Source organism: Embiotoca jacksoni, unplaced genomic scaffold, assembly GCF_022577435.1.
Source record: "Embiotoca jacksoni isolate LCO1_2020_lvr unplaced genomic scaffold, fEmbJac1.0.p SCAF_51, whole genome shotgun sequence".
Taxonomy (NCBI): Eukaryota; Metazoa; Chordata; class Actinopteri; family Embiotocidae; genus Embiotoca; species Embiotoca jacksoni.
The window spans coordinates 93254-215149 of record NW_027185405.1 but is presented as its reverse complement, the minus strand read 5'-3'; the positions used below and the strand labels follow the sequence as shown (position 1 = coordinate 215149).

The 121896-nt window shown below is 39.0% G+C and overlaps 8 protein-coding genes and 5 long non-coding RNA genes across 18 annotated transcripts in view; 12 read left to right on the top strand and 1 right to left on the bottom strand.

Moving 5' to 3' along the window:
- The first annotated feature begins 3054 nt into the window (after positions 1 to 3054).
- kcnj10a (potassium inwardly rectifying channel subfamily J member 10a) lies at positions 3055 to 19184 on the top strand. Of its 2 annotated transcripts, none has more exons than XM_069172067.1 (6): positions 3055 to 3367; positions 10124 to 10519; positions 11490 to 11701; positions 12373 to 12504; positions 13124 to 13301; positions 16896 to 19184. In XM_069172067.1, exons 2-6 carry the CDS (start codon positions 10132 to 10134, stop codon positions 17303 to 17305), a joined length of 1320 nt encoding a protein of 439 aa, XP_069028168.1. In that variant the 5' UTR covers positions 3055 to 3367; positions 10124 to 10131; the 3' UTR covers positions 17306 to 19184. The 2 variants fall into 2 exon arrangements, with proteins under 2 accessions (XP_069028168.1, XP_069028167.1); XM_069172066.1 differs by having other exon boundaries at positions 3056 to 3547.
- A 907-nt stretch (positions 19185 to 20091) lies between these two features.
- Positions 20092 to 22634, top strand: LOC138211951 (uncharacterized). The gene is made up of 5 exons (XM_069172159.1): positions 20092 to 20211; positions 20585 to 20875; positions 21183 to 21434; positions 21605 to 21750; positions 21936 to 22634. Exons 1-5 carry the CDS (start codon positions 20163 to 20165, stop codon positions 22311 to 22313), a joined length of 1116 nt encoding a protein of 371 aa, XP_069028260.1. The 5' UTR covers positions 20092 to 20162; the 3' UTR covers positions 22314 to 22634.
- Positions 22635 to 27911: 5277 nt separating this feature from the next.
- LOC138211916 (Fc receptor-like protein 5) lies at positions 27912 to 48130 on the top strand. Its single transcript, XM_069172114.1, has 16 exons — positions 27912 to 28267; positions 28854 to 29123; positions 29258 to 29533; positions 30680 to 30952; positions 31107 to 31335; positions 43610 to 43704; positions 44296 to 44565; positions 44700 to 44978; positions 45169 to 45474; positions 45782 to 46039; positions 46545 to 46787; positions 47050 to 47169; positions 47294 to 47309; positions 47411 to 47499; positions 47612 to 47686; positions 47930 to 48130. Exons 1-15 carry the CDS (start codon positions 28072 to 28074, stop codon positions 47683 to 47685), a joined length of 2994 nt encoding a protein of 997 aa, XP_069028215.1. The 5' UTR covers positions 27912 to 28071; the 3' UTR covers position 47686; positions 47930 to 48130.
- Positions 42853 to 43514, top strand: LOC138212027 (uncharacterized). The gene is made up of 3 exons (XR_011179387.1): positions 42853 to 42974; positions 43190 to 43225; positions 43438 to 43514. It is a non-coding gene; the product is annotated as an uncharacterized lncRNA (long non-coding RNA).
- Positions 48131 to 51927: 3797 nt separating the features above from the next.
- LOC138211932 (Fc receptor-like protein 5) lies at positions 51928 to 63827 on the top strand. The gene is made up of 20 exons (XM_069172132.1): positions 51928 to 51971; positions 54101 to 54160; positions 54731 to 54819; positions 55163 to 55198; positions 55418 to 55684; positions 56282 to 56551; positions 56686 to 56961; positions 58142 to 58414; positions 58549 to 58827; positions 59018 to 59323; positions 59921 to 60184; positions 60695 to 60937; positions 61623 to 61742; positions 61878 to 61893; positions 61997 to 62085; positions 62191 to 62241; positions 62562 to 62618; positions 62724 to 62786; positions 63140 to 63205; positions 63360 to 63827. The coding sequence occupies exons 3-20, from the start codon at positions 54783 to 54785 to the stop codon at positions 63365 to 63367; spliced, it is 2721 nt and encodes a 906-aa protein (XP_069028233.1). The 5' UTR covers positions 51928 to 51971; positions 54101 to 54160; positions 54731 to 54782; the 3' UTR covers positions 63368 to 63827.
- Positions 63828 to 77800: 13973 nt separating this feature from the next.
- Positions 77801 to 78597, top strand: LOC138211940 (uncharacterized). The gene is made up of 2 exons (XR_011179380.1): positions 77801 to 77991; positions 78104 to 78597. It is a non-coding gene; the product is annotated as an uncharacterized lncRNA (long non-coding RNA).
- Positions 78598 to 80742: 2145 nt separating this feature from the next.
- On the top strand, positions 80743 to 83747 carry LOC138211935 (uncharacterized). The gene is made up of 4 exons (XM_069172139.1): positions 80743 to 80998; positions 81307 to 81558; positions 81734 to 81879; positions 82065 to 83747. The coding sequence occupies exons 2-4, from the start codon at positions 81327 to 81329 to the stop codon at positions 82440 to 82442; spliced, it is 756 nt and encodes a 251-aa protein (XP_069028240.1). The 5' UTR covers positions 80743 to 80998; positions 81307 to 81326; the 3' UTR covers positions 82443 to 83747.
- Positions 83748 to 88916: 5169 nt separating this feature from the next.
- Positions 88917 to 91684, top strand: LOC138211939 (uncharacterized). Its single transcript, XR_011179379.1, has 4 exons — positions 88917 to 89459; positions 89779 to 89814; positions 90750 to 91015; positions 91607 to 91684. It is a non-coding gene; the product is annotated as an uncharacterized lncRNA (long non-coding RNA).
- Positions 91685 to 94345: 2661 nt separating this feature from the next.
- LOC138211938 (uncharacterized) lies at positions 94346 to 95536 on the top strand. Of its 2 annotated transcripts, XR_011179378.1 has the most exons (4): positions 94346 to 94461; positions 94703 to 94791; positions 94904 to 94981; positions 95225 to 95536. It is a non-coding gene; the product is annotated as an uncharacterized lncRNA (long non-coding RNA). The 2 variants fall into 2 exon arrangements; XR_011179377.1 differs by lacking the exon at positions 94346 to 94461 and having other exon boundaries at positions 94515 to 94791.
- Positions 95537 to 97348: 1812 nt separating this feature from the next.
- Positions 97349 to 99537, top strand: LOC138211934 (SLAM family member 7-like). The gene is given in 6 exon segments (XM_069172138.1): positions 97349 to 97403; positions 97779 to 98069; positions 98377 to 98404; positions 98406 to 98623; positions 98795 to 98940; positions 99118 to 99537. Coding segments are annotated over 6 exon segments (762 nt in total). The 5' UTR covers positions 97349 to 97354; the 3' UTR covers positions 99148 to 99537.
- A 3566-nt stretch (positions 99538 to 103103) lies between these two features.
- LOC138211936 (uncharacterized) lies at positions 103104 to 107108 on the bottom strand. The gene is made up of 3 exons (XR_011179376.1): positions 106982 to 107108; positions 106310 to 106410; positions 103104 to 103228 (listed from the first exon to the last, which is right to left on the bottom strand). It is a non-coding gene; the product is annotated as an uncharacterized lncRNA (long non-coding RNA).
- LOC138211933 (Fc receptor-like protein 5) lies at positions 103545 to 116237 on the top strand. 4 transcript variants are annotated; one of them, XM_069172135.1, is made up of 21 exons: positions 103545 to 103638; positions 104710 to 104769; positions 105350 to 105438; positions 105758 to 105793; positions 107315 to 107581; positions 108167 to 108439; positions 108574 to 108849; positions 109499 to 109774; positions 109965 to 110270; positions 110579 to 110842; positions 111353 to 111595; positions 112295 to 112414; positions 112550 to 112565; positions 112669 to 112757; positions 112863 to 112940; positions 113246 to 113302; positions 113408 to 113470; positions 113824 to 113889; positions 114537 to 114658; positions 115156 to 115341; positions 115953 to 116237. In XM_069172135.1, the coding sequence occupies exons 3-19, from the start codon at positions 105402 to 105404 to the stop codon at positions 114611 to 114613; spliced, it is 2544 nt and encodes an 847-aa protein (XP_069028236.1). In that variant the 5' UTR covers positions 103545 to 103638; positions 104710 to 104769; positions 105350 to 105401; the 3' UTR covers positions 114614 to 114658; positions 115156 to 115341; positions 115953 to 116237. The 4 variants fall into 4 exon arrangements, with proteins under 4 accessions (XP_069028236.1, XP_069028235.1, XP_069028237.1 ...); XM_069172134.1 differs by having other exon boundaries at positions 104710 to 104980; XM_069172136.1 differs by having other exon boundaries at positions 104710 to 105438; positions 115217 to 115341.
- A 4311-nt stretch (positions 116238 to 120548) lies between these two features.
- Positions 120549 to 121896, top strand: part of LOC138211915 (uncharacterized) — a 2157-nt gene continuing 809 nt past the window's right edge. Inside the window, exons 1-3 of the mRNA XM_069172113.1 lie at positions 120549 to 120603; positions 120969 to 121259; positions 121569 to 121820. Coding sequence (XP_069028214.1) covers positions 120555 to 120603; positions 120969 to 121259; positions 121569 to 121820 — 592 coding nt within the window. The 5' untranslated portion in view covers positions 120549 to 120554. The remainder of the gene's footprint in view (positions 120604 to 120968; positions 121260 to 121568; positions 121821 to 121896) is intronic.

The window sequence follows — 121896 nt, the reverse complement described above, 5'->3', positions numbered from 1 at the left end:
CCCACTTAACACATTTTTAAAAAAAATATTTTGCCCCATAATATGAATGCATTCAGGTTGCATATTTTTATTTAGTTGGTAACTCAGGTAGCTTGAGAAGTCACTACGAAAGTAAAATCAGACAGACAACGACACATTAGACTGACTTCTCTTCCTCGTGGTCCACTGGCGCCCCCCGGTGGCGTAAATTAGAAGAGACGCAGAGACAGCACGCTGCAGCAGGTAGCTCCTGTGCAGAGGTGAGACAGTGAAACACCGTTGATTTAAAGTAGAACAGATTGTAAAATAGATGAGAAAAGGCTTCGTAAAGAGCTCAGAGACAAGTTGCAACCAACCCCCGGTGCAGCCACGTTTGTTGTGGGAACATTTCCGGTCGACGTTAACCTTTAACCTTTCTGCTAACTGAGAACCGATTCTTGGTCTTGTGATGAAATAACCAGTCGGGACGAGTTTGTAACCTGCTAAACGTGTATTTCTCATTGGAAATTGCTGAATGTGTGAATGCAGAAAAATGCTAAATTAGCAGCTGTTTAATTCAGCCACAGACATTTTTTCCTCTGTGAACTAAAAGATGACATTTAGTTTGAAGCCAGAAATGCACAAGTGAAATGTTCTTAAAATGCAAGTAATGGAGCTACGCTTGCTGTGTAAAAGTTCTTATATTGTTGTTTTGATGTGGACAAATAAATGCTTACACTGCACCTTTCAGTGTTCCTCACTGAGGTTGGTGGTAGGAACGCAAAACGCATCACAAACCTGAACCTGAAGGACTCCTGTTGAATTCACTCGGTTGTTTCCTCTACAGATGTATGTTGCTCATTCTGAGATTTCATTTTATGATGTTTTTGTTGTTCAAATTAGTCTTTCATGTCAAGCTTCCTGTGGGAAAATTGATTAGCCTATAATAGGAATTTTCCATCTGTGCTGTGGGTGCAGATGTGTTATATTTGTTCAATGATTTCACGCATCAAAAATGCTCTGTTAATGAAATCATATTTGAGAGTACTGTTCCAATGAGAAATGAAAATAAGATTGGAAAAGAAATCATAATACATTCCAGTTAACAACAATATTCAGTCGCCGGTGTGTCATTTTTAAGTAGAGAATGAATAGTACTTCTTTACTTACTCAGTTTGTCTACATGAAAACTTTTATGTGAAGCTTGAAGAGGTGCATGAACTGACAGGTTTTTTTGTTTTTGTTTTTTAAATGGAGGAAAAAGGAAGACGGCGGTGGAAAAAACAAAGGCAGAAAGCAACTGAGAAAGTAGCACGTTGAATACTGATAGTTACAAAAGTGGGATGAAAATATCTTCCCCAGTTTGCACAGCAATTTGGCAGCTACGAGAAAAGTTCTTCAGCGTCTCTCTTTTTTATTTTTATTTTCCTTGACCATCCGATTCCTCATCTGACTTCAGGTGTCGACCTCCCGCCAAAACGAGCCGAGGATGACCCTCGAGCTAAAAAAAAACAACCCAAAACAAACAAAAAGCAGCCAAAAATCTTCATTTACAATCTTCACCCCCCCCCCCCCCCCCCCAAAAAAAAAAAAATAGACAAACACACCCATATATTCTGCGATATCTTCTGCGCCCCCGTGGATGCGTGGCCCCACCGCTCCGGACGAGCCCCAAACTCTGCAGGACGGGAGAGGGTGTCGAGGAGGAACAACACCAGCTGGCGGGTTGGAGGGCCCCGCAGATTGATTTGCGTGTGAAACCGGCCGGGCAAAATATGGCGCAGCGCCTGGTTTATTCTGCGGCGCAGATTCACGCGTCGGGGGACTCCCATCTGAACATACGCTAAAATTTACCTCCCGTCAAAACAACGTTTAGAGCAGAACTTTGAATGGCGCTGCCCTTTTCACTTTCTATAACTCCACTAGGGTGCTTCTACGGAGACTCTATAGGGGAGTTAGACTGTATACTTTTCTTATATTGGAGCTTGTTTTTATTGCATTTTACACTGAGTTGCCAGTTTATTAGGTACACCACCCTAATTACACCTAACTCTCTTTTTTCGTCATTTATGGGACAAAGTAGGCTTCTTTTTAAAAAAAAAAATCAAATTAAACACACATTTCATGTTTTTACCATCTGCAGATATTTCAAAATGTTTCACCTGGTAACATGGCAGAAAAAAAAAAAAAAAGTCTCTAAATTGGACAAATCTACTCTAATCTGCTTTGCATTTGTTATTTTACCATTGACTTGTGCAGAAAGTGTCGAACACTGTCCAAGGTGCGTCAGGTCAGGAGCAGCGTGTTGAAAACGCTTCAGTTTCTTGCCCACATCAACGCGGTCGTAGCTCCCCCACTCACCTTACTGACCAGATTTTTCTCCCTGTAACTTCAGCCTGTCGCCCCTAAAAACGGTGATGTGCGCTCTCTGCTAAAGTTTCAGGTCTTTTATGAAATCGAAAATGCGCCCTGGAGAAAGTTATTTCTCCCCCCCCCCCTGCTCCGTGTGCGTTATGTGCATATGCGCTGTTTGTCAGCCTCTGAACCCTCTGGTCGCACTTTGTAAATAGACACTATACTCGCCCCCCCCCCCCCCCCCCCCCCCCCTTTACACCACCGAGGCCCCCCCCCCCCCAACACCCCTCCTTGCAGGGCGGACATGGCACAGCCTCACAGAGACGCAGCAGACATCATCCATTCACCGCACACCGGCCAACGCAAAAAAAGTGCGAGCAGCCAAGTGCACAAGGAGAGAGCGACGCTTTTTTTTTTCTTTTTCTTTTACTTTCTTTCTCCTTTTTTTTTGTCTTTGATTTGTAAATATCTCTGTTTCAGTGCAACAACTTCCAGGCGTGTATCTTATGACCATCAAACATTTACATGAGAAAGTTGACAAAGGCTGAAACAGCGGAGGAGGCCTTCGCAACAAAGAGGCCCATTTATAGCGTACAGTCGGGGAGAGACACCGAGAGGGAGGGTAGGAGGAGAAGCTGGGAGGAGAGTTGAATTAATGAATTAAAAATGTCGTGAAACAGCGGCCATCTGAATACTTTCGTGTTTATATAGAGAGGCATGCTGGGGGGGGGTGGGGGGGGGGGGGGGGAGTGGACAGCGCCAGCTTCTTTAACTTCTGTGTGGACGCGCAGGGCTCTCTCTCTGCTTCACGTGCAAGAAGAAGTGCAAACTGCGCTCATCCGATTACATAATGATCCAGTAACAGTGAGCCGGAACCGGTACTGCCAGTACCAGTGTGGTGGGAGACACTGACTGACCGCCGGGTGATCCTCAACCACGGACGCTCTGCTTCATGGTTTTTTTTTTTTCTCCTCTGAGAGTTTTTGTTTTTAGGACGATGGGAGGACCGAAACAAGAGAAAAACTAAGCAAACAACATGACGCCAAAACGAGAGGTGATGTAAACAATGTGTGAGCCGTCAACAAGTCGTTCGAGACCTTGAAATTTCACTTTTTTTTTTTTTTTCTTTCTCAAAGACAGATTAAAACGTATCTGTCTTTTCACATGTTTGCTGGACAGTGAAATTAATTAACTCTTTACAATTTCCAAGCTGTGGTTGAAGTGAACCAGAAAGGTAAGAAACTTCAACATCTGGAAAAAAAAGTGTTGAATCTGTAATATTTCGTGACTAATATTTTCTTATTAACACACCAAAGTCATTCTTCTTGCTTGAGTATTTTTGTCTGTTTAATGTTTGTCATTAACATATGAAAATAATCTGGCTGTGAATTTGTAATATTTCATGCTGACATTTACTAGTTCCAGTTGTTTTTGTTGGAAATACGAGGAACATTGAAACAGGTGCTCAGTCTTGCTGCAGCTGCTGTGTTGTGTTTACAGCGCGGAGAGATATTAGTAGTGTGCGACGAGAAAGGAGGTTCGTACCACCGCTTCACAACATTTACTTTCAAGGGTCTACGTTACGTTGCAAAGTGCAGCAAGAGGTTCTATTTCAAACCTTAATGTAACTACAAAGTCTTCAGCTCGACGGCGGGATGCATCAATCTCGCAAAGATAAGTCAAACTCGGATGAAGTTACGTTAGTTTAAGTCTTTGATTTCTGTGCAGGAAGTATTGAGGTGCAAAAAATGAGGAGAATAAATCTGGTTATCGGCCGACAACGTGATAGAAGTAGGTGGAAAAAAAAGTTGCTGTCACAGCAAAAACAATGAAGAGTTGTACAAACCACAGAGGAACGAGCAGGTGGTGTTTTTTTAAATTTTATTTTCTTTACTCCGCCAACAAAATCTCGGAAACATTCAGTGGAAACAAATCACCTTCCCTCATTGAGGAATCCTCCACATCTGACCAGTCAGATTTACAGCAGACACAGACGAGCTTCGGCTACTGTGGACTTCAGAGATGCTAAAAGTCACTCCTGAGTAACAGCGTAGTGGTCAGCAGCTGCTCTCTCATTGTTTAATTTAGGTCAGTGTCGTAACTCCTCAGCCACCAACTCTCGGCTGAGGAAGTGGAGGCCGAGCGGTTTGGGGGAAGTGTCGGATGCAGACGGAGGCTTCGTACAGTCCGCACACGCATCGAGAGAAACGTCTGGTCGCCATGGCGACCGCTTCCAATTTACTTCCTGTGTGTTAAAAGTCTGAATGAAGGCAAATCACGTTGACATGCAGTGTCGGTACAGAAACGGCAACAGTGCAATACAAACACACTTGAACGCGGCTGTGAGTTTTATTGCTGCGGAATTAGTCGAGTGCGCAGCCCTGAGAGCGGCACCACGAGTGCAACTGTCGGAGAGATGTGTGCTGTTACCCGACCGTCCTTCGAACCCTGCAAATAGTGAAAATATTGAAAAAGTACGCCGACGCCTTTCTGCAGGTAAATGTTCGTACGCCGGCACCTGTACAGAAATACAAGAGGCAATAGAAATGTTCAGAGGCTGTTACTGTTGCATACGAACAGAGCGCAGTGATGTCACCGTGGACCTGAAACCTGGGTAACGTGTGGGTAACAGAAAAGAGGTCGGGGGGAGCCCAATCCAGCGAGGTGGTGGTGGGGGTGTAGGGGGGCTACGATTGTGTTGTCAAGGGAGAGCCTGTTTTTGTGCGTTGTCACGTTGGAGAACCGAAGTGTCATTTGCGTCAAAAATCCTTTTTCCCCCTCACGACGTCGCAGCGGAACTCGGTGTTGACCGTCTGACCCCGGGGGACGAATTCACGGTGACACGACCCCGCAAACGGCAAAGAAAAGCCACCTCTTTGTACCTCCCGCGGTGTCGGACATGTTGACGTTCTGCCCCTCTTGAATACCGAGGATGTAACTCGAAACGCCTCACTCAGCTCATTCCTTCGTTGCTGTAGATTTTCTGCCGCACGGTGCCTATTTCCCCAAGTTTGACACAAAGTTTGATTGCTTAACTTTAAAGTCCATGGTGACATTGCAAGTGTCACTAGTCCCTAAAACATCCTTAACACAGGTATGACTGTACTCACGAAGGGTATTGCTTCCATGTGATTCATGGACATCACTGTGCTGGGCAACTGCTCTGTAAAAGGATTAATGTGGGATTTTAAAATGCAACCATCCTCGGATAAAAAAAAATCAAATCTAACAAAGACTTTTAATGAGGACACTTTTTTAAAGGCCCTGAATCATTATTTTGTGGAACACTGACAAAGACATCTATTATGCATTACTACTCACGAACAGATTTGTGAAACCCATGTCAAAGCCGCTCAAATGGAGTAAGCGATTATTTACAAATTATAAACCCTGAGTAGTGTTTTCCTAATTAGACATGGAGTTAAGATGCCGGTTCTAAAAGCATGTTCCCTTGCAACAAGAGTTAGGTTGCAATAAAGTTGATGTTCCGATTTATGACGTGCTGGTAAAGAAGTTCTGTCCCAATGAGATGGTCAAGGACACTTAGGCATGTGGACAGGAGGAGCTGGGGATCGAACCACCAACCTTCCAGATTAGTGTGCGACCCGGTCTACCGACTGAGTCTCTGTAAAGAGACACCGATACAGCAGCAGCTCATTTGTATGGCGATGTGCAGGTTGTTTGGCTCCGGCGAGTTTGTGGATTTGTTGTGTTGGCTGGAACAGACGCCGTCCCCCCCGGCCAAGGCCGGTGTTGATGTTTAGACGGTCCTTTCAGCCCGGTGCCGAGGACGCCGTGGCGTGGACACTGGTCACTTCGCAGCCATTCAAGCCGCGTTGCATAGAGTCTTTTCAGTGCCGTGTACTGGCTGCTCCATGGCGGTGCACACTGGACAGGGGCACCGAGTGGAAGGGATTACTCTCTCCTCTGGAATACTAATGACAGTCCTTTGTCACCGATCTGCTTCCTCCACCTTCACTCCTCCACGTAACCCCTTCCTCTCCTCTCTCTCTCTCTCTCCACCGCCGTCCACCTCTCTCCCTCTTCCTCTTTCACTCCTTTTGTCACCCGATGCTCGATTCTCTCTCAATCCACCCCTCAATTATTCCCTTACCCCACCCCATCTCCTGCCCCCTCACAATGTCAAACACTGCATACTCACACACGATCAAACACATTCGCGCAAACACACACACACACACACACACACACACACACACACACACACACACACACACACTTCAACGCTCAGTTCTCCTCTCCTTTCCTCATCTAACTTGCTCTCTCTTTCACTTACTCGCTCATCCAGTCGTATTTTTCAATGGTGGCTTTTGTCCCTTTCATCTCCTCGAAAACAAAGGATTCTTGTGCGCATGGGACAGAGGGAAGGAGAGGGCTGGAGAGCCTGACAGGGAGGAAGGGATCCTAACCTTGAGAGTGGTCATCCCACGGGTGTAAAAAAAAAAAAAAAAAAAAAAAAAAAGTTGTTTTTGAAAGAGTGGGAATCCATCAGCAAGAGCAATTCACTTTGCAAATGCTGTGTTGGCTCCACTAATAGTGGTAGTCATGGCAACAGGTAAACCCCCCATTTAGTATTTCCAAGCACTCGAGACATTTGCTTAATTTTTATAAACGGACATTTAAAGTGTTTATTAATAAACAGCATTTGTCATCAATTACAACTGCTTCTAAGACACATTATTATCATCACAGGGTGCTTCACTGTGTTGTTGGAATGAGTCATGATTTTCAAACTCTCAAGTCGGCAATTCAAAAATAAACAAATCAAATAGTTTATGCGATTATTGTCTTATTTCCCTTGTTTTTACCAAGCGGACACCAACAGTGACGTCACCAATTGGCTCTTAAACTGCCGTTATGAGGCATCGAGTTTAGTTTTTTGGCCGCCATCATCGTGCTGCTTCAGAGCAGTTTGCTGTAACCTGACTGCACCACAGGCCTGTCAATCAAACAGACACGCCCCCCCCAAAAAACACAACTTTGTCAGGCTTATTTTCTAATTAGTGAGGGATTATTTTCAGATGGACCTCCAGAAAACTAATAAGAAAAAGTGACTTTTGCCAGCAAAACCGAAACAACTTGTGGAAAAAATGTATTGCCTTATTTTACGAGAGGAGTATGAATGGGAGTCTATGGAGCTGGAGGCTTTTTGGAGCCGACCTCTGGTGGCACTCGGTGGTATTGCAGTTTAAGGCACTTCTGCATCAGCCTCATTTTTCAGACCTGGAAGCTACGTCCACTTTTATACACTGTGATGTCTATTAGTCTACCACGGCTATGCACAGTCATTCAGTCTGTTCACAGATCAATAATCAATGGCTGGCTTCGTACTAGATGAAAGCAAACGACGGCCCTCATCTCAAAGAAGTTTGCTAAAGACATGTTTTTGTCAAGGGTGAGGGTTTTGGAAGTTTGAATACATTTGTTTGCAAGATAGATTAATTTAGTGTTTAATTTCATTCTTATTCTTTTTTCTATATTTGATGCAAAAAAAAAAAAAAAAAAAAAAAAAAAAAAAAATCTGAATAGTGCCAGCTTTGTCTTTTATATAGTAAATGATGATATGCAAGGATTAGCTGCTGCACGCTGTGTGTCAGGTCTTGACTTTGAAAACCGAACTCCTCCGGACAATAAATCCTGTGTTACTTTCCAACGGTTCAGTAGGTCTATATATCCAAGGGACAAATGTATGTTTACTGTATGTGTAGGCCGGAGCTCTGCAGGGTTCAGAGCTGGACATGGACAAGGCCAATCACATGCGCCTACTCTTGACCCCGCCTTCCTCCCCTCTCTCCCCCTCCACATCTTAGTATTCATAGCACAGACTTCAACACAGATCTCTATTCATTCACTCAGTGTGAGCTCCAGCATGGAGAGAGGAGAGACAGGGGTCAGAAAGGACAGGAAAGGACAGAGCGTATCAGATCGCCTCGGCTCTTGGGCTTTTGTTTGTGTTGCTTCGTTTTTTGGTTTTGTCGTACAGTATTTGCTCCGGAAAGCAGAGGCCGTTTGAGACAAAGGGGCTGTTTAGTAAACAGTCGGCGAGAGCAGGAGGGAAGAAAAGGAAAAGAAAAAGGTTGTGGAGAGGGAGAAACTGCAGCCCAGATGAGGGGAAGTTTGTTAGCCCTCCTGTTTTGTTTAATGAGGAGTTTAGGGCCGCATTGTTGACGGGTCAAATTTGCTCCTTGTTTAGATTCAATAACAAGTACTGTAAAAAAAATAAAAATAAATTATTATTCAATAAAATGTTCTATCTATCTATCTATCTATCTATCTATCTATCTATCTATCTATCTATCTATCTATCTATCTATCTATCTATCTATCTATCTATCTGTCCGTCTGTCTGTCTGTCTGTCTGTCTGTAAATCTTTGTGATGACAAAAAAAACAAATAAAGGTATGTTTCACACATTTCAACTTGAGCGCAGGTCAAATTTGACAGTCACGAGAGGCCACCGGCACAATGACAATAAGTGTCCACAGCACTCAGAGGTGGGGAGGAGGAGGAAGGGGGGGGATTCTCATGCAGTTAATGACACAATGAGACCCACTTACACCATCACTTATACTGCTCCTTCACAGTACATTACCACTCTCTGACACAGTGTTGTTTGATGACGGTGTAGTTTCATGGGAAGAAACGTTGCACTATGAGGCCAAACATTAGAGAACATGTGTTAATAAGACTTTTCAAGATTTGGGAACCTGGCTGCAGCATTTTCTCTCATTCAGATCTTGAGAGTAATAATGTTGGCTGATAAAAACCAGCGGACCTGCAGTTTGCTTTCTACTTCATCCCTTTAGAGTTTACTAGTGTAGACCCTGAAAAACAGACACACACCAAAGTACAGGAAAGTCAGTGAGCAATGTTATCCATTGATTTCTAGTTATACTGTCGTTTTTTGTTTTTTGTTTTACTTCTTCATGGTTTATAACTTGTGGGACTGAAACACATTTCCATAATATACCACTGATTAGCTGTAATCACTTGAATTCTTTTTTTTTTTTTTTTTTTTTACTTTATATTTATTGCTAGTAGTTGTCCCCTTCGCCCACTGCGACAACTACTGCTTTCTGTAACAAAGCCAGAAATAATTAGCATAATTCATAGACACCAAAAATAAAAATACACTTCCCTGTTAGTTGAGAGAAGTTTTTTTTTTCCAAGTAAAAACAAGCCAAGAAGTGATGAAAGCCGAGTTCAGACAAAATGGAAGAAGGGGGTCACCAGCGGACTCCTTTTTCTTTCAGAAAAGGTCAGTAGTGTCCCCTCGTCTCAATTCAGTAGCTGTCTTACGCAACCGACACGTGAACGAGCCTGCGCTATCATGCTTTTAATGTGAAAGAGCAGCTGTGCCTTCATGCTGAAAGGAGGCTTTTATTTTGACAAGGCCAGCTGCCTCCATTGAAAAGAGAAAGAGAGAGGGGATTTAAATGGACCACCGTGGACAGCCACACCACTGTCCGGTTTAAAATGTGCGTTTAATCCCCCCCTTTTCTTCTTCTTCTTCTTCTTCTCTGTTCCTCGTCATCCCCCTCTCCTCCCAAATGTTTCACTCCGTCATTTTCTTCTTTCATGTGTTTATCAAACTCTCTCTTTTCTCCTTTTCACACATCCTGCACCTTTTCATTCTGAATCACCTGCTGTTCGATTCATCTTCCCGCCCATACAACCGTCGGCCCTTTTTTTCCCCAACCGTCTTACCTCTCTTTGTCTTTTCATGCACACTCCCTTTGGCCCACCGTCCCTCCTCTACTCACCTCCTGCTGTCTCTGACACCGTGTAGCGCCAGCCATGACCTCAGCCACTCCCCCGTCCTCTGAAGGCTCCTCCCCTCAGAAAGTTTGCCACTCGCAGACGCAGACTGACATCACCAAGCCCCTGCTGGGCTCCACGGGGGGAACCGGAGGTGCTGGTGCAGGTGGAGGAGGAGGAACGGGAGCCCTAGGGCCCAGCGCGCTGCGGAGGAGGCGCCGCGTCCTCTCCAAAGACGGACGGAGCAACGTACGCATCGAGCACGTGAGCGGCCGAGGGGCGCTGTACCTCCGCGACCTCTGGACGACCTTCCTGGATATGCAATGGCGCTACAAGTTCTTCCTCTTCTCCGCCACCTTTGCTGGGACCTGGTTCCTGTTTGGAGTACTCTGGTACCTGGTGGCCATGGTGCACGGAGACCTGCTGGGTGAGGACGAAGGAGAGAGGATGTTCGGATTTACGGTCAGAGGAATGAGGAAAGAAAAGTTAAAAGTTAAAAGCAGGGAAGTCTCGATTAACTGACCCGAACATCAAAATTATGTTTTTATAAAAAAGCGAATTATCACCAAGTGTTAGATGAGACATCTTCATGAAAACCCAGGAAAAAAAAACGGTATTGTTTTCTTACATAGTTTTAGAGATGACTGTCAATTAATGAACTGGTTCACCATTTCAGACTGAAATACGTCCACGACTAACAGATGGATAACAGATGAAATGTTGTACTTCGTAGGATGCAGCGTTTGACATGTTGAATTTTCTCTCGCTCCACATGTTGACATTTTCGGCTTCAAGTCAAATGTTTCAATGACTTTTCGATGGATTGTTATAAAATTCGAATCAAGCAATCTTCCTCCACTTTTAAAAAAAATTGGTAACGATTGGCGAATCGCTGACTTTTCACCTGGCGGCTCATCGAGTCCAAATTTCATCCAACATTTGATTTTAATCGCTACCTCGAGCAGCCTGCATGCCCGTCGACTCTCAGGATGGTCCAACCCCATCTCTCTATGTTGAGTTTGAAGTGAAGAGTCGTAACCCAAAAGCAGCCGCGTGATTTTTCTTTACCCTCCCAGACACGTAAATGTAGAGACGGAGAGCGCAGCTGCTCACCTGTTAAAAAAATTGTTGCCGTAACATAATTAAAGCCCACGCTGGATTTCTGCGATGATTGCACGGTACACACAAGACTACAAATCTTTTAGGAGCTCGAGCAATATAAGTACTTTTTTGGGGGGAAATAAACCAGGAAGAAAAGCAGCTCGGAGTACGCTGTTCCAGTACAGAAAATGCGTGAGGAAGACGAGGCAGAACAAGCCAAGAGAAAGGGAAACAAAATGTTCCTCGGTAATTTCATCACTCCAAATAGATCTTCTGTTCTTCCTGCCGTCCTCCAGAGTTTGACCCCCCCTCCAACCACACGCCGTGTGTAATGGAGGTGAAGACCCTGACGGGGGCCTTCCTCTTCTCTCTGGAGTCCCAGACCACAATCGGCTACGGTTTCCGGTGCATCACCGAGGAGTGTCCCGGAGCGATTGTGCTCCTCATCTTTCAGCTGGTCATCACCATGGTGATGGAGATCTTCATCACCGGCACCTTCCTCGCAAAGGCAGGTTTTGGCCTTTGTAAAATGTGGTCACTGAAGAAGTAATGAAAAATAAGAAACTCGCCTGTCTTCATTTTCTACCATAACAGAGTGCTGCTTTTTAAAAAAAAAATATAATGTACTGTACGACCTGGTCGCTAGGAATTTTATGTTTTTTGAAGATTGAAAGTCCAAAAAAAAACTTACCCAGTGTACATTGATATATATATATATTTTTTACCCATTTGAACTTTTCATCCTGCAGCCTCCCACTGAACAATTCTTTACAAAAAGCACTTTACAGTGTCCCGACTGATACACACTCATTTTAAAGACAAAACCAATTGTATAATTTAGCTTCCTGACGGGAAAAAAAATACATTTTAATTTGGTTGACGAACCCTTTTCTAATGTTTACAATCTACGCCTTTATTCGATAGTCAAGTGACCCTCTCCCACCCCAGCAGGATCTTCCTTTACGAACCCAATATTATTACAGCTATCGATATTTTTAACGAGTAACTTCAAGGTTATCGCTAATTCTAACAAATTCTGACAAAAACAAGGTTGTCCCAGCAGTCTCCTCCTCCCTTGTTGTCTGACAACTTTTTATTTTTGTCTATATGTTCCTGTAATTTCCCCTCCTCGTGTCTGAATTTGTCCTGACCTTCGACTTGTTTTCCCTCTCGTTGCAGGTTGCCCGTCCCAAGAAGCGAGGTGAGACGGTAAAGTTCAGTCAACACGCCGTTGTGTCAAATCACGAGGGACGGCCGTGCCTCATGATCCGAGTGGCCAACATGCGTAAAAGCCTGCTATTAGGCTGCCAGGTAAAGACCCTGTTTGACATCATTTCTTCCTTTAGCGCCTGATTTTGTTATTCACGTGCACTTTTGTGATTTTTTTTTTTTTTTAAATTCCATTAGGAGCTTATACGTGTGAGTTTTGTCCCTTATTATTCAAATGAACTACAACCAGTAAAACAACCTTTCTAAATGACAGTTTTATGAGCGCCAGCATTCATTTTCACCTGGTCTGTGCAGTATTTGAAGGCAACATTCGATGGATATGCACAGTCCTGTCTACAGTGAAAGGAAAAAAAAAACTGAACTTTATGACGCTTTTAAGAGAAGCATATGCTCATTAATGGGTCATTGTAAAATGTGGTAGCATTTAATTTACACCACAGGTCTGCTTCCAGTTATATTTACTGTATATGTGAGTTGGAAGCTGTGAAGTCATTTTTTTTAATTTTTTTATCACGGAAATCTCCGAAGTCATTTGAGTACTTACTTTGCTGTTGTGAGCTAAAGTTAGTGCCTTGCTCAAGGACACATCGTCTTTCATGGAGATATTGGCCATTGCAGGTGTTCAACCTGGGGCCCTCTGGCGACAGGATGCCTTCTCCACCCTCTTGGCTGCATTTACTGACTACATCTTGGCTCCCAGGTGACGGGGAAGCTGCTTCAGACGTCCCTGACGAAGGAGGGCGAGACGGTGCGGCTGGACCAGCGCAACGTGCCCTTCCAGGTGGACACGTCCAGCGACAGCCCCTTCCTCATCATCCCCCTGACCTTCTACCACATCATCGACGACCACAGCCCCCTCAGAAACTGGGCAGCGAAAGGTAAATCACAGCCCTCAATCCACTTAGTTCAGTTCAGGTTGTTTGCACCGAAAAATCCCCCCTTTTGTAAACCAAATACAACGGTTTTGATTTTTGAAGGTTTTATATTAATAATGATGTGTAGAATTGATATTTTGCTGCTTAACTGTATCAAAATGATGTCAAATGTTTGATAAAATCGCCATTTTACTTTTACTCCACCATCCTTACGACTTTACAATCGCAGCTTTCGTATGTTTCCCTTGAGAAGAGCTGTGTGTACATTCGGCATGTAGGTGTGTTGGTATTTACGGTCATGTGCTGCGTGCCTGGCTGCCTCTAGCTGTCCGGAGTCGGGCTGATTTGGCAGCGGAGGGGAGAGGGTTTCTCTGGCTGGAATGTGTGTGAGAGAGATTGCCAGAGACACCCCTCATTAGAGCACAATACTGTACAGTCTGGGGTGCTGACACGAAGCCCGCACAGATCCACTTACAGCAGCTCGGCCCTCTCATCACTGGAAGCCACATCGCTGCTCGGATTTACACTCCTACTAATAATTACCGTTGGCTGCGCCTTTCTTATTTTTTCCTGACCACCTTTCATATATTCAGTTTTTCAGATTTGTTATCGTCCTTTTCTTTTCTGATATCTTCCCATCATGCTCCGCCCCGCAGCCTCCACTTTCCTTTTTGGCCTGTTTTCAGACATCATTACCTCCCTTTCTGCCGCACTCTTGCCAGTTGTCTTCACGATAAGCCTCGATGCAGTTCAGCTTACATTTCCAGTTATTTTAACGGCAGCCATATTACATAACTGGAACAATATCCTGTTTTGTTGGCAGGGCACTAATGTTGCTTGTGTCTAGTTTGATCTCGGTTTGTTTCCTGCCATAAATCCAGGAAGTATATATATATATAAAAAAAAAAGAAGTCATAATACATAATCCTAATGCCGTATTATTTTGAGACCATACGATGTTGTTTAAATTGAGTTTGATATGCAGGTTTTGGAACAATTTACTGTAGCAAATACTCAGTATGTGTTTGTGCAGCTTGATATCATTTGTAAATGTTTGAATCCGGTACATTTACCTTTACTGGGACTTTGATACCGGTTCTTGAACAATATTTTTTACGATAACAATTTTATAAAATCCATTTTAACAACAAAAAATTGCACACAACAGTACAAATTGTTAGTTTCCATGCAGTTTAGAGGGGTTGCGTGTCACTGGGGTTTTTTCTTCAGTAGCTACGATTTACAGATGTCCCCTAAACGCCTCACCTGCAAACTATCGATAAATACTACAATTTACAAAAGTCTACAGACTTTAATGCTTAATTCACTTCCTTCTCAAGTTCAAGCACAAAAAACAGGTACCAAAAACACCTTAAAGATTGTCGTGTCATGTAAACTAAAGCTAAAGTTACAACACGTCCCTCCGACAGACCAAGAAAAAGTTTGATGTTAAAGTGAGTGAGACTTGACCTGTCTGTGTTTACTGGTCTTTCATGAGACGGTCCGGGATGCGTTCTGCCTCTGGTCCAAATGTGGGATGCACAGAAGACAAGTACCACTCATGGATGATACTCATGAATGAGCAGAGCTCCAGAGCCCCCTGCAAACCCTTGTCTTCATGTTCAGGACATGTAGCTGCTATAATTAATGCAACATCAGGAGGGGACATCTCTCTCTCTCTCTCTCTCTCTCTCTCTCTCTCACTCTCTTTTAGGAACATTGAATTTAGCTTCCAGTGCAACGGTGTGTGAATCTTTTTTGGCGTCAAGTGACTGTAAGACTACGAGTCATTAACTCAGGAGGGCAGGACACCGTGGAGACGGCCTATGGGAGGGACGTCATCGCTGTCTGAACCACTGAGCCGGAGCAGAAGCCTGTCGTGCCCCAACACACACACACACACACACACACACACACACACACACACACACACACACACACACACACACACAAGGATTGGTTGGGAAAAACAATTGTGAGCACACTATGAAAAATACTGCTGAGTGATTAAAAAACAACCTGTAAACTGGGTTGAGAAAGGTGCACCGGCATCAGCTAACAGGCCAGGAAGTCCAAAGAGGCGAAAGCAGGTCGGTTAGCAGGGTTGCTAACTCTTTTGTCCTGCACGAACAAAATCTCACTCCAAATCATCAGGAAAGCCAGAAAAAAAAAAAATAATAATTTCTGCACAAAGAAGAAGCCGTTTTTCCCCCCCCCCCCACATTTCAGCTCCATATCAGCTTTAAGCAGACCGCCGATCCCCCAAGTGCAAGAAAGGAAGCCCTTCCGCCCCGCCCCGCCCCGCGACAGGCGAATACGAAAATCCCTCCGCCGCGTACGTGTCGCAGTGTGTACCAAAAAAAGGTTGCGAAACCTGGTGTTTTTTTGGCCCGGTGGGAGTGAGACTGGGTCCGGGTTAGGGGAAGGAGATGTTTGGACAGATGACTGAGTCTGCATTCATGAGTGAGGCCTGTTGATGCAGGTGTGTGCTTGTTTGAGTGCATATGTCTTCGAGCGTGTCCCTTTGTGTTATGTGTGTATTGATGAGCGTGTGCAGCTTTTGAAATATATTACCCACAATGTATGATGATCAGAAGTTTTTTTTTTTTTTTTTTTCCCCAACATGCGGCGGATTTGGCTTCGTGTGCTTGAAATGTTGCGTTCTGTGAGTGTTTGTGTGGTCCCGGTCAAGCGCTTTCTGGAGTCAAGCTGTAAGTGGGGAGGTTTTTATGTTTTGGAAATTTCAGGATGAGCCTGTTTTTTTTATGTGTGTGTGTGTGTGTGTGTGTGTGTGTGTGTGTGTGTGTGTGTGTGTGTGTGTTATGCTGTGAATGTGCATGCTCGTGTGTGTCTTTTCTTACTCACATACACGATTGTTTTTTACTGAATGAATCTGTGATGCCTGGATTTGTTTCAGCTGGAAATTTACCCTGAAAACACGATACAATTCAGGCCGAATGAGATCGTTCAATGTGCTCAAACACGGCTACTGAAAATACAACTTTATTTTATTACATGATATGGCTCTCTATAGTGTAATAATCATTTGTATTGGCAAACCCACGGATAATGATCACCTTTCCAGGATGCCTCAGTTCTATATGTCTGCATTCAAGCTTTTTTTTTTTTTTTTTTGCAAATTGTTTTGGTTTTCTTCTTCCATCAATCTTGTTTTTGAAATGGAAAAGCTCTAATGAAGCGTCCGAACTCAGCTCAGCATCAAGCAGCTGACACACTAATTTAGCAGCAAGCTGGTAAACAAAGTGGTTAATTGAGTGTCTAAAGAACGAGATACTTCAACGTGCTGCCCTCAGTTTTTTTTATCCAACTTTGCAGGTTGATGATGTAAGATGCATCATGCTGTTTAAAGGTTGTTACACTGACCCCAAGTGGCCAAAAATACAGCTTTAATTACTTCTTTTTGTTTTTCTTACTTTTTAATGCCTGTGGTGGTGTATAATCAACACTGTATTACAACTACAATAGTTGAACTTGAACCAATTACTTCCTGCGAACGAAAAAAATAACATAAAAATGTAAGGCTTGCTTTGAAAGTGAAGATTTGTTTTCTGACCTCAGTTCTCTTCTGTCCTCCAGGTGGTGGCTGGACGGACCCAGAACTGGCTGACTTTGAGCTGCTGGTGATCATGAGCGCCACAGTGGAGCCGACCTCCGCTACCTGCCAGGTCCGAACGTCCTACCTTCCGGACGAGATCCTGTGGGGCTACGAGTTTCCCCCCGTCGTCTCTCTGTCCCCCTCGGGAAAATACGTGGCCGATTTTGCCTTTTTTGACAAAGTGGCCAAAACCAAAATGCCGCCCCTTTTCAAGCAGGCCCTGCCACCGAGCTCGCCGTCACAGGCGTCCCGTTTCCGCGGCGGCAAGGAGGACGGGACGGACCCGGAGAAGATGCGGCTGGAGGAGAGCTACAGGGGGGAGGAGAGAGGGCGGGACCGGGGGCGCGTCAGAGATAGCAGCCCGCTGAGCGTGCGCATTAGTAACGTGTGAGGGAGTGAGAAAAAACAGGAAGAGGTTAAAAGCTGATGTGAAATTGAGTTGAGGTAGAAGACAGGAAGAAAACAAGCTGCTCAAAAGAGGAAGCCACATTCTCATGTAGAAATTGCCTGCCCCCCCCCCCCCCCCGCCCCCTTCTCCCTCCCCCGCACAGCATGTGGAACATGACAGAAAATAAAACACCTGGGTGTCCCATCATCGCGCCTACTAACCAAACACAGATACATTGTAACCACAAGTCTGTAGGAAACATACTGAAGACGACGACGAGCAGCTTCAAAGGGAGCAAAGTTGGAAACCAGACTTGTACAAATGTACAGCACTACATCAAGTTATCAATAGAGAAGGTCAAACTTACATTCATTTTTTATTTTCAGGAAAGGACTTGATTTACTTCCAAACTGCCCAAAAAAAAAAATCGCTGTCTTGTGAAGTCGTTTCTGTCTCTAATTTAGTCGTATCTTGAACCAAGAAGAAGCGGGACAAGGAAAACGACACGTCCGCAGACTTTTGACCTTATTTGAGAACATCAAATCTCAGTTAGAGACAAACTGGCTTGATAAGAGGATTTTCTTTTTTTTTTGGAGGGGGGGGGGGGCAGTGGAGATGATGGGTGTGTTAATCACTGAATCAGAGTACTGTTGTTGTTGTTTTTTTCTTTTCTTTTTAATTCATAAAATACCTGCAACAGGTGGCGAAAAATACTGGAACTATGTTTTGTTTTTTGTTTTTTTTAATGGAGGACTTCAAAGGAATGTATTATATTTTATGTACCCGATAGTTTCTAACAACATGGGTTACCTGAAAATATGCTCTTTGATACGAATGTCTTGTTTTATTGGGGGTAAATATGTTTAGTAATATTACTAAAAGCACTTTAACTTGAAAGAAGTGGCATTTCCCACGTGAAGAGTAACTGAACTAACTTCTATACTTAATGCACTGTATTAAGTGATTAAATTGCGTTGTTGTGTTTGGGGTTTGTGAGAGTGAGTTCAAACCTGCAAATGAGTGAGTGTGATAATACTTTTTGTACGTATCATTTTGTGAGCTATTTTAAATTTGATGTACAGTATGTTTTCGTGTACCTCTGTACAGTATGTATAAATATTTTTGTTCCCGATATTCTTCATTTCTATGTCTTGGATTTTTTTTTCATAATACCATATTAATTGCTGTCAGTGCACAATGTTATTTCTGTTTTGACTGCTGTCATTTTTTTTTTCATACAATGGTAATGAAAGTCTGTAGATTCTGCAGTAAGTCTCTAATCAAGTGTTGTTGTTTTTTTTTTTTCCATTTTACTCTTTATGAAAACAACAACAGAACCATTAAACATGCATCTAATGAATTGTTTAAGGGGACAATAGTTAAATTAATTTATTAGTGTAAAAACAACAGTTTTTGTAGGCTGTTTTAAGTTTTTACATCAGAAATCTAAATATATTTCAAAAAAGAGATTAAAAAAAACAACTTTATTTGCTTTTTCTTTTTTTTTTAATTGATGGCCAAAAGATTTAGCTAATATAAAAACATATAAATTGAATTATACTAATGACAATGTCCTGAACATCTCTAAAATATTAAGCCAAATTTTCAAATCAAATCTAATTTATGGTAAGTTCATTATTATAAATTTAAAATATCTCAAAGCGCCACTATTCAAATAAAATCCTCTGCTGCTCCAGAAAAATATTCACAGTAACTGAAAAGGTTTCAGGGTGAGTGTCTGGTGAGAGGTTGTGCTTGTTTATGCTGCATCGCCAACTGTATACTGTATCTGTCTCTCTCTAAATACTCAAAGCTCATTGGGCCTGACTGCTAACGTACTTTTTAAGTGCCTCTTTTTAATAAATGTATTATTTGCAACATCTCCGAGTCTGTATGTGTTTGCATTTGACAAAATTACTCAAAATATAACATGATATTGTGCTACTACTGTGACCAAATTACTGATCCCTTTTTTATTGTCATGGTGCTTTTTGTCTGTCAGATCATTTTTATGCCATATTTCAGCCTATAAACTGCCTTTATATTTTACTACGGTACGTACTGATAAACGCTATGTACATAGACAAAGTTAAAACATTTTTAGATAGACAATTTGTAGTTTAAAGTATGTTTCAGAAACCAAACAAATGACACTGTTATTTTTTAGTCGCTGACAGTTTGCTTGACTAACTGAGTGTGAACAGCGGTTCAACTTCCTGTTCTACTTCCTGCACAAACACAGGAAAATCAACAGCCACATTGTTCCTGTGTTCAAAACTCAAAACTACAGGTAAACTGCCAACCCATCTACCCTCCAACCACACACACAGGTTTGCGCAGCTATCCGTGTTCATCGTTGACAGCCAAACCTCAATTTACATTGTACCCCTAACTTCAACCAGGACCTGAGAAATTATATTTTGCCCAATCAGGACCTGCCTTTAATCCCAATGAGGACCACTAGTCTACCCAAGGTCAGTGTTCATTCTCGAAAAGATCCCACGGCGGAAACAAAATACACAAATACAATAGCAGACAACTACCTTAGAAAATCCTTGCCGCCTCAGCTCTTGTACCTCAAATGGACCAAATAAGCACCATGAATGAACAGAGCAACATTAATTCCACAGTGTGGTTTGTATTGTTTCATTCAGGTGAATTGAACTTAAAAAAAAATACATTCAAATTCTCATCCGCTGGAACTTTTTTTTTTTTTTAAGATAGCAGATGTTGTTTCATTTCCTGGCCTTTGCAATATCTCTACCATCATCGCGTCGAGCTTTTATGCTTTGAAGCACAAAGAACCAAGGTACACGTGTTTCCGGTTAAGCAATTATAGACTTGATATCTTCAAAGAATCATGAGCAGATGGAAAATGCTTCTTCTACTGAGTTGTTGGATTATTACAGGTAAGATTAATACAAAATAGTTCATCTATTTCTTTTTTTTTTAAAATAAATTCTAACGTTGTTTTTTGGTGTTTAGAAATTTTGGACAAATTCCTCATGGGCACCATTAACAACATTTGTTTTTGAAATGTTTCCTTGGATCAAATTTTTTAATGCTGACATTTCCTCTTGTTTTTAATGATATTTTCTCACTTTATTGTTTTATTGTAATGCTGCTGCAAAAAAGTAAAAGTCAGAAAAAGGATTTATTTTTGCATCCACACGTATCGTACTCATCTCAAAATATCTGCTGTATGTGCGGTAGGATTTTAAGGTGTTGTGATAATGTTTTCTAAGATCTTTTCTCTTTTACTTGATTGTTTCCTGTCAGCAGTGATGGCACAGGACCCATCAGCGACGCATTATAGACTGAAAAGCAGCTCAGTGTGTCTACGTGTCAGGAAACCACCTCCAGTACATAGTGGTACATGGAAGTTTGGTGAAACACTTTTTGCTTCTGATAAATTCATCAAACCCAGTCACAGAGAGAGAGTGTTTTTTAGTCCTGGAAACCTCTCATTGTGTCTGAATAAGCTGACTGACGGAGACAGTGGCATCTATGAAGTATTATTCTACGACTCTAATTTCACATCAACTTCAGAGACACACCAGGTCATTGTTCAAGGTAGGTCGTATACACTACTTTCTTTCTTTTACATGGATCTGCTTTAAATGTTCATACATCTCTGAATTTAGTCGCATTTACCTTAAGATCAACTTCTCAAACATATCGTGACAGCACGCGTGAAACTATCTGGCACTATTTTTACCCACAACTTCATATGCAAATAAATAGTTCTTGTCTGCTACGTGTCCTTCCTCATATTTAACTTCCCATCGATGATCGCTGGGGTGTGTTTACGGCAGGTGGCCCACAGAGGATGCCATGAAGTCATCGATTTGTCTGCTTGGCTGTGTTTTTTTTTATACAGAACAGGTTCCTCAGCCTGTGATGGAGATGTTGGTGCTTCGCTCCAACGTTTCTACGGGATTCTGCAACATCACAGTGAACTGCTCCGTCCAGGACGACTGGGTGTGGTTTGTCTGCGACGAAAACAACTGCACAGCATCTCGGAAGTCCTTCAGCAAGGTCAACATCACCGTCGTCACTGACAACAGAACTATCGTCTGCAGTGGCAACAACCATGTTAGCAAAAGTAACGTTTCTAAAAGCAAAGACCTGTGTAAGTATTATGGGTTGTTTATAAATAGCAATAAGGCTGTCGGTTGATCATTTAGTAAATTATTGTACTGAAATTCAGATGAACTCTGTGCTGTTTAAATGATTACGTGTTTTTTTTTTTGCTGATTAAAATTTCTCACCTGTTAGAAATATGTTCCCATCTGTTTCCAGGTTTCAGCAAATCGAAGCCTGAAAAGGAAGACCCATCAGAACAACTCTATAAAATACTGATAGTTATTGTAGTTGTTGTATTGTTGTTCTCTTGTATTGGCTTTGCGGCTCTGAGGTGCTTTTCAAAAGCAAGCAATCTCCAGCAGGTAAGCTGCATTTACAAAGAACAATTTTAAAATGGTCTTTGTCATCTAGCAGAACATCACATTGTGTAACATCAGAAGGTTTTAATGTCGGGATACTGTAGTCCGGTTTGAAAACGTTCTGATAAAAAATAAAATAATAACATGCAATTGACATATGAAATCATATTTGACTCCATTATTTCCAGGCACGTCCATTTCCTGCTCAGGAAATACGAAACCCGCCAACAGAGACCCAGCCACGACTCGAGTCTCGAGTCTCTACATCTTCCAGTCAAGCTGAGGCCTCGTATGAAAACGTGGACGTCGCACAGTTCAGCCGGAGCAGCGGGCCGAGACAGGAACAGGACTGGAGGGAAATCCAGACAGTAGATACCGTCTACAGCACTTTACAGATGCCACACGCGGCCGCCTCTCTTGGCAGGAGTGACAGCAGCAGTGATGGGAAAGGCCACGAGGAAACACCAGAGGCTTGGACTTCAGACTCTGTCCCCCTGGATGAGGAGCAGAGCCCCGCGTGTGTTGACACGGTGTACAGTGTGCTGCAGAAGCAGAAAAATCCATAGCCGCGGCAACGCCAGTAGGTCGAAGAAGATTTCAAAAGACATGAACGACACAAGTTCAAGGTTGTGGTTAGAATTTGTGGAGGAAACATCATTACTCGTTATGCAGCTATTTTGTACAGTGATACTTATTCTTTGGTAGGTGCTTGAAGCTTATTAATGTTTTAATAAAAATGAGATTATTACTTGTAGTTTCTTCAACAATATAATTGTTTGTCCTACCGTTTTATTGTCACACACGTTGGAGTGCAGTGTTACAGAGGAAAAATGTACCACATGAATTTAAAAAAAAAAAAATGGAATTTTTATTGTTTGCGCTTTCCAACTGCAAGTATAAGAAAAAAAAACCTCACTATTTCAGGATTAGTTACATTAAATGACAGTAATTGTAATTTACAGATTATCAAATGAGTTTTGAACTTTTTTTCCCCCATTTTATTACCCTTCATACTGTTTTGACTATTTCAAAGCTAAAAATATATTTCAAGTGAGGGTATGTGTATAAAATGCTGTAAAATATTTTCTTACATGCACGATTATGTCCCTTAAAAATCAAGTCGTGTACTTAATCATGAACAATATTTGTCTAGGAAAGAAATAATAATCATGTAAGAAAAGACTAACTAAATATAGGCGACACATACAAAACAATGATAAAACAGCGACAGCTGACTAATTATTTACTCACAGAGCCCAGACAAAATAAAAACAATCCTGAGAGTACAACAGCAGCTCTGAAAGTCAGATTTACACATTTTCTTAATGACAAGACCATCGACCAATGACGTCGTTAGTATTCAGTATTTAGTATTTTGATGTGTATTTAGACCACTGTTGCACTTTGAGGCTCCTCCAGGTGGACAAACATGATCTCTCTACTCTTTTATTGCCAAACACTTCGTCCATCAGTGTGTTGTTCATTCTGTTCCTCAACGTTTTGCTCGTTTTGATATGTCTTCATAAAGAAATCCGAAATTCGCTTTTACGTCCAACACGCACTCTCGCGGCTGCGTCGGTTGACGTCACGGGTTGTCCGTCTGGCGTTAAACGTCATTTCCTGCCGCACTGAAAGTTAGAAATCCGACATCCCCCTATCCTCTTCTTGAAACCGAAATATCAGTCGAGACAAACATAACCAGGAATATTTGTATAAACAACGTGTGGTTTCTCTCCTTTGCTCAAACAAAACATAATGTTGACATCAACAAAAACACCCGCGGCGACAACGCAGCTTAACCCGGAACATACTGGAGCCACTTCTGGAAGTATCTCAACATCTTATTTATTATCAACAGCAGTTATTTGTACTCCCAAACATGTTGAGTGTTTTTGTTGTTGTTTGTGTTGCTGTTGCTTTTAAATAAGTTGAACAACCAACAAACAACTCGACCACGTGCACAAAAAAGGAAAAGTTAGACCTGATTTTCCATTGACTCCACTTCGACTCGACAGAAAGAGTCCGAAAATATTATTGTTCCAATCAATATTTTAAAATGTTTAAGATTCCCTGTCTTTGCTCATCTGTTATCCACGTCTTTACGCTTTCAACAAATGAACCAAAAATAAGGGGAACAAACAAAGCTGATATGTATTTGGTATAATGGAATTTTGTCTTTGTTTAACTGAGGATATTAATCAATGGAAACATCCTGAATTCACCTGAAATGGTGCAGTCAATCTTTTCAATAGATGCAGATGATCATCAATTTGTCACATACTCTTTTATTAAACTCAAAAACTTTGGAAAAAAACTGCTCTCATTCCAAATTGAATGAAATATATAAAGTATTTCAGAAAGGTTTTGTTCTGCATCACTTTTAAAAACTTACCTTTTTGGAGGATTCACCTGATTATCTTAGAAGAGGTGATGCTTCCAGTGTTCCAGTAAGAAGTTACCTTGGTGAGCTACTTTATACCACTAGATGTCACCAGAGGTGCAAACTATCAAATCCTTTGCACATCCAAGTCTTGGAAGAGTTCTGGGTATTTGTCTTATTTATGTCCAACGTGTCTCTGCTCTTGTATGCTCAGTGTGATTTGTTCCCAGTATATTTCCATCTCAGCGATATGCCTAAACACTGAATTGTGTTACTCTTAGGTTTTCACTCTTACAGATCATTAAATAGAAAGTATGTTCCCCCCCCCCATCTTCTCCATGACTTCTTATACAAAACGATTGTTATTTATTCCTTATTTTTAGTATTATTATTCATACTCTCTTCACTGTCATTTCTGTTAATGTCAATATTTCTGCTTTGCTCAAGCTCAATCACTTCCTGTTGGTGAAGTCATGACCAAACTCAAAACCAGAATTTCGCCACCAGGTGGAGACGTAAAAAGATTCTGTGTTCGGGTAATGGAACACTTTAGTGAAGCTCAACTCAGAATGAACATATTTTCAGATGAAAGTTTCACTGTTGGATCAGAAAGTGCACGATTACCAGTGAGTGTGTCAGTGAGTGTGACACCTCTGTTATTAGTGTACTTTACTCATTCTCGGTGGCAATGTATTTATTGAACAGCATATTTCAAACCTTTAATGAATTTATGCTGCTACCTTTACAGGAGCATCAAAAGTCACTGACCCTTTGCAAGCCAGCACTAGCCTACAGGATGATCATATAATAATGATTGGGGGGCACGGTAGTGCAGTGGTTAGCATTGTCACCTCACAGCAAATAGGTTCCGTGTTCAAATCCGGTCCTGGGCCTTTCTGTGCGGAGTTTGCATGTTCTCCCTGTGCTTGCGTGGGTTCTCTCCGGGTTCTCCGGCTTCCTCCCATCATCCAAAAACATGCACCTCAGGTCAGGTTAACTGGCGCCGCGCTAGTGGCAGCCTGTTGCAGCAGCTCCCCCCTGAGAGCCCCCCTGCTGTAGTGAAGAAGAACAAGCCAGCAGTAGCCTACAGGATGATCATATAATGGCTGGAAACTGAAATGTCTTATTCTCAGTGAGTGTCACTGTCAGCAGCAGTTGGGACATAAAGGACCAAAACATAAACCTTTGAATCTGTCCTTGTATTTTCAAAAGTATTGACCTTAATACTTTAATGGGCTCTATAAAGGTGCTGATGCTCCCACCAAACATAAGAAGCAGACCAGGAGGAAGCAAAGACAACAAAAATGTAAGTAAGGCCTGACTAAAGCTCAAACACATGAACTTTATGTCCTTTGAAGAGTTATTCCTGAGTTTGAAATGCATTAAAAAAAAAAAATTTAAATTATATTTTGAATTTCTCCAGGTGTTTAAATTTCCTGCACTTATGTTTCATACAGGTTAGTGAAATTCAAAATGCTTTACACGGGAATGAAAAGCTGATAAGACGACAGTTCAATGTAGGTTCTCTTGGCAGTCGATGACTTGTTGACATTGTTATGTTCACTCTGCTTGTCTTCAGTTGTCTTATGTTTTATAAATGTTGGAAAACGACTTGTAGGTTGTAGTTTTCAGTCTATTACTTTATCAGAGAACAGGCACAAACAGTTGCGTGAGAATGTGTCGAATATGTTTCACCACTGCTGTGAGAGGAAGTCATAGCAGGCTGTGGTCAAACCCTGTTCAGTTGTGTTAGATGTGTGAAAAAGGAAGGAAGCAGAAACAAGTTGAAGAAGTTTGAAAAAAAAAAAAAAAAAAAAAAAAAAAAGTCACCCAAAATATATGAAATGTAACTTCTGTTTCTGAACATTTCTGGGTTTCTGTAATGCTGCAGCTTCACTCTAAGGACAAAGAATTTCTCAGAAGTATCTGGACTGGATGTGAGGATGGGGCACACTTTGCTCTGTGAGCTGGGATTATTCTGTGAGTACATCACCGACCTTTTCTGTTTAAATCGTACGGATTGATGAAAAGGTTTCAGTGAGAGCAACAGGCGATCGGTCACTTGTTCCTTTTTCTAAATATTTGAATAGAAAAGAGAACAGATTCACCATTTTATTAATAACTTTGGTCAGATGAGAGTAGAGGACTGTTTTAATGCATCTCAAAGATTTGATTAATTTAACATGTTCATTTTTACATGTGAACTAACATTGGTAAAACTCCAAATGTTACTTGTTAATTCAATATTTGGTCATTTGCTTTAGTTTGATAATATCTGAAGTTTTGACCTGTCTTGCAGTGCTCTGTACATTCCCCTTCAATGGACACGCTGAAGGTAATTATACAGTTTCCACTTTTCTCTTTCTTTCTTTTATTTCTTTTTATTTATTCATTAACTATTAATCGCTTCAGTACTTCCTCTTTCTGCTTTCTTTTTGATCATCTGTCTTTTTCATTGTATGTATCTACACTGATTGTGCCTTGCATATGTAGTCTATGTAACACACTAGATTTCCTGTGTTAAGTTCAGGACGGTCTTTAGGTCACTCTGGGAGTGAATGAAACACGGCAAATGTTTGCAGTTTAAAACAAGGAACTGAACTGCAATTTATTATAGTCATTAACACACACAGAAAATCAAGGGAACAACATAAAAGAAAACTAACAAATTCAAATAATATCCTCAATACCGGTATTTCTCTCACAGTCAGTCAGTTTCAGTCTCTTGTCTTTCAGTCTACTACCCAGGTAGTGTACGTCTGGAGGCTCTCAGACTAACTCTGATCTCAATCTTTTGCTCGTCGGTGCTCCAGCAGGAGAATCCAAGAAGACCAAATGCAGCTTCACTCACAGCGAAGATGATCAGGGGTCACAGGGTCACTCAGCTCCAGCGCTCTGTGGAGGTTTCTGGGGATCGCTGTCTCCATCACAGATCCATCCAGAAAAAACAATCTGCATACAGCAGAATTTAATATGATGTCAGTACTATAATTTAGAAACTCTATTGTTGGTGTAACAGTAAATGACCAGTAAAATAGTATTACACACACATATGTATATAATATTCACTGTGGTCAATATTAACATACCAACATATTTCACACACACATGTACTCATGTCTCAGTGACATCTATCATTTATACCTAACATATATTATTTAAACGTCCACCGTTACTAAGCAACACACTCAACAGCTGTTCTCAATCTGACCGTTTACTTCTGGCGCTAAAACAAGAACATGACGTCATCGTTCCCGCTCGGTTCAACAGCTCCCGACGCATTAACCCCTCAGCGCTTAGCTAGCGCTTAGATAGCCCCGTCACGTACATGTAGCTCCACAATCACAGATATCAACCACGTAAAATAATATTCATCAACAAATTAATATTTATCTCCGACTGGTTATTGTTCTCTTCTCTCCTGATCGGTATCTTTAGCCCAACTAACAACTGTTACAACTGTCCTCCTTTGTAGCTCTACACCAACGGATAACTGTTAGCAACGCATCCGTCACTCACCGGAGATTCTTCTCAGACTTAAAGAAACTTCTTCCTTCGGAGTCGGTCTGGTTAACGATCAAATAAATAAACATCCTCAGAAGCATCGAGCAGAAATCAACCAAATGAGATTCTTCCTGGTGTAGATCATGACGCTGCTGTTTCCTCTGAGAAATAAAGGGTCGTCTCCCGGGAGACGGCTTTGATCTCCCGACGTGCACGAGAGCGCCCAACTGGTGAACGTCGGTACTGTATGTTTGAGTTAACCCTTTAGTTGCTGGTAAAACTAACGTGGGTTACACAGAGTGTGTAAAAGTGTTTTCCGTTGCTAACTATGTAGTGTTTTATACTGCATATGTTTGTGTTGGGTTCTAGATGCTGTGTTGACCTCTGACCCTGACTGGTCCACTTATTTTACCGGCGAGTCTGTTACGCTCATATGTGACATGAAGGAAGGAGAAGTCACTAACTGGGAATACAAAATCAAAAGGGATGACAAGGAATTTATTCCCTACAACTCACATAAAATGTTCACACTTCCAATTAGTTCAACTTCCTTCAGTGGTAACTATCAGTGCTGTGGTTGTAAGAGGAGCTCACATGATCCAAAGTGCAGTAATGTCCTATCTTTAACTGTATCAGGTAAGTCCTCAGTGTTTTATCACTATGACATGACAGCAGGAATTTATGATCCTATTCAAAGTATATGTAACACCGTGTACATTTAATTCATCTTGTTGTGTAAGCATCTTTTAAATACTGTGAAACTTTAATTGAAACACTTTACTGTTCCTGATACTTTTCTCTCAGAAGTTGCTGGAAAGCTCAAAGATTGTAATCCAGAATCACGACATGTGTGTTTTGGTGTAAAATATCATCTTTTGCAGAAGTAACAAGAGTAATCTGAGAGTGAAGACCTCTGCAAAGGCCAATAATCTTTTAGTTAATAGTTACTTAGTCAATAGTTACTTTAGCTTTGACACCATGTTGAAATGGACACAAATCAACGGTGGTTTAAAACATCTTTTCTCTGCAGTGAAAATAACTATTAATTAATAAAGTGTAAGTGCAATTTCTTTTGTCAAATTTGAAAACGTAGAATTTAGAAAGGAATTTTACTACAAGTGTAAGGTTGCAGCCGTAATATGAAAACATACAATTTTGTTATTTTTTTCAACCCATCAGCTGTACTAATATTTTTTTTATTCTTTTTTTCCCCCAATAATAGGAAGACCAAAGCCAACACTGACACCAGGCACAACAACCATATCAGTGGGAGGCACTGTGAGACTGACTTGTTCTGTGGAGAGATCTGATGGCTGGAAATACGAGTGGTTCAGACGAACCTCAGACACCAATGAAGTTCAACTTTCAACACATGATGGACAGAACAAAGTTATCAGTGTATCACGAGGAGGCATCTACCGTTGCAGAGGAGGAAGAGGAAACCCAGATTTCTACACTGATATAAGTGATGAAGTCACCATTCACATAACCTGTGAGTTCAGTCATTTTGTTTGAATACATTTGTGATTACCATTTGAATTAAGAATGAAACCTGCAATATGGAACTTTCTCTGTTGATTTCATGTTTTTGTTTGTGTCCCAACTGTGTATATGTGGTGGAAACAGTTCTCAACAAGCCTGTTTTAAGACAACAACCCGACTGGTCCCCGACATTCAGTGGTGAGATGATCACTCTTACATGTGAAGTCTCAGGAGGTGAATCCACTGAGTGGGTGTATGAGTGGAGAAGAGCCCGGTCGGTTGTACACCATGAAAACAAGAAATACTGGAAATTCAGAGCTTCTGAATCCATCAGCGGAGACTACGACTGTAGGAGACGTCTCAGCGATGACTCGTATTCTTCAACAGACTGGAGTGAAGCCATCACATTGTCAGTATCACGTAAGTCATGTTTGTTGTGTGTACTGTCTAAATTCTTTAAGGTGCAAAATTGCTCCATGTTGCATCTTTATTCAGACAGTGAGTGAACAGATTAGAGTTTGTCTTCATCACGTTGCACCTGATAGTTGGTAATTAATAAAATGTAAGGGCAATTTCTTTTTTCAAATTTAAAGATGGAGAATTTAGAAAGGAATTTTACTACAAGTGGAAGGTTGCAGCCATAATATGAAAACATACAATGTTGTTATTTTTTCAACTCATTGTAATGACCACCTAAGTTCACCATTTGTATAGTCACTGTGATGGGGACATGTAATTTGTTCATTTGGTTGCTATCACCGTGGATTGTACGTCATCTATTGTCAGTGGCCGGTGGCATCTGCACGGCCAATGGACATGTGTTTTTTTGATTATTTTCCTAAATAAGCGGACTACATAAAGAAGGTAAGTGACGTCACTGAGAGAGCGCCCAGGTGTATGGTGGAGGCGGCTTCCAGAGAACAATAGCTGGCGGCGAGTCCAGGGGATCTTATCCAAGGGAACCACGTCGTGGAGTATCTTCCTTTTGGATTATCTGAGATATGGACTTTTTCTGCCAGAAGAAGAGTTTTAACTTCTAGACGAACAGCGGTGGGGAGATCTGCGCGGACTTTGCTTGGAGGCATTAAACCGTGGCGGCTCACCACGTTTCACCGGGTATCGAACCTTTTTTGGTTTAGAGACTTTTTTTTTAAGTCAACAAAGACTATTTATGTTTGTTTTCATCACGTTGCACCTGATAGTTGGTAGTTGATCCATTTTCAGCTGGCATAGAGATGACAATGTTGGGCTGTCGTTCCACCACGTTAGTCAGAATAAACAAGTATTATCATATTTAGACATCAGGTGGTTTATATCTGTGGGTTTAATAATATGATCAATGGTCATTTTATTTCCTGTTAGTAAACAGTGCTTAATTAATACTAGTCTGTATATGAGGGTCGATCAATAAGTTCAGAGTCCCCTGCTCGTCCACAGAGCAGGAGAAATATAACCCTAATAAGTAACTGCTACAAATTTCATCATTAGTTCCTGAGTTACACAGCTTTTTGTGAGCAGGATGTGGTGGTGACAAATGATTTCATTTTTTTTTCATCTCCATGACAGCTCAACCAAAGGCCCGACTGAGTGCTGCCAGCGGAACCATTTCAGCCAAAGGCAGTCTGACCCTGACCTGCTCAGTGAACCCATCATCTGGATGGCAGTACTATTGGTACAGAGATGACAAACCCTCTGGACCTCTGACCTCACAAGATGCTGCTTTTCATTCAAATGGACAAATTGATGTCTCTCAAGGAGGACTGTACCAGTGCAGGACAGGAAGAGGAGACCCAGTTTACTACACAAAATACAGTGATTCAGTCACAATCAATAAAAATGGTGAGTTTGAGTTTGACTTGGTGACTTTTCTCTGAATACAAATTTAGAAAAAGTCCAGTGTTATTGTGAATGATGTTATTCTGTTGTGAAGTCTTTTTTTTCATGTTCATTTAACATGTTTGTGTCTTTACTGGTGCTCCTTGAACATGGACAGTCCCAAACAGGACAGTTGTGAGTCTGCAACCCAACTGGCCTCAGATATACAGAGGAGAGAAGATAACTCTTAAATGTGAGATCAGTGGAGGAGACGTTGAATGGGAGTATAAATGGAGATCGAGCAGTTCATACAAACCTCCAAATCAAAATGAATTTAGTATTTATTCTGCTTCTTCAATCCACTCTGGAAACTACGAGTGTAAAGGCACGATGAAAAGTTCCGAACAGTCTTCAACAGATTTTTTATAAAAATGACACAATCATCCAAAATGACCCCAGAGGTCGGATGATCATCTCTGCTGTGTCAACGACTGATGAAGGCTTCTACAAGTGTCAATACTCCAGAAAAGAATCACCACAGGGTTGGATGTCGGTAAAATGTGAGTAATCCCAATTGTTTTTGTTTAGATTATCATTAATGAGCTAATATTATTCTCTGCTAAACAGTGATTGTGCAGCAAAAACCATAAGGGCAAGAAAACCCTCAGTTGACCAACTGTTCAGGCCCCAAAGTGTGACTTGGCTGATCTTGACTTGTGAAGGAAATTATGAAACGTCAATCTGTTTTGAAAATAATTGTTGTTAAACTTGCTAAAAGTAGATGTCCTCCATGATGATGATGATGATGATGCATCATCTGATTCTCACGAAACTGGACACAGTAGTTCTTCATGACTGGGTCACGGGTTGATCCCCAAGTTCCATACAAATACACCACCAGTGGTCGCTATAACTAAAATTCACTTGTTAGATCATGAGAAACTGTTAAGTTCCATGTTTTCTTTGTCACTAAGCATTCTGTGTAATATACCTTTCCAATAGCTCGGTGGTAAGCAGAATGTTTCTTAACCCTTTTGCTTGAGGGTTCAAGTCACAGTGCAAAACTTGTGTTGCAATAACATGTCTGCAGCATCATCTCCGAGGCTGCCTGGACCTCAAACTTTGTCACTTGCTGCTATGTTAATTATTAATAGTAGTCGTAACAGTAGTATTTTGAAAATTCCCTACATAGATTCTGTTAGTGGTGCTATATTCATACACTTTTTAAAACCCTTTATTTATGACAGCCGTTTCCAGAGCTGAAAGCTCTTCATCTCTGTTCCATGTTCTGTTGATTGTTGGGCTGCTTTGTGGAATTTCACTGATTATTCTTCCGCTGCTGTTTTGTCGCTACAAACAGTCAAAGGGTAAGTCAAACTTTTCTTTCTCATACTGCATTGATTACATTCTAAATATTCAAAGACATTCTGATTACTATACATGTACTTTAGTGATGACGGAGTGATTTGTAAAAATCATGTCACAACAATTGTCTTTTTCACAGATTCATGTTTTATCAGGTTGGTGCAACGCTCCCCTCTTTTATTTTCAACATACCAAAATTCCATCCCCTGTTTCTAATAAAATCTGCAGTTTATTTACTAAATGTTTTTGGCCCACCAGGTCTCAGAGCACAAGTCAGAGCTCTGCTACAGACCACATGACCAACCAGGATGAAGCTCAACGCAACAAATGTGCTCCTCCTCCCCACGGTAAGCCCACTTTTATTCTGATGTTTTGTAAACAGTATTCATAACATTTCCACATCTGATTTGAATGAATGATTAATTAAACATTGGCTTGATTGTACTCTGTAGTTGATGCCAGTCTCTATGAATCAATCAAAAGCCCTGAAGATGCTGAAAATGGTGCAGTATATTCAGTGAACCCTTTGGGAATTTTGTACAAATACTTCTTAAAATATAGGCAGACATTGACATAAATTACAAATCTTTTAACTGGCTCAGACCCTAATCTAATGGAGAAGAATGATTTTGACTTGGATAATGATAAATTTTACAGCCAATTTCATTTTCAGGGGTTTCCATACTTGTTTTTGCCTACTTACTTTGTAATGAACATTAATATTTTAGAAAGACCAGAATATGATGCCAAAGGTAACTGCAAATGATTGACTGACAGTCTCTGAAGTAAAAAAAAAAAAAAATACATAAATGTATTTCAGATGAATCCAATGATGTAACATATTCATTGCTGGAGTTTAAAAGCATCACTAAGAAGGGTGAGTATTTGATGTAGTAAAAAACACATAACATAGATGGAAAATTCAGAATGTTTTGCAACTAAAGTCCAGGAAGTTTAGTCATTCATCTGATCCTTCGAGCAGGGAAAACTAAGAAACCAGAGGAGAGCTGTGTGTATTCTGATGTGCAGATAAGATCATCTCCAGGTACGGTGCATCACAACAATACTGCCGAAAGGTATTTTTTGTGTGTTTTGTGGTGTGCTTTATTAATACTACAACAAGGTTTTACCAATTACAGCAACATACAAACCGTATATATGAACTTTTATACGTGTTTGATTTCACAGATACGGTGTAAAACTACCAACATGGCTGAGAATGATAAAATACATTGCTACGTATCATTTGTAATCTGTAACATGTTATCTCTTGTTTTCTTTTGTACACTATGTTAGTGCTGCTTTTCCTTCAAGAAATCCATATAAATCATTTCATTGCCAGTATAACTTGAGATGTTACTGTCAAATATTCTCAAGCTATTATTTCTTTATTCACAGGAAAATCAGCTCATGCAGCAGCTGACGAGATGGTTTATTCTGAAGTCAAACCAGGAAAATCTCTTGGTAATTGCGCAGTGTTAAAATAGTGCACATAATAATACATATACATAATTCGTGACTAATGATTTACTTTTACTGACACTTGAAGTAAATTGTCATGAATCCCCCTTAATTGTTGAATAACGCTCCATCTTTTCATTTTTCACTCTTCCCTCAGATCAATAAATATGACGGCAAAACCAATGGAGAGAATGACAAAAGCAAAACGACATACAATTTAATAGCAGATAATTTACATTGTACACAGAAGAACAGGTTTTATTATTTTAATCTCCTGTTTATGATGTACGTGTTCCCATTGAGTGTTTATGTGCTGCATTTATTCCAAACAGAAACAGTTAATTGAGCTTTTGTCCTGAGTGATAGTGTGGCTTCAAAGTCAGCATTTTTTTTCAGTTTTGTATGATCTGTTAACAAACAGGTAACAAATACCTGTTATTTGAAAGTGTTTTATGTATATTAAGCATTATTTTTGTATCATTTTAAAAAACTTTTGACCATTAATTAAGCATTGTTTTCATTTATTTGATTGTCTTCAGACCTTTTAAAATGTTTTATCCTCTGTAGACTTGTAACCATTTTTCTATTTTTATTCATATTTTGTAATTATTTTTTTTTGTGTATTTGGTGTGATTTATTTTAAAATAAATGTATTCTTTTTTATTTTTATATTTTTATCGTTGTCTTTTTCTTAAAATTTATTCTTATTTGAATTTTTGGTTTAGTTTTTTATTCTTCTTACTTTTATTTTTCTATATTCTTTTTTCTTATTATTTGGGAAACATTGATATAATATTTTAATACTTGTAGGTTCACATTTTTAGCCACGAGGAGGCCCTGTGATTGTCCTTTCAGTTACTCTGTGCTTAGTGGTTGGCTGTGCTTAAATATCAACGCATTTGCATCTTGAAGTGTATTTTATGAGGCACATTTCTATCAGTGTTCATGTTTAATATGTGTAACAATTTAATCAATGGAGAAATATGCTCTAGATTATTTTCAGCATCTTTCCTGCTTTTGTGAAAACAGTGTTACATGTCGCTCCTTGGTAAGTTTGTAAATAATGCATCTGTACTTCATATCTTTTAATTAATAGTCCATACTTGTAAGTGTCAACATTCATACAGTTATTTTATTCTAAAAATCCTCCGTTTTTCTAGAAGATGTGAAGGGTCAGGGTGTGTCATTAAACATCTCAGTTCTGTCTTGGTTCTGTTTCTTGTATGACTCACTGGTCAGCACAGTTTTCCTGGTATTGTACCACTTCTTCTTTCGAAAAATGCTATTGTTACACTTCTGAGTTTCACCGAGCATTTTGCTGAAGGGCTCGAGTTAAACGGCTCACTTGATCCTGCTGAATGGCCGAAGAAGATTGTTTTTAAAGAAGTAGAATCTACCTGGAAAATTAGGTTTAAAATAGAGAAAGGGGTGTCCAGTGTATGGAAAGTTCTTAGAAAAGAAATGGACTTACAATCCACTTGATCATTTCCCAAAAAAAGAAAATGACCTAATATCTGAAACCTGTCAAATTAGGAGACCTCTGTCAATTGTTCCCTGTTGACTATCTTTTGCATTTTATATGGTCTTCATAGTCAGTATTGATGACATGATACAACACATAGAATATGACCTGGTTTGGCTGTAAACAAAAACAAATTTCTAAACGGCTGGTGACATAAAAAGGGAAAGCCAATACCTCCCTTAAGACAGTTTGTCCTCCGAGCACTATGGATATCAGTACCAATTTCCAGGGAAATCCAACCATTAGTTGTCACGACAAATCATTAAAAATGTAAAACCCATATGTGGTTGCAAAAAGAAAGTTGGAGGATTAAACAAAGTCCTGGGCTCCAAACTCTGGCATAAGGAATGTTAAAACAAAGTTGCATGGTAATCCATCCTATTGTTGATGAGATACTTCACAACAATCAAAGGTTTCCACTTCTAAAGCCACACCCATAGCCTGGTTAAAAACAATACCACAATTGATGGTAATTTTTCTTATCCGTTTTGGGATATTACTTAAAACTTATAAGTAGAAAAGAAATTACAATTGGCTGAAATTCAGTTGGTCTATAAACTTCAGTACTATGAGGCTAAGATATCATAGCATTTGAAAAAAGAAAAACGCTGACTAGCGAACCATAAAAAGTGGTGTGAAATTATGGAGAAGTAACATGAGTGTGTGATGGTCGTGTAGCTTTTTACAACCGAGTTAAGCTCGCTGTTCTTTCGGTGGGAGGCGGCATTTCTGTTTCTGTTTCATGTTCCAGGGTTTATCTGTGAACAGCGTTGACGTTGACATTGAAGTTCATTAGAAATCCAATGTTGCATTGCATGCAGTCCACAGACCACCTGTCACCGCTGATGTTGTTTAGACGTCAACTACCAGTAAAATCTCTCTTCTCTTCACATTCACACATCACACCCGTGAAACCACAGCCTTCCACTCTGCAGTGGTGACAGAATTTCCTGTTGAATTATTTCAACATTTACATTTCATGTTTGGGAATTTCAAGGTGGCAAATATTATTCAGTGTCCTGTAGATTCAGTTTAAGTAGTTCAAGTCTATCGTAGAAAATGAAAAGCTATTTTTCATCATCAGCATTGAACATGGGAAAATAGTATTAACTGATGTTTTTGTATCAAAAACCATAAACCTTTTCTTTCAGTAGCTGTATAGTTATCTAGTTTTAACTTGGCTCCTTAGCTACTGCATTGTTGCCTCAAAATTTAACTCTGGCTGCTAACAATTATTATGCTAAACCTTAATCATTCCATGAAGCTGTAATTTGTTAGTATATTCATCCGTACATTGCCACTTTTTAATTTTTTTTTTTTTTTATCAATTTACAATGAGAAAATAGTAACAAATTACTATCTAAATCAATATTTACAGTTTATGATTTTCCTGACTCTGCACAAAATCCCACATCCTCAATCACCTCCTGCTGAAAGTTTGGTTTCAGTGTGTCTTTTCTTTTTTTATTGGTCTTAATTTTGATGCCTGTTGCTGGTGGTTGCTCCGAGGAGGACTGTTTGTCTCTGTCCTCACTCTCTCTGTCCACTTCTTGCGGTGCGGGCATGGTGCTGGTCTGCTGTATTGCCTCCTTTGCTCTCAGGGTGGCTTGACTGTGTGCTGTTGCAGTTTCATCTTCCTCTGCACTGGTAGAGTCCTCCTGCTTCCCTCTCTGGCTACCACCCAAACCCTCTCAATCTGTCCGTGATCTTTGCATCTTATAATACCTCTCGTTTTTACTGTGGGTTTGTTTGATTCTTCCGACCTTAGGGCTCTCACGGGGCTGTGATGCAGATTTTGCTGTCTCTAACCTAATTTTCTCCCTTAATATCCCCATTGTTTTGTGTCCTTTTTACTTATCAGTAGCTTTGCGTCTGATGTCATCTAATTGGAGTTTTAAAAGCTGAGCCTGTGCCTGTAACAGCTCCTCCTCCTGTTCCTTTTTCCTGTTATCTCTATGCTATCACTTATCTCAGGTTATTCTTGTTTATTCATGTATTTTCTTCAATCTTTAACCCATATTTGTCTGTTTCTCTTTTTTATTAATTGGCTTCCTTAACCATATTGCTTCTCTCTATCTTTTTTATTATTTTATTTTTAACTATCACTATTATTAATTGTTCCCATTCTTTTATTTATATATATTATTACATCCCGTATTATTCTAGTCATTTGTCTGTCTCCGTTGTTCTAAGTTTTTATTTGTTTTAGCGCGATCTTTCAGCGTTAGTTTTACTCTGTTTTGATTTTATTTTTCGCTTACTTCAATTTTTTTTATTTCTGACTGAGATTCTGCCTCTGTTTATGTTATCCTTCTCTCTCAGTAATTTTGTACATCTGGTCTTTTTCACCTGCTCTTTCCGTTTACTCCCACACTTGCTGTGTGGCTCCGCCTGCTAATGCCATATTATGTAATCTTCTCCTCCAATCCTGCATCTCTTTAATGACAAACATAGGCGCCTGCACTTGTGGTGGGGGCTCATATGGCGAAGGTGTAGGGGCCGATGTCAAGTCGGGGTAAAGTCTTGCTATCACCGTTGTCTTAGGGGTGTCACTTTTTGCTGGAACTGTCATTGTTGATGTTGGGTCGGTCTTGGTCTGTATTCGTCGTCTTTTTGTTGGGGTCACCAAATTGTTGGACTTTTTGTTTTACTTTCATTCAATACTGCCACACAGTGGTAATTCAACACACACGTGGAGATTGAGTGTGAATGACTCCTTCAGGTCAATTTGTGGATCTAGTGAGACAAGCTTCTAGGCTGAATAAATTCAGTCCGGTCTCACTCTAGGGGTCGCACCAGAAACCACAAATCTTTTAATTCATGCTCACTTCTTCACCAACACCACCCTTTGTCCCCACAGAACAAGAACTTGCAGAGACTGGCTGTCTCTATACTTAGTTCTTGGAAGCCACCCACATTTCCCCGTATTTAAATGCTTCTAACAGTCTTTCATTTCACTTCAACATCAGACTGCAGTGGTCAGTTCTTCATAAGAAAAATTAATGACCTCACATGTGTTATATCGCCGGGTCTCTTTAAGTTTACGCCTTATATAATACTTTTCCGTGCCCCTCTCGACACCGGGACTTTCGTCCCTTTTATTCGGTGTCCTTCTCGACACCGGGACCTACTCGCCCCTTTTATTACCCTCCTCCGTTACTCTGTTGCTTCACTAGGAGTTTAGATACACACCATGACAACAATATAATTTGACAATATCCAATCGCAGAGCTTTGTTTTAACAGGTGTCTGCTTACCTTCTTAGATGTGGGCCCACTGTTGTCAGAGATGATCACCGCTCCGTTGTCCTCTATTGTCTTGGTTGGAGTGCCGTTCCTCACTCCGTCCTCATCACGTCGGGGTCACCAAATTGTTGGACTTTTTGGGCTCATGCTAGTACAACGCCAATATGTGTCAGCCCCCAGTCCTGCGTATTCTTTAATGAGGCAACAGGAGAGAATCGGCTGGTCTCAAAAGCATTTATTATAAAAGCATCAGAGTATCAGATCTCCAGCTAGGAGTCCAGATTATGTGTCCCTGACGACAACAGAATGTGTCAGTTCGCGAAGTCTGATGTCTGTCTGTCCCTGGCTCCTGTATTTTATAGTACATTGTATATGCAGTTCCTCTGGGGTGGTGGCTTCCTTCAATTGGCTCTCTGCCCGATGTGTTGTCTGCATGTCGTAGCCTTGGCTGTGCACCTGGCGCCTTGATGTCCTCAACAGTCACTGCCTGTACGTTTGTGATACATGTGTCCCTATCTGGAGTTGTCCCCGAGACAGTGTCGTGTGCTGGGGAGATTAGCAAACAACAGTGAAATATCAGACAGTGAATATGCACAATTCCCCCTTTTGGTCTCCCCAGGGAGACCAACACCTAACCCACTGAATATGCACACCATAAAGGTGCTAATGCTCCCATATTTGAATGAAATATATAAAGTATTTCAGAAAGGTTTTGTTCTGCATCACCTTTAAAAACTTACCTTTTTGGAGGATTCACCTGATTATCTTAGAAGAGGTGATGCTTCCAGTGTTCCAGTAAGAAGTTACCTTGGTGAGCTACTTTATACCACTAGATGTCACCAGAGGTGCAAACTATCAAATCCTTTGCACATCCAAGTCTTGGAAGCGTTCTGGGTATTTGTCTTATTTATGTACAACGTATCTCTGCTCTTGTATGCTCAGTGTGATTTGTTCCCAGTATATTTCCATCTCAGCAATATGCCTAAACACTGAATTGTGTTACTCTTAGGTTTTCACTCTTACAGATCATGAAATAGAAAGTATGTCCCCCCATCTTCTCCATGACTTCTTATACAAAACGAAGAGGCCCAACAATTTTCAAAAGTAGTCCGTCACTGACTTGTTTTATATCATATTTTGTGTTGTACAGTTTCTGCTGCAAATTTGGTAATTGCATGCAAATTAATGTGTATTTATTTTGCACAATATACTGTAACATACAGTGTCTCAGGTTGGCTTTACAAAATCATAGCCTCCACAGATTCTGATCCAGAATACACTCGCAAATAAGACTAAATACCAACAAACAAAAGAGACCACAGCTAAAGTGTCCGGATCCCTGTCTAACCCTGTTAACATTTTGGTCTCCCAGATCTCCTCTCCTGATGTGTTCTGTCATTCCCCTGTTTGTTGTTGTTTTCCATGTGCTTCTAGTTTTGTTCTGTCCTCCTCTGCCTGCCTCCAGACACCTCCCATGGCCACGCCCCTGATCAGCCTGCACAGCTGAGGACAATCCAGCTGATTACCACCTGCAGGTTGACACACCGGTTCCTCATCCCACTAATCACCTCCCGACACCATATCAACCCTGGTCCTGCAGTCCTGGGTTGTCGTTTCATACGATCTGCTACGTCCACTCACCCACAACCTGTTGCCAATGCTGCCAGCCATGTGTCGTGCCGTGGACTACCTCTATCCTGCCTGCTACCCTGTGTCGGACCTCGGGAGACCACACGCTCTATCCAGCTTGCCAGCCCGCCTCGGACTCGTCCTCCACCAGAAAATAAAGTCTGTACTGTTCCTGAACTCGTTTTTGTGTCTGCATTTGGGTCCGATCCTGCCGCACCTCATAACATAAAGAGTCAGTGTGGGGACATCAATTCATTTCTGTGTATTTTTATGTTTATTTCAATATCTAGCAATGTAATGACACAAGAGCGTCCCACATTTCTTCAGTTCATTCATCCAACATCTGTACAGTGTATCTTGTCTGCTGGATGAATGGATCCTGACATCTGGCTTCTGTTTCAGAGGAGTCTGATGTATCCACGGGTCACCCGCCACAATGAAAGCAAAGGCAAGAAAAAAACAAGGTAAGCAAAGTCTGCAATCACCTGCAGTTGTTATTCTCCAATAAGTTTATGATGGACAAATAAGATCATGTCATGGGTTGTAATTCTGTTGATTTGACATTTTGTCTATATGCATTAACAGTTTACATCAGTGGATTAATAAAAGCTATAATACACTGATATTCTTTGTATTTGTGGAAACCTTGACTCAAATGTTCCTGCGGCTTCTTATTTTCATCGTAGCGCAAAAGTGGTTACAAGAATCATCTCTGTATTCACAGGAGAGGAAGTCCTGCAGCAACGGATGCAGCAGTTTATTCTGAGGCCAAAGTGTAAACAGCTCTTGGCAACGATGCATGTTGGGGGCACACTGTGGTGAGTTATTCTACAAATTATTAACTGGATTCTAACTCTTAATAACATCCATATAAATTGGATAACCCTGTTTTCCGAAGTCTGTAAAGAGAACAAAAACCAAAGCAAAGCATTTTATGAGATCATTGTCTGCAATTCTGGTACTCAAATATCAGACATGCTCAGTAGTTCATTTGAATTTCATATAGTCTCAATACTGTCTCTTTTGGCACAAAGCACACGTCTCCTATTTGCTATTCATGCATTGCATAATTACTTCCTATAATTATTTACATTTATTTAGAAGTTTTTGCAGGAAACTTTGAATGTATACTGTTCAATAATGCTGCATCAGGTGAAAGTTTGAAACATGGGGTCTTTTGCTGTTAATGCAGATTTAAAGTCAGCTTCTTCAACAATGTTTACATGAGGAGGCTCCTGTGTGGACACCAAAAAATACTTCTACTTTTATTATTTTTCATGATCTATGTTACTTTACACGATTAAAAGATTATGAAAGTGTCAAATATGTTTGTTGAAAAGTTTCATTTTTATGCATTTGCAAGTATTTTTTTTTCCATTTATTTGTTAGACTTCAGACCTTTTAATCTTTTTTTTTTTTAATTTAAAAAAAAAAAATCTTTTGCAGACTTTTTCATTCAATTTTTTTATGCTCATGTTTGTTTTTATCTATAGTCTTTTTTATTGTTATTTTAATTCTTATTTTTAGGATTCTTATTCATACTCTCTTCACCCTCATTTCTATTAATGTCACGATTTCCGCTTTGCTCAAGCTCAATCACTTCCTGTTGGTGAAGTCATGACCAAACTCAAAACCACAATTTTGCCATCAGGTGGAGACGTAAAAAGATTCTGTGTTCGGGTAATCAAACACATTAGTGAAGCTCAACTCAGAATGAACATATTTTCAGATGAAAGTTTCATTGTTGGATCAGAAAGTGCACAATTACCAGTGAGTGTGTCAGTGAGTGTGACACCTCTGTTATTAGTGTACTTTACTCATTCTCAGTGGCAATGTATTTATTGAACAGCATATTTCAAACCTTTAATGAATTTATGCTGCTACCTTTACAGTAGCATCAAAAGTCACTGACCCTTTGCAAGCCAGCAGTAGCCTACGGGATGATCATATAAAGGCTGGAAACTGAAATGTCTTATTCTCAGTGAGTGTCACGGTCAACAGCAGTTGGGACATAAAGAACCAAAATATAAACCTTTGAATCTGTCCTTGTATTTTCAAAAGTATTTACCTTAATGATTTAATGGACTCTATAAAGGTGCTGATGCTCCCACCAAACATAAGAAGCAGACCAGGAGGAAGCAAAGACAACAAAAATGTAAGTAAGGCCTGACTAAAGCTCAAACACGTGAACTTTATGTCCTTTGAAGAGTTATTCCTGAGTTTAAAATGCATAAAAAAAAAAATCATTAAAATTATATTTAGAATTTCCCCAATTGTTTAAATTTCCTGCACTTATGTTTCATACAGGTTAGTGAAATTCAAAGTGCTTTACATGGGAATGAAAAGCTGATAAGACGACAGTTCAATGTAGGTTCTCTTGGCAGTAGATGACTTGTTGACATTGTTATGTTCACTCTGCTTGTCTTCAGTTGTCTTATGTTTTATAAATGTTGGAAAACGACTTGTAAGTTGTAGTTTTCAGTCTATTACTTTATCAGAGAACAGGCACAAACATTTGCATGATAAGGTGTCGAATATGTTTCACCAGTGCTGTGAGAGGAAGTCATAGCAGGCTGTGGTCAAACTCTGTTCAGTTGTGTTAGTTCTGTTAAAAAGGAAGAAAGCGGAAACAAGTTGAAGAAGAAGTTGAAAAAACTAAAAAAAAAAAAGTCACCCTAAATAGATGAAATATAACTTCTGTTTCCGAACATTTCTGGGTTTCTGTAATGCTGCAGCTTCACTCTAAGGACAAAGAATTTCTCAGAAGTATCTGGACTGGATGTGAGGATGGGGCACACTTTGCTCTGTGAGCTGGGATTATTCTGTGAGTACATCACCGACATTTTCTGTTTAAATCGTACGGATTGATGAAAAGGTTTCAGTGAGAGCAACAGGCTATCAGTCACTTGTTCCTTTTTCTAAATATGTGAATAGAAAAGAGAACAGATTCACCGTAAAACTCCAAATGTTACTTGTTAATTAAATATTTGGTCATTTGCTTTAGTTTGATAATATCTGAAGTTTTGACCTGTCTTGCAGTGCTCTGTACATTCCCCTTCAATGGACACGCTGAAGGTAATTATACAGTTTTCTCTTTTTTTTATTTCTCTTTATTTATTCATTAACTATTAATCGCTTCAGTACTTCCTCTTTCTGCTTTCCTTTTGGTGATGTGTCTTTTTCATTGTATGTATCTACACTGATTGTGCCTTGCATAGTGTGTAAAAGTGTTTTCTGTTGCTAACTGTGTAGTGTTTTATACTGCATATGTTTGTGTTGGGTTCTAGATGCTGTGTTGACCTCTGACCCTGACTGGTCCACTTTTTTTACCGGCGAGACTGTTACGTTCATATGTAACATGAAGGAAGGAGAAGTCACTGACTGGGAATACACAATGAAAAAGGATGACGAAGAAGTGATTCCCTACAACTCGCATAAAATGCACCCATTTGAAATTAGTTCAACTTACTACAGTGGTAACTATCAGTGCTGTGGTCGTAAGAGGAGCTCACATGATCCAAAGTGCAGTAATGTCCTATCTTTAACTGTATCAGGTAAGTCCTCAGTGTTTTATCACTATGACATGACAGCAGGAATTTATGATCCCTATTCAAAGTATATGTAATACCGTGTACATTTAATTAATCTTGTTGTGTAAGCATCTTTTAAATACGGTGAAACTTTAATTGAAACACTTTACTGTTCCTGATACTTTTCTCTCAGAAGTTGCTGGAAAGCTCAAAGATTGTAATCCAGAATCACTACATGTGTGTTTTGGTGTAAAATATCATCTTTTGCAGAAGTAACAAGAAGAGTAATCTGAGAGTGAAGACCTCTGCAAAGGCCAATAATCTTTTAGTTAATAGTTACTTAGTCAATAGTTACTTTAGCTTTGACACCATGTTGAAATGGACACAAATCAACGGTGGTTTAAAACATCTTTTCTCTGCAGTGAAAATAACTATTAATTAATAAAGTGTAAGTGCAATTTCTTTTGTCAAATTTGAAAATGTAGAATTTAGAAAGGAATTTTACGACAAGTGGAAGGTTGCAGCCGTAACATGAAAACGTACAATTTTGTTATTTTTTCAACCCATCAACTGTAATAATCTTTTTTTTATTCTGTTTTTTTCCCCCAATAATAGGAAGACCAAAGCCAACACTGACACCAGGCACAACAACCATATCAGTGGGAGACACTGTGAGACTGACTTGTTCTGTGGAGAGATCTGATGGCTGGAAATACGAGTGGTTCAGCCGAACCTCAGACACCAAAGAAGTTCAACTCTCAACAAATGATGGACAGGACGGAGTTATCAGTGTATCACAAGGAGGCATCTACCGTTGCAGAGGAGGAAGAGGAAACACAGATTTCTACACTTATTTAAGTGATAAAGTCACCATTCACATAACCTGTGAGTTCAGTCATTTTGTTTGAATACATTTGTGATTACTATTTGAATTAAGAATGAAACCTGCAATATGGAACTTTCTCTGTTGATTTCATGTTTTTGTTTGTATCCCAACTGTGTATATGTGGTGGTAACAGTTCTCAACAAGCCTGTTTTAAGACAACAACCCGACTGGTCCCCGACATTCAGTGGTGAGATGATCACTCTTACATGTGAAGTCTCAGGAGGTGAATCCACTGAGTGGGTGTATGAGTGGAGAAGAGCCCGGTCGGTTGTACACCATGAAAACAAGAAATACTGGAAATTAAGAGCTTCTGAATCCATCAGCGGAGACTATGACTGTAGGAGACGTCTCAGAGATGACTCGTATTCTTCAACAGAGTGGAGTGATTCCTTCAGTTTGATGATATTGAAAAGTAAGTCACATCATATTTTACCAGTCATGACTCTCATTTATTTAAAACTGTATGATATATCGTACAACTTTACATTTATATATTGAGATCAAACATTGATAGATGATGAAATACTGCAACTATACAGGATACAAATGTTATTTGTAATCTGCCATCAATGCTCAGTAACATGTCTTCATCTTTCCAACAGGACCCCTGTCCGTCCTCACTGTGTCTCCATCATGGCTGAGTCCTGGAGCCTCAGTAACTCTGAGCTGTGTGGTTCAACATCCGTCTGCAGGATGGAGGTTCTACTGGTACAAAGCTCTTCCTGATATTTCAGACAAGTTTGGTTCCTACATCAAAGAGCTGCTGCCTGGTAGCATCAACGGGACGGCACAAGATTCCTACATTGTTCATGGACAGAGAGACACAGCAGGATATTTGTGCAAAGCTGGAAGAGGAGATCCAGAATATCACACTGTTTACAGCAATCCTAAGTTTGTCTGGTCTGGAGGTCAGTTTGCATGTTTGTTTGATGTGTTCCATTCACGTTGGTTTTTCTAGTCTTCCTTCAGCAAACGCAACACTTTCTCTTTCTCAAGGAATCAAATACTGACTTTTTATCAAAGCCATTCACATCTCATACAGACACACAAGGTGCCGTGTGAGAGGATCATGGTTTGGTTTAGTTGTGACACAATCGCTGTTTGGTCAGGGTTAGGCACAAAAACTACTTATTTATGTTTAGTGGGAAAAATTATTCTTATTTAATATGATAATTTTCATTTGGTTTGACTCACCATCCTGGTTTTGTTTTTCAGATTTTAATCCATCAGCGTCTCTCACAGTGAATCCTGACAGAGCACAACACTTCACCTCTGACTCTGTTTCACTGACCTGTGAGGGAAACTCTGCTGAGTGGAGAGTGAGGAGGTTTAATGATACCAGCTCACTGTCATACTGTTCTTTCTGGGGCACAATGAAAGGATCAACATGTAATGTTCATGAGTTCAGTACTACCGTGTACTGGTGTGAGTCTGGATCAGCCTTCAGCAACGCAGTCAACATCACAGGACAGCGTGAGTTTTTCATTTTATTCATGAATTATTTCAACATTTACATTTCATGTTTGGGAATTTCAAGGTGGCAAATATTATTCTGTGTCCTGTAGATTCAGTTTAATTAGTTCAAGTCTATCGTAGAAAATGAAAAGCTTTTCTTCATCATCAGCATTGAACATGGGAAAATAGTATTAACTGATGTTTTCGGATCAAAAACCATAAACCCTTTTCTTTCAGTAGCTGTATAGTTATCTAGTTTTAACTTGGCTCCTTAGATACTGCATTGTTGCCTCAAAATTCCTCTAAACAATAAGCATTCCTTAAAAGCTGAAGTCTGTTCACATGTGAATTAGTACAGTGCAACCTTTTTCATCAACATTAACATCTATGATGACATTTGCTGGTTGTGATTTGTCAAATTCTGCACAAAAGTTTGATTGTGATTTGTATTGAAGCTTTTATGTCAATAGGCAAAACAAGCTGACCTCAAAATAAGTGTTCCTATTGTCTGATGGTTTTACAGGTGATGATATTATCCTGGTGAGCCCTGTCCATCCTGCAACTGAGGGATCATCTGTTATTCTTGACTGCAAGTTGAGGACAGAAAATGTTCTTTCTAATGTTATTTTTTATAAAAATGACAAAATCATCCAAAATGACCCCAGAGGTCAGATGATCATCTCTGCTGTGTCAACGACTGATGAAGGCTTCTACAAGTGTCAATACTCCGGAAAAGAATCACCACAGGGTTGGATGGCGGTAAAATGTGAGTAATCAGTTTTTTAACATTTTGTAATTTTAGGCTGCCGTCAAACATCTGGCCGGGACAGCAGATGAAAATTAGCCTCTCTGACTAACTCTGGCTCACTTACAGTTTTGATGTTGATTGGTGTGCATTGTCCCTGCAAAATAAATAAATACATTATTTTTAATATTATTTGCAACAGTAGTATTTAGAAAATTCATTTAGTAGATTCTGCTGGCGATACTATACTCATGCATTAAAAACGTTTTTCTTTTTATTCCAGCCGTTTCCAGAGCTGAAAGCTCTTCATCTGTGTTCCATGTTCTGTTGATTGTTGGGCTGCTTTGTGGAATTTCACTGATTATTCTTCTGCTGCTGTTTTGTCGCTACAAACAGTCAAAGGGTAAGTCAAACTTTTCCTTCTCATATTAAATTGATGACACTCTAAATATTCAAAGACATTTTGATTACTATACATGTACTTTGCACTTAAAAAAATGATGTAACAGCAATTGTCTTTTTCACAGATTCATGTTTTGTCAGGTCGGTATCATGCTTACTTTTCTCATTTTCAACATATCAGAATCACATCCTGTGTTTCTTATTAAATCTCCTGTACTCACTAAATGTTTTTGGCCCACCAGGGTTCAGAGCACAAGTCAGAGCTCTACTACAGACCACATGACCAAACAGGATGAAGCTCAACACAACACATACGCTGCTCTTCTCCACGGTAAGTCTACTTTTATTCTGACATGTTGTAAACTGTAATCATAACATTTCTACGTGTTTATCTGATTTTAAATGAATTGTTAAGCAAACTTTGGCTTGATTTTACTCTGTAGGTGATGTTTCTATCTATGAATCAATCAAAAGCCCTGACGATGAAAATGGTGCAATATATGAAGTTGCAATTTGAGGTGGGTGGAGCCTCTATGTATAACAGTTTCTTGGAATATATTCACGTTATCATCTAAATTATAAATATTTTATTACCCCAGACTTTAATCCAACAGAGATATGGAATGACCTCAAAAGATATTTTAGGGATTTGCCAAAGCTGACTTCTATAATGAATGTGTTACAAATGGAAGTAAATTCTCATAAATCACCCTTAATTGTTGAAAAACCCTTCATCCTTTCATTCTTTGCTTTTCCTCCAGATCAATAAAGAGATCTGTATCAACGGAACTGACGGATGGATGACAAAATCAAAAGTACATACAATTCAATTGCAGATTATTTACAGTGTACATAAATTAAAGAAATGTATCATGATTTTAATCTCCTGTTTATGATGTATGTGTTGTTCATGATCTGCATTTATTCCAAAAGGCAACAATTAATTGAGCTTTTATACTGTAAGTCAGCATCTTTTTAATTTTTGTGCAATCTGTTAACAAACCACATATCCTGTTATGATAAAGTATTTAACGTATATTAAACATTATTTTTTGTAGTTTAAGAATTTGTTTTTTGGAGCATCAATAAAGTTTTTTTTCTTTTCTTGCAGTAAGTTGTCAGTATTTATTTCATTCATTTGACTTCAGACCTTTTAATCTCTTTAAAAGAAAATCTTTTACAGACATTTTCATACTCATTTTTACGACTACTATTGTTTTGTTTTTGCTGATTTTTTGAAATGTTCTGATGTTGGAGGTCTCTTGTCAATCGATGACCTTTGATATTGTTATGTTCACGCTGCTTGTCTTCAGGGAGACCAGGCACAAACCATTACATGAGAATCTGTCAAATATATTTTGTCATTGGTGGGAGAGGAAGTCAAAGCAGACGGTGGTCAAACCCTGTTTAGTTGTTAGTTCTGTGAAAAAGGAAGGAGGCGGAAACAAGTTGAAAGAAAACAACAACATCACCTACAATAGATGAAATATAACTTGTGTTTCCAAACATTTCTGGGTTTCTGTAATGCTGCAGCTTCACTCTAAGGACAAAGAATTTCTCAGAAGTATCTGGACTGGATGTGAAGATGGGGCACACTTTCCTCTGTGAGCTGGGATTATTCTGTGAGTACATCACCGACTTTAGAAAAAAAAAACATCTCTCATTCCAAATTGAATGAAATATGTAAAGTATTTCAGAAAGGTTTTGTTCTGCATCACTGTTAAAAACTTACCTTTTTGGAGGATTCACCTGATTATCTTGGAAGAGGTGATGCTTCCAGTGTTCCAGTAAGAAGTTACCTTGGTGAGCTACTTTATACCACTAGATGTCACCAGAGGTGCAAACTATCAAATCCTTTGCACATCCAAGTCTTGGAAGAGTTCTGAGTATTTCTCTTATTTATGTACAACGTGTCTCTGCTCTTGTATGCTCAGTGTGATTTGTTCCCAGTATATTTCCATCTCAGCGATATGCCGAAACACTGAATTGTGTTACTCTTAGGTTTTCACTCTTACAGATCATGAAATAGAAAGTATGTCCACCTCCGTCTTCTCCATGACTTCTTATACAAAACGAAGAGGCACAACAATTTTCAAAAGTAGTCCGTCACTGACTTCTTTTACATCATATTTTGTGTTGTACAGTTTCTGCTGCAAATTTGGGAATTGCATGCAAATTAATGTATATTTATTTCGCACAATATACTGTAGCATACAGTATCTCAGGTTGGCTTTACAAAATCAAAGCCTCCACAGATTCTGACCCAGAATACACTCGCAAATAAGACTAAATACCAACAAACAAAAGAGACCACAGCTAAAGTGTCCGGATCCCTGTCTAACCCTGTTAACATTTTGGTCTCCCAGATCTCCTAAACTGACACACTTCGTCCATCAGTGTGTTGTTCATTCTGTTCCTCAACGTTTTGATATGTCTTTATAAAGAAATCCGAAATTCGCTTTTCCGTCCAACATTCACTCTTGCGGCTGCGTCGGTTGACGTCACGGGTTGTCCGTCTGGCGTTAAACGTCATTTCCTGCCGCACTGAAAGTTAGAAATCCGACATCCCCCTATCCACTTCTTGAAACCGAAATATCAGTCGAGATAAACATAACCAGGAATATTTGTGTAAACAACGTGTGGTTTCTCTCCTCTGCTCAAACAAAACATAATGTTGACATCAACAAAAACACCCGCGGCGACAACGCAGCATAACCCGGAACATACTGGAGCCACTTCTGGAAGTATCTCAACATCTTATTTATTATCAACAGCAGTTATTTGTACTTCCAAACATGTTGAGTGTTTTTGTTGTTGTTTGTGTTGCTGTTGCTTTTAAATAAGTTGAACAACCAACAAACAACTCGACCACGTGCACAAAAAACGAAAAGTTAGACCTGATTTTCCATTGACTCCACTTCGACTCGACAGAAAGAGTCCAAAAATATTATTGTTCCAATCAATAATTTAAAATGTTTAAGATTCCCTGTCTTTGCTCATCTGTTATCCACGTCTTTACATTTCAACAGATGAACCAAAAATAAGGGGAACAAACAAAGCTGATATTTATTTGGTATAATGGTAATTTTTCTTTGTTTAACAGAGGATATGAATCAATGGAAACTTCCTGAAATCACCTGAAATGGTGCAGTCAATCTTTTCAATAGATGCAGATGATCATCAATTTGTCACTTACTCTTTTATTAAACTCAAAAACTTTAGAAAAAAAACTGCTCTCATTCCAAATTGAATGGAATATATAAAGTATTTCAGAAAGGTTTTGTTCTGCATCACCTTTAAAAACGTACCTTTTTGGAGGATTCACCTGATTATCTTAGAAGAGGTGATGTTTCCAGTGTTCCAGTAATAAGTTACGTTGGTGAGCTACTTTATACCACTAGATGTCACCAGAGGTGCAAACTATCAAAACCTTTGCACATCCAAGTCTTGGAAGCGTTCTGGGTATTTGTCTTATTTATGTACAACGTGTCTCTGCTCTTGTATGCTCAGTGTGATTTGTTCTCAGTATATTTCCATCTCAGCGATATGCCTAGACACTGAATTGTGTTACTCTTAGGTTTTCACTCTTACAGATCATGAAATAGAAAGTATGTCCCCCCCATCTTCTCCATGACTTCTTACACAAAACGAAGAGGCCCAACAATTTTCAAAAGTCGTCCGTCACTGACTTCTTTTATACTAACCCTGTTAACATTTTGGTCTCCCAGATCTCCTCTCCTGATGTGTTCTGTCATTCCTCTGTTTGTTGTTGTTTTCCATGTGCTTCTAGTTTTGTTCTGTCCTCCTCTGCCTGCCTCCAGACACCTCCCATGGCCACGCCCCTGATCAGCCTGCACAGCTGAGGACAATCCAGCTGATTACCACCTGCAGGTTGACACACCGGTTCCTCATCCCACTAATCACCTCCCGACACGATATCAACCATGGTCCTGCAGTCCTGGGTTGTCGTTTCATACGATCTGCTACGTCCACTCACCCACAACCTGTTGCCAATGCTGCCAGCCATGTGTCGTGACGTGGACTACCTCTATCCTGCCTGTTACCCTGTGTCGGACCTTGGGAGACCACACGCTCCATCCAGCTTGCCAGCCTGCCTCGGACTCATCCTCCACCAGAAAATAAAGTCTGTTCTGTACCTGAACTCGTTTTTGTGTCTGCATTTGGGTCCGATCCTGCCGCGCCTCATAACATAAAGAGTCAATGTGGGGACATCAATTCATTTCTGTGTATTTTTATGATTATTTCAATATCTAGTAATGTAGTGACACAAGAGCGTCCCACATTTCTTCAGTTCATTCATCCAACATCTGTACAGTGTATCTTGTCTGCTGGATGAATGGATCCTGACATCTGGATTCTGTTTCAGAGGAGTCTGACATATCCACGGGTCACCCGCCACAATAAAAGCAAAGGCAAGAAAAAAACAAGGTAAGCAAAGTCTGCAATCACCTGCAGTTGTTATTCTCCAATAAGTTTATGATGGACAAATAAGATCATGTCATGGGTTGTAATTCTGTTGATTTGACATTTTGTCCATATACATTAACAGTTTACATCAGTGGATTAATAAAAGCTATAATACACTGATATTCTTTGTATTTGTGGAAACCTTAACTCAAATGTTCCTGCGGCTTCTTATTTTCACCGTATCACAAATGTGGTTACAAGAATCATCTCTGTGTTCACAGGAGAGGAAGTCCTGCAGCAACGGATGCAGCAGTTTATTCTGAGGCCAAAGTGTGAACAGCTCTTGGCAACGATGCATGTTGGGTGCGCACTGTGGTGAGTTATTCTACAAATTATTTACTGGCTTATAGCTCTTAATAACATCCATATAAATTGGATAACCCTGTTTTCCGAAGTCTGTAAAGAGAACAAAAAACAAAGCAAAGCATTTTATGAGATCATTGTCTGCAATTCTGGTACTCAAATATCAGACATGCTCAGTAGTTCATTTGAATTTCATATAGACTCAATACTGTCTCTTTTGGCACAAAGCACACGTCTCCTATTTGCTATTCATGCATTGCATAATCACTTCCTGTAATTATTTACATTTATTTAGAAGTTTTTGCGGGAAACTTTGAATGTATACTGTTCAATAATGCTGCATCAGGTGAAAGTTTGAAATATGAGGTCTTTTGCTGTTAATGCAGATTTAAAGTCAGATTCTTTAACAATGTTTACATGAGGAGGCTCCTGTGTGGACACCAAAAAAATACTTCTACTATTATTATATATAATGATCTACGTTACTTTACACGATTAAAAGATTATGAAAGTGTCAAATATGTTCATCGAAAAGTTTCATTTTTATGCATTTAAATGTGACTATAAAGGTGCAAATGCTCCCACCAAACAGAAGAAGCAGACCAGGAGTAAGCAAAGACAACAAAACTGCGTGTAAGGTCTGAGTAAAGCTCAAACACATGACATTTAAGTCCTCTAGACAGTTATTCCTCAGTTTGAAATGCATGCAGCAACACTGCACCTCAAAAGTATTAATCATTAAAATTATATTTGGAGTTTCCCCCACATTGTTTAAATTGCCTGCACTAACATTTCATACAGGTTAGTGCTTTACATGGGAGTGACAGGCTTATAAGATGACAGTTCAAATTTAGACAGTTAAACACTCTGACTCATGCAAATTCAAGTTGACACTGACTTGTTTTACATCATATTTTGTGTTGTACATGACACCACCAATTTATATTTGGATGTTAAGGTTTATTCTCAAGTTAAACCTGATGAAGCTGATTTACTTTTCCAGATAATTGAATGTGTTACAAATGGAAGTAAATTCTCATAAATCACCTTTAATTGTTGAAAAACCCTGCATCCGTTCATTCTTTGCTTTTCCTCCTGATCAATAAAGAGATCTGTATCAACAGAACCAACGGATGGATGACAAAATCAAAAGTACATACAATTCAATAGCAGATTATTTACAGTGTACATAAATGGAAGAAATGTATCATGATTTTAATCTCCTGTTTATGATGTACGTGTTGTTCATGATCTGCATTTATTCCAAAAGGCAACAGTTAATTGAGTTTTTATACTGTAAGTCAGCATCTTTTTCAATTTTGTGCAATCTGTAAACAAACAGCTTATCCTTTCATGATAAAGTATTTAACGTATATTAAACTTAATTTTTTGTAGTTAAAATTTTTTTCTTCATATACTTAGTTGTCAGTATTGTTTTTCATTAATTTGTTAGACTTCAGACCTTTTAATCTTTTAAAAAAAAAATTTTACAGACTTTTTCATATGAATTTTTATGCTTATATTTGTTTTTATTTATAGTTTTTTTTAATGTTATTTTAATTCTTATTTTTAGTATTATTATTCATACTCTCTTCACCCTCATTTCTGTTGATGTCACGATTTCCGCTTTGCTCAAGCTCAATCACTTCCTGTTGGTGAAGTCATGACCAAACTCAAAACCACAATTTCACCATCAGGTGGAGACGTAAAAAGATTCTGTGTTCGGGTAATCGAACACTTTAGTGAAGCTCAACTCAGAATGAACATATTTTCAGATGAAAGTTTCACTGTTGGATCAGAAAGTGCACGATTACCAGTGAGTGTGTCAGTGAGTGTGACACCTCTGTTATTAGTGTACTTTACTCATTCACGGTGGCAATGTATTTATTGAACAGCATATTTCAAACCTTTAATGAATTTATGCTGCTGCCTTTACAGTAGCATCAAATGTCACTGACCCTTTGCAAGCCAGCAGAAGCCTACAGGATGATCATATAATGGCTGGAAACTGAAATGTCTTATTCTCAGTGAGTGTCACTGTCAGCAGCAGTTGGGACATAAAGGACCAAAACATAAACCTTTGAATCTGTCCTTGTATTTTCAAAAGTATTTACCTTAATGCTTTAATGGGCTCTATAAAGGTGCTGATGCTCCCACCAAACATAAGAAGCAGACCAGGAGGAAGCAAAGACAACAAAAATGTAAGTAAGGCCTGACTAAAGCTCAAACACATGAACTTTATGTCCTTTGAAGAGTTATTCCTGAGTTTAAAATGCGCGAAAAAAAAATCATTAAAATTATATTTAGAATTTCCCCAATTGTTTAAATTTCCTGCACTTATGTTTCATACAGGTTAGTGAAATTCAAAGTGCTTTACATGGAAATGAAAAGCTGATAAGACGACAGTTCAATGTAGGTTCTCGTGGCAGTAGATTACTTGTTGACATTGTTATGTTCACTCTGCTTGTCTTCAGTTGTCTTATGTTTTATAAATGTTGGAAAACGACTTGTAAGTTGTAGTTTTCAGTCTATTACTTTATCAGAGAACAGGCACAAACAGTTGCGTTAGAATGTGTCGAATATGTTTCACCAGTGCTGGAAAATGAAGTCATAGCAGGCTGTGGTCAAACTGTTCAGTTGTGTAAGTTCTGTGAAAAAGGAAGGAAGCAGAAACAAGTTGAAGAAGAAGTTGGAGAAAAAAAAAAGTCACCCAAAATATATGAAATGTAACTTGTGTTTCCGAACATTTCTGGGTTTCTGTAATGCTGCAGCTTCACTCTAAGGACAAAGAATTTCTCAGAAGTATCTGGACTGGATGTGAGGATGGGGCACACTTTGCTCTGTGAGCTGGGATTATTCTGTGAGTACATCACCGACTTTTTCTGTTTAAATCGTACGGATTGATGAAAAGGTTTCAGTGAGAGCAACAGGCTATCGGTCACTTGTTCCTTTTTCTAAATATGTGAATAGAAAAGAGAACAGATTCACCATTTTATTAATAACTTTGGTCAGATGAGAGTAGAGGACTGTTTTAATGCATCTCAAAGATTTGATTATGTTCAGCGCTGATAATTTGATTAATTTAACATATTCATGTTTATATGTTAAGTAACATTGGTAAAACTCCAAATGTTACTTGTTAATTCAATATTTGGTCATTTGCTTTAGTTTGATAATATCTGAAGTTTTGACCTGTCTTGCAGTGCTCTGTACATTCCCCTTCAATGGACACGCTGAAGGTAATTATACAGTTTCCAATTTTCTCTTTCTTTTATTTCTTTTTATTTATTCATTAACTATTAATCGCTTCAGTACTTCCTCTTTCTGCTTTCTTTTTGGTCATCTGTCTTTTTCATTGTATGTATCTACACTGATTGTGCCTTGCATAGTGTGTGAAAGTGTTTTCCGTTGCTAACTGTGTAGTGTTTTATACTGCATATGTTTGTGTTGGGTTCTAGATGCTGTGTTGACCACTGACCCTGACTGGTCCACTTTTTTTACCGGCGAGTCTGTTATGTTCATATGTGACATGAAGGAAGGAGAAGTCACTGACTGGGAATACAAAATCAAAAAGGATGACAAGGAATTGATTTCCTACAACTCACATAAAATGTACACACTTCAAATTCGTTCAACTTACGACAGTGGTAACTATCAGTGCTGTGGTCGTAAGAGGAGCTCATATGATACGAAGTGCAGTAATGTCCTATCTTTAACTGTATCAGGTAAGTCCTCAGTGTTTTATCACTGTGACATGACAGCAGGAATTTATGATCCCTATTCAAAGTATATGTAATACCGTGTACATTTAATTAATCTTGTTGTGTAAGCATCTTTTAAATATGGTGAAACTTTAATTGAAACACTTTACTGTTCCTGATACTTTTCTCTCAGAAGTTGCTAGAAAACTCAAAGGTTGTAATCCAGAATCACTACATGTGTGTTTTGGTGTAAAATATCATCTTTTGCAGAAGTAACAAGAAGAGTAATCTGAGAGTGAAGACCTCTGCAAAGGCCAATAATCTTTTAGTTAATAGTTACTTAGTCAATAGTTACTTTAGCTTTGACACCATGTTGAAATGGACACAAATCAACGGTGGTTTAAAACATCTTTTCCCTCCAGTGAAAATAAGTATTAATTAATAAAGTGTAAGTGAAATTTCTTTTGTCAAATTTGAACATGTAGAATTTAGAAAGGAATTTTACGACCAGTGGAATGTTGCAGCTGTAACATGAAAACATACAATTTTGTTATTTTTTTTTTTCAACCAATCAACTGTAATAATCTTTTTTGTATTCTGTTTTTTTCCCCCCAATAATAGGAAGACCAAAGGCAACACTGACACCAGGCACAACAACCATATCAGTGGGAGACACTGTGAGACTGACTTGTTCTGTGGAGAGATCTGATGGCTGGAAATACGAGTGGTTCAGCCGAACCTCAGACACCAAAGAAGTTCAACTCTCAACAAATGATGGACAGAACAAAGTTATCAGTGTATCACAAGGAGGCATCTACCGTTGTTTAGGAGTAAGAGGAAACCCAGATTTCTACACTTATTCAAGTGATGAAGTCACCATTCACATAACCTGTGAGTTCAGTCATTTTGTTTGAATACATTTGTGATTACCATTTGAATTAAGAATGAAACCTGCAATATGGAACTTTCTCTGTTGATTTCATGTTTTTGTTTGTATCCCAACTGTGTATATGTGGTGGAAACAGTTCTCAACAAGCCTGTTTTAAGACAACAACCCGACTGGTCCCCGGCATTCAGTGGTGAGACGATCACTCTTACATGTGAAGTCTCAGGAGGTGAATCCACTGAGTGTGTGATTGAGTGGAGAAGAGCCCGGTCGGTTGTATACCGTGAAAACAATAAATACTGGACATTCATAACTTCTGAATCCATCAGCGGAGACTACGACTGTAGGAGACGTCTCAGAGATGACTCGTATTCTTCAACAGAGTGGAGTGAAGCCATCACATTGTCAGTATCACGTAAGTCATGTTTGTTGTGTGTACTGTCTAAATTCTTTAATGTGCAAAATTGCTCCATGTTGCATCTTTATTCAGACAGTGAGTGAACAGATTAGAGTTTGTCTTCATCACGTTGCACCTGATAGTTGGTAATTAATCAAATGTAAGTGCAATTTCTTTTTTCAAATTTAAAGATGGAGAATTTAGAAAGGAATTTTACTACAAGTGGAAGGTTGCAGCCGTAATATGAAAACATACAATTTTGTTATTTTTTTCAACCCATTGTAAAGATCACCTAAGTTCACCATTTGTACAGTCACTGTGATGGGGGACATGTAATTTGTCCATTTGGTTGCTATCACTGCGGATTGTACATCATCTATTGTCAGTGGCCGGTGGCATCTGCACGGCCAATTGACATGTGTTTTTATGATTATTTTCCTAAATAACTGGACTACATAAAGAAGGTAAGTGACGTCACTGAGTGAGCGCTCAGGTGTATGGTGGAGGCGGCGTCCAGAGAACAATACCTGGCGGCGAGTCCAGGGGATCTTGCCCAAGGGAACCACGTCATGGAGTATCTTCCTTTTGGATTATCTGAGATATGGACTTTTTCTGCCAGAAGAAGAGTTTTAACTTCTAGACAAACAGCGGTGGGGAGATCTGCGCGGACTTTGCTTGGAGGCATTAAACCGTGGCGGCTCACCACGTTTCACCGGGTATCGAACCTTTTTTGGTTTAGAGACTTTTTTTTTAAGTCAACAAAGACTATTTATGTTGTGTACTTGGGGTCAGGAGTTATTTGGGTTGTTTGGAGCTATTCGGCAGGTATTGTTTGTGTGTTGGGGGCGGCCTTTGTTCTTTACGACACCCCTCTTTGTTTGGTAATTACTATCCAGGTGGGACGCGTCCTAATTTGTATTTTTTTCCCCTTTAATATATTACACCTCTCAACCAACTTGTGTCACTTTCGTTCATTTATATTTTTGTTCCACATTATGGGCAGGTAAAGGTAGGGATGTTATGTTTAGGTTTTGAGTTTTTTAGTTAACCAGGAGTTCAGCAGGCTGGAACCAAACGACGAAATCAGGTCCGTCCGTTCCCTTAAATAGCGTGTAGATTTTTCCCTTACTATTAGTTAGGGTGAATTGTTACACCATCACTTGGAATAATCTTTTCTTTATTCTTTTTTTCACAATAGTAGGAAGACCAAAGGCAACACTGACACCAGGCACAACAACCATATCAGTGGGAGACACTGTGAGACTGACTTGTTCTGTGGCGAGATCTGATGGCTGGAAATACAAGTGGTTCAGACGAACCTCAGACACCAAAGATGTTCAACTCTCAACAAATGATGGACAGAACAAAGTTATCAGTGTATCACGAGGAGGCATCTACCGTTGCAGAGGAGGAAGAGGAAACCCAGATTTCTACACTTATTTAAGTGATGACGTCACCATTCACATAACCTGTGACTTCAGTCATTTTGTTTGAATACATTTGTGATTACCATTTGAATTAAGAATGAAACCTGCAATATGGAACTTTCTCTGTTGATTTCATGTTTTTGTTTGTATCCCAACTGTGTATATGTGGTGGAAACAGTTCTCAACAAGCCTGTTTTAAGACAACAACCCTACTGGTCCCCGACATTCAGTGGTGAGATGATCACTCTTACATGTGAAGTCTCAGGAGGTGAATCCACTGAGTGGGTGTATGAGTGGAGAAGAGCCCAGTCGGTTGTACACCATGAAAACAATAAATACTGGAAATTCAGAGCTTCTGAATCCATCAGCGGAGACTACGGCTGTAGGAGACGTCTCAGAGATGACTCGTATTCTTCAACAGACTGGAGTGATTCCTTCAGTTTGATGATATTGAAAAGTAAGTCACATCATAATTTACCAGTCATGACTCTCATTTATTTAAAACTGTATGATATATCGTACAACTTTACATTTATATATTGAGATCAAACATTCACAGATAAAGAAATACTGCAACTATACAGGATACAAATGTTACTTGTAATCTGCCATCAATACTCAGTAACATGTCTTCATCTTTCCAACAGGTCCCCTGTCCGTCCTCACTGTGTCTCCATCATGGCTGAGTCCTGGAGCCTCAGTAACTCTGAGCTGTGTGGTTCAACATCCGTCTGCAGGATGGAGGTTCTACTGGTACAAAGCTCTTCCTGATATTTCAGACAAGTTTGGTTCCTCCATCAAAGAGCTGCTGCCTGGTAGCATCAACGGGACGGCACAAGATTCCTACATTGTTCATGGACAGAGAGACACAGCAGGATATTTGTGCAGAGCTGGAAGAGGAGATCCAGTATATCACACTTTTTACAGCAATCCTAAATTTGTCTGGTCTGGAGGTCAGTTTGCATGTTTGTTTGATGTGTTCCATTCACGTTGGTTTTTCTAGTCTTCCTTCAGCAAACGCAACGCTTTCTCTTTCTCAAGGAATCAAATACTGACTTTTTATCAAAGCCATTCACATCTCATACAGACACACAAGGTGCCGTGTGAGAGGATCATGGTTTGGTTTAGATGTGACACAATCGTTGTTTGGTCAGGGTTAGGCACAAAAACAACGTATTTATGTTTAAGGGGAAACAAATCTTGACTGAATAATGATGGGACTGTTGACTTTTGCTTCATCATTTCATCAGTGGTTTGTTCCACTTCACAACTTCCCAATGAAATTTCACAACAACATCTGGTTAAAATTTATTTTCTTTAACGTCTTTTCGTTATTTGATATCCTTTTACTTTATATAGGTCACATCATTTTTGTTTTAATGCTGTTACTTGGACATGTTAAATTTAAACAAAAAGTCAGAACTTTACTCATCACAAAGCATTTATCAAATATTGTATTTTTTTTAAATTTTCATTTTCATTTTCTTTTAAATATTATTGCACAGAACTTTTAATTTGGTTTGACCCACCATCCTGGTTTTGTTTTTCAGATTTTAATCCATCAGCGTCTCTCACAGTGAATGCTGACAGAGCACAACACTTCACCTCTGACTCTGTTTCACTGACCTGTGAGGGAAACTCTACTGAGTGGAGAGTGAGGAGATTTAATGATACCAGCTTACTGTCATACTGTTCTTTCTGGGGCACAATGAAAGGATCAACATGTAATGTTCATGAGATATTGTTCAGTACAACCGTATACTGGTGTGAGTCTGGATCAGCCTTCAGCAACGCAGTCAACATCACAGGACAGCGTGAGTTTTTCATTTTATTCATGAATTATTTCAACATTTACATTTCATGTTTGGGAATTTCAAGGTGACAAATATTATTCTGTGTCCTGTAGATTCAGTTTAAGTAGTTCAAGTCTATCTTAGAAAATGAAAAGCTTTTCTTCATCATCAGCATTGAACATGGGAAAATAGTATTAACTGATGTTTTCGTATCAAAAACCATAAACCCTTTTCTTTCAGTAGCTGTATAGTTATCTAGTTTTAACTTGGCTCCCTAGCTGCTGCATTGTTGTCTCAAAATTCCTCTAAACAGTAAGCATTCCAATAAAGCTGAAGTCTGTTTGCATATTAATTAGTACAGTGCAACCTTTTTCACCAACATTAACATCTACAATGACATTTGCTGGTTGTGATTTGTCAAATTCTGCACAAAAGTTTGGCTTGATTGTGATTTGTATTGAAGCTCTTATGTCAATAGGCAAAACAAGCTGACCTCTAAATAAGTGTTCATATTGTCTGATGATTTTACAGGTGATGATATTATCCTGGTGAGCCCTGTCCATCCTGCAACTGAGGGATCATCTGTTATTCTTGACTGCAAGTTGAGGACAGAAAATGTTCTTTCTAATGTTATTTTTTATAAAAACGACAAAATCATCCAAAATGACCCCAGAGGTCAGATGATCATCTCTGCTGTGTCAACGACTGATGAAGGCTTCTACAAGTGTCAATACTCCGGAAAAGAATCACCACAGAGTTGGATGGCGGTAAAATGTGAGTAATCCCAATTGTTTTTGTTTAGATTTTCATTAATATGCTATTATTATTCTCTGCGAAACAGTGATTGTGCAGCAAAAACCATAAGGGCAAGACAACCCTCAGTTGACCAACTGTTCAGGCCCCAAAGTGTGACTTGGCTGATCTTGACTTGTGAAGGAAATTACGAAACGTCAATCTGTTTTGAAAATAATTGTTGTTAAACTTGCTAAAAGTAGATGTCCTCCATGATGATGATGATGATGATGCATCATCTGATTCTCACGAAACTGGACACAGTAGTTCGTCATGACTGGGTCACGGGTTGATCCCCAAGTTCCATACAAATACACAACCAGGGGTCGCTATAACTAAAATTCACTCATTAGACAATCAGAAAATGTTAAGTTCCATGTTTTCTTTGTCACGAAGCATTCTGTGTAATATACCTTTCCAATAGCTCGGTGGTAAGCAGAATGTTTCTTAACCCTTTTGCTTGAGGGTTCATGTCACAGTGCAAAACTTGTGTTGCAATAACATGTCTGCAGCATCATCTCCGAGGCTGCCTGGACCTCAATCAGCTTGCAGCTATGTTAATTATTAATAGTAGTAGTAGTAACAGCAGTATTTTGAAAATTCCCTGCATAGATTCTGTTAGTGGCGCTATATTCATACACTTTTTAAAACCCTTTATTTATTACAGCCGTTTCCAGAGCTGAAAGCTCTTCATCTCTGTTCCATGTTCTGTTGATTGTTGGGCTGCTTTGTGGAATTTCACTGATTATTCTTCTGCTGCTGTTTTGTCGCTACAAACAGTCAAAGGGTAAGTCAAACTTTTCCTTCTCATACTGCATTGATTACACTCTAAATATTCAGTCGTTCTGAGTACTATACATGTACTTTAGTGATGACGGAGCGATTTGTAAAAATCATGTCACAACAATTGTCTTTTTCACAGATTCATGTTTTATCAGGTTGGTGCAACGCTCCCCTCTTTTATTTTCAACATACCAAAATTCCATCCCCTGTTTCTAATAAGATCTGCATTTTATTTACTAAATGTTTTTGGCCCACCAGGTCTCAGAGCACAAGTCAGAGCTCTGCTACAGACCACATGACCAACCAGGATGAAGCTCAACGCAACAAATGTGCTCCTCCTCCCCACGGTAAGCCCATTTTTATTCTGACGTATTGTAAACAGTATTCATAACATTTCCACATCTGATTTGAATGAATGATTAATTAAACATTGGCTTGATTGTACTCTGTAGGTGATGTCAGTCTCTATGAATCAATCAAAAGCCCTGAAGATGCTGAAAATGGTGCAGTATATTCAGTGAACCCTTTGGGAATTTTTTACAAATACTTCTTAAAATATAGGCAGACATTGACATAAATTACAAATCTTTTAACTGGCTCAGACCCTAATCTAATGGAGAAGAATAATTTTGACTTGGATAATGATCAATTTTACAGCCAATTTCATTTTCAGGGGTTTCCATACTTGTTTTTGCCTACTTACTTTGTAATGAACATTAATATTTTAGAAAGACCAGAATATGATGCCAAAGGTAACTGCAAATGATTGACTGACAGTCTCTGAAGTTAAAAAAAAATATATATATACATAAATGTATTTCAGATGAATCCAATGATGTAACATATTCATTGCTGGAGTTTAAAAGCATCACTAAGAAGGGTGAGTATTTGATGTAGTAAAAAACACATAACATAGATGGAAAATTCAGAATGTTTTGCAAATAAAGTCCAGGAAGTTTAGTCATTCATCTGATCCTTTGAGCAGGGAAAACTAAGAAACCAGAGGAGAGCTGTGTGTATTCTGAGGTGCAGTTAAGATCATCTCCAGGTATGGTGCATCACAACAATACTGCCGAAAGGTATTTTTTGTGTGTTTTGTGGTGTGCTTTATTAATACTACAACAAGGTTTTACCAATTACAGCAACATACAAACCGTATATATGAACTTTTATACGTGTTTGATTTCACAGATACGGTGTAAAACTACCAACATGGCTGAGAATGATAAAATACATTGCTACGTATCATTTGTAATCTGTAACATGTTATCTCTTGTTTTCTTTTGTACACTATGTTAGTGCTGCTTTTCCTTCAAGAAATCCATATAAATCATTTCATTGCCAGTATAACTTGAGATGTTACTGTCAAATATTCTCAAGCTATTATTTCTTTATTCACAGGAAAATCAGCTCATGCAGCAGCTGACGAGATGGTTTATTCTGAAGTCAAACCAGGAAAATCTCTTGGTAATTGCGCAGTGTTAAAATAGTGCACATAATAATACATATACATAATTCGTGACTAATGATTTACTTTTACTGACACTTGAAGTAAATTGTCATGAATCCCCCTTAATTGTTGAATAACGCTCCATCTTTTCATTTTTCACTCTTCCCTCAGATCAATAAATATGACGGCAAAACCAATGGAGAGAATGACAAAAGCAAAACGACATACAATTTAATAGCAGATAATTTACATTGTACACAGAAGAACAGGTTTTATTATTTTAATCTCCTGTTTATGATGTACGTGTTCCCATTGAGTGTTTATGTGCTGCATTTATTCCAAACAGAAACAGTTAATTGAGCTTTTGTCCTGAGTGATAGTGTGGCTTCAAAGTCAGCATTTTTTTTCAGTTTTGTATGATCTGTTAACAAACAGGTAACAAATACCTGTTATTTGAAAGTGTTTTATGTATATTAAGCACTATTTTTGTATCATTTAAAAAAACTTTTGACCATTAATTAAGCATTGTTTTCATTTATTTGATTGTCTTCAGACCTTTTAAAATGTTTTATCCTCTGTAGACTTGTAACCATTTTTCTATTTTTATTCATATTTTGTAATTATTTTTTTTGGTGTGTATTTGGTGTGATTTATTTTAAAATAAATGTATTCTTTTTTATTTTTATATTTTTATCGTTGTCTTTTTCTTAAAATTTAGTCTTATTTGAATTTTTGGTTTAGTTTTTTATTCTTCTTACTTTTATTTTTCTATATTCTTTTTTCTTATTATTTGGGAAACATTGATATAATATTTTAATACTTGTAGGTTCACATTTTTAGCCACGTGAGGGGGCCCTGTGATTGTCCTTTCAGTTACTCTGTGCTTAGTGGTTGGCTTTGCTTAAATATCAATGCATTTGCATCTTGAAGTGTGTTTTATGAGGCACATTTCTATCAGTGTTCATGTTTAATATGTGTAACAATTTAATCAATGGAGAAATATGCTCTAGATTATTTTCAGCATCTTTCCTGCTTTTGTGAAAACAGTGTTACATGTCGCTCCTTGGTAAGTTTGTAAATAATGCATCTGTACTTCATATCTTTTAATTAATAGTCCATACTTGTAAGTGTCAACATTCATACAGTTATTTTATTCTAAAAATCCTCCGTTTTTCTAGAAGATGTGAAGGGTCAGGGTGTGTCATTAAACATCTCAGTTCTGTCTTGGTTCTGTTTCTTGTATGACTCACTGGTCAGCACAGTTTTCCTGGTATTGTACCACTTCTTCTTTCGAAAAATGCTATTGTTACACTTCTGAGTTTCACCGAGCATTTTGCTGAAGGGCTCGAGTTAAACGGCTCACTTGATCCTGCTGAATGGCCGAAGAAGATTGTTTTTAAAGAAGTAGAATCTACCTGGAAAATTAGGTTTAAAATAGAGAAAGGGGTGTCCAGTGTATGGAAAGTTCTTAGAAAAGAAATGGACTTACAATCCACTTGATCATTTCTCAAAAAAAGAAAATGAACTAATATCTGAAACCTGTCAAATTAGGAGACCTCTGTCAATTGTTCCCTGTTGACTATCTTTTGCATTTTATATGGTCTTCATAGTCAGTATTGATGACATGATACAACACATAGAGTATGACCTGGTTTGGCTGTAAACAAAAACAAATTTCTAAACGGCTGGTGGCATAAAAAGGGAAAGCCAATACCTCCCTTAAGACAGTTTGTCCTCCGAGCACTATGGATATCAGTACCAAATTCCAGGGAAATCCAACCATTAGTTGTCACGACAAATCATTAAAAATGTAAAACCCATATGTGGTTGCAAAAAGAAAGTTGGAGGATTAAACAAAGTCCTGGGCTCCAAACTCTGGCATAAGGAATGTTAAAACAAAGTTGCATGGTAATCCATCCTATTGTTGATGAGATACTTCACAACAATCAAAGGTTTCCACTTCTAAAGCCACACCCATAGCCTGGTTAAAAACAATACTACAATTGATGGTAATTTTTCTTATCCATTTTGGGATGTTACTTAAAACTTATAAGTAGAAAAGAAATTACAATTGGCTGAAATTCAGTTGGTCTATAAACTTCAGTACTATGAGGCTAAGATATCATAGTATTTGAAAAAAGAAAAACGCTGACTAGCGAACCATAAAAAGTGGTGTGAAATTATGGAGAAGTAACATGAGTGTGTGATGGTCGTGTAGCTTTTTACAACCGAGTTAAGCTCGCTGTTCTTTCGGTGGGAGGTGGCATTTCTGTTTCTGTTTCATGTTCCAGGGTTTATCTGTGAACAGCGTTGACGTTGACATTGAAGTTCATTAGAAATCCAATGTTGCATTGCATGCAGTCCACAGACCACCTGTCACCGCTGATGTTGTTTAGATGTCAACTACCAGTAAAATCTCTCTTCTCTTCACATTCACACATCACACCCGTGAAACCACAGCCTTCCACTCTGCAGTGGTGACAGAGTTTCCTGTTGGACAGTCCCCTCATGGTCGTCGTTCCCCTTTCAGACATAGAACTCGGGTCTGAAGTCTCAATTGATGTTAACACATTTTAATAAACTGTTTTTAAATATATCCATTATATTTCTACTTTTAAAGGTGTAACCACCTTAAATTTATCGGAACTATTTGATCGTATCAGTGGTTTCTGTTTTAGCAGTTCTACAATACACCAGAGTGGAGTTTAGCAAAGGCACATATGGTGTCTAAAACCTCTTCTACACGTTTAATATTATACTTAATGTAGTAATGACGCGCATAGTATATATATATATTCATAGTATATGATATTTTGAATTCCCTTCCTGTTGGCCTTTCAAGTACAACTAGTCAGGTCAGTCAGAGCAGAACCGGCAGCTTGGCATTGCCACACAGCCTCTTTTTTTAAACACTGTGTTTTTTTGTTTGTGATGAACAGACCGCATTGAAAAAAAAATTAATAAAAAAAAAAGCCTTGATCTTGATGCTGGCTAGTTTATTTCCTTCTGTGTTAACAAGTGCACTAGTCTGAGCCAGTTTGCCTATGATCACACTTCTTATGATGCATGAGATTATAGGCCTCATCACACAAGAGCAAACATGCACACTGCGAAGAAAACAGATGAGGACAAATGCAGGTTTTCATTTGTGCAGCATGCGAAGGAAAGTTCAATTCAATTCAACTTTATTTATAGAGCGCCAAGTCACAACAAAGGTTATTTCATGGCACTTAACACATTAAAGTCCTTACAACAAGACGTTAAAATATAAAGTTACGTTTATCAGCGCTTTAGTGTGTAAAACACCCATCAGTCCACAACAGAATATTGTCTCGCGTTTTGTCTTGCTTAGATGTGGGACAACAATGTGTTTAGATTTAGGCTATAGTGTCTTGAAACTGTCCTCGACTGTGAGCTCTACTGGGTTTTATTCTTGACGACACCAGCAAATCTCTATAAACCAAAATAATTCCCAAATGGGAAAATTTGCTGACCTTTGTTTGTTTTCCTTCGGGGGGGAAGAGATGCTCACACACAGACTTCTCCAAATTCCCCAGTATTGTTGACAATTATGTGGCGGTAACAAGAAACCTTGGTGTGACTCTAGATGACAGCTATTCAGCTATTCACAGCAGACATGGCAGCACTAGTCAGCGCTTGGTAGTTCCTCTTGTGCAACATCATCTGTTGGCCTCCACCCTACCAGAGAGGAAGGCAGGAACTCATCCAGGCACTTGTTTCACAATTCACACCCCCCCCTCCACCCCCCATACTGAAAGACCCTTTTGGTTGCATCTTTCCATCAGTTCCCAACAGGATGCTGCTGCGACCCACACCTACCTTCCCACAGCCTCTCAAGAGCACTCTGTGGTTCATTGTTTAAGTCAAAGTTATTCCTTCCTCTGGGCCAGCAGTGATCAAAACAACGGTAATGACAGTATGCCTTAACAGTAACACTCAAGCTGTCATGAATGTCTGCACACTTTTGATGACATGTAGCCTTTGTGAATTTCAACAATAATCGCCTCATCACCTCCTTATGTGGGAGTATCTGATGACAGGAAGTGATTAAGTTCTTCTGCTGAAAGGTTGTTGTATGTGGACTCTTCACATCGTGCTCAGATACAGCTGCTGGCGAATGGAAACAATTTGTTTGTCATTTTAAATGAATTCAGAAATGGGCCGAGTCGATATACTGTGGGGTCCGAAATTTAAAGTGTCTCGTAATAGTTTTGTCACAATGTAAACAAACGATGATGTGGCACAATCTAACAATAATTAGCTCCGATTTAGCAAAACATACATTTAATTCAACTTTCATTAGTCATTTAGTATTTTGCAGTTATATTCTTTCTCATGTGCCTGCTTTTATCTGACTGTATATCGCTGCAGGCCTGTTCACTTCTTCTGCTTCTTGGTTGACAGAAAACCTCCCCCACTCTCCACCCTGTCTATTTTTTTTTTCTGCGCTGCTTTTCGAGCCACAGTTTGAAAGAAGAGGAAACAGACGTCGTTCCTCTCCGCACAGAGATGGTTGGCGGTCGCCTTCGCTGTCTGAGCTGCTTCTTCTCACACGGTGCTGCTGTGCTACTTCTTGGGCTCTGCCTCCACGGTACGTACACCTTTCCTCGCAGATCTGTTGACTTTATTGTTTTTGCCTCTTGCACTCATTTATGTGTTCATGAATAGAGCGTGGCGTTCAGGATTCCAGAATCCTCTGGATATGTGCTACCAACTCATTGAATGTTCAAAAAGCATTAGTCGTTCCCTGTTGATTAAAAAAACAAACAAACATATATGTTCATGGTGCAGAGCATTTATTAATATCTATAGCTTCAAAACTGGGAAAACTATTGTATCTTGTGGCTCTATATTGTCAGATACATGCTTTGCATTTTTTGTTACACTGATTCAGCAGATTTCCTTCTGCATCTGAAACAAACTTAGAGCAACTCATCCTTTGTGTTTCTGACACTTGCTGTTTCGACAGGAACAAAGGGGGGTGTGGACCCTTTCAGAATAATTACAAAAGTAGAGTAGAGGAGAGTGTGTAAGTGTTTAAAACCTCAGTACAGGTTCTATTGTAGCTCACAGACACCAGCTATCAGTGTTTTAATATTGTGTCAACATCGAGTGAGAAAGTAACTAACTGTTCTACACTGGAAAAACTTGTCAGGCAGACATGACAGCAGAGACAGAATCATTTCCTGAGCCCTCCTTACCAAAAGCTGCAACACTGACCGAAAGTGACGAGCACAATAGGAAATAACTTTCGTGTTGCCTTTGCCACTGAGGTCAGTCAGCGGTTGGACCACGTTTTCTTTGGAAATGAAGCGGCTTCGATCTTCACAAAGTCTTATTGTGCTCAATTAGCAATTTGTTAGTCGTGTTTAACCCACATTAGTTTTACCAGCAACTAAAGGGTTAACTCAAACATGCAGTACCGACGTTCACCAGAGGGGCGCTCTCGTGCACGTCGGGAGATCAAAGCCGTCTCCCGGGAGACGACCCTTTATGCCTCGAATGAAACAGCAGCGTCATGATCTACACCATGAAGAATCTCATTTGGTTGATTTCTGCTCGATGCTTTTGAGGATGTTTATTTATTTGATCGTTAACCAGACCGACTCCGAAGGAAAAAGTTTCTTTAAGTCTGAGAAGAATCTCTGGTGAGTGACGAATGCGTTGCTAAGAGTTAGCCGTTGCTGTAGAGCTACAAAGGAGGACAGTTGTTTAGTTGGGCTAAAGATACCGATCAGGAGAGAAGAGAAAAAAACCAGTCGGAGATAAATATTAAATTGTTGATGAATATTATTTTACGTGGTTGATATCTGTGATTGTGGAGCTACATGTGACCGACGGGGCTAGTTAAGCGCTAGCTAAGCGCTGGGGGTTAATGCGTCGGGAGCTGTTGAACCGAGCGGGAACGATGACGTCATGTTCTTGTTTTTAGCGCCAGAAGGAAACGGTCAGATTGAGAACAGCTGTTGAGTGTGTTGCTTAGTAACGGTGGACGTTTAAATAATGTCTGTTAGGTATAAGTGACAGATGTCACTGAGACATGAGTACATGTGTGTGTGAAATATGTTGGTATGTTAATATTGACCATAGTGAATATTATATATATATATATATATATATATATATGTGTGTGTGTGTAATACTATTTTACTGGTCATTTACTGTTCCACCAACAATAGAGTTTCTAAATTATAGTACTGACATCATATTAAATTCTGCTGTATGCAGATTGTTTTTTCTGGATGGATCTGTGATGGAGACAGCGATCCCCAGAAACCTCCACAGAGCGCTGGAGCTGAGTGACCCTGTGACCCCTGATCATCTTCGCTGTGAGTGAAGCTGCATTTGGTCTTCTTGGATTCTCCTGCCGGAGCACCGACGAGCAAAAGATTGAGATCAGAGTTAGTCTGAGAGCCTCCAGACGTACACTACCCGGGTAGTAGACTGAAAGACAAGAGACTGAAACTGACTGACTGTGAGAGAAATACCGGTATTGGGGTTATTACTTGAATTTGTTATTTTTCTTTTATGTTGTTCCCTTGATTTTCTGTGTGTTAATAACTATAATAAATTGCAGTTCAGTTCCTTGTTTTAAACTGCAAACATTTGCCGTGTTTCATTCACTCCCAGAGCGACCTAAAGACAGTCCTAAACTTAACACAGGAAATGTAGTGTGTTACATAGATACTACATATGGCGAGCCAGCCAGGAGTGTTTTAGACACGGCTCATGTCAATAGATTAATAATTCAGTGTTGATTAAGTTTTGATAAATTTCTATTTTTGAAGTGGAATTACATCCTATGCTAATATTTTAAGTTACATAAATTGCCCCAGAAAAAAAAAATGGATGTTGAACAAAAATATGGTATTCATGCCAGAAGGTCTGTCTGTGTGTCTGGTATCAACAGTGCTGATACAGATAGTGACATCATTGCCTCTCTGGGCACATTTGGTGCTGTAGAAAGGGTGGTGAGGGTGCAGAGTATAGAAGAGCAGGGTGATCACACTGCCATTGTGGAGTTTGAGTTGGAAGCTGCCAGATCTATACTTGAGACCGATTTCCCCTTTGAGATACAGAACGAAATCTTCGCTATGGGAGATCTTGATCACGGACATACAACTGCTGTCAAGCATAAGATACGCTTGTCCGATCCAACTCCCTTCAAGCAGAGGGCGAGGCCCATCCACCCTTCGGACTATGAAGCTGTGCGTCTGCACCTTAAAGAACTGTATGACGCAAGCATCATCAGAGAGTCGGAGAGTCCATTCGTTTCACCGATAGTCGTGGTAAGAAAGAAAAATGGTCAGATCCGCCTGTGTGTGGACTACAGGAAGTTAAATATCCAGACTATCAAGGATGCTTATGCTTTGCCAAACATCGAGGAGACTTTTGCAGTTCTGACTGGATCCAAGTGGTTTTCAGTCATGGACTTGAAATCAGTTTACTATCAGGTCGAGGTACAAGAAGAGGATAAACACAAGACAGCCTTTGTTACGCCCATGGGATTTTGGGACTTCAACAGAATGCCACAAGGAGTGACCAATGCACCAAGCACTTTTCAGAGGGTCATGGAGAAATGTATGGGCTCACTGAATCTAACAGAAGTCGTTGTTTTCCTTGATGACCTTATTGTGTTCTCTGACACCCTTGAGGAACATGAGGAGCGGCTCATGCGAGTTTTGAACAGGCTTAAGGAATTTGGTCTGAAGTTGTCACCTGAAAAGTGCCATTTTTTTAAAAAGTCAGTAAGATACCTGGGACATATTGTCTCAGAGGATGGTGTACAAACTGACCCTGAAAAGATAGCTGCACTTGGCCTAGACCAACCAACATCAGCGAGCTGAAGTCATTCTTAGGGTTCACTGGGTACTACAGGAGGTTTGTGAAGGACTATTCTAAAATCTCCAAGCCTCTAAACGATCTGACTGCAGGTTACATACCTGCAAAGAAGTCCAAAAACCAAAAGTCTGTTTCCAGCACTGCCCTGAAACAGCCATTTGGCGGAAGGTGGACACTGTCATGTGAAGAGGCATTCAAAATGCTCATTGAAAAGCTGACAACTGCACCTGTGTTAGGTTTCGCAAATCCCAAGAAACCATACATCTTACACACTGATGCCAGTTTACTTGGACTTGGTGCAGCTCTGTATCAAGAGCAAGATGGTCAAATTAAGGTAATCGCTTATGCCAGTAGAGGATTGTCAAACTGTGAACGAAGATATCCCACCCATAAGCTCGAATTTCTCGCTCTCAAGTGGGCCGTCTCTGAGAAGTTCTTTGATTACCTCTATGGAGTTGAGTTCACCGTCATGACAGACAATAACCCATTGACTTATGTGCTGACATCTGCCAAGCTTGATGCTGCAGGACACCGGTGGCTTACTGCACTATCCAATTTCAACTTCAGCATTCAGTACAGAGCCGGGAAAAGGAATCAAGATGCGGATGGGCTATCCAGACGCCCACACGAATCACCCGAGGTGGATCATAGTGCAGCTGCTGAGGATGAAAGAGTGAGGCAGTTCATTTCTAAGTTTGTGACAGAGGGTGACCCAGGAAAGGAAGGAGGGACAACTTTCCCTGAGGAAGCTGTCAAAGCCATATGTCAGAGACACCACTTTGACAAAACTCCTGAAACGGAAAGAGAAAACATCCTTGTGCCAGTTGCAGTTGAGAGTCTTGCCATGGATGTGAATGCGATCCCTGCAGAGTTCCTTCAAGCTGACCTGCCCCCTGGAGCAAGCACTCTTCCCAGGATGTCACTGCAGGAATGGGCAGTAGAACAGAAAAATGATTCAGCGATCAGCAGAGTCATAGACATTGGAAATGCCAGGAGACGTCTGTCTTACCGTGTTTGGCAGAACGAGGAGAGGGAAGTGCAGCTGATTCTCAGAGTCCAAAGACCAGCTCGTTCTAAATGATGGAGTCCTGTATAGGAAGCGGGTTCACCAAAGTGAGGCTTCCTTCCAGCTCGTGCTTCCCAAGAAATACAGAGAAATTGCTCTTCAAAGTCTCCACGATTTTGTGGGTCACATGGGATTTGACAGAACTATGGATCTTGTTCGCACACGCTTCTATTGGCCGAGAATGTGCACTGATGTTGATGAGAAAGTCAGGAAATGTGAGCGATGTATTCTCCGCAAGGCCAAAGCAGAGAAAACTGCTCGTCTTGTGAACATACAGACCAGTCGACCGCTGGAGCTCGTCTGTATGGATTACTTGTCCTTGGAACCTGACGGCCGCGGGACAAAGAATATATTAGTGATAACGGACCACTTCACTAAGTACGCCGTGGCAGTGCCCACATCAGACCAAAAGGCAAAGACCGTAGCCAAGGCATTGTGGAACAGTTTCTTTGTTCACTACGGTATGCCTGAACGCCTGCACAGCGACCAAGGTCGTGATTTTGAGTCTGCTGTTATTAAGGACCTATGTCATTTGCTGGGGATAAAGAAAACAAGAACTACTCCTTATCACCCACGTGGAAACCCAGTCGAGCGGTTCAACCGCACTCTCCTACAGATGCTTGGGACGCTCCCAGAAGACTACAAGACCAGGTGGCGTGATTTTGTGCAGCCGTTGGTCCATGCCTATAACTGTACCAAGAATGACACAACTCAATTTTCCCCTTATCAGCTGATGTTTGGAAGACAGCCAAACCTTCCCATTGATGTAGCATTTGGACTTTCTCTGGCAGGGCAGAAGAAAATCACACACACTGAGTACGTGAAAAAACTCAGAGAAAGCCTACAGGAGAGTTACAAACTTGCAGTCGAACACAGCGAGAAAACTGCTCATCGCAACAAGCAGCGATATGATTTGAAAGTGAGAGAATCCGTTTTGGATGTAGGAGATCATGTTCTTGTCAAGAATGTTGGGATACGAGGAAAGCATAAGATAGCCGACAGATGGAGCCGAGCTGTGCACAAAGTGGTCAAGCACATTGGGGATTCTCCTGTGTATGTCGTGGCTCCACTCACTTCTGACGGCCCAGAGAGAACGGTACACGCGATCTACTCTTACCATGTGGATTTTTAGCATCATCGCAACAAGACAAAGTAGATCTGGGACCCAAGAGACAATTAGCAGTCAGAGCACCGCAGGAAAGTCCTGTGCCTGAAATGGAAGAAGTGGAACACCAGTATGAAAGTCATGAAGAAAGGGAGTACTACTATCCCATCCCAGTTCAAGAGGACGTCACTTACCCAACCATCACCATTGTGCATGAAATTCCAAGAACTGCAGTTGAACCTACCCCAGAATCAAACAAAGTCCCGATGATTCCTGATATATCAACTCTAAACCCTACCGCTGAAGTATTTCAGCCCAGGACAGATGGAGATGAAAAAAGTGCTGAGGATGAGATCCCAGGTCAGAGTGGGGGACGGAGAGCGCATGAAAACTCACCTGTGAATGAACAAAATGACCCTATTGAACACTTACCTGTTGATGGAGATCCAGGAGTTGAAGACGGAGCAGTCAGAGAAGAACCTGAACAAAAACAAGCTGTGGAAAAAGAACTGGGTGAACTAAGAGAGGAGGAGAGAAAAGTAGAGGATGAATATGATGCAGATGAGTTTGAAGTGTCTGGAGATAACGCTGTTCAAGAGGGTGGCAAACCAGAGGTCCGGAGGTCGGAAAGAGAAAGGGCAGAGCCCGAAAGACTATCATACCAGTCACTTGGAAATCCTTTGACTCTAGTGATGCACTCTATTCTACACAGTCTTGACCAAGCGTTCACGCAGGCCCTTGACTTTACCAAAGAACTTGAGTTTACACCTTCCCCAGGCATTAACCAGATAATTCATGTTTAAGTTGCACATGCAGAGACGTATGCAGATTTAGGGGAGGAGGATGTAACCCACATTAGTTTTACCAGCAACTAAAGGGTTAACTCAAACATGCAATACCGACGTTCACCAGAGGGGCGCTGTGGTGCACGTCGGGAGATCAAAGCCTTCTCCCTGTAGACGACCCTTTATGCCTCCAATGAAACAGCAGCGTCATGAGCGACACCATGAAGAATCTCATTTGGTTGATTTTTGCTCACTGCTTTTGAGGATCTTTATTTATTTGATCGTTAACCAGACCGACTCCGAAGGAAAAAGTTTATTTAAGTCTGAGAAGAATCTCCGATTGTTTTTTTTTGTATGGATCTGTGATGGAGACAGCGATCCCCAGAAACCTCCACAGAGCGCTGGAGCTGAGTGACCCTGTGATCCCTGATCATCTTCTCCGTGGGTGAAGCTGCATTTGGTCTTCTTGGATTCTCCTGCCGGAGCACCGACGAGCAAAAAGATCCAGATCAGAGTTAGTCTGATAGCCTCCAGACATACACTACCCGGGTAGTAGACTGAAAGACAAGAGACTGAAACTGACTGACTGTGAGAGAAATACCGGTATTGAGGTTATTATTTGAATTTGTTATTTTTCTTTTATGTTGTTCCCTTGATTTTCTGTGTTAATAACTATAATAAATTGCAGTTCAGTTCCTTGTTTTAAACTGCAAAACATTTGCCGTGTTTCATTCACTCCCAGAGCGACCTTAAAGACAGTCCTAAACTTAACACAGGAAATCTACTGTGTTACATAGATACTACAATAACAAAATAATTCAATACTACACAGAACAGATACTGCAGCGCTGGTGTCTGGTTATCTTCATTTACTTGTGTTTCCTGTGCTCACTATGAATGTTAAATACTGTTTGTGTCTGACATCAAAGATAATTATGCTACAACGGATATAATGGGATCCACAATTGCACATATAACAAGCTAACATTAACATACTTCATGTTGAGAACTCTGTGTCCTCACAGCTGTCAACTTTCATCTAATAAATGAAGGTAAAATTTGCCCGTACCTGACAATTTGAAATAGTTTATTTCAGTGCTGGTTGAAGTTTTGGCTTAGACCACATTGTGACGTTAGACAGTTGACCATATTTGTCCAGGAAAACTGGATGTAAGGAGATTTGTTGTTGTGAATTCTCCCGTTTATTGGCCCAGCTCTGTAACACATCCGCAGAACATTCATATCTGTATCTGTGCTGATGATGAAGATGACCTGTCACACTCTCTCTTTCTCTCTGTACTCATTAGAGCCCATAACTAAGCAGCCAGTCCTGACAACAATCAATATGACCTGGGAGGCCCTCAACAAACCCTGTACACTTTTTCTGGAGTGCAGTGGAGCCTCCGACAGCTCTGTCAACTACAGCTGGACTGTGGGGAACCGAACACGATCTGACTCCAGGCTGCTGCAATACGACTTCAGGGAACAGGATGGACAAACCAATTTCACCTGCACCATTTCCAATTACTGTATGTCAGTGAGAAGTCAGTGTTCAAAACCAGGTCGTGCAGGAACAACACAAAAGAAAAAGGTTTGTGCAGAGAAGTCATTTTATTAGTGTTGAATCCCTGTGTTTTTAGTTATTGTATTTAGTGACAAATTTATTGATTCCAACTGGTGATGAGGCGCATGAAACTAGGCAGGCTGTTGTGACACCTAAATGGTTTAACTTAACTGTCTGTATTTCTTTTGACAATAACCACAAATGCCACATGACCAGTCAGAGTGCAGTTACAATCTGACTTACAACAAGGATGACAATGCACAGCTCCAAACACATTTCCCAAGGTTATAATTTCTTTTATCATGACTCTACGTTGCAGTTTATTTTTTAAAACGTTAACAAAATGTTTATGTAGTATGACCAAAGCTTTGCCATTAACTCATTTAAAGTTTTCAAATTTAAATATTGTTTAAAATTCAGTTTTGACCCTCTCAAAATGTTATTTCCATATTATTTAATATTAATATAATATTTAACATTTAACATTGTGATGTCAGGCAGTCACAATGTTGGGCTGTCGTTCCACCACGTTAGTCAGAATAAAAAAGTATTATCATATTTAGACATCAGCTGGTTTATATCTGTGGGTTTAATATCATGAGCAATGGTCATTTTATTTCCTGTCAGTAAACAGTGCTTAATTAATACTAGTCTGTATATGAGGGTAGATCAATAAGTTCAGAGTCCCCTGCTTGTCCACAGAGCAGGAGAAATATAACCCTCATAAGTAACTGCTACAAATTACATCATTAGTTCCTGAGTTACACAGCTTTTTGTGAGCAGGATGTGGTGGTGACAAATGATTTCTTTTTTTTTTCATCTCCATGACAGCTCAACCAAAGGCCCGACTGAGTGCTGCCAGCAGAACCATTTCAGCTGAAGGCAGTCTGACCCTGAGCTGCTCAGTGAACCCATCATCTGGATGGCAGTACTATTGGTACAGAGATGACAAACCCTCTGGACCTCTGACCTCACAAGATGCTGCTTTTCATTCAAATGGACAAATTGATGTCTCTCAAGGAGGACTGTACCGGTGCAGGACAGGAAGAGGAGACCCAGTTTACTACATAGAATACAGTGATTCAGTCACAATCAATAAATTTGGTGAGTTTGCATATGACTTGGTGACATTTCTCTGAATACAAATGTAGAAAAAGTCCAGTGTTTTTATGAATGATGTTATAATGTTATGAAGTCTTTTTTTTCATGTTCATTTAACATGTTTGTGTCGTTACATCACAGGACAGCGTGAGTTTTTCATTTTATTCATGAATTATTTCAACATTTACGTTTCATGTTTGGGAATTTCAAGGTGGCAAATATTATTCTGTGTCCTGTAGATTCAGTTTAAGTTGTTCAAGTCTATCGTAGAAAATGAAAAGCTATTTTTCATCATCAGCATTGAACATGGGAAAATAGTATGAACTGATGTTTTTGTATCAAAAACCATAAACCCTTTTCTTTCAGTAGCTGTATAGTTATCTAGTTTTAACTTGGCTCCTTAGCTACTGCATTGTTGCCTCTAAATTTAACTCTGGCTGCTAACAATTATCATGCTAAACATTAAGAATTCCATGAAGCTGTAATTTGTTAGTATATTCATCCGTACATTGCCACGTTTTTTTTTTTAAATCAATTTACAATGAGAAAATTGTAACAAATTACTATCTAAATCAATATTTACAGTTTATGATTTTCCTGACTCTGCACAAAATCCCACATCCTCAATCACCTCCTGCTGAAAGTTTGGTTTCAGGGTGATCTGAGTTGAAGCTGTTATGACAAATGGTTGAAACAATCTTGTCTGACGGTTTTATTGGTACCAACAACCGTCGGACTAATATTTACAAAACTTGACTCCGATCATCCACAGAATTAGCTGATCTTGAGTTATGAAGGAAATTACAAAACGTTAATCTGTTTTGAAAATATATATTCATACACTTTTTAAAACCCTTTATTTATTACAGCCGTTTCCAGAGCTGAAAGCTCTTCATCTCTGTTCCATGTTCTGTTGATTGTTGGGCTGCTTTGTGGAATTTCACTGATTATTCTTCTGCTGCTGTTTTGTCGCTACAAACAGTCAAAGGGTAAGTCAAACTTTTCCTTCTCATATTAAATTGATGACACTCTAAATATTCAAAGACATTCTGATTACTATACATGTACTTTGCACTTAAAAAAATGATGTAACAACAATTGTCTTTTTCAAAGATTCATGTTTTGTCAGGCCGGTATCGTGCTTACTTTTCTCATTTTCAACATATCAGAATCACATCCTGTGTTTCTTATTAAATCTGCTGTACTCACTAAATGTTTTTGGCCCACCAGGTCTCAGAGCACAAGTCAGAGCTCTGCTACAGACCACATGACCAACCAGGATGAAGCTCAACACAACACATACGCTGCTCTTCTCCACGGTAAGTCTACTTTTATTCTGACATGTTGTAAACTGTAATCGTAACATTCCTACGTGTTTATCTGATTTTAAATGAATTGTTAAGCAAACTTTGGCTTGATTTTACTCTGTAGGTGATGTTTCTATCTATGAATCAATGAAAAGCCCTGAAGAAGATGAAAATGGTGCAATACATGAAGTTGCAATTTGAGGTGGGTGGAGCCTCTATGTATAACAGTTTCTTGGAATATATTCACATTATCATCTAAATGATAAATATTTTATTAGCCCAGACATGAATCCAACAGATATATGGAATGATCTCAAAATATATTTTAGGGATTTGCCAAAGCTGACTTCTATAATTAATGTGTTACAAGTGGAAGTAAATTCTCATAAATCACCCTTAATTGTTGAAAAACCCTGCATCCTTTCATTCTTTGCTTCAAAAAAGCAACAGTTAATTGAGGATTTGTACTATAAGTCAGCATCTTTTTCAGTTTTGTGCAATCTGTCAACAAACCACATATCCTGTTACGATAAAGTATTAAATGTATATTAAACATTATTTTTTGAGTTTAAAAAAAAATAATTTGGAGCATCAATAAAGTTTTTTTATTTTCTTGCAGTAAGTTGTCAGTATTTTCTCATTCATTTGTTTGACTTCAGACCTTTTAATCTCTTTTTTAAAAATCTTTTACAGACTTTTTCATACTCATTTTTACGACTACTATTATTTTTACTTTGGGTTTTGTTTTTGCTGATTTTTGAAATATTCTGATGTTGGAGGTCTCTTGTCAATAGATGACCTTTGATATTGTTATGTTCACGCTGCTTGTCTTCAGGGAGACCAGGCACAAACCATTACGTGAGAATCTGTCAAATATGTTTTATCATTGCTGGGAGAGGAAGTCAAAGCAGATGGTGGTCAAACCCTGTTTAGTTGTTAGTTCTGTGAAAAAGGAAGGAGGCGGAAACAAGTTGAAAGAAAACAACAACATCACCTACAATAGATGAAATATAACTTGTGTTTCTAAACATTTCTGGGTTTCTGTAATGCTGCAGCTTCACTCTAAGGACAAAGAATTTCTCAGAAGTATCTGGACTGGATGTGAGGATGGGGCACACTTTACTCTGTGAGCTGGGATTATTGAGTACATCACCGACTTTAGAAAAAAAACTGCTCTCATTCCAAATTGAATGAAATATATAAAGTATTTCAGAAAGGTTTTGTTTTGCATCACCTTTAAAAACGTACCTTTTTGGAGGATTCACCTGATTATCTTAGAAGAGGTGATGCTTCCAAGTTACCTTGGTGAGCTACTTTATACCACTAGATGTCACCAGAGGTGCAAACTATCAAATCCTTTGCACATCCAAGTCTTGGAAGAGTTCTGGGTATTTGTCTTATTTATGTACAACGTGTCTCTGCTCTAGTATGCTCAGTGTGATTTGTTCCCAGTATATTTCCATCTCAGCGATATGCCTAAACACTGAATTGTGTTACTCTTAGGTTTTCACTCTTACAGATCATGAAATAGAAAGTATGTCCCCCTCCATCTTCTCCATGACTTCTTATACAAAAAGAAGAGGCACAACAATTTTCAAAAGTAGTCAGTCACTGACTTCTTTTACGTCATATTTTGTGTTGTACAGTTTCTGCTGCAAATTTGGGAATTGCATGCAAATTAATGTATATTTATTTCTCACAATATACTGTAACATACAGTGTCTCTGGTTGGCTTTACAAAATCAAAGCCTCCACAGATTCTGACCCAGAATACACTCGCAAATAAGACTAAATACCAACAAACAAAAGAGACCACAGCTAAAGTGTCCGGATCCCTGTCTAACCCTGTTAACATGTTGGTCTCCCAGATCTCCTCTCCTGACACACTTCGTCCATCAGTGTGTTGTTCATTCGGTTCCTCAACGTTTTGCTCGTTTTGATATGTCTTCATAAAGAAATCCGAAATTCGCTTTTACGTTAAACACGCACTCTCGCGGCTGCGTCGGTTGACGTCACGGGTTGTCCGTCTGGCGTTAAACGTCATTTCCTGCCGCACTGAAAGTTAGAAATCCGACATCCCCCTATCCACTTCTTGAAACCGAAATATCAGTCGAGATACGCATAACCAGGAATATTTGTGGAAACAGCACGTGAAATATCTCAACATCTTATTTATTATCAACAGCAGTTATTTGTACTCCCAAACATGTTGAGTGTTTTTGTTGTTACACGTGTAACGTGTAAGGTACACGTGTTTCCGGTTAAGCAATTACATACTTGATATCTTCAAAGAATCATGAGCAGATGTAAAATGCTTCTTCTACTGAGTTGTTGGATTATTACAGGTAAGATTAATACAAAATAGTTCATCTATTTCTTTTTTTTTTTTTTTTTTTTTTAAACCAAATTCTAACGTTGTTTTTTGATGTTTAGAAATTTTGGATGAATTCCTCACGGGCACCATTAACAACATTTGTTTTTTTAAATGTTTCCTTGGATCAAATTTTTTAATGCTGACATTTCCTCTTGTTTTTAATATTTTCTCACTTTATTGTTTTATTTCAATGCTGCTGCAAAAAGGTAAAAGTCAGAAAAAGGATTTATTTTTGCATCCACACGTATTGTACTCATCTCAAAATATCTGCTGTATGTGCGGTAGGATTTTAAGGTGTTGTGATAATGTTTTCTAAGATCTTTTCTGTTTTACTTGATTGTTTCCTGTCAGCAGTGATGGCAAAGGACCCATCAGCAACGTATTATAGACTGAAAAGCAGCTCAGTGTGTCTACGTGTCAGGAAACCACCTCCAGTACATAGTGGTACATGGAAGTTTGGTGAAACACTTTTTGCTTCTGATAAATTCATCAAACCCAGTCACAGAGAGAGAGTGTTTTTTAGTCCTGGAAACCTCTCATTCTGTCTGAATAAGCTGACTGACGGAAACAGTGGCATCTATGAAGTATCATTCTTCGACTCTAATTTCACATCAACATCAGAGACACACCAGGTCATTGTTCAAGGTAGGTCGTATGCACTACTTTCTTTCTTTTTCATGGATCTGCTTTAAATGTTCATACATCTCTGAATTTAGTCGCATTTACCTTAAGATCAACTTCTCAAACATATCGTGACAGCACGCGTGAAACTATCTGGCACTATTTTTACCTACAACTTCATATGCAAATAAAAAATTCCTGTCTGCTACGTGTCCTTCCTCATATTTAACTTCCCATCGATGATCGCTGGGGTGTGTTTACGGCAGGTGGCCCACAGAGGATGCCATGAAGTCATCGATTTGTCTGCTTGGCTGTGTTTTTTTTTTATACAGAACAGGTTCCTCAGCCTGTGATGGAGATGTTGGTGCTTCGCTCCAACGTTTCTACGGGATTCTGCAACATCACAGTGAACTGCTCCGTCCGGGACGACTGGGTGTGGTTTGTCTGCGACGAAAACAACTGCACAGCATCTCGGAAGTCCTTCAGCAAGGTCAACATCACCGTCGTCACTGACAACAGATCTGTCGTCTGCAGTGGCAACAACCACGTTAGCAAAAGTAACGTTTCAAAAAGCAAAGACCTGTGTAAGTATTATGGGTTGTTTATAAATAGCAATAAGGCTGTCGGTTGATCATTTAGTAAATTATTGTACTGAAATTCAGATGAACTCTGTGCTGTTTAAATGATTACGTGTTTTTTTTTTTTTTTTGCTGATTAAAATTTCTCACCTGTTAGAAATATGTTCCCATCTGTTTCCAGGTTTCAGCAAATCGAAGCCTGAAAAGGAAGACCCATCAGAACAACTCTATAAAATACTGATAGTTATTGTAGTTGTTGTATTGTTGTTCTCTTGTATTGGCTTTGCGGCTATGAGGCGCTTTTCAAAAGCAAGCAATCTCCAGCAGGTAAGCTGCATTTACAAAGAACAATTTTAAAATGATCTTTGTCATCTAGCAGAACATCACATTGTGCAACATCAGAAGGTTTTAATGTCGGGATAGTGTAGTCCGGTTTGAAAACGCTCTGATAAAAAATAAAATAATAACATACAATTGACATATGAAATCATATTTTACTGCATTATTTCCAGGCACGTCCATTTCCTGCTCAGGAAATACGAAACCCGCCAACAGAGACCCAGCCACGACTCGAGTCTCGAGTCTCTACATCTTCCAGTCAAGCTGAGGCCTCGTATGAAAACGTGGACGTCGCACAGTTCAGCCGGAGCAGCGGGCCGAGACAGGAACAGGACTGGAGGGAAATCCAGACAGTAGATACCGTCTACAGCACTTTACAGATGCCACACGCGGCCGCCTCTCTTGGCAGGAGTGACGGCAGCAGTGATGGGAAAGGCCACGAGGAAACACCAGAGGCTTGGACTTCAGACTCTGTCCCCCTGGATGAGGAGCAGAGCCCCGCGTGTGTTGACACGGTGTACAGTGTGCTGCAGAAGCAGAAAAATCCGTAGCCGCGGCAACGCCAGTAGGTCGAAGAAGATTTCAAAAGACATGAACGACACAAGTTCAAGGTTGTGGTTAGAATTTGTGGAGGACACATCATTACTTGTTATGCAGCTATTTTGTACAGTGATACTTAGTCTTTGGTAGGTGCTTGAAGCTTATTAATGTTTTAACAAAAATGAGATTATTACTTGTAGTTTCTTCAACAATATAATTGTTTGTCCTACCGTTTTATTGTCACACACGTTGGAGTGCAGTGTTATAGAGGAAAAATGTACCACATGAATTTAAAAAAAACCTGGAATTTTTATTGTTCGTGCTTTCCAACTGCAAGTATAAGAAAAAAACAAACTGAATTCAAGCTGTCCATTGTAAAAAAAAAACAACTCACTATTGCAGGATTAGTTACATTAAATGACAGTAATTGTAATTTACAGATTATCAAATGAGTTTTGAATTTTTTTCCCCCCATTTTATTACCCTTCATACTGTTTTGACTGTTTCAAAGCTAAAAATATGTTTCAAGTGAGGGTATGTGTATAAAATGCTGTAAAATATTTTCTTACATGCACGATTATGTCCCTTAAAAATCAAGTCCTGTACTTAATCATGAACAATATTTGTCGAGGAAAGAAATAATAATCATGTAAGAAAAGACTAACTAAATATAGGCGAAAAATACAAAACAATGATAAAACAGCGACAGCTGACTAATTATTTACTCACAGAGCCCACACAAAATAAAAACAATCCTGAGAGTACAACAGCAGCTCTGAAAGTCAGATTTACACATTTTCTTAATGATAAGACCATCGACCAATGACGTCGTTAGTATTCAGTATTTAGTATTTTGATGTGTATTTAGACCACTGTTGCACTTTGAGGCTCCTCCAATGATTATCTGATTATCTTAGAAGAGGTGATGCTTCCAGTGTTCCAGTAATAAGTTACCTTGGTGAGCTACTTTATACCACTAGATGTCACCAGAGGTGCAAACTATCAAATCCTTTGCACATCCAAGTCTTGGAAGAGTTCTGGGTATTTGTCTTATTTATGTACAACGTGTCTCTGCTCTTGTATGCTCAGTGTGATTTGTTCCCAGTATATTTCCATCTCAGCGATATGCCTAAACACTGAATTGTGTTACTCTTAGGTTTTCACTCTTACAGATCATGAAATAGAAAGTATGCCCCCCCCCATCTTCTCCATGATTTCTTATACAAAACGAAGAGGCCCAACAATTTTCATAAGTAGTCTGTCACTGACTTGTTTTATATCATATTTTGTGTTGTACAGTTTCTGCTGCAAATTTGGGAATTGCATGCAAATTAATGTATATTTATTTTGCACAATATACTGTAACATACAGTGTCTTAGGTTGGCTTTACAAAATCATAGCCTCCACAGATTCTGACACAGAATACACTTGCAAATAAGACTAAATACCAACAAACAAAAGAGACCACAGCTAAAGTGTCCGGATCCCTGTCTAACCCTGTTAACATGTTGGTCTCCCAGATCTCCTCTCCTGATGTGTTCTGTCATTCCCCTGTTTGTTGTTGTTTTCCATGTGCTTCTCGTTTTGTTCTGTCCTCCTCTGCCTACCTCCAGACACCTCCCATGGCCACGCCCCTGATCAGCCTGCACAGCTGAGGACAATCCAGCTGATTACCACCTGCAGGTTGACACACCGGTTCCTCATCCCACTAATCACCTCCCGACACGATATCAACCCTGGTCCTGCAGTCCTGGGTTGTCGTTTCATACGATCTGCTACGTCCACTCACCCACAACCTGTTGCCAATGCTGCCCGCTGGTGATGGTGAGATGAAGCCTCATGAAGCATCGAACCACTTCAGCCAATTGGTTCTAGAAAGGGTTCATTTCTCGAAGCTTCATGTGCACACGAAACCACCTACTGGCCAAGTGTATAATCACAGGCAGCTGTATCTGAACCACATAATGTGATGCATTGGATTTTTGTGTCTGTTATGGCTGTTGGGAATGACTATGAATTACAAAAATGTATAACCAAATAATTTCTGTACATAAATTATCACATATGTGCATAATAAAATATCTTTTGAACGTATTCTGTGTGTGTGTAAATTTTCCCAAAATGGTAGTATCATATGATATGGCAGGTTGTGTAATAATGTTTTTCTGTCACTTTAGGAAAATGGCATGGGCTTAAGCAGGCAGAGGACAGTGGAAGTGCTTGTGGAACTAGGAAGAGGGGACTGAATATGCTCGTGTAACTTGGACAATGATGTACAGGACAGGGGACATTTTATTCATTTTTATTCAGAAATAACAGTTTCTCAACAGTTTTTGGTTTTGTGGATGTCCACATGTCAGAAGTAAGGCAAACAGCAGCCACCTTTTCCATTTTAGCCTTAGCCTTCTCCTTAGCTGACTCATACTTGGCCTCCACCATGGCCTTCAGAGCCTAAAGGAAAAAATATATAGTGCTGAACTGTGAGACACAATAAAGTACTCATTTGTTTCATGCATGCACCCATACATACCTGCCTTGTAGGGAGGACATAATTAGGATCCAGTTTGGACACAAATGCCCTGAATCCAACATCATCCACAATACTGAAGGGCTGTGTGTCCTTCACTATCATGGAGACGAGGGCTTCATCCAGCTCTTGTTTTCTGGTGGTCTTTATTTGCACAATAAACAAAAGTGAACAGGGAAAAATTGTGATGGTGCATTTGTAATATTGTAATGACTTACCTTGGCTGGGTGAAGCTCCAGTTTCCTCCTTATTCTCATGCAAGGCACGGTAATGCCTCAGCATGGATGAGGTGTTGTTATTGTACCCCAACTCCTTGGAGCACAATAAACACCTCACCTTTGAATAAAATAAGAAACTGTGAAAAATACAGTTCTTGATAAGCAAACCTAATGTGTCTGAAATAGAGTTAGATTTAGCTTACCTTATTAGGGGTTATCAAATCAAAGTGTTCCCACACAGGGGAAATCCTCCTCTTCCGAGCTGGCTCCATCTTATCACCTATCCTTCTCTCCTCACTCTCCTAAATCTCCAAACTATCTCTGTCTCTCTAACTTCTCCAAACTATCTCTCTCTCTCTAAACTCTCCAAACTATATAAACGCGATCCAAACTATCCAAACTCTCAACTGACCCCAACTCTCCACCAACAACCCACATTTTGAATGGAGCCTGAGGGGTTTATATTGCTGTCAAACCTCCCGGCAAAATCTGAACCACTTCCCGAAGCAGTCACGTGGTACAGCCGGGCAGCGAGGCTTCGGAGGTCATCATTTTTGGCTCCTCCCCTAAATGAAGCAAGCCTCGACACGCGCTTCGAGGAAACGCCCCCTCCATTACTCGACACACGCTTCGAAGCGTCGGCACATCTCGCAACATCACTACTGCTACCCTGTGTCGGACCTCGGGAGACCACACGCTCTATCCAGCTTGCCAGCCTGCCTCGGACTCATCCTCCACCAGAAAATAAAGTCTGTTCTGTACCTGAACTCGTTTTTGTGTCTGCATTTGGGTCCAATCCTGCCTCATCTCATAACATAAAGAGTCAGTGTGGGGACATCAATTCATTTCTGTGTATTTTTATGTTTATTTCAATATCTAGCAATGTAATGACACAAGAGCGTCCCACATTTCTTCAGTTCATTCATCCAACATCTGTACAGTGTATCTTGTCTGCTGGATGAATGTATCCTGACATCTGGCTTCTGTTTCAGAGGAGTCTGATGTATCCACGGGTCACCCGCCACAATAAAAGCAAAGGCAAGAAAAAAACAAGGTCAGTAAAGTCTGCAATCACCTGCAGTTGTTATTCTCCAATAAGTTTATGATGGACAAATAAGATCATGTCATGGGTTGTAATTCTGTTGATTTGACATTTTGTCTATATGCATTAACAGTTTACATCAGTGGATTAATAAAAGCTATAATACACTGATATTCTTTGTATTTGTGGAAACCTTAACTCAAATGTTCCTGCGGCTTATTATTTTCATCGTAGCACAAAAGTGGTTACAAGAATCATCTCTGTATTCACAGGAGAGGAAGTCCTGCAGCAACGGATGCAGCAGTTTATTCTGAGGCCAAAGTGTGAACAGCTCTTGGCAACGATGCATGTTGGGTGCACACTGTGGTGAGTTATTCTACAAATTATTAACTGGCTTATAGCTCTTAATGACATCCAGATAAATTGGATAACCCTGTTTTCCGAAGTCTATAAAGAGAACAAAGACCAAAGCAAAGCATTTTATGAGATCATTGTCTGCAATTCTGGTACTCAAATATCAGACATGCTCAGTAGTTCATTTGAATTTCATATAGTCTCAATACTGTCTCTTTTGGCACAAAGCACACGTCTCCGATTTGCTATTCATGCATTACATAATCACTTCCTGTAATTTTTTACATTTATTTAGAAGTTTTTGCGGGAAACTTTGAATGTATACTGTTCAATAATGCTGCATCAGGTGAAAGTTTGAAACATGGGGTCTTTTGCTGTTAATGCAGATTTAAAGTCAGGTTCTTTAACAATGTTTACATGAGGAGGCTCCTGTGTGGACACCAAAAAATACTTCTACTATTATTACATATCATGATCTACGTTACTTTACACGATTAAAAGATTATGAAAGTGTCAAATATGTTTGTCGAAAAGTTTCATTTTTATGCATTTAAATGTGACTATAAAGGTTCAAATGCTGCCACCAAACAGAAGAAGCAGACCAGGAGTAAGCAAAGACAACAAAACTGCGTGTAAGGTCTGAGTAAAGCTCAAACACATGACATTTAAGTCCTCTAGACAGTTATTCCTCAGTTTGAAATGCATGCAGCAACACTGCACCTCAAAAGTATTAATCATTAAAATTATATTTGGAGTTTCCCCCACATTGTTTAAATTGCCTGCACTAACATTTCATACAGGTTAGTGCTTTACATTGGAGTGACAAGCTTACAAGAAGACAGTTCAAATGTAGACAGTTAAACACTCTGACTCATTCAAATTCAAGTTGACACTGACTTGTTTTACATCATATTTTGTGTTGTACATGACACCACCAATTTATATTGGGATGTTAAGGTTTATTCTCAAGTTAAACCTGATGAAGCTGATTTACTTTTCCAGATACTTGAATGTGTTACAAATGGAAGTAAATTCTCATAAATCACCCTTAATTGTTGAAAAACCCTGCATCCGTTCATTCTTTGCTTTTCCTCCAGATCAATAAATAGATCTGTATCAACGGAACCGACGGATGGATGACAAAATCAAAAGTACATACAATTCAATAGCAGATTATTTACAGTGTACATAAATGAAAGAAATGTATCATATGATTTTAATCTCCTGTTTATGATGTACGTGTTGTTCATGATCTGCATTTATTCCAAAAGGCAACAGTTAATTGAGCTTTTATACTGTAAGTCAGCATCTTTTTCAGTTTTGTGCAATCTGTTAGCAAACGGCTTATCCTATTATGATAAAGCATTTTATGTACATTAAACATAATTTTTTTGTAGTTTAAAAAAACTTGTTTTTTTTTTTGTACTAAGGTGCCAGTATTTTTTTTCATTTATTTGTTAGACTTCAGATCTTTTAATCTTTTTTTTTATTTATTTATTTTTTAAATCTTTTACAGATTTTTTCATGCAATTTTTTTATACGCATGTTTGTTTTTATTTATAGTCTTTTTTATTGTTATTTTAATTCTTATTTTTAGGATTATTATTCATACTCTCTTCACCCTCATTTCTATTAATGTCACGATTTCCGCTTTGCTCAAGCTCAATCACTTCCTGTTGGTGAAGTCATGACCAAGATCAAAACCAGAATTTCACCATCAGATGGAGACGTGAAAAGGATTCTGTGTTCGGGTAATCGAACACTTTAGTGAAGCTCAACTCAGAATGAACATATTTTCAGATGAAAGTTTCACTGTTGGATCAGAAAGTGCACGATTACCAGTGAGTGTGACACCTCTGTTATTAGTGTACTTTACTCATTATCGGTGGCAATGTATTTATTGAACAGCATATTTCAAACCTTTAATGAATTTATGCTACTACCTTTACAGTAGCATCAAAAGTCACTGACCCTTTGCAAGCCAGCAGTAGCCTACAGGATGATCATATAATGGCTGGAAACTGAAATGTCTTATTCTCAGTGAGTGTCACTGTCAGCAGCAGTTGGGACATAAAGGACCAAAACATAAACCTTTGAATCTGTCCTTGTATTTTCAAAAGTATTGACCTTAATACTTTAATGGGCTCTATAAAGGTGCTGATGCTCCCACCAAACATAAGAAGCAGACCAGGAGGAAGCAAAGACAACAAAAATGTAAGTAAGGCCTGACTAAAGCTCAAACACATGAACTTTATGTCCTTTGAAGAGTTATTCCTGAGTTTGAAATGCATTAAAAAAAAAAAATTTAAATTATATTTTGAATTTCTCCAGGTGTTTAAATTTCCTGCACTTATGTTTCATACAGGTTAGTGAAATTCAAAATGCTTTACACTGGAATGAAAAGCTGATAAGACGACAGTTCAATGTAGGTTCTCTTGGCAGTCGATGACTTGTTGACATTGTTATGTTCACTCTGCTTGTCTTCAGTTGTCTTATGTTTTATAAATGTTGGAAAACGACTTGTAAGTTGTAGTTTTCAGTCTATTACTTTATCAGAGAACAGGCACAAACAGTTGCGTGAGAATGTGTCGAATATGTTTCACCACTGCTGTGAGAGGAAGTCATAGCAGGCTGTGGTCAAACCCTGTTCAGTTGTGTTAGATGTGTGAAAAAGGAAGGAAGCAGAAACAAGTTGAAGAAGTTTGAAAAAAAAAAAAAAAAAAAAAAAAAAAAGTCACCCAAAATATATGAAATATAACTTGTTTCTGAACATTTCTGGGTTTCTGTAATGCTGCAGCTTCACTCTAAGGACAAAGAATTTCTCAGAAGTATCTGGACTGGATGTGAGGATGGGGCACACTTTGCTCTGTGAGCTGGGATTATTCTGTGAGTACATCACCGACCTTTTCTGTTTAAATCGTACGGATTGATGAAAAGGTTTCAGTGAGAGCAACAGGCGATCGGTCACTTGTTCCTTTTTCTAAATATGTGAATAGAAAAGAGAACAGATTCACCATTTTATTAATAACTTTGGTCAGATGAGAGTAGAGGACTGTTTTAATGCATCTCAAAGATTTGATTAATTTAATATATTCATGTTTACATGTTAACTAACATTGGTAAAACTCCAAATGTTACTTGTTCATTAAATATTTGGTCATTGGCTTTAGTTTGATAATATCTGAAGTTTTGACCTGTCTTGCAGTGCTCTGTACATTCCCCTTCAATGGACACGCTGAAGGTAATTATACAGTTTCCACTTTTCTCTTTCTTTTATTTCTTTTTATTTATTCATTAACTATTAATCGCTTCAGTACTTCCTCTTTCTGCTTTCTTTTTGGTCATCTGTCTTTTTCATTGTATGTATCTACACTGATTGTGCCTTGCATGTGTAGTCTATGTAACACACTAGATTTCCTGTGTTAAGTTCAGGACTGTCTTTAGGTCGCTCTGGGAGTGAATAAAACACGGCAAATGTTTGCAGTTTAAAACAAGGAACTGAACTGCAATTTATTATAGTTATTAACACACACAGAAAATCAAGGGAACAACATAAAAGAAAAATAACAAATTCAAATAAAAACCTCAATACCGGTATTTCTCTCACAGTCAGTCAGTTTCAGTCTCTTGTCTTTCAGTCTACTACCCGGGTAGTGTACGTCTGGAGGCTCTCAGATTAACTCTGATCTCAATCTTTTGCTCGTCGGTGCTCCGGCAGGAGAATCCAAGAAGACCAAATGCAGCTTCACTCACAGCGAAGATGATCAGGGGTCACAGGGTCACTCAGCTCCAGCGCTCTGTGGAGGTTTCTGGGGATCGCTGTCTCCATCACAGATCCATCCAGAAAAAACAATCTGCATACAGCAGAATTTAATATGATGTCAGTACTATAATTTAGAAACTCTATTGTTGGTGGAACAGTAAATGACCAGTAAAATAGTATTACACACACACACATATATATATATATATATATACATATAAAATATTCACTATGGTCAATATTAACATACCAACATATTACACACACACATCTGGTGAACGTCGGTACTGCATGTTTGAGTTAACCCTTTAGTTGCTGGTAAAACTAACGTGGGTTACACAGAGTGTGTAAAAGTGTTTTCCGTTGCTAACTGTGTAGTGTTTTATACTGCATATGTTTGTGTTGGGTTCTAGATTCTGTGTTGACCTCTGACCCTGACTGGTCCACTTTTTTTACCGGCGAGTCTGTTACGTTCATATGTGACATGAAGGAAGGAGAAGTCACTAACTGGGAATACACAATCAAAAAGGATGGCGAAGAAAATATTCCCTACAACTCACATACAATGTACACTCTTCAAATTATTCAACTTACAACAGTGGTAACTATCAATGCTGTGGTCGTAAGAGGAGCTCACATGATCCAAAGTGCAGTAATGTCCTATCTTTAACTGTATCAGGTAAGTCCTCAGTGTTTTATCACTATGACATGACAGCAGGAATTTATGATCCCTATTCAAAGTATATGTAATACCGTGTACATTTAATTAATCTTGTTATATAAGCGTCTTTTAAATACAGTGAAACTTTAATTGAAACACTTTACTGTTCCTGATACTTTTCTCTCAGAAGTTGCTCGAAAGCTCAAAGATTGTAATCCAGAATCACTACATGTGTGTTTTGGTGTAAAATATCATCTTTTGCAGAAGTAACAAGACGAGTAATCTGAGAGTGAAGACCTCTGCAAAGGCCAATAATCTTTTAGTTAATAGTTACTTAGTCAATAGTTACTTTAGCTTTGACACCATGTTGAAATGGACACAAATCAACGGTGGTTTAAAACTTCTTTTCTCTTCAGTGAAAATAACTATTAATTAATAAAGTGTAAGTGCAATGTCTTTTGTCAAATTTGAAAATGTAGAATTTAGAAAGGAATTTTACGACAAGTCGAAGGTTGCAGCCGTAATATGAAAACATACAATTTTGTTATTTTTTTCAACCCATCAACTGTAATAATCTTTTTTTTTTTTCTGTTTTTTTCCCAATAATAGGAAGACCAAAGCCAACACTGACACCAGGCAAAACAACCATATCAGTGGGAGACACTGTGAGACTGACTTGTTCTGTGGAGAGATCTGATGGCTGGAAATACGAGTGGTTCAGACGAACCTCAGACACCAAAGATGTTCAACTCTCAACAAATGATGGACAGAACAAAGTTATCAGTGTATCACGAGGAGGCATCTACCGTTGTGGAGGAGTAAGAGGAAACCCAGATTTCTACACTTATCCAAGTGATGAAGTCACCATTCACATAACCTGTGAATTCAGTCATTTTGTTTGAATACATTTGTGATTACCATTTGAATTAAGAATGAAACCTGCAATATGGAACTTTCTCTGTTGAGTTCATGTTTTTGTTTGTATCCCAACTGTGTATATGTGGTGGAAACAGTTCCCAACAAGCCTGTTTTAAGACAACAACCCTACTGGTCCCCGACATTCAGTGGTCAGATGATCACTCTTACATGTGAAGTCTCAGGAGGTGAATCCACTGAGTGGGTGTATGAGTGGGGAAGAGCCCGGTCGGTTGTACACCATGAAAACAAGAAATACTGGAAATTCAGAGCTTCTGAATCCATCAGCGGAGACTATGACTGTAGGACACGTCTCAGAGATGACTCGTATTCTTCAACAGACTGGAGTGATTCCTTCAGTTTGATGATATTGGAAAGTAAGTCACATCATATTTTACCAGTCATGACCCTCATTTATTTAAAACTGTATGATATATCGTACAACTTTACATTTATATATTGAGATCAAACATTCACAGATAAAGAAATACTGCAATTATACAGGATACAAATGTTACTTGTAATCTGCCATCAATACTCAGTAGCATGTCTTCATCTTTCCAACAGGACCCCTGTCCGTCCTCACTGTGTCTCCATCATGGCTGAGTCCTGGAGCCTCAATAACTCTGAGCTGTGTGGTTCAACATCCGTCTGCAGGATGGAGGTTCTACTGGTACAAAGCTCTTCCTGATATTTCAGATAAGTTTGGTTCCTACATCAAAGAGCTGCTGCCTGGTAGCATCGACGGGACGGCACAAGATTCCTACATTGTTCATGGACAGAGAGACACAGCAGGATATTTCTGCAGAGCTGGAAGAGGAGATCCAGAATATCACACTGTTTACAGCAATCCTAAGTTTGTCTGGTCTGGAGGTCAGTTTGCATGTTTGTTTGATGTGTTCCATTTACGTTGGTTTTTCTAGTCTTCCTTCAGCAAACGCAACGCTTTCTCTTTCTCAAGGAATCAAATACTGACTTTTTATCAAAGCCATTCACATCTCATACAGACACACAAGGTGCCGTGTGAAAGGATCATGGTTTGGTTTAGATGTGACACAATCGCTGTTTGTTCAGGGTTAGGCACAAAAACTACTTATTTATGTTTAAGGGAAAAAATATTAATATTACATATGATAATTTTCATTTGGTTTGACCCACCATCCTGGTTTTGTTTTTCAGATTTTAATCCATCAGCGTCTCTCACAGTGAATCCTGACAGAGCACAACACTTCACCTCTGACTCTGTTTCACTGACCTGTGAGGGAAACTCTACTGAGTGGAGAGTGAGGAGGTTTACTGATACCAGCTTACTGTCATACTGTTCTTTCTGGGGCACAATGAATGGATCAACATGTAATGTTCATGAGATATTGTTCAGTACTACCGTGTACTGGTGTGAGTCTGGATCAGCCTTCAGCAACGCAGTCAACATCACAGGACAGCGTGAGTTTTTCATTTTATTCATGAATTATTTCAACATTTACATTTCATGTTTGGGAATTTCAAGGTGGCAAATATTATTCTGTGTCCTGTAGATTCAGTTTAAGTAGTTCAAGTCTATCGTAGAAAATGAAAAGCTATTTTTCATCATCAGCACTGAACATGGGAAAATAGTATTAACTGATGTTTTTGTATCAAAAACCATAAACCCTTTTCTTTCAGTGGCTGTATAGTTATCTAGTTTTAACTTGGCTCCTTAGCTACTGCATTGTTGTCTCAAAATTTAACTCTGGCTGCTGACAATTATTATGCTAAACATTAAGCATTCCATGAAGCTGTAATTTGTTAATATATTCAAAAAGTGCCACTTTTTTTTTTTTTTTTTTTTTTTTTTATCAATTTACAATAAGAAAATAGTAACAAATTACTATCTAAATCAATATTTACAGTTTATGATTTTCCTGACTCTGCACAAAATCCCACATCCTCAATCACCTCCTGCTGAAAGTTTGGTTTCAGGGTGATCTGAATAGAAGCTGTTATGACAAATGGTTGAAACAATCTTGTCTGACGGTTTTACAGGTACCAACAACTGTTGGACTAATATTTACAAAATTTGTATGTCCCATACAAATACACCACCAGGGGTCGCTATAACTAAAATTCACTTGTTAGACGATCAGAAAATGTTAAGTTCCATGTTTTCTTTGTCACTAAGCATTCTGTGTAATATACCTTTCCAATAGCTCGGTGGTAAGCAGAATGTTTCTTAACCCTTTTGCTTGAGGGTTCAAGTCACAGTGCAAAACATGTGTGCAAAACATGTCTGCAGCATCATCTCCAAGGCTGCCTGGACCTCAATCATTGTCGCTTGCAGCTATGTTAATTATTAATAGTAGTGGTAACAGTAGTATTTTGAAAATTCCCTGCATAGATTCTGTTAGTGGTGCTATATTCATACACTTTTTAAAACCCTTTATTTATTACAGCCGTTTCCAGAGCTGAAAGCTCTTCATCTCTGTTCCATGTTCTGTTGATTGTTGGGCTGCTTTGTGGAATTTCAATGATTATTCTTCTGCTGCTGTTTTGTCTCTACAAACAGTCAAAGGGTAAGTCAAACTTTTCCTTCTCATATTAAATTGATTACACTCTAAATATTCAAAGACATTCTGATTACTATACATGTACTTTGCACTTAAAAAAATGATGTAACAGCAATTGTCTTTTTAACAGATTCATGTTTTGTCAGGCCGGTATCATGCTTACTTTTCTCATTTTCAACATATCAGAATCACATCCTGTGTTTCTTATTAAATCTACTGTACTCACTAAATGTTTTTGGCCCACCAGGTCTCAGAGTACAAGTCAGAGCTCTGCGACAGACCACATGACCAAACAGGATGAAGTTCAACACAACACATACGCTGCTCTTCTCCACGGTAAGTCTACTTTTATTCTGACATGTTGTAAACTGTAATCATAACTTTTCCACGTGTTTATCAGATTTTAAATGAATTGTTAAGTAAACTTTGGCTTGATTTTACTCTGTAGGTGATGTTTCTATCTATGAATCAATCAAAAGCCCTGAAGAAGATGAAAACGGTGTAATATATGAAGTTGCAATTTGAGGTGGGTGGAGCCTTTATGTATAAAAGTTTATTGGAATATATTTACGTTATCATCTAAATTATAAATATTTTATAAGCCCAGACTTTAATCCAACAGAGATATGGAATGACCTCAAAAGATATTTTAGGGATTTGCCAAAGCTGACTTCTATAATGAATGTGTTACAAATGGAAGTAAATTCTCATAAATCACCTTTAATTGTTGAAAAACCCTGCATCCTTTCATTCTTTGCTTTTCCTCCAGATCAATAAAGAGATCTGTATCAACGGAACCGACGGATGGATGACAAAATCAAAAGTACATACAATTCAAGAGCAGATTATTTACAGTGTACATAAATGATAGAAATATATCATGATTTTAATCTCCTGTTTATGATGTACGTGTTGTTCATGATCTGCATTTATTCCAAAAGGCAACAGTTAATTGAGCTTTTATACTGTAAGTCAGCATCTTTTTAATTTTTGCGCAATCTGTTAACAAACCACATATCCTGTTATGATAAAGTATTTCATGTATATTAAACATTATTTTTTGTAGTTTAAAAATTAAATTTTGGAGCATCAATAAAGTTTTTTTCTTTTCTTGCAGTAAGTTGTCATTATTTTTTCATTCATTTGACTTCAGACCTTTTAATATTTTTTTAAAAATCTTTTACAGACTTTTTCATACTCATTTTTACGACGACTATTATTTTTACTTTTAGTCTTGTTTTTGCTGATTTTTGAAATGTTCTGATGTTGGAGGTCTCTTGTCAATAGATGACCTTTGATATTGTTATGTTCACGCTGCTTGTCTTCCGGGAGACCAGGCACAAACCATTACATGAGAATCTGTCAAACATGTTTTATCATTGTTGGGAGAGGAAGTCAAAGCAGACGGTGGTCAAACCCTGTTCAGTTGTTAGTTCTGTGAAAAAGGAAGGAGGTGGAAACAAGTTGAAAGAAAACAACATCACCTACAATAGATGAAATATAACTTCTGTTTCCAAACATTTCTGGGTTTCTGTAATAATGCAGCTTCACTCTAAGGACAGAGAATTTCTCGGAAGTATCTGGACTGGATGTGAAGATGGGGCACACTTTGCTCTGTGAGCTGGGATTATTCTGTGAGTACATCACCGACTTTAGAAAAATACATCTCTCGTTCCAAATTGAATGAAATATATAAAGTATTTCAGAAAGGTTTTGTTCTGCATCACTTTTAAAAAATTACCTTTTTGGAGGATTCACCTGATTGGAGAGGTGATGCTTCCAGTGTTCCAGTAATAAGTTACCTTGGTGAGCAACTTTATACCACTAGATGTCACCAGAGGTGCAAACTATCAAATCCTTTGCACATCCAAGTCTTGGAAGAGTTCTGGGTATTTGTCTTATTTATGTCCAACGTGTCTCTGCTCTTGTATGCTCAGTGTGATTTGTTCCCAGTATATTTCCATCTCAGCGATATGCCTAAACGCTGAATTGTGTTACTCTTAGGTTTTCACTCTTACAGATCATGAAATTGAAAGTATGCCCCCCCCCCGATCTTCTCCATGACTTCTTATACAAAACGAAGAGGCACAACAATTTTCAAAAGTAGTCCGTCACTGACTTGTTTTACGTCATATTTTGTGTTGTACAGTTTCTGCTGCAAATTTGGGAATTGCATGCAAATTAATGTATATTTATTTTGCACAATATACTGTAACATACAGTGTTTCAGGTTGGCTTTACAAAATCAAAGCCTCCACAGATTCTGACCCAGAATACACTCGCAAATAAGACTAAATACCAACAAACAAAAGAGACCACAGCTAAAGTGTCCGGATCCCTGTCTAACCCTGTAAACATGTTGGTCTCCCAGATCTCCTCTCCTGACACACTTCGTCCATCAGTGTGTTGTTCATTCTGTTCATCAACGTTTTTCTCGTTTTGATATGTCTTCATAAAGAAATCCGAAATTCGCTTTTACGTCCAACACGCACTCTCGCGGCTGCGTCGGTTGACGTCACGGGTTGTCCGTCTGGCGTTAAACGTCATTTCCTGCCGCACTGAAAGTTAGAAATCCGACATCCCCCTATCCACTTCTTGAAACCGAAATATCAGTCGAGATAAACATGACCAGGAATATTTGTGTAAACAACGTGTGGTTTCTCTCCTCTGCTCAAACAAAACATAATGTTGACATCAACAAAAACACCCGCGGCGACAACGCAGCTTAACCCGGAACATACTGGAGCCACTTCTGGAAGTATCTCAACATCTTATTTATTATCAACAGCAGTTATTTGTACTCCCAAACATGTTGAGTGTTTTTGTTGTTACACGTGTAACGTGTAAGGTACACGTGTTTCCGGTTAAGCAATTATATACTTGATATCTTCAAAGAATCATGAGCAGATGGAAAATGCTTCTTCTACTGAGTTGTTGGATTATTACAGGTAAGATTAATCCAAAATAGTTCATCTATTTCTTTTTTATTTTTAAACCAAATTCTAACGTTGTTTTTTGGTGTTTAGACATTTTGGATGAATTCCTCATGGACACCATTAACAACATTTGTTTTTTAAATGTTTCCTTGGATCAAATTTTTTAATGCTGACATTTCCTTTTCTTTTTAATGATATTTTCTCACTTTGTTGTTTTATTGTAATGCTGCTGCAAAAAAGTAAAAGTCAGAAAAAGGATTTATTTTTGCATCCACACGTATCGTACTCATCTCAAAATATCTGCTGTATGTGCGGTAGGATTTTAAGGTGTTGTTATAATGTTTTCTAAGATCTTTTCTCTTTTACTTGATTGTTTCCTATCAGCAGTGATGGCACAGGACCCATCAGCGACGCATTATAGACTGAAAAGCAGCTCAGTGTGTCTACGTGTCAGGAAACCACCTCCAGTACATATTGGTACATGGAAGTTTGGTGAAACACTTTTTGCTTCTGATAAATTCATCAAACCCAGTCACAGAGAGAGAGTGTTTTTTAGTCCTGGAAACCTCTCATTGTGTCTGAATAAGCTGACTGACGGAGACAGTGGCATCTATGAAGTATCATTCTACGACTCTAATTTCACATCAACATCAGAGACACACCAGGTCATTGTTCAAGGTAGGTCGTATGCACTACTTTCTTTCTTTTACATGGATCTGCTTTAAATGTTCATACATCTCTGAATTTAGTCGCATTTACCTTAAGATCAACTTCTCAAACATATCGTGACAGCACGCGTGAAACTATCTGGCACTATTTTTACCCACAACTTCATATGCAAATAAAAAATTCCTGTCTGCTACGTGTCCTTCCTCATATTTAACTTCCCATCGATGATCGCTGGGGTGTGTTTACGCCAGGTGGCCCACAGAGGATGCCATGAAGTCATCGATTTGTCTGCTTGGCTGTGTTTTTTTTAATACAGAACAGGTTCCTCAGCCTGTGATGGAGATGTTGGTGCTCCAACGTTTCTACGGGATTCTGCAACATCACAGTGAACTGCTCCGTCCAGGACGACTGGGTGTGGTTTGTCTGCGACGAAAACAACTGCACAGCATCTCGGAAGTCCTTCAGCAAGGTCAACATCACCGTCGTCACTGACAACAGAACTGTCGTCTGCAGTGGCAACAACCACGTTAGCAAAAGTAACGTTTCTAAAAGCAAAGACCTGTGTAAGTATTATGGGTTGTTTATAAATAGCAATAAGGCTGTCGGTTGATCATTTAGTAAATTATTGTACTGAAATTCAGATGAACTCTGTGCTGTTTAAATGATTACGTGTTGGGTTTTTTTTCTGATTAAAATTTCTCACCTGTTAGAAATATGTTCCCATCTGTTTCCAGGTTTCAGCAAATCGAAGCCTGAAAAGGAAAACCCATCAGAACAACTCTATGAAATACTGATAGTTATTGTAGTTGTTGTATTGTTGTTCTCTTGTATTGGCTTTGCGGCTATGAGGCGCTTTTCAAAAGCAAGCAATCTCCAGCAGGTAAGCTGCATTTACAAAGAACAATTTTAAAATGATCTTTGTCATCTAGCAGAACATCACATTGTGTAACATCAGAAGGTTTTAATGTCGGGATACTGTTTGAAAACGTTCTGATAAAAAATAAAATAATAACATGCAATTGACATATGAAATCATATTTTACTGCATTATTTCCAGGCACGTCCATTTCCTGCTCAGGAAATATGAAACCCGCCAACAAAGATGAGTCTCTACATCTTCCAGTCAAGCTGAAGCCTCGTATGAAAACGTGGACGTCGCACAGTTCAGCCGGAGCAGCGGGCCGAGACAGGAACAGGACTGGAGGGAAATCCAGACAGTAGATACCGTCTACAGCACTTTACAGATGCCACACGCGGCCGCCTCTCTTGGCAGGAGTGACGGCAGCAGTGATGGGAAAGGCCACGAGGGAACACCAGAGGCTTGGACTTCAGACTCTGTCCCCCTGGATGAGGAGCAGAGCCCCGCGTGTGTTGACACGGTGTACAGTGTGCTGCAGAAGCAGAAAAATCCATAGCCGCGGCAACGCCAGTAGGTTGAAGAAGATTTCAAAAGACATGAACGACACAAGTTCAAGGTTGTGGTTCGAATTTCTGGAGGACACATCATTACTCGTTACGCAGCTATTTTGTACAGTGATACTTATTCTTTGGTAGGTGCTTGAAGCTTATTAATGTTTCAACAAAAATGAGATTATTACTTGTAGTTTCTTCAACAATATAATTGTTTGTCCTACCGTTTCATTGTCACACAAGTTGGAGTGCAGTGTTATAGAGGAAAAATGTACCACATGAATTAAAAAAAAAACTGGAATTTTTATTGTTTGCGCTTTCCAACTGCAAGTATAAGAAAAAAACTGAATTCAAGCTGTCCATTGTAAAAAAAAAAAACCTCACTATTTCAGGATCTTGATTACATTAAATGACAGTAATTGTAATTTACAGATTATCAAATGAGTTTTGAACTTTTTTTTTCCCCATTTTATTACCCTTCACACTGTTTTGACTATTTCAAAGCTAAAAATATGTTTCAAGTGAGGGTATGTGTATAAAATGCTGTAAAATATTTTCTTACATGCACGATTATGTCCCTTAAAAATCAAGTCGTGTACTTAATCATGAACAATATTTGTCTGGGAAAGAAATAATAATCATGTAAGAAAAGACTAAATATAGGCGACACATACAAAACAATGATAAAACAGCGACAGCTGACTAATTATTTACTCACAGAGCCCACACAAAATAAAAACAATCCTGAGAGTACAACAGCAGCTCTGAAAGTCAGATTTACACATTTTCTTAATGATAAGACCATCGACCAATGACGTCGTTAGTATTCAGTATTTAGTATTTTGATGTGTATTTAGACCACTGTTGCACTTTGAGGCTCCTCCAATGATTATCTGATTATCTTAGAAGAGGTGATGCTTCCAGTGTTCCAGTAATAAGTTACCTTGGTGAGCTACTTTATACCACTAGATGTCACCAGAGGTGCAAACTATCAAATCCTTTGCACATCCAAGTCTTGGAAGAGTTCTGGGTATTTGTCTTATTTATGTACAACGTGTCTCTGCTCTTGTATGCTCAGTGTGATTTGTTCTCAGTATATTTCCATCTCAGCGATATGCCTAAACACTGAATTGTGTTACTCTTAGGTTTTCACTCTTACAGATCATGAAATAGAAAGTATGCCCCCCCCCATCTTCTCCATGATTTCTTATACAAAACGAAGAGGCCCAACAATTTTCATAAGTAGTCTGTCACTGACTTGTTTTATATCATATTTTGTGTTGTACAGTTTCTGCTGCAAATTTGGGAATTGCATGCAAATTAATGTATATTTATTTTGCACAATATACTGTAACATACAGTGTCTTAGGTTGGCTTTACAAAATCATAGCCTCCACAGATTCTGACACAGAATACACTTGCAAATAAGACTAAATACCAACAAACAAAAGAGACCACAGCTAAAGTGTCCGGATCCCTGTCTAACCCTGTTAACATGTTGGTCTCCCAGATCTCCTCTCCTGATGTGTTCTGTCATTCCCCTGTTTGTTGTTGTTTTCCATGTGCTTCTCGTTTTGTTCTGTCCTCCTCTGCCTACCTCCAGACACCTCCCATGGCCACGCCCCTGATCAGCCTGCACAGCTGAGGACAATCCAGCTGATTACCACCTGCAGGTTGACACACCGGTTCCTCATCCCACTAATCACCTCCCGACACGATATCAACCCTGGTCCTGCAGTCCTGGGTTGTCGTTTCATACGATCTGCTACGTCCACTCACCCACAACCTGTTGCCAATGCTGCCCGCTGGTGATGGTGAGATGAAGCCTCATGAAGCATCGAACCACTTCAGCCAATTGGTTCTAGAAAGGGTTCATTTCTCGAAGCTTCATGTGCACACGAAACCACCTACTGGCCAAGTGTATAATCACAGGCAGCTGTATCTGAACCACATAATGTGATGCATTGGATTTTTGTGTCTGTTATGGCTGTTGGGAATGACTATGAATTACAAAAATGTATAACCAAATAATTTCTGTACATAAATTATCACATATGTGCATAATAAAATATCTTTTGAACGTATTCTGTGTGTGTGTAAATTTTCCCAAAATGGTAGTATCATATGATATGGCAGGTTGTGTAATAATGTTTTTCTGTCACTTTAGGAAAATGGCATGGGCTTAAGCAGGCAGAGGACAGTGGAAGTGCTTGTGGAACTAGGAAGAGGGGACTGAATATGCTCGTGTAACTTGGACAATGATGTACAGGACAGGGGACATTTTATTCATTTTTATTCAGAAATAACAGTTTCTCAACAGTTTTTGGTTTTGTGGATGTCCACATGTCAGAAGTAAGGCAAACAGCAGCCACCTTTTCCATTTTAGCCTTAGCCTTCTCCTTAGCTGACTCATACTTGGCCTCCACCATGGCCTTCAGAGCCTAAAGGAAAAAATATATAGTGCTGAACTGTGAGACACAATAAAGTACTCATTTGTTTCATGCATGCACCCATACATACCTGCCTTGTAGGGAGGACATAATTAGGATCCAGTTTGGACACAAATGCCCTGAATCCAACATCATCCACAATACTGAAGGGCTGTGTGTCCTTCACTATCATGGAGACGAGGGCTTCATCCAGCTCTTGTTTTCTGGTGGCTGGTTAAAAGAGAATAAATACAGTGTCTGTTACCTGTCTTTATTTGCACAATAAACAAAAGTGAACAGGGAAAAATTGTGATGGTGCATTTGTAATATTGTAATGACTTACCTTGGCTGGGTGAAGCTCCAGTTTCCTCCTTATTCTCATGCAAGGCACGGTAATGCCTCAGCATGGATGAGGTGTTGTTATTGTACCCCAACTCCTTGGTGCACAATAAACACCTCACCTTTGAATAAAATAAGAAACTGTGAAAAATACAGTTCTTGATAAGCAAACCTAATGTGTCTGAAATAGAGTTAGATTTAGCTTACCTTATTAGGAGTTATCAAATCAAAGTGTTCCCACACAGGGGAAATCCTCCTCTTCCGAGCTGGCTCCATCTTATCGCCTATCCTTATCTCCTCACTCTCCTAAATCTCCAAACTATCTCTCTCTCTCTTAAATCTCCAAACTATCTCTCTCTCTCTCTCTCTCTAAACTCTCCAAACTATCCAAACTCTCAACTGACCACAACTCTCCACCAACAACCCACATTTTGAATGGAGCCTGAGGGGTTTATATTGCTGTCAAACCTCCCGGCAAAATCTGAACCACTTCCCGAAGCAGTCACGTGGTACAGCCGGGCAGCGAGGCTTCGGACGTCATCATTTTTGGCTCCTCCCCTAAATGAAGTAAGCCTCGACACGCGCTTCGAGGAAACGCCCCCTCCATTACTCGACACACGCTTCGAAGCGTCGGCACATCTCATAACATCACTACTGCTACCCTGTGTCGGACCTCGGGAGACCACACGCTCTATCCAGCTTGCCAGCCTGCCTCGGACTCATCCTCCACCAGAAAATAAAGTCTGTTCTGTACCTGAACTCGTTTTTGTGTCTGCATTTGGGTCCAATCCTGCCGCATCTCATAACATAAAGAGTCAGTGTGGGGACATCAATTCATTTCTGTGTATTTTTATGTTTATTTCAATATCTAGCAATGTAATGACACAAGAGCGTCCCACATTTCTTCAGTTCATTCATCCAACATCTGTACAGTGTATCTTGTCTGCTGGATGAATGTATCCTGACATCTGGCTTCTGTTTCAGAGGAGTCTGACGTATCCACGGGTCACCCGCCACAATAAAAGCAAAGGCAAGAAAAAAACAAGGTCAGCAAAGTCTGCAATCACCTGCAGTTGTTATTCTCCAATAAGTTTATGATGGACAAATAAGATCATGTCATGGGTTGTAATTCTGTTGATTTGACATTTTGTCTATATGCATTAACAGTTTACATCAGTGGATTAATAAAAGCTATAATACACTGATATTCTTTGTATTTGTGGAAACCTTAACTCAAATGTTCCTGCGGCTTATGATTTTCATCGTAGCACAAAAGTGGTTACAAGAATCATCTCTGTGTTCACAGGAGAGGAAGTCCTGCAGCAACGGATGCAGCAGTTTATTCTGAGGCCAAAGTGTGAACAGCTCTTGGCAACGATGCATGTTGGGTGCGCACTGTGGTGAGTTATTCTACAAATTATTAACTGGCTTATAGCTCTTAATAACATCCATATAAATTGGATAACCCTGTTTTCCGAAGTCTGTAAAGAGAACAAAAACCAAAGCAAAGCATTTTATGAGATCATTGTCTGCAATTCTGGTACTCAAATATCAGACATGCTCAGTAGTTCATTTGAATTTCATATAGACTCAATACTGTCTCTTTTGGCACAAAGCACACGTCTCCTATTTACTATTCATGCATTGCATAATCACTTCTTGTAATTATTTACATTTATTTAGAAGTTTTTGCGGGAAACTTTGAATGTATTGGCTTACCTTACCTTAAATTTTTTTTCTTCATATACTTAGTTGTCAGTATTGTTTTTCATTAATTTGTTAGACTTCAGACCTTTTAATCTTTTTTTAAATTTTTTTTACAGACTTTTTCATATGAATTTTTATGCTTATATTTGTTTTTATTTATAGTTTTTTTTAACGTTATTTTAATTCTTATTTTTAGTATTATTATTCATACTCTCTTCACACTCATTTCTGTTAATGTCATGATTTCCGCTTTGCTCAAGCTCAATCACTTCCTGTTGGTGAAGTCATGACCAAGATCGAAACCAGAATTTCACCATCAGGCGGAGACGTAAAAAGATTCTGTGTTCGGGTAAAGGAACACTTTAGTGAAGCTCAACTCAGAATGAACATATTTTCAGATGAAAGTTTCACTGTTGGATCAGAAAGTGCACGATTACCAGTGAGTGTGTCAGTGAGTGTGACACCTCTGTTATTAGTGTACTTTACTCATTCTCGGTGGCAATGTATTTATTGAACAGCATATTTCAAACCTTTAATGAATTTATGCTGCTACCTTTACAGTAGCATCAAATGTCACTGACCCTTTGCAAGCCAGCAGTAGCCTACAGGATGATCATATAATGGCTGGAAACTGAAATGTCTTATTCTCAGTGAGTGTCACTGTCAGCAGCAGTTGGGACATAAAGGACCAAAACATAAACCTTTGAATCTGTCCTTGTATTTTCAAAAGTATTTACCTTAATGCTTTAATGGGCTCTATAAAGGTGCTGATGCTCCCACCAAACATAAGAAGCAGACCAGGAGGAAGCAAAGACAACAAAAATGTAAGTAAGGCCTGACTAAAGCTCAAACACATGAACTTTATGTCCTTTGAAGAGTTATTCCTGAGTTTAAAATGCGCGAAAAAAAAATCATTAAAATTATATTTAGAATTTCCCCAATTGTTTAAATTTCCTGCACTTATGTTTCATACAGGTTAGTGAAGTTCAAAGTGCTTTACATGGGAATGAAAAGCTGATAAGACGACAGTTCAATGTAGGTTCTCTTGGCAGTCGATGACTTGTTGACATTGTTATGTTCACTCTGCTTGTCTTCAGTTGTCTTATGTTTTATAAATGTTGGAAAACGACTTGTAAGTTGTAGTTTTCAGTCTATTACTTTATCAGAGAACAGGCACAAACAGTTGCGTGAGAATGTGTCGAATATGTTTCACCACTGCTGTGAGAGGAAGTCATAGCAGGCTGTGGTCAAACCCTGTTCAGTTGTGTTAGATGTGTGAAAAAGGAAGGAAGCAGAAACAAGTTGAAGAAGTTTGAAAAAAAAAAAAAAAAAAAAAAAAAGTCACCCAAAATATATGAAATATAACTTGTTTCTGAACATTTCTGGGTTTCTGTAATGCTGCAGCTTCACTCTAAGGACAAAGAATTTCTCAGAAGTATCTGGACTGGATGTGAGGATGGGGCACACTTTGCTCTGTGAGCTGGGATTATTCTGTGAGTACATCACCGACCTTTTCTGTTTAAATCGTACGGATTGATGAAAAGGTTTCAGTGAGAGCAACAGGCGATCGGTCACTTGTTCCTTTTTCTAAATATGTGAATAGAAAAGGGAACAGATTCACCATTTTATTAATAACTTTGGTCAGATGAGAGTAGAGGACTGTTTTAATGCATCTCAAAGATTTGATTAATTTAACATGTTCATTTTTACATGTTAACTAACATTGGTAAAACTCCAAATGTTACTTGTTAATTAAATATTTGGTCATTGGCTTTAGTTTGATAATATCTGAAGTTTTGACCTGTCTTGCAGTGCTCTGTACATTCCCCTTCAATGGACACGCTGAAGGTAATTATACAGTTTCCACTTTTCTCTTTCTTTCTTTTATTTCTTTTTATTTATTCATTAACTATTAATCGCTTCAGTACTTCCTCTTTCTGCTTTCTTTTTGATCATCTGTCTTTTTCATTGTATGTATCTACACTGATTGTGCCTTGCATATGTAGTCTATGTAACACACTAGATTTCCTGTGTTAAGTTCAGGACGGTCTTTAGGTCACTCTGGGAGTGAATGAAACACGGCAAATGTTTGCAGTTTAAAACAAGGAACTGAACTGCAATTTATTATAGTTATTAACACACACAGAAAATCAAGGGAACAACATAAAAGAAAACTAACAAATTCAAATAATAACCTCAATACCGGTATTTCTCTCACAGTCAGTCAGTTTCAGTCTCTTGTCTTTCAGTCTACTACCCGGGTAGTGTACGTCTGGAGGCTCTCAGACTAACTCTGATCTCAATCTTTTGCTCGTCGGTGCTCCGGCAGGAGAATCCAAGAAGACCAAATGCAGCTTCACTCACAGCGAAGATGATCAGGGGTCACAGGGTCACTCAGCTCCAGCGCTCTGTGGAGGTTTCTGGGGATCGCTGTCTCCATCACAGATCCATCCAGAAAAAACAATCTGCATACAGCAGAATTTAATATGATGTCAGTACTGTAATTTAGAAACTCTATTGTTGGTGTAACAGTAAATGACCAGTAAAATAGTATTACACACACACATATATATATAAAATATTCACTGTGGTCAATATTAACATAGCAACATATTTCACACACACATGTACTCATGTCTCAGTGACATCTATCATTTATACCTAACAGATATTATTTAAACGTCCACCGTTACTAAGCAACACACTCAACAGCTGTTCTCAATCTGACCGTTTACTTCTGGCGCTGAAACAAGAACATGACGTCATCGTTCACGCTCGGTTCAAAAGCTCCCGACGCATTAACCCCTCAGTGCTTAGCTAGCGCTTAGATAGCCCCGTCACGTACATGTAGCTCCACAATCACAGATATCAACCACGTAAAATAATATTCATCAACAAATTAATATTTATCTCCGACTGGTTATTGTTCTCTTCTCTCCTGATCGGTATCTTTAGCCCAACTAACAACTGTTACAACTGTCCTCCTTTGTAGCTCTACACCAACGGATAACTGTTAGCAACGCATCCGTCACTCACCGGAGATTCTTCTCAGACTTAAAGAAACTTCTTCCTTCGGAGTCGGTCTGGTTAACGATCAAATAAATAAACATCCTCAAAAGCATCGAGCAGAAATCAACCAAATGAGATTCATCCTGGTGTAGATCATGACGCTGCTGTTTCCTTGGCTACATAAAGGGTCGTCTCCCGGGAGACGGTTTTGATCTCCTGACGTGCACGTCGGTACTGCATGTTTGAGTTAACCCTTTAGTTGCTGGTAAAACTAACGTGGGTTAGACAGAGTGTGTAAAAGTGTTTTCCGTTGCTAACTGTGTAGTGTTTTATACTGCATATGTTTGTGTTGGGTTCTAGATGCTGTGTTGACCTCTGACCCTGACTGGTCCACTTTTTTTACCGGCGAGTCTGTTACGTTCATATGTGACATGAAGGAAGGAGAAGTCACTGACTGGGAATACAAAATCAAAAAGGATGACGAAGAATATATTCCCTACGACTCACGTAAAATGTTCACACTTCAAATTAGATCAACTTCCTACAGTGGTAACTATCAGTGCTGTGGTCGTAAGAGGAGCTCACATGATCCAAAGTGCAGTAATGTCCTATCTTTAACTGTATCAGGTAAGTCCTCAGTGTTTTATCACTATGACATGACAGCAGGAATTTATGATCCCTATTCAAAGTATATGTAATACCATGTACATTTAATTAATCTTGTTATATAAGCATCTTTTAAATACTCTGAAATTTTAATTGAAACACTTTACTGTTCCTGATACTTTTCTCTCAGAAGTTGCCAGAAAGTTCAAAGATTGTAATCCAGAATCACTACATGTGTGTTTTGGTGTAAAATATCATCTTTTGCAGAAGTAACAAGAAGAGTAATCTGAGAGTGAAGACCTCTGCAAAGGCCAATAATCTTTTCGTTAATAGATACTGAGTCAATCGTTACTTTATCTTTGACACCATGTTGAAATGGACACAAATCAACGGTGGTTTAAAACATCTTTTCTCTGCAGTGAAAATAACTATTAATTAATAAAGTGTAAGTGCAATTTCTTTTGTCAAATTTGAAAATGTAGAATTTAGAAAGTAATTTTACTACAAGTGGAAGGTTGCAGCTGTAATGTGAAAACATACAATTTTGTTATTTTTTCAACCCATCAAATGTAATAATCTTTTCTTTATTCTTTTTTTTCCCAATAGTAGGAAGACCAAAACCAACACTGACACCAGGCACAACAACCATATCAGTGGGAGACACTGTGAGACTGACTTGTTCTGTGGAGAGATCTGATGGCTGGAAATACGAGTGGTTCAGACGAACCTCAGACACCAATGAAGTTCAACTCTCAACAAATGATGGACAGAACAAAGTTATTAGTGTATCACGAGGAGGCATCTACCGTTGTGGAGGAGTAAGAGGAAACCCAGATTTCTACACTTATCCAAGTGATGAAGTCACCATTCACATAACCTGTGAGTTCAGTCATTTTGTTTGAATACATTTGTGATTACCATTTGAATTAAGAATGAAACCTGCAATATGGAACTTTCTCTGTTGAGTTCATGTTTTTGTTTGTATCCCAACTGTGTGTATGTGGTGGAAACAGTCCTCAACAAGCCTGTTTTAAGACGACAACCCTACTGGTCCCCGACATTCAGTGGTGAGATGATCACTCTTACATGTGAAGTCTCAGGAGGTGAATCCACTGAGTGGGTGTATGAGTGGAGAAGAGCCCGGTCAGTTGTTCACCATAAAAACAAGAAATACTGGAAATTCAGAGCTTCTGAATCCATCAGCGGAGACTACGACTGTAGGAGACGTCTCAGAGATGACTCGTATTCTTCAACAGACTGGAGTGAAGCCATCACATTGTCAGTATCACGTAAGTCATGTTTGTTGTGTGTACTGTCTAAATTCTTTAAGGTGCAAAATTGCTCCATGTTGCATCTTTATTCAGACAGTGAGTGAACAGATTAGAGTTTGTCTTCATCACGTTGCACCTGATAGTTGGTAGTTGATCCATTTTCAGCTGGCATAGAGATGACAATGTTGGGCTGTCTTTCCACCACGTTAGTCAGAATAAATAAGTATTATTATATTTAGACATCAGCTGGTTTATATCTGTGGGTTTAATATTATGAGCAATGGTCATTTTATTTCCTGTTAGTAAACAGTGCTTAATTAATACTAGTCTGTATGTGAGGGTAGATCAATAAGTTCAGTGTCCCCTGCTCGTCCACAGAGCAGGAGAAATATAACCCTCATAAGTAACTGCTACAAATTCCATCATTAGTTCCTGAGTTACACAGCTTTTTGTGAGGAAAAACCCAGTTTACTACACAGAATACAGTGATTCAGTCACAATAAATAAAATTGGTGAGTTTGAGTTTGACTTGGTGACATTTCTCTGAATACAAAATGTAGAAAAAGTCCAGTGTTTTTATGAATGATGTTATTATGTTCTGAAATCTTTTTTTTCATGTTCATTTAACATGTTTGTGTCTTTTCTGGTGCTCCTCGAACATGGACAGTCCCAAACAGGACAGTTGTGAGTCTGCAACCCAACTGGCCTCAGATATACAGAGGAGAGAAGATAACTCTTAAATGTGAGATCAGTGGAGGAGACGTTGAATGGGAGTATAAATGGAGATCTAGCAGTTCATACAAACCTCCAAATCAAAATGAATTTAGTATTTATTCTGCTTCTTCAATCCACTCTGGAAACTACAAGTGTAAAGGCACGATGAAAAGTTCCCAACAGTCTTCAACAGACTGGAGTGATTCCTTCAGTTTGATGATATTGGAAAGTAAGTCACATCATATTTTACCAGTCATAACTCTCATTTATTTAAAACTGTATGATATATCGTGCAACTTTACATTTATATATTGCGATCAAAGATTTATAGATGATGAAATACTGCAACTATACAGGATACAAATGTTACTTGTAATATGCCATCAATACTCAGTAACATGTTTTCATCTTTCCAACAGGACCCCTGTCCGTCCTCACTGTGTCTCCATCATGGCTGAGTCCTGGAGCCTCAATAACTCTGAGCTGTGTGGTTCAACATCCGTCTGCAGGATGGAGGTTCTACTGGTACAAAGCTCTTCCTGATATTTCAGACAAGTTTGGTTCCTACATCAAAGAGCTGCTGCCTGGTAGCATCAACGGGACGGCACAAGACTCTTACATTGTTCATGGACAGAGAGACACAGCAGGATATTTGTGCAGAGCTGGAAGAGGAGATCCAGAATATCACACTGTTTACAGCAATCCTAAGTTTGTCTGGTCTGGAGGTCAGTTTGCATGTTTGTTTGATGTGTTCCATTCACGTTGGTTTTTCTAGTCTTCCTTCAGCAAACGCAACGCTTTCTCTTTCTCAAGGAATCAAATACTGACTTTTTATCAAAGCCATTCACATCTCCTACAGACACACAGGGTGCCGTGTGAGAGGATCACGGTTTGGTTTAAACGTGACACAATTTTTGTTTGGTCAGGGTTATGCACAAAAACTACTTATTTATGTTTAATGGAAAAAAAATATTCATATTAAATATGGTAATTTTCATTTGGTTTGACCCACCATCCAGGTTTTTTTTTTCAGATTTTAATCCATCAGCGTCTCTCACAGTGAATCCTGACAGAGCACAACACTTCACCTCTGACTCTGTTTCACTGACCTGTGAGGGAAACTCTACTGACTGGAGAGTGAGGAGGTTTACTGAAACCAGCTTACTGTCATACTGTTCTTACTGGGGCACAATGAAAGGATCAACATGTAATGTTCATAAGATGTTGTTCAGTACTACCGTGTACTGGTGTGAGTCTGGATCAGCCTTCAGCAACGCAGTCAACATCACAGGACAGCGTGAGTTTTTCATTTTATTCATGAATTATTTCAACATTTACATTTCATGTTTGGGAATTTCAAGGTGGCAAATATTATTCTGTGTCCTGTAGATTCAGTTTAAATAGTTCAAGTCTATCGTAGAAAATGAAAAGCTATTTTTCATCATCAGCATTGAACATGGGAAAATAGTATTAACTGATGTTTTCGTATCAAAAACCATAAACCTTTTTCTTTCAGTAGCTGTATAGTTATCTAGTTTTAACTTGGCTCCATAGCTACTGCATTGTTGCCTCAAAATTCCTCTAAACAATAAGCATTCCTTAAAAGCTGAAGTCTGTTTGCATATTAATTAGTACAGTGCAACCTTTTTCATCAACATTAACATCTACAATAACATTTGCTGGTTGTGAGTTGTCAAATTCTGCACAAAAGTTTGGTTTGATTGTGATTTGTATTGAAGCTTTTATGTCAATAGGCAAAACAAGCTGACCTCAAAATAAGTGTTCATATTGTCTGATGGTTTTACAGGTGATGATATTATCCTGGTGAGCCCTGTCCATCCTGCAACTGAGGGATCATCTGTTATTCTTGACTGCAAGTTGAGGACAGAAAATGTTCTTTCTAATGTTATTTTTTATAAAAATGACACAATCATCCAAAATGACCCCAGAGGTCAGATGATCATCTCTGTTGTGTCAACGACTGATGAAGGCTTCTACAAGTGTCAATACTCCGGAAAAGAATCACCACAGAGTTGGATGGCGGTGAAATGTGAGTAATCCCTATTGTTTTTGTTTAGATTATCATTAATGAGCTAATATTACTCTCTGCTAAACAGTGATTGTGCATCAAAAACCATAAGGGCAAGAAAACCCTCAGTTGACCAACTGTTCAGGCCCCAAAGTGTGACTTGGCTGATATTGAGTTGTGAAGGAAATTATGAAACGTCAATCTGTTTTGAAAATAATTGCTATTCAACTTTCTAAAAGTAGATGTCCTCCATGATGATGATGATGATGATGATGATGATGATGCATCATCTGATTCTCACAAAACTGGACACAGTAGTTCTTCATGACTGGGTCACGTGTTGATTCCTAAGTTCCATACAAATACACCACCAGGGGTCGCTATAACTACAATTCACTCATTAGACAATCAGAAAATGTTAAGTTCTATGTTTTCTTTGTCACTAAGCATTCTGTGTAATATACCTTTCCAATAGCTCGGTGGTAAGCAGAATGTTTCTTAACCCTTTTGCTTGAGGGTTCAAGTCACAGTGCAAAACTTGTGTTGCAATAACATGTCTGCAGCATCATCTCCGAGGCTGCCTGGACCTCAATCATTGTCGCTTGCAGCTATGTTAATTATTAATAGTAGTGGTAACAGTAGTATTTTGAAAATTCCCTGCATAGATTCTGTTAGTGGTGCTATATTCATACACTTTTTAAAACCCTTTATTTCTTACAGCCGTTTCCAGAGCTGAAAGCTCTTCATCTCTGTTCCATGTTCTGTTGATTGTTGGGCTGCTTTGTGGAATTTCACTGATTATTCTTCTGCTGCTGTTTTGTCGCTACAAACAGTCAAAGGGTAAGTCAAACTTTTTCTTCTCATACTGCATTGATTACACTCTAAATATTCAGTCGTTCTGAGTACTATACATGTACTTTAGTGATGACGGAGTGATTTGCAAAAATCATATAATAACAATTGTCTTTTTCACAGATTCATGTTTTATCAGGTTGGTGCAACGCGCCCCTCTTTTATTTTCAACATACCAGAATTCCATCCCTTGTTTCTAATAAAATCTACAGTTTATTTACTGAATGTTTTTGGCCCACCAGGTCTCAGAGCACAAGTCAGAGCTCTGCTACAGACCACATGACTAACCAGGATGAAGCTCAACGCAACAAATGCGCTCCTCCTCCCCACGGTAAGCCCACTTTTATTCTGACGTATTGTAAACAGTATTCATAATATTTCCACATCTCATTCGAATGAATGATTAATTCAACATTGGCTTGATTGTACTCTGTAGTTGATGCCAGTCTCTATGAATCAATCAAAAGCCTTGAAGATGCTGAAAATGGTGCAGTATATTCAGAGGTGAGAAAAAGTAAGTGAACCCTTTGGGAATTTTTTAAAAATACTTCTTAAAATATAGGCAGATATTGACATAAATTACAAATCTTTTAACTGGCTCAGACCTTAATCTAATGGAGAAGAATGACTTAGACTTTTGATAATGATCAATTTTACAACCAATTTCATTTTCAGGGGTTTCCATACTTGTTTTTGCCTCCTTACTTTGTAATGAACATGAATATTTTAGAAAGACCAGAATATGATGCCAAAAGTAACTGCAAATGATTGACTGACAGTCTCTGAAGTAAAAAAAAAAAAAATGTAAATGTATTTCAGATGAATCCAATGATGTAACATATTCTTTGCTGGAGTTTAAAAGCATCACTAAGAAGGGTGAGTATTTGATGTCGTAAAAAACACATAACATGGATGGAAAATTCAGAATTTTTTGCAAATAAAGTCCAGGAAGTTTAGTCATTCATCTGATCCTTCGAGCAGGGAAAACTAAGAAACCAGAGGAGAGCTGTGTGTATTCTGATGTGCAGATAAGATCATCTCCAGGTACGGTGCATCACAACAATACTGCCGAAAGGTATTTTTTGTATGTTTTGTGGTGTGCTTTATTAATACTACAACAAGGTTTTACCAATTACAGCAACATACAAACCGTATATATGAACTTTCATACGTGTTTGATTTCACAGATACGGTGTAAAACTACCAAAATGGCTGAGAATGATAAAATACATTGCCACGTATCATTTGTAATCTGTAACATGTTATCTCTTGTTTTCTTTTGTACACTATGTTAGTGCTGCTTTTCCTTCAAGAAATCCATATAAATCATTTCATTGCCAGTTTAACTTGAGACGTTACTGTCAAATATTCTAAAGCTATTATTTCTTTATTCACAGGAAAATCAGCTCATGCAGCAGCTGACGAGATGGTTTATTCTGAAATCAAACCAGGAAAATCTCTTGGTAATTGCGCAGTGTTAAAATAGTGCACATAATAATACATATACATAATTCGTGACTAATGATTTACTTTTACTGACACTTGAAGTAAATTGTCATAAATCCCCCTTAATTGTTGAATAACGCTCCATCTTTTCATTTTTCACTCTTCCCTCATCAATAAGTATGATGTCAAAACCAATGGAGAGAATGACAAAAGCAAAACGACATACAATTTAATAGCAGATAATTTACATTGTACACAGAAGAACAGGTTTTATTATTTTAATCTCCTGTTTATGATGCACGTGTTCCCATTGGGTGTTTATGTGCTGCATTTATTTCAAAAGGCAACAGTTAATTGAGCTTTTGTACTGCATGATAGTGTGGCTTCAAAGTCAGCATTTTTTTTTCAGTTTTGTATGATCTGTTAACAAACAGCATAACCTGTTACTTGAAAGTGTTTTATGTATATTAAGCATTATTTTTGTGTCGTTTTAAAAAACTTTTGACCATTAATTAAGCATTGTTTTCATTTATTTGATTGTCTTCAGACCTTTTAATCTGTTTTATCCTCTGTAGACTTGTAACCCCCCCCCCCCCCCCCCCCCCACACACACACACACACACACACATACTGAAAGACCCTTTTGGTTGCATCTTTCCATCAGTTCCCAACAGGATGCTGCTGCGACCCACACCTACCTTCCCACAGCCTCTCAAGAGCACTCTGTGGTTCATTGTTTAAGTCAAAGTTATTCCTTCCTCTGGCCCTGCAGTGATCAAAACAACGGTAATGACAGTATGCCTTAACAGTAACACTCAAGCTGTCATGAATGTCTGCACACTTTTGATGACATGTAGCCTTTGTGAATTTCAACAATAATCGCCTCATCACCTCCTTATGTGGGAGTATCTGATGACAGGAAGTGATTAAGTTCTTCTGCTGAAAGGTTGTTGAATGTGGACTCTTCACATCGTGCTCAGATACAGCTGCTGGCGAATGGAAACAATTTGTTTGTCATTTTAAATGAATTCAGAAATGGGCCGAGTTGATATACTGTGGGGTCCGAAATTTAAAGTATCTCGTAATAGTTTTGTCACAATGTAAACAAACGATGATGTGACACAATCTAACAATAATTAGCTCCGATTTAGCAAAACATACATTTAATTCAACTTTCATTAGTCATTTAGTATTTTGCAGTTATATTCTTTCTCATGTGCCTGCTTTTATCTGACTGTATATCGCTGCAGGCCTGTTCACTTCTTCTGCTTCTTGGTTGACAGAAAACCTCCCCCACTCTCCACCCTGTCTATTTTTTTTTCTGCGCTGCTTTTCGAGCCACAGTTTGAAAGAAGAGGAAACAGATGTCGTTCCCCTCCGCACAGAGATGGTTGGCGGTCGCCTTCGCTGTCTGAGCTGCTTCTTCTCACACGGTGCTGCTGTGCTACTTCTTGGGCTCTGCCTCCACGGTACGTACACCTTTCCTCGCAGATCTGTTGACTTTATTTTTTTGGCCTCTTGCACTCATTTATGTGTTCATGAATAGAGCGTGGCGTTCAGGATTCCAGAATCCTCTGGATATGTGCTACCAACTCATTGAATGTTCAAAAAGCATTAGTCGTTCCCTGTTGATTAAAAAAACAAACAAACATATATGTTCATGGTGCAGAGCATTTATTAATATCTATAGCTTCAAAACTGGGAAAACTATTGTATCTTGTGGCTCTATATTGTCAGATACATGCTTTGCATTTTTTGTTACACTGATTCAGCAGATTTCCTTCTGCATCTGAAACAAACTTCGAGCAACTCATCCTTTGTGTTTCTGACACTTGCTGTTTCGACAGGAACAAAGGGGGGTGTGGACATTTCCTCTTGTTTTTAATGTTATTTTCTCACTTTATTGTTTTATTGTAATGCTGCTGCAAAAAAGTAAAAGTCAGAAAAAGGATTTATTTTTGCATCCACACGTATCGTACTCATCTCAAAATATCTGCTGTATGTGCGGTAGGATTTTAAGGTGTTGTGATAATGTTTTCTAAGATCTTTTTTCTTTTACTTGATTGTTTCCTGTCAGCAGTGATGGCAAAGGACCCATCAGCGACATATTATAGACTGAAAAGCAGCTCAGTGTGTCTACGTGTCAGGAAACCACCTCCAGTACATATTGGTACATGGAAGTTTGGTGAAACACTTTTTGCTTCTGATAAATTCATCAAACCCAGTCACAGAGAGAGAGTGTTTTTTAGTCCTGGAAACCTCTAATTGTGTCTGAATAAGCTGACTGACGGAGACAGTGGCATCTATGAAGTATTATTCTACGACTCTAATTTCACATCAACATCAGAGACACACCAGGTCATTGTTCAAGGTAGGTCGTATGCACTACTTTCTTTCTTTTACATGGATCTGCTTTAAATGTTCATACATTTCTGAATTTAGTCGCATTTACCTTAAGATCAACTTCTCAAACATATCATGACAGCACGCGTGAAACTATCTGGCACTATTTTTACCCACAACTTCATATGCAAATAAAAAATTCCTGTCTGCTACGTGTCCTTCCTCATATTTAACTTCCCATCGATGATCGCTGGGGTGTGTTTACGGCAGGTGGCCCACAGAGGATGCCATGAAGTCATCGATTTGTCTGCTTGGCTGTGTTTTTTTTTATACAGAACAGGTTCCTCAGCCTGTGATGGAGATGTTGGTGCTTCGCTCCAACGTTTCTACGGGATTCTGCAACATCACAGTGAACTGCTCCATCCAGGACGACTGGGTGTGGTTTGTCTGCGATGAAAACAACTGCGCAGCATCTGGGAAGTCCTTCAGCAAGGTCAACATCACCGTCGTCACTGACAACAGAACTGTCGTCTGCAGTGGCAACAACCACGTTAGCAAAAGTAACGTTTCTAAAAGCAAAGACCTGTGTAAGTATTATGGGTTGTTTATAAATAGCAATAAGGCTGTCGGTTGATCATTTAGTAAATTATTGTACTGAAATTCAGATGACATTCGCTGGTTGTGATTTGTCAAATTCTGCACAAAAGTTTGGTTTAATTGTGATTTGTATTGAAGCTTTTATGTCAATAGGCAAAACAAGCTGACCTCAAAATAAGTGTTCATATTGTCTGATGGTTTTACAGGTGATGATGATATTATCCTGGTGAGCCCTGTCCATCCTGCAACTGAGGGATCATCTGTTATTCTTGACTGCAAATTCAGGACAGAAAATGTTCTTTCGAATGTTATTTTTTATAAAAAATGACAAAATCATTCAAAATGACACCAGAGGTCAAATGATCATCTCTGTTGTGTCAACGAGTGATGAAGGCTTCTACAAGTGTCAATACTCCGGAAAAGAATCACCACAGAGTTGGATGGCGGTAAAATGTGAGTAATCAGTTTTTTAACATTTTGTAATTTTAGGCTGCCTTCAAACATCTGGCCGGGACAGCAGATGAAAATTAGCCTCTCTGGCTAACTCTGGCTCACTTACAGTTTTGCTGTTGATTGGTGTGCATTGTCCCTGCAAAATAAATAAATAAATATATTACTGTTAATATTATTTGCAACAGTAGTATTTAGAAGATTCCTTTAGCAGTTTCTGCTGGCGATACTATACTCATGCATTAAAAATGTTTTTCTTTTTATTCCAGCCGTTTCCAGAGCTGAAAGCTCTTCATCTCTGTTCCATGTTCTGTTGATTGTTGGGCTGCTTTGTGGAATTTCACTGATTATTCTTCTGCTGCTGTTTTGTCGCTACAAACAGTCAAAGGGTAAGTCAAACTTTTCCTTCTCATATTAAATTGATAGCACTCTAAATATTCAAATACATTCTGATGACTATACATGTACTTTGCACTTAAAAAAAATGAAGTAACAGCAATTGTCTTTTTCACAGATTCATGTTTTGTCAGGTCGGTATCATGCTTACTTTTCTCATTTTCAACATATCAGAATCACATCCTGTGTTTCTTATTAAATCTACTGTACTCACTATATGTTTTTGGCCCACCAGGTCTCAGAGCACAAGTCAGAGCTCTGCTATAGACCACATGACCAACCAGGATGAAGCTCAACACAACACATACGCTGCTCTTCTCCACGGTAAGTCTACTTTTATTCTGACATGTTGTAAACTGTAATCATAACATTTCCACGTGTTTATCTGATTTTAAATGAATTGTGAAGCAAACTTTGGCTTGATTTTACTCTGTAGGTGATGTTTCTATCTATGAATCAATCAAAAGCCCTGAAGAAGATGAAAATTGTGCAATATATGAATTTGCAATTTGAGGTGGGTGGAGTCTTTATGTGTAAAAGTTTCTTAGAATATATTCACGTTATCATCTAAATTATAAATATTTTATAAGCCCAGACTTTAATCCAACAGAGATATGGAATGACCTCAAAAGATATTTTAGGGATTTGCCAAAGCTGGCTTCTATAATGAATGTGTTACAAATGGAAGTAAATTCTCATAAATCACCTTTAATTGTTGAAAAACCCTGCATCCTTTCATTCTTTGCTTTTCCTCCAGATCAATAAAGAGATCTGTATCAACAGAACCGACGGATGGATGACAAAATCAAAAGTACATACAATTCAACAGCAGATTATTTACAGTGTACATAAATGAAAGAAATGTATCATATGATTTTAATCTCCTGTTTATGATGTACGTGTTGTTCATGATCTGCATTCATTCCAAAAGGCAACAGTTAATTGAGCTTTTATACTGTAAGTCAGCATCTTTTTCAGTTTTGCACAATCTGTTAACAAACCACATATCCTGTTATGATAAAGTATTTAACGTATATTAAACATTAATTTTTGTAGTTTAAGAATTTGTTTTTTGGAGCATCAATAAAGTTTTTTTCTTTTCTTGCAGTAAGTTGTCAGTATTTATTTCATTCATTTGACTTCAGACCTTTTAATCTCTTTTTAAAAAAAAAATCTTTTACAGACTTTTTCATACTCATTTTTACGACTACTATTATTTTTTACTTTGTCTTGTTTTTGCTGATTTTTGAAATGTTCTGATGTTGGAGGTCTCTTGCCAATAGATGACCTTTGATATTGTTATGTTCACGCTGCTTGTCTTCAGGGAGACCAGGCACAAACCATTACATGAGAATCTGTCAAATATGTTTTATCATTGCTGGGAGAGGAAGTCAAAGCAGACGGTGGTCAAACCCTGTTTAGTTGTTAGTTCTGTGAAAAAGGAAGGAGGCGGAAACAAGTTGAAAGAAAACAACATCACCTACAATAGATGAAATATAACTTCTGTTTCCAAACATTTCTGGGTTTCTGTAATGCTGCAGCTTCACTCTAAGGACAAAGAATTTCTCAGAAGTATCTGGACTGGATGTGAGGATGGGGCACACTTTGTTCTGTGAGCTGGGATTATTCTGTGAGTATATCACCGACTTTAGAAAAAAAACATATCTCATTCCAAATTGAATGAAATATATAAAGTATTTCAGAAAGGTTTTGTTCTGCATCACTTTTAAAAACTTACCTTTTTGGAGGATTCACCTGATTATCTTAGAAGAGGTGATGCTTCCAGTGTTCCAGTAATAAGTTACCTTGGTGAGCAACTTTATACCACTAGATGTCACCAGAGGTGCAAACTATCAAATCCTTTGCACATCCAAGTCTTGGAAGAGTTCTGGGTATTTGTCTTATTTATGTACAACGTGTCTCTGCTCTTGTATGCTCAGTGTGATTTGTTCCCAGTATATTTCCATCTCAGCGATATGCCTAAACACTGAATTGTGTTACTCTTAGGTTTTCACTCCTACAGATAATGAAATAGAAAGTATGTCCCCCCCCATCTTCTTCATGACTTTTTATACAAAACGAAGAGGCACAACAATTTTCAAAAGTAGTCCGTCACTGACTTGTCATCATATTTTGTGTTGTACAGTTTCTGCTGCAAATTTGGGAATTGCATGCAAATTAATGTATATTTATTTTTCACAATATACTGTAACATACAGTGTCTCAGGTTGGCTTTACAAAATCATAGCCTCCACAGATTCTGACCCAGAATACATTTGCAAATAAGACTAAATACGAACAAACAAAAGAGACCACAGCTAAAGTGTCCGGATCCCTGTCTAACCCTGTTAACATTTTGGTCTCCCAGATCTCCTCTCCTGACACACTTCGTCCATCAGTGTGTTGTTCATTCTGTTCATCAACGTTTTGCTTGTTTTGATATGTCTTCTTAAAGAAATCCGAAATTCGCTTTTACGTCCAACACGCACTCTCGCGGCTGCGTCGGTTGACGTCACGGGTTGTCCGTCTGGCGTTAAACGTCATTTCCTGCCGCACTGAAAGTTAGAAATCCGACATCCCCCTATCCACTTCTTGAAACCGAAATATCATTCGAGATAAACATAACCAGGAATATTTGTGTAAACAACGTGTGGTTTCTCTCCTCTGCTCAAACAAAACATAATGTTGACATCAACAAAAACACCTGCGGCGACAACGCAGCTTAACCCGGAACATACTGGAGCCACTTCTGGAAGTATCTCAACATCTTATTTATTATCAACAGCAGTTATTTGTACTCCCAAACATGTTGAGTGTTTTTGTTGTTACACGTGTAACGTGTTAGGTACACGTGTTTCCGGTTAAGCAATTATATACTTGATATCTTCAAAGAATCATGAGCAGATGGAAAATGCTTCTTCTACTGAGTTGTTGGATTATTACAGGTAAGATTAATACAAAATAGTTCGTCTATTTCTTTTTTTTAAACCAAATTCTAACGTTTTTTGATGTTTAGAAATTTTGGACGAATTCCTCATGGGCACCATTAACAACATTTGTTTTTTAAATGTTTCCTTGGATCAAATTTTTTAATGCTGACATTTCCTCTTGTTTTTAATATTTTCTCACTTTATTGTTTTATTGTAATGCTGCTGCAAAAAAGTAAAAGTCAGAAAAAGGATTTATTTTTGCATCCACGCGTATCGTACTCATCTCAAAATATCTGCTGTATGTGCGGTAGGATTTTAAGGTGTTGTGATAATGTTTTCTAAGATCTTTTCTCTTTTACTTGATTGTTTCCTGTCAGCAGTGATGGCACAGGACCCATCAGCGACGCATTATAGACTGAAAAGCAGCTCAGTGTGTCTACGTGTCAGGAAACCACCTCCAGTACATATTGGTACATGGAAGTTTGGTGAAACACTTTTTGCTTCTGATAAATTCATCAAACCCAGTCACAGAGAGAGAGTGTTTTTTAGTCCTGGAAACCTCTCATTGTGTCTGAATAACCTGACTGACGGAGACAGTGGCATCTATGAAGTATTATTCTACGACTCTAATTTCACATCAACATCAGAGACACACCAGGTCATTGTTCAAGGTAGGTCGTATGCACTACTTTCTTTCTTTTTCATGGATCTGCTTTAAATGTTCATACATCTCTGAATTTAGTCGCATTTACCTTAAGATCAACTTCTCAAACATATCGTGACAGCACGCGTGAAACTATCTGGCACTATTTTTACCCACAACTTCATATGCAAATAAAAAATTCCTGTCTGCTACGTGTCCTTCCTCATATTTAACTTCCCATTGATGATCGCTGGGGTGTGTTTACGGCAGGTGGCCCACAGAGGATGCCATGAAGTCATCGATTTGTCTGCTTGGCTGTGTTTTTTTTTTTATACAGAACAGGTTCCTCAGCCTGTGATGGAGATGTTGGTGCTTCGCTCCAACGTTTCTACGGGATTCTGCAACATCACAGTGAACTGCTCCGTCCAGGACGACTGGGTGTGGTTTGTCTGCGACGAAAACAACTGCACAGCATCTCGGAAGTCCTTCAGCAAGGTCAACATCACCGTCGTCACTGACAACAGAACTGTCGTCTGCAGTGGCAACAACCACGTTAGCAAAAGTAACGTTTCAAAAAGCAAAGACCTGTGTAAGTATTATGGGTTGTTTATAAATAGCAATAAGGCTGTCGGTTGATCATTTAGTAAATTATTGTACTGAAATTC

What these genes read in the sequence shown, in the direction of transcription:
- LOC138211916 (XM_069172114.1), top strand. Translation starts at nt 28,072, where the DNA reads ATGAAGGAAGGAGAAGTCACTAACTGGGAATACAAAATCAAAAGGGAT. An exon ending in CCTATCTTTAACTGTATCAG is followed by an intron (nt 43,705 to 44,295) that starts GTAAGTCCTCAG and finishes CCCCAATAATAG; the next exon opens with GAAGACCAAAGCCAACACTG. An exon ending in GGGTTGGATGGCGGTAAAAT is followed by an intron (nt 46,788 to 47,049) that starts GTGAGTAATCAG and finishes TTTTTATTCCAG; the next exon opens with CCGTTTCCAGAGCTGAAAGC.
- LOC138211932 (XM_069172132.1), top strand. Translation starts at nt 54,783, where the DNA reads ATGGGGCACACTTTGCTCTGTGAGCTGGGATTATTCT. An exon ending in CTTCAATGGACACGCTGAAG is followed by an intron (nt 55,199 to 55,417) that starts GTAATTATACAG and finishes GTTGGGTTCTAG; the next exon opens with ATGCTGTGTTGACCACTGAC. An exon ending in GAGTTGGATGGCGGTAAAAT is followed by an intron (nt 60,938 to 61,622) that starts GTGAGTAATCCC and finishes TATTTATTACAG; the next exon opens with CCGTTTCCAGAGCTGAAAGC.
- LOC138211933 (XM_069172135.1), top strand. Translation starts at nt 105,402, where the DNA reads ATGGGGCACACTTTGCTCTGTGAGCTGGGATTATTCT. An exon ending in ATATTCAGAGGTGAGAAAAA is followed by an intron (nt 112,941 to 113,245) that starts GTAAGTGAACCC and finishes AATGTATTTCAG; the next exon opens with ATGAATCCAATGATGTAACA. An exon ending in TAAAAGCATCACTAAGAAGG is followed by an intron (nt 113,303 to 113,407) that starts GTGAGTATTTGA and finishes TCCTTCGAGCAG; the next exon opens with GGAAAACTAAGAAACCAGAG.
- LOC138211935 (XM_069172139.1), top strand. Translation starts at nt 81,327, where the DNA reads ATGGAGATGTTGGTGCTTCGCTCCAACGTTTCTACGGGATTCTGCAAC. An exon ending in TTCAAAAAGCAAAGACCTGT is followed by an intron (nt 81,559 to 81,733) that starts GTAAGTATTATG and finishes ATCTGTTTCCAG; the next exon opens with GTTTCAGCAAATCGAAGCCT. An exon ending in AAGCAAGCAATCTCCAGCAG is followed by an intron (nt 81,880 to 82,064) that starts GTAAGCTGCATT and finishes CATTATTTCCAG; the next exon opens with GCACGTCCATTTCCTGCTCA.
- kcnj10a (XM_069172067.1), top strand. Translation starts at nt 10,132, where the DNA reads ATGACCTCAGCCACTCCCCCGTCCTCTGAAGGCTCCTCCCCTCAGAAA. An exon ending in GGTGCACGGAGACCTGCTGG is followed by an intron (nt 10,520 to 11,489) that starts GTGAGGACGAAG and finishes GCCGTCCTCCAG; the next exon opens with AGTTTGACCCCCCCTCCAAC. An exon ending in GCCTGCTATTAGGCTGCCAG is followed by an intron (nt 12,505 to 13,123) that starts GTAAAGACCCTG and finishes CTTGGCTCCCAG; the next exon opens with GTGACGGGGAAGCTGCTTCA.
- LOC138211951 (XM_069172159.1), top strand. Translation starts at nt 20,163, where the DNA reads ATGAGCAGATGGAAAATGCTTCTTCTACTGAGTTGTTGGATTATTACA. An exon ending in ACACCAGGTCATTGTTCAAG is followed by an intron (nt 20,876 to 21,182) that starts GTAGGTCGTATA and finishes TTTTTTATACAG; the next exon opens with AACAGGTTCCTCAGCCTGTG. An exon ending in TTCTAAAAGCAAAGACCTGT is followed by an intron (nt 21,435 to 21,604) that starts GTAAGTATTATG and finishes ATCTGTTTCCAG; the next exon opens with GTTTCAGCAAATCGAAGCCT.